Genomic DNA, 113084 nt, shown 5'->3' on the forward strand with positions numbered 1-113084 from the left:
GTTAGGACAAAGTATTTTTATTATTACTACTTAATAATTTGTATTGAGAACAGATATTGTACTTTGTCCAGACATAATACCTAAAGGAAGCCATCATTCCTACAGATAGGAATAAACAAATTGGATGAATATATTATGGATTAAACTTATATCCTTACAGAAACTATAGTTCAATTGAGAAGACAGACATTGAACACATAATTATAGATGAGGCTAGTTTTTTTTAAAAAGTACAGTATATTATGTATGTGCAAAGAAGAAGGAGTTGACCTTGTCTTGGGGGTTAAAGGAAAGTCTCCAGAAAGAAATCTGTACTGAAGCTTGAAGAATGAGATAAAGTTGGCTAGCTAAAGAATAGAGGAAATAGTGATTCATGCAAAAAAGACTCTGATGGGAGAGGATATGACAGTTACATCTGGAAACTGCAATGAATAGTAGCAATCACAAAGGAGGCAGAACTGTGGAGAGGTGGAGGTGGTGGTGGCATTGAACCTGTAGAAGCTGGCAACAGCAGAGTCCATTAGGCCATAGTAGGGATTTTCTACTTTATTCTAAGGGAAGTGTGATTCTCCTAAATTGTTTTGATGACAGGAATGACACGGTCATCTGTGTGCTTGTAAAAAGAATCACCCTTGTAGCAGTATGGAATATATGAGGGTGAGCATGGGTGAATGTGGGGAAACTGGCTAGAAGGTTATTGCCCAAGTGAGAGATAAGTGGTAACTCTGTCAGGGTGTTTGAAATGGAGATAGGGAGAAGTAGAAATATTAAAGGAGGTCCAGTGAACCATATTTTAATATGGGTTGTATGTTAGGGTAAAGGATAGGGTGAGTTGAGGGGTGATCACCTGGTTTCTGGACTAGCCAGCTGAAGTTATAGCTACTATGATAAAAAAGAATAAAGAAAAATAATCAGTTTTGGACATATTTACTATATATTAAAAATATTGGACCATACCCTGGATATGTTCCAGTGTCTCCTGGTGTATAGTCTATGGGAATGTGAATAGAATTTGTATCCTGCTGTTGTGTGAAAAATGTATAAATCTTAATTATGTTGAATTGGTTCATAGTGCTTTTCAGGTCTACTATCTCCTTCTACTTTTCTATCCGTTCTATTAATTTTTGAGAGTCTGATATTGAAATTCCAACTAAAAATCTTAATTTATCTACTTAAAAAATTGCAAATATAGTGGAACCATATGTAACTGTATTTTATAAGACTTCTGTAAATGTATTACATATTTTCATAATTAAAAAAAGATAAACAAAAAAGAATTGTACTGTATAAATATGGATTATTAACATTGATTTTAAAATATTTCCTTTACATCCATGATTAAACAACCAACTTTCATATATACAAATGCTGCTCCTGATTCCTCTTATGTAAATATTTTACAGATTCTGTGATGGGTGACATTTATTTCAGAAGTAAATAGAATACATCATGCTTCCATTTTGCTTTTTATTTTGATTCTTTATGAATCATCAAAATTATTTGAGAAGTATTAATATTTTATATTAATTAGTAAGTAAAATTTTGATAGTATCTGATTATCTTCAATATTATAAATAGGTGAAATGAATTATTCATGTTCCTTTCAATAGATTTTTTTTTTTTTACTACCTACTTTATTTTTTTTATTTTATTTTTAAACTTTACATAATTGTATTAGTTTTGCCAAATATCAGAATGAATCCACCACAGGTATACATGTGTTCCCCATCCTGAACCCTCCTCCCTCCTCCCTCCCCATACCATCCCTCTGGGTTGTCCCAGTGCACTAGCCCCAAGCATCCAGTATCGTGCATCGAACCTGGACTGGCATCTCGTTTCATTTTTTTATGGTCAAATTGTCTGATTGGTCAATAAACTGATTCAATCACAGATAGAATAAAGTATGTACCATGCATGTTTCTGAGACAAAGGTACAGTTGAGTGTATCTCTATGAGGGAGCCCAGGTGGAAACAGAATAAGCCTTCAGCTGACCCAGTGGATTGTGAAATAATACTATGTATATCATTTGAGGCGCCAGGTTTTGGGATGATCTGTTATATAGCAATAGTTAACAGATACGGTACTATTTTTTCATTACCTACCTTCTAAAACTGTCCATATATAATCATTCCTTGTAATCATACAGAATCATTCTTTTTTCTTCCCTTCTTGGCATCCATCAGATTTCTTTTGCAGTCTCTTATTTTCCTCTTTAAATCTCAATTTAAAAAAAAAGTTTTTAAGAGGTTATAAAGTCAGTTTATAAAATCAATTGTGTTTCTATCAGTTCAGTTCAGTCGCTCAGTCGTGTCTGATTCTTTGCGACCCCATGAATTGCAGCATGCCAGGCCTCCCTGTCCAACACCATCTCCTGGAGTTCACTCAAACTCACGTGAATCGAGTCAGTGATGCCATCCAGCCATCTCATCCTCTATCGTCCCCTCATCCTCCTCCCCCCAATCCCTCTCAGCATCAGAGTCTTTTCCAATGAGTCAACTCTTCGCATGAGGTGGCCAAAGTACTGGAGTTTCAGCTTTAGCGTCATTCCTTCCAAAGAACACCCAGGGCTGATCTCTATAAACTAGCACTAAACAACAAGAGAATTAAGTTTAAATATTTTCATTTATGAGGGCTTCTCTGGTGGCTCAGATGGTAAAGAATCTGCCTGCAATCCAGGAGGCCCAGGTTCAATCCCTGGGTTGGGAAGATCCCATGGGGAAGGGAATGGCTATCCTCTCCAGTATTCTTGCCTAGAGAATTCCATGGACAGAGGTGCCTGGCAGGCTACCGTCCATTGGGTCACAAAGAGTTGGACATGACTGAGCTAGTAACACTTTTCACTTCATTTTCATTTATAAATAATCTCAAAAACACATAAAATACTCATAAATAAATTTAACAAATGAGATGCAAATTTTCTCCATTGAACATTACAAAACACTGCTGAAAGATATTAAAGACTGGAATAAGTGGAGTGTATACCATGTTCATGGATTGGAAGATTCATACTGTTAAAGTATAAATTGTCTCTGTACTGATATACAGATTCAATGCAGCTTACAACAGGTTTCTAGGTAGAAATTGTCAGGTTGTTTCTAAAATGTATATGGAAAAGAAAAAAATCAAAAACAGTCAAAATATTTTTGGAGAACTTTCACTATCTGATTTCAAGACTGACTATAAAGTAATAGGGCTTCCCTGATAGCTCAGTTGGTAAAGAATTCGCCTGCAATGCAGGAGAACCCGGTTTGACTCCTGGGTCAGGAAGATCCACTGGAGAAGGATAGGCTATCCACTCCAGCATTCTTGGGCTTCCCTTGTGGCTCAGCTTGTAAAGAATCTGTCTGCAATGTAGGAGACCTGGGTTTGATCCCTGGCTTGGGAAGATCCCCTGGAGAAGGGAAAGGCTACCTGTTCCAGTACTCTGGCCTGGAGAATTCCATGGACTGCATAGTCCATGGGGTCACAAAGGGATGGCTACGATGAGAAACTTTCAGTTTCACTATGAAGTAATAATCAAGACAGTGTGGTAATGACATGAGAATAAACGTGTCAGTAAAAAGGAATATGATGCCCAGAAATAGATCTGAATATATACGCCAACTGATTTTTGGTAGATACCAAGGAGTGTCTTGGAGACATAGTCTTTTCAACAAATTTTGCTCAATCAACTGGATATCCATGTGAAAAAAACCTCAACTCCTGCCTTAGCTGTACCTAAAGTATTTTTAAATGGACCACAGACTAAACATAAAGCTAAAATTAGAAAATTTCTAGAAAAAAAGTGGAACAAAATTTTATCAATTTGAATTAGAAAAAGATTTCTTAGACAAGATGCAGAATGAAAATAAATTGATCAATTGGATTTTATCAAAATTACAAAACCTGTTCTTCAAAAGACATTAAGAAAACGAAAAGGTAAACCCATGGATGAAGAAAATATTTCTAATGCATATGTCTCACTTAAGTCTTGTTTCCAGAATGTATTAAAAACTCATATTCCTTAATAAGAATATAAGAAAAAAACGGCAAAAAATTGAGTATTTATTTCACAAATGTGCAGTACACAGAAAAGTAGCATATGAAAGTAATGCTCAAAATCGTAAGTCATTAAAGAGATGCAAATTAAAATTACATCTAAACGGCTAAAATGGAAAAAGACTGGAATATCAGGGGTTGGCAAAGATGTAGAACAAAGGAATCTCTGTATGAAGCTGCTGTGAATGTAAAATAGTATCCTCTGTAGCCAAAGATGGAGAAGCTCTATACAGTCAGCAAAAACGAGACGGGGAGCTGACTGTGACTCCAATCATGAATTCCTTATTGCCAAATTCAGACTTAAAATGAAGAAAGTAGGGGAACTACTAGACGATTCAGGTATGACCTAAATCAAATCCCTTATGATTATACAGTGGAAGTGAGAAATAGATTCAAGGGATTAGATCTGATAGACAGGGTGCCTGAAGAACTATGGATGAAGGTTTGTGATATTGTATGAGGCAGTGATCAAGACCAAGAAGAAGAAATGCAGAAAGGCAAAATAGTTGTCTGAGGAGGCCTTACAAATAGTTCTGAAAAGAAGAGAAGCGAAAGGCAAAGGAGAAAAGGAAAGACATACCCATTTGAATGCAGAGCTCCAAAGAATAGCAAGGAGAGATAAGAAAGCCTTCCTTAGTGATCAGTGCAAAGAAATAAGAGGAAAACAATAGAATGGAAAAGGCTAGAGATCTCTTCAAGAAAATTAGGGATACTAAGGGAACATATCATGCAAAGAGGGCACAATAAAGGATAGAAATGGTATGGGCCTAACAGAAGCAGAAGATATTAAGAAGAGGTGGCAAGAATACACAGAAGAATTATACAAAAAAAGATCTTCATGATCCAGATAACCATGATGGTGTGATCACTGACCTAGAGCCAGACATCCTGGAATGCGAAGTCAAGTGGGCCTTAGGAGGCATCACTACGAACAAAGCTAGTGGAGGTGATGGAATTCCAGTTGAGTTATTTCAAATCCTAAAAGATGATGGTGTGAAAGTGCTGCACTCAATATGCCAGCAAATCTGAAAAACTCAGCAGGACTGGAAAAAGTCAGTTTTCATTCCAATCCCAAAAAAGGCAATGCCAAAGAATGCTCAAACTACTGCACAATTGCATTCATCTCACATGCTAGCAAAGTAATGCTCAAAATTCTCCAACCCAGGCTTCAACAGTGTATGAACCATGAACTTCCAGATGTTCAAGCTGGATTTAGAAAAGGCAGAAGAACCAGAGATCCAATTGCTAATATCCATTGGATCACTGAAAAAGCAAGAGAATTTCAGACCTGCTTTATTGATTATGTCGAAGCCTTTGACTGTGTGGATCACAACAAACTGTGGAAAATTCTTCAAGAGATGGGAATACCAGACTACCTGATCTGCCTCTTGAGAAATCTGTATGCAGGTCAGGAAGCAACAGTTAGAACTGGACATGGAACAACAGACTGGTTGCAAATAGGGAAAGGTGTACGTCAAGGCTGTATGTTGTCACCCTGCTTATTTAACTTATATGCAGAGTACATCAAGAGAAATGCTGGACTGGATGAAGCACAAGTTGGAATCAAGATTGCCAGGAGAAATATCAGTTATCTCAGATATGCAGATGACACCACACTTATAGCAGAAAGCAAAAAAGAACTAAAGAGCCTTTTGATGAAAGTGAAAGAGGAGAGTGAAAAAGTTGACTTAAAACTCAACATTCAGAAAACTAAGATCATGGCATCTGGTCCAATCACTTCATGGCAAATAGATGGGGAAACAATGGAAACAGTGAGAGACTTTATTTTTTGGGGCTCCAAAATCACTGCAGATGGTGACTGCAGCCATGAAATTAAAAGACGTTTACTCCTTGGAAGAAAAGTTATGACCAACCTAGACAGCATATTAAAAAGCAGAGGCATCACTTGGTCAACAAAGATCTGACTAGTTGAAGCTTTTGATGTGAGAGTTGGATTATAAAGAAAGCTAAGCACTGAAGAATTGATGCTTTTGAACTGTGATGTTGGAAAAGACTCCTGAGAGTCCCTTGGACTGCAAGGAGATCCAACCAGTCAATCCTGAAGGAAATCAGTCCTGAATGTTCACTGGAAGTACCGATGCTGAAGCTGAAACTCCAATACTTTGACCACCTGATGCGAAGAACTGACTCATTGGAAAAGACCCTGATCCTGGGAACAATTGAAGGTGGGAAGAGAAGGGGACAATAGAGGATGAGATGTTTGGATGGCATCACCAACTCAATGGACATGAGTCTGAATAAGCTCTGGGAGTTGGTGATCGACAGGGAAGCTGGCGTGTTGCAGTTCATGTGGTTGGAAAGAGTCAGACACAACTGAGTAACTGAACTGAACTGAACAAATGAACCTCTGACTGAGCAACACATGCATGGATCTTAGACATGCTGAGCAGAAGAACAGACACTAAAGGATATTTGCTGTATGTGTGTGTGGTAATCGCTCAGTTGTGTCCGACTCTTTTGAGATCCCACGGACTATAGCCTGCCAGGCTTCTCTGTCCTTGGAATCTCCAGGCAAGAATACTGAGTGAATGGGTTGCCATTCCCTTCTCCAGGAGGGGATCTCCTCAACCCAGGGATCAAGCCCAGGTCTTCTGCATTGCAGGCAGATGCTTTACCATCTGAGCCACCAGGAAAAGTAATGTAGGGGGAAAAATCAGAACTGTGGTTTCCTGGGGCAGGGGTGCAGTGGGTTCACGGAGACTTCATGGAATGATGGAAATAATCTTGATTGCTGTACTGATTACAAAGGCATATACATTTGTTAAAACTGTGTACTTGAAAGTTATACATCTTATTTTATGTAAATTACATCTAAATAAAGTTGATTTATTTTTTAAAGAATCTTCTTGCCTCAACATAACAAAATAAGCATTTTAAAAATTAAATAATGTCCCTTTTCCCGTGTTTAGAGAAAATGCCTTGCTGCATGATTGTTTACATACATAATCTTGTTAACTTTTAAACTGCAATGTCCAAGTACCAAGCAATAACAATAGTTATTATCTCCTTACTGCCTAAAATAAGCTGGATTCTCTGCCATATACTTATAACAATTCTGCATAAGTCTATTATCTTATATTTGTTTGGGAAACTTAGTCTAAAAAGAATTAATTTATCCAAGAGCTCCCTGTTAGTAAATAGTAGAGGTAACAGTTATCTAAGAGCTGTCTGTCTCCATCAACCAGTTAACTTGCATGTCACACTCATCCCAAAGCTATTTACTCATAGGCATCAGCTAAACAGCCATTGCTAGTCTTCCCATTTAATTGGCCTGGTCAAAATCTCTTTGTTATGTAAATAAACTTCAGTGAGTCACTAAGCCTAATATTCCAATAATTAAAACAAAGAAAGAAAATGAGAGAGACTAATACCTTTTTTTCTACTTCATGTGGCAAGAGTAATATAGTGTTTATAACAGGATAAACCTAAGGTTCAAGGACTAGTTCTGTCCATTTTTAACTGAGCATGTTGCTTAATCAGTTTCAACTTTCTATCCATAAGATGGAAGTATAAATAACTAGTTCACAGGGTTGTTGGGAGGATAAAACGAGGTAATACATTTAAACACATTGTACTGTGCCAGGAACAAAGCAAGTGACAAGAAATAGAACGGCTTATTATTAATGAGTGGACAGGTATTGTCCTTTAAAGAGAGTGATTAAGTTGCTTATTTTTCTTATTATTGCTCATTTTTTTAATTACTTCCTTCCTCTACCAAGCATCTATTTAGCAAGCTTGAAAAGAAAGGCCCTGTGTACTCAACTCATTATTTGGTCATGAGAGATTCCTTTGTCACAGATTATTTTGAAGTTGTATACATTCATTTACTAGCGTCACTTAATTGAAGATCTTCATTTAATCAATTTAATATTTTCAAGTATGTATGGCATCATAGGCTCTTGTATTAACTATTTGCCAAAACTTATACAAACTGTTGAGAATGAAGTATAAGAGATGTCATTGGAAAAACCTGTCTTGTTCCCATCAGTCGCCCAGAATAGTGGTCAAACTAGTCACTGCCATTATGTGACCTATAGGGGACAGAGTTCCCACAAGCAGTATGAGTTTCCATTTTTCTCTTTTTTATCTCCTACTTTCTGGAAGAGATGACTGTGATCCATGAAATAGCTGAAAAGTAGGAAAAGAAAATATGTAGAAGTCAAAGAACCCATGTTTACAACAATGTCATAGCTACATAACTGACTGGGCCTGCTTTAAAAAATTCTCACAACTTTAAGGGCCATAATAATATAGTAGTCTTTGATTAAGGTGCTATATAATCAAGAAGAAATGGGATGGCTAAATAAGTGGTATTCTAATGATATCAGAAAGAGAAAGAACAATGATTCTCAAAGCTCATCTCAAGCAAGTATTAGTAGATAGATTTTTACCTTTAGAACCCCATCAAGATCTTTCTTCACTCTGCCTCTACTTTGAATATCAAAATACTCTCAAATGGTCTAACTACTGTTTCACAGGAGAGAGCAAAAAATGCAAAACTCCATTTAATTTGCATTATGTTGTCAGTAATCCGTGGTCTTAGTTCTCCTGGACACTAAATGAAGGCAATGCTCTTTGGGCTAAGTTAAAACAAGGGGAAGACAAGCTGATGGTGGAATGCAATCATAGCATGTTACAAGTAGATGGAGACACCTTAGTTAAGCATAAATGTTCTTCTGACCTCTATCCCACCATCTCAGAGGATCAAATCCAGGTAACAGTAAACAACTTTTAGGGTTCTGAGACAGTGAAGCTGAATCCAGGAAGAGCTGAGAAGCAGCAAATAAGGCAAGACATGGACCAAAGGACACACTTCACTGTGTCAATTACAAGCAGGAATGACCCTAGTATATCTCACAGCACGAAGAACAGTTGACTCTTTGTCATTGGACAGCCCATCACGTCCAATCGAATCACTTGGAGTTCACTTGTAGGCAGTTTTGCCAACTGGCTGACCCCTTATTTTTGTGGTCGATACAGCCAAATTACTTTGAACTTTGATTAACTGAATTTCAAAGACTCATTCTCCTGTCATAACTTTACCCCTTCTCATTTTCCCACTTTGTTATAGTGACTAACAATATTTACTTAATCACATATGAATATGCATTAAGATACTAGGAAAAATACTTTTCCATTCCCTGGGGTTAAGCTCCACTTCCTAGCTGGCCTGAGGGGATAAGTAACCAAACAAGATATACTTAAAATTCATTATTTCTGGGATTCTTCTGGTCTGTTTACAGACTTTTTTTTTTTTTTCATTTTGGTCTTGACACAGAGACAAGTGTGTACTAACTGTCTACTTTTTATATTTGGGGAAGTACCTGGAAGTGGTATGTGGTAGAAGAAAAGAATGAGGTGAAGAGAACACAAGCACATTGTTAATGTCAAAACCAACTCGCTCCTCTCCTCCATTTTACCCCAAGTAAGAAGATTGCTGGTTCAAATACTTCTGGTTCATGCTATATTCCCTTCTAAATTACTTTCAAAAATGCACTCAGTGTCTTCATTCCCCTCTCAACACATCTCCCTTGTGTTAGATATGATACTGACCTCTTTTCTCAATCATTTCTCACTTATACATCTCCAACTTCCCACTGCCTTTGTTGATTTTATTCTCTATGACACGTTCAAACTACATGACACCAAAGCATATATGAGCATTAGTCTATCAATGAACATTTTTATGAGCTTCCTGAGCCCCAGACTAAAGAATGATCAACTCTGTGCTCTACTCAGGGTCCTTTGACGAAGGCCTAAGTATTCTGGTTTTCTGTGTAACTCGACTTTCCGTTTATACGAATTATCCCACATATAGGGCTTCCCTGGTGGCTCAGACAATAAGCATCTGCCTATGGTGCAGGAGGCCTGGGTTCAGTCCCTGGGTTGGGAAGATCCCCTGTAGGAGGGCATGGCAACTGACTCCAGTATTCTTGCCTGGAGAATCCCCATGGACAGAGGAGCCTGGTGGGGTGCAGTCCATGGGGTGGCAAAGAGTCGGACATGATGGAACGACTAAGCACATCCTAAACATGTGAATACAGTTTACAAATATCAGAACACAGCCTTATAACAATGTTCAGTTCTTAATGGGGCAGACATTGCAGTTTAAATTTTTGATATTGATATTCTATTGACAGACCCTTGAAAAATAGCATTATTCCACCTCTCTTCCTCTTATGCTACATACTGCAGAACTGTCCACAAAAGAAGGTCTTAAGGTCAAAGTGGAATCAGTTATGGATCTTACTAAAGCTAAAAGTAAAGGTATCTTGATGTAGTTACAGTTGTTACTGATTATTTCAGTGATGAGTAGAAGGAACTGTTGTTTCTCCAATTTTGTGAGTAATAGTTTTGTCACTGAACAGAAGGCACAATGTGTGGCTAGACTGTGTCTTGTAGCATTTGCAAATACTTTCAATCTTCCCCAATGTGCAAGCCACATGTTTGTTTTCAGCTGGCTGAGTCGTAAGGCAGAGAGTTTAGAGAAAGTGGAAGAGAAAGAAAATCAACTAAGCATTTATTAGGAAGTATAACAAAAGGTTTCCCCTCGCCCCAACAAGGCAGTGTTGTGTGTGTTTAAAAGAAAATAAAGTGTACACATTGCTATTCTAGTTGCTTTATTCTGACTTTTTTTTAAAGTCTGTTGGAGTAAATTTGATAAAAAAAAAACGAACTTCATTCAGCCATAAATTTTGATAATGAGTTAATCAACTGACATTCATTGAGTGCTCAGGTGTGCAAATCACCATTATAGTATACTACACTTCACAGTATCACAAGATTCAAGAAATTTGTAAATCAAATGTATATTCAATTTCTGGTGCTGTTGCTGCTGCTGCTAAGTCACTTCAGTCGTGTCCGACTCTGTGCGACCCCATATACGGCAGCCCACCAGGCTCTCCCGTCCCTGGGATTCTCCAGGCAAGAACACTGGAGTGGGTTGCCATTTCCTTTTCCAATTTCTGGTGGGAAATATGTAAAAATGGAAAATGGCCACCTGCACACTCTCATACATTGAATACATCTAAAGTTGCAAAGTCCAACTAAAGTAGTTATTCAATTAAATATTAATAATCATAAAGAAAAACTATAGTGAATGAAAGAGCTGATGAATGATATGTTTAGCTGGTTTTCTTCCCCCACCGCTTGAAGTAGGGGAAGTTTCAACAAAGCTCAGTCAGCCCCACTGTGCAACTGGGTTGGGGAAGTTTCCAAAAGGAAAATACAGTTGTCGTGACCAGAAAATTCCAGTTACATGAAAGTAAATGGAATTACTTGGATATTCACAAAAGTCAGTGGTTTTAAAAGAGGGAAAATGCTTTAGAAAGGATTTGGGTTAATCCTTGAATCCTGCATATAACTAAGAGTCAGGAAAAGTAAGTCAGCTGTCCAAAGATACACAGCTTTTTATGTAAACACCAGGATTAGAAGCTAGAGTATTTTATCCAAGATTCAGGAAAACTTTCCTACCCTTCCATTAAGGGCCACTCTGGTCTGCCACACTGACAGTCTGAACTCTATGGCAGAGTTCTTCCCTCAGCACTGTGTGGTCAAACCCTAGTGGTTGTGGGCTTCTCTTTCCTGGGGAATGAGCTCGTCCTGGGTGAATACAGAGCATTCTTCTGATGACAGATAATTACACTCTCTCCCTTCCTGCTTCTCCTATAATTTGGCCTGTCCATCCAAATTATATACACCTGCTTCTTCTTTTTATTCCTTCTCTTAGTGGGTTTAGGGAATTGAGTAGTTTAAGTCCTGCAGTAAGTTCATAAAATGATAGACAGAGATGCCTCTGAACTTCATACAGAGGGATAGCATGGCTGACCTGCCATTCATGGGATTTGCCCTTGAACTTTTATCTTCATCATATAAGACATTTGGCAATACCAGAAAGTTTTCACCTGACACCTGTTTGTGATCAAGGATGGTGTGTGGTCAGGGTCATAGCAAATCTAGCTTGACTGAGTAACAGTCAAATCAATCACCTTGGATTCAGAATCACTAGATCTGATTAGCTAAGAGAACCATCCCACCTTCGCCTTAGTGTCAGTCAGGGCTCTTGGGTAGAAAACAATAGGGAGAAGGCAACGGCACCCCACTCCAGTACTCTTGCCTGGAAAATCCCATGGATGGAGGAGCCTGGTGGGCTGCAGTCCATGGGGTCGCTAAGAGTTGGAAACAACTGAGTGCCTTCACTTTCACTTTTCTCTTTCATGCATTGGAGAAGGAAATGGCAACCCACTCCTGTGTTCTTGCCTGGAGAATCCCAGGGACGGGGGAGCCTGGTGGGCTGCTGTCTATGGGGTCGCACAGAGTCGGACACGACTGAAGTGACTTAGCAGCAGCAGACCACACTCAGCCACAAAGGAATGCAGTGGAAAAATGAAAGGAAAAGCTGAAGAATCAGCTCTTTGAAGATACTGGCCTAAAACAGCTTAAGGGGAATCGGTAGCAAGAACTCACAGGAACTTTCTTTACTAGCAGGAAGAGTGGGCTCCAACATTTCTGACCTTTGTGTACTTCTGCTCAAGAGGTGAATTCTACCGAGACGGTTTGATGAGCCAAGCTTGAATCTCATGTCCACCGCTTGATGTGGTGAACTTGAAGTTCTGCACTGATATCATCAAGGCAACTGGGTAGGGGAAGTTTCTAAAATGAAAACACAGTTGTTCCAACCAGAAAATAGTGAAGTGGATGTTGGGAAGTCAAATCAGCAGAGGTTCACAACACAACCAAAATGTGGTGGTTAAACATCCAGAGGCAGAGACCAAGAGTGATAGGTGAATAAAACCTGGGTCCAAGTCTAGTTTAAATCAAGCTGTTAATTTTAATTTTTCCTTTGAAATGCTTCCAGCAATGCTGAAACCCTGAGTGGCATATGAGCAACTGGTCCACTAAACATCTCTTTTCAGTCAGTTACCTACCTCCTACCCACATCCTCCCACTCATTATCCCCTGGCCACCCTCATTCCTTTGTCTTCACCCAAATCTGAAGCCCAAGACTGTTTCTTCAGCAACCGCTTTGTTTAGCTTGGAAGATCAATTAAACACCACAAGATTCTTCACTGACTTATCAACATTTAACAAATGGTTAAGTTTTTTTTTTTTAATTCAAAGTCAAACCTCCTTATTAGACATACAAAGAGAAAAAATAAAAGCAGATGAAATGCTTATTTGAAATTGCCTTCTGAGTGCTCTCTGAGGCAGAATTTGCTCTAGTCCCCTTTGCTGAAACTTCCTGAGAGACACTGTGGAAAGGAAAGATGGTTCTTCACTTCCAAAGTACAAATCAGGCCGGCATTTTGAAAGCGACAGGTTTATTCATCACTTCAGCGTTAGCTGGCTTTGCTCCCTGTAAAATTTTACTTTTGGTTATTAAAATATTCACTGTAGGAAATAAATTTGTAATCCATTTCTCATATTACCTACACACAGAAAAACAAAATTTGATATCTTGGGGTTTATTTGCTGAGGGCGCTTCCCATAAAAGCAAGGGGTGTGCATTGGGAAACGTGTCTGGTTAACTCCTTATGGATAAATTAGTCACAACCTTTCCTCCGCCCACCCCATCCCCCCTTTCCCGACTCTCGCCCCCAGCACCCTCTCCACCTCCCGACTTCCCGCCTCTCCAGGGCTGGTGACCTAATAGCATTTTTCTTCATGCATATTTTGGCGTCGCCCCACGGCCTGGCTGCCTTTGCCTGTCTGAGTCTTTTGAAATTCCTGCATGTTCGCCCCAGATTAAGCCGAGTGTGTCTCAGGATGTGTGTTCCGTTTTGTTCTTTCCCCTTAACGCTCCCTGTGCAACGTGTCTGGGGGGAGGAGGACAAGACGGGGAGGGGAGGGGAGGGAGGGGCAGAGGCGAGGAGCTGTCCGCCTTGCACGTTTCCAATCACATTACGTGAACAAATAGCAGAGGGGCGGCCGGGCCAGAACGGCTTGTGTAACTTTGCAAATGTGCCAGAAAGTTTAAAAATCTCTCCTCCTTCCTTCACTCCAGACACTGCCCGTTCGCCGGGGCCGCCACGCCGCTCCCCGTCGCCTTCCAGAAGGACTGAGAAAGAGAAGAGAGGAGAGTGCCACGTCTCACCAGCCGCCTTTACTGGAGAGGGTCTGCAGCCCACCCTAGGCACTGCTTGGTAGGGACTGAGATACCCGGGCGTCCAGCCCGCCTCCTCGGTTGAAGAGTTCTCCCTCCCTCACGTGACTTGAGCCCCGTTTTTTTTTTTTTTTTCCCTCCGAGCTACGTCTTCCCGGAGTGGGGACAGTCCAGGAAAGGGAGCGATGCGCTTCGCCTGGACCGCACTCCTCGGGTCGCTGCAGCTCTGCGCACTCGTGCGCTGCGCCCCGCCGGCCGCCAGCCACCGGCAGCCCCCTCGCGAACAGGCGGCGGCTCCCGGCGCCTGGCGCCAGAAGATCCAATGGGAGAACAACGGGCAGGTGTTCAGCCTGCTGAGCCTGGGCTCGCAGTACCAGCCGCAACGGCGACGGGACCCCGGCGCCACCGCCCCGGGGGCCGCCAACGCCACCGCCCCACAGATGCGCACACCAATCCTGCTGCTCCGCAACAACCGCACCGCGGCGGCGCGAGTGCGGACGGCCGGCCCCTCTGCGGCCGCAGCTGGCCGCCCCAGGCCCGCCGCCCGCCACTGGTTCCAAGCTGGCTACTCGACGTCCGGGGCCCACGACGCTGGGACCTCGCGCGCTGATAACCAGACGGCACCGGGAGAGGTCCCGACGCTCAGTAACCTGCGACCGCCCAACCGCGTGGACGTGGACGGCATGGTGGGCGACGACCCGTACAACCCCTATAAGTACACCGACGACAACCCCTATTACAACTATTACGACACGTATGAAAGGCCCAGGCCTGGGAGCAGGTACCGGCCCGGATACGGCACCGGCTACTTCCAGTATGGTAAGCACCCCAAGTCTCCACTAACCCCCGTGCACCGTCTCCCCAGCTCCGCGTCTCCCCGACGTGGCTGCCTGGGCGCGGCGGGCCTTGGTCCGTGCAGATCCAATCCCTCCCCCTGCGCCGGCCGAGGCAGCCCTGGAATTTGGTGCAAACCGCGCGCGCCTGGCCCCTCCTGCTTCGTTTCCACTTTACTTTGCAGCCCCGGGCGTCCCCATTCTTCTGCTACCCGCAGCCCAACACCGCAGCCCAGTTGACTGAAGGGTGAGGAGTAAGGCACATGGAGGGACCCGGAGCCAGGGTGGGGGCCGCTAAATTGTCTCACTGCTTTGCCCATCGCCTGCTGACGTTTAGGTCTTCCGGACCTGGTGCCCGATCCCTACTACATCCAGGCGTCCACATACGTGCAAAAGATGGCCATGTACAACCTTAGATGCGCTGCGGAGGAAAACTGCTTGGCCAGGTACCAGCTGGGATCTCCTCGGCCTAGCTCCCTCGTCTTGGTTCCAGGGGGCTCCTCAGGTGCTTGGTCCTGACCACTCTTGTTCTGTGCAGACAAGGGTTGGGAAGTGGAACGTGATCTCTCGGGCATGCTGACCTGGGTGGAGAATTAAAATTTGGAATATTTCTGTGGGTTCTGACTTTCAAACCGTGGCATAAATCAGGGAGATTAAGCAAACCCTTAGCCTGGAGACTGGAGGTCTCCTATTCTTTTTCCAAGATCCTTAAACTTTGGAGCCAACTGTTTCCAATGACGTTCTATTAAACTACTATACCGTGGAAAAAATACTGTAATGGGAGAGCTTGTTAAAACCCCCTCAAAACATCGGGGGCCACTTGGCCAGTGTGTCACCCCTCCGATGGATGGCACTGTTTTCTTCTGTTTGAAGTCACAATTAACTTAGTTGTTTTGGCATTACTTTAGCCAGGATAAGATCAGGAGCAAGAGCTTTGCTTTTGCATTAAAAGCATTAGTCCTACAATAAAATCTTAGCAGTTTGGGGAATGGAATTCCCTGAGTTTGCTGCTGGGAAACCAGCAGAGGGAGTAAAAGATGTTTTGATAAGACACACAATTTTTTTTAATGTAAAATAAGGTCATCGATAGTATTTGAATATATATTCACACAAAATATTTTACAAGACAGAAATGTTTATATAGTCAATTTCTTCCACTTCCTTTATAACTGTCAGGCTAAAAGAAGAGAAGAAATCCAAGCTCATCATTTTCATTCTACTAGAGTCTTGCATCATACACCATTGCATTCCCTATGGTAGTCTTACAGTAATGCCATTGTTTTAAAGTTACTAAATTATTTATCTTATCTGGGTATACTCTATCAGGATTATTTCCCCAATTTACATCTTCTTTAACTGGGTGGGAAAAAAATGTATGCAAAATGCTCTAGTCTTTTGGAACTGATAACCTCGTTGGGAGACGAGGGCAGTGAACTCTTGGAAGGTTTTGCTTGTAGTTTTGTCTTTAGTTTCATATTCTGTGAAAATCATAATGTTTCTCTCTGTAAAATCACAGCTCAGCATACAGGGGAGATGTCAGAGATTATGATCACAGGGTGCTGCTAAGATTTCCCCAGAGAGTGAAAAACCAAGGGACATCTGATTTCCTACCAAGTCGACCAAGATATTCCTGGGAATGGCACAGTTGTCACCAGTAAGTGGATGGGATGCTTGGGTACTTTTGAGTTGCTTTTTCACTTTACAGGTGATTCTTTTTATGTTTTTTAAGAGTTAACTTTTTGTTTTGAACTTTTTATTTTGTAGTAGGGTATAGCCGATTAACAGTGTTGTGATAGTTTCTGGTAAACAGCGAAGGGACTCAGCCATACATATACATGTATCTATTCTTCCCCCAAAACCCCTCCTATCTAAGCTGCCACATACTACTGAGCAGGGTTCCATGTGCTATACAACAGGTCCTTGCTGGTCATCCATTTTAAATATAGCAGTGTGTACATGACCATCCCAAACTCCCTAACTATCCCTTCCTCCCTGGCAACCGTAGTTCATTTTCTAAATTACAGGTGATTCTTGACATGACAAATCCTTACACAAAGGAAGAAAATTGCTGTTATTTACACTAGAATTTCTCTATATAATTTGACATAATCAAGGAAATCTATCTTTAGGATAATACATCAGTTACTATATATTGTTATCTTTTAAACTGGAAACTCTTTTAAGCCCAGCTTATTAAAACTGTTGATAAGATTACATCAGTTAGCTTCACTAGAATTTTATCCCAGTATACTACAGGTAGCGCTTCCTGGTGGTCATTGGTAAAGATCTACCTGCAATGCAGGAGACTTGGGCTCAATCCCTGGGTTGTTAAGATCCCCTGGAGAAGGAAATGGCAACCCACTCCAGTATTGTTGCTTTCGAAGTCCCATGGACAGAGGAGCCTGGCGGGTTGCAGTCCATGGGGCCGCAAAGAGTTGGACATGTCTTAGCAACTACACCACCACCACCAATTCTACAGTATGACTTGGTAACTTGCTTAGGTGTTCATTGCCAGGAAATCCTGTTTTATGTTCTTAAAATTTCTACAGTTTGAGCCATCACTTTTTGTTCTTTTATGAGAAAATGAACAGTTCAGCACCTTCACTTAAATGAAAAAAGAAATAAATGTGAGCAACTACTTTGCTGATAAAGTAGATTTATAAATAAAAGTTTATACTAGTTAGATAAGAATGGTGGATAAAACATGCTTTTATTTCTCCTTTGCATTTTAGTATAGATTAAAATGCATGAGAATACAATTTTTAAAAATTTCATAGGAACCTCCCAAGAGAAAAGTGCTCTTCTCTTTTGGAATGAAATATGAGTAGTAGCAGCCAAAGGAGATATACTAGAGAACATATGACGAGTTTCACTTAACAAAGATAATTTACCATCTATCTCTATTTAATCTTCAAAGATAAAACAGGGTGAAATAAAAAAGCAGAATACTCAAGTCTTTTTTCCCCACATACAAAGCTAAAGCCTTACCATTTTGATAGATTTTTGTCCTGGAAAAAAAAAAATCTAGCATGAATCTAGCTTTAAGCAGCTCAACTTGATCCCAATTTTGATGCAAAAACAAACGTGGGAAGCAGTGTATGTGTGTGGGGGGTCATCTAGAATCCTCACTGCTGTCTCTGTATGTTACTGACTGCTGTCTCTGTGTCGTGTGGGACATTAGGCATTACCACAGCATGGATGAATTCAGCCACTATGACCTGCTTGATGCCAGCACCCAGAGGAGAGTGGCTGAGGGCCATAAAGCGAGTTTCTGTCTTGAGGACACATCGTGTGACTACGGCTACCACAGGCGATTTGCATGTACTGCACACACACAGGTAGGATGGCAACCCACACGCTTCAGAGAGAAAACAGCCATCTATCTTCTTTCCTCCTGCCCATCTTTGTGAAAAACTAGTTTACTCGGGGGGTCATCTAGTCCAAACGGTAAACTATTGGGAAAAGGAAAGTGATGGCTTGATGATCCAAATTACTTTTAAAAAGTATTCCATCATCACAGAAGGTCAAGGTGTATATTTGGTATGTTCCACAATGAAGAGCAGTAGTCTATTATCTGAAAAGATCGGAAGGGTTTCCCATTTTTGCACTCAACTCAACTGGTAAGTAACTGTAGGAGAGAGATGTTTTGTCACCTGTAAAACTCTCTCTCCATCTGAGCTAAAAACAGAATGGTGGTTGGGGTTAACAAAAGGACAGAAATAAGTTTCTTAAAGAGCACTTAAAAAAATGTCTCTTTTAATCATGCAGAGAAGAGCAGAAGGACAGTTTCTTTCTCCATGCATATATATTTAAACCTACGGTATAATTGATGTCAGATGTTCTTTGGATGGATTTTTAAAAATAGTGCTGTCCTAAGCAGTTTGTATGTCTTATAATGGGAAAATGTGTGTCAGTTAAAAGCCGCGCCAGTATTTCCATAAGAAACCCTAATTTGTAAAAGGACATTATAATTTTACTCCAGCAGAAATCTTGGCAGGGAGTAGTGAATATATGTAACTCAGGGCACAAAGATCAGCAGCTGGCATCTTGGGAAGCAAATTCCAGGCCTGTGGCAGGAAGCTTTCTGGTGACCTAAATATTATCACTGCTTCTTTCTCTGGACTTAAAACATCATAGCAATTGGAAGGCAAAAGGTTCAGTTCCTCTCACCTGGGGCAGCGCTTACTCTAAGAACAAGAAGATGTAACCTCACATTACACGTATGTTTGTGTAGATTCCCTTTTCACACAGTGATCCCCAAGTCCCACAGCACCTGCCAGTGCAGGGTACCTTGAGTTTACTCTCTTAACTTAGGAAAAGAGGCACTCTGAACAGCTCAGTGCTGAAGTATTTGAATCTAAGACTATAGGCAGCATGTGAATCCCCCAACTCCTTGGCTGGTGACCCTACTTCATTTTATGTGGTAGCTTTCTGATTAATTACCCTCCATTTTATATCCTGTTTAACCACTGTTCACTAGATCTTGCACTGCAAATGACTAATGTATTTGTGTTTTTCACTACACTGGTTGTCTCTTGAACATGGGCTTCCTTTAAAGGGAAAAAAAATTTTCACAAAGCCCCAGTGTTGACTTAGTTGTATTATGACCCTTTTAAATGTATCCAAATATAAAATTAGATATAACTTCTTTATATTTATACTCTCATATAAATTCTTGGGCTTCCCTTCCCTCAGCTGGTAAAGAATCTGCCTGCAATGTGGGAGACCTGGGTTCGATCCTTGAGCTGAGAAGATCCCGTGGAGAAGGGAAAGGCTACCCACTTCAGTATTCTGGCCTGGAGAATTCCATGGACTGTATAATCCATGGGGCTGCAAAGAATTTGCATATTAAATATATATGAAGCTAGAAATTACATTAACCTCATTCATGTAATAGTTACATTTGGCTAAAACCAAATAATTTATGTAGTCTTGGCTGTGGTTCTACATTTTTTAAGTTTTTCAAGTTTGAATACAGGAAATGCCTGTTTGCTTACTGCCCTGAAAAACCCTTTTTTTTTGTTTGCCAGTTCAAATAATCAAAACTTATACTTAAATTCTGCCATCTGAGTAAGGTAGAGTGCCAATGTCAGCATTCTTTAAAGTGCTCTTGTTCACTTGAGGGTAAGATAAGCATTATTGAAACCAGTCTTAAATAGGTATCTAATTTGGTGAATCCCTTACAGTGCCATGAAGGTGGTACTAGTAGTAGAAGTAGCAACGATAGTAGCTAACACTGAGTATATGCTCTGTGCCAGAGTAAGAATTATGTGCTGGGAATCAGAAACTGAAAATTCTTCACAATATATTGACTACGCAGCATAAGGTTAATGAATGATTGCAGGTTGGTATGGACCAGCATGGGAAAACACTTCTCACTGCAGTGGCACAGGTCCTTTCTGAGTTTGGCCTGTCTGTACTATTGCGTACTATATGAGAACACAGTGCTCCCCCAAACCAGCACTGGCACAGCATGCTCCAGATGATTCTGCCCTCTCTCTGGTGGCCAAGGTGATCTTAAGCACCAAACAATATCGAGTTTAAAGGACTGCAGCCTATTCTTTTAAATTTACTTTGATTAGTATTAGAATGAAAATACAACAGTGAAAACTTCTGATAAAGAACCAGTGGAATCAAGAATATACCTATGGATTCCACTTTGAGCAAATTTCTCCAGACTAACTTGCTGGAGGGCAAGAACCATATTTTAGTGGTGTTTTTCTCCTCTCAGCCGCTAGAAGGCACTCATTTACTACTGAAGTGAGTATCTGAGCAAGTAGAGTTGACGTGGCATTCATCCCTTTAACACAACAACAAAATATTCAGTGACGACGTGAGAAAGATTACAGCGTGGTGGTTACAAACAGGGACCCTGGACCCCAAATGCCTGAACTCAAAACCAGCTCAGCCACTTACCAGCTATTTATTCTCGGATGAGCTATTTGACCTTATACAGCCTTAGTTTCTTCATTCATAAAATGTGTTAATACTACCCTCTCCCTTGTGTAGTTGTGAGAATTAAATTTATATATATATATATAACATGCTTAAAATTGCTCCTGGCACATAATACATACTTCATAAGGGTTAACTATTCAAAAATGCAGTAAGACTCCATCCTTAGGGAGCTTACAATCTCTAGTAGATTCATTCTTACATAGGATGATTTAAATATAGAGAATAGAAGGATAAATAGCATAAAATGTATACACAAATTGTGTATCATGGGCTTTCACAGTATAGGAAGGTAATTTCCAAGAACAGAAATTGGAGAGAGTTCCACCGATGACAAGACATTTGAGCTAAATTATTATGTGGCCTTTATTCCTGAACTGGTAATATTCAAGGATTTTGGTGGAGGCCTATTTTGTCACTTAAGATTGTATTTATCACTAGTGATTTATTACACTTTTAAGCGAGATGTACTACTACTTATATTAGTCCTGTATTTTTTTTAGCTGGAGGTGCTATAAGGCTGAGTAATATATACTTCTCAAAGGAGATGCAATATAAGTATAGTTTTATGTCAAACTCTTGTAAGTACTAAATTAAAATTTAATTTGCAAATACTAAGCATATTCTTTAGCATACTCTAACCATATACCATCCTTTTAATTTTTGAATTTTATTTGTTTCAGGGCTTGAGTCCTGGCTGCTATGATACCTATAATGCAGACATAGACTGCCAATGGATTGATATCACTGATGTCAAACCTGGAAACTATATTCTCAAGGTAGAGAACTTTGAACATATACCCATAATGTATTTCAATTGTGACTCAGTGGGCTTATTCTCTGGAGTCAAATGTTAAATATTCATGGTCCTGCAAACAATTATACATCTTCTAAAACTACTTCTAAACCAACCTAGATATATTTTAAAAATTCTTATTTGAAAGAACTTTATGGAAAAAGATCCAGCCTCCTTCAAAAACTCCAGAGTTGAAACACATGCCTAACTTACACCCTCTTCCTTGCCTGATTTAGTTGAATTATGCTGTCTCTGTTTTAGCCTCCATTCTGGAAAGAGGAAAAAAATTAACCAGTAAACACTGCTGATGAAATCTGAAACACAGATGATGTCTCTTTTGCCTAGGTCAGTGTGAATCCCAGCTATTTGGTGCCTGAGTCGGATTATTCCAACAATGTCGTCCGCTGTGAAATTCGCTACACAGGACATCACGCATATGCCTCGGGCTGCACAATTTCACCGTGAGTCCCATTTGCCTAGCTAAGTAATTCTCTTGACGATGAGTTTCAATTCATTGATAGGCATTCTACACATACATCTGTTTTCACTACTACTGCAGCTTCCTTGTAAAATAGGTCAAAGGTAGAAAATGATAGCGAGTCTGCACTATCATATAATGGGAGCTGATCCTTTTTTGATAATGCTAGAAAACAGAGTCACAGATTTGATCCCTGGAAGATCTCCTGGAGAAGGAAATGGCAACCCATTCCAGTATTCTTGAGTGGGAGATCCAATGGACAGAGGAGCCTGGTGAGCTATATAGTCCATGGGATTACAAAAGAGATGGATACAACTTAGGGACTAAACAAAAACAAGAGGATGGAGGAGCAGATATGCTCAGGTTTTTAATCACCCTGAAACTTAGCTTTTAAGACAAGACACAGAACACATGTATTTACCCACAAAGCCTGTGTGGCAGCTGAATCTGTAAAATATGCAGTGTGGGTGACCTTGTGGGAGCCCAAAGAGTTGGGTTTCTGGCCTCTTCCTCATAGTCCATGAAGGAGCCCTGAAAAAATTCCTAGAATTCTTCAAAATACATTTTGAAAGTCACTACCTTAAAGTAAACAACTGAAGAGGTCAGACCACCTGTTCTGTAGAAATCAAGATTCCACATATTTGAGTTCTACAAACACAAGTAATAGGGAAATACCTTTCAAAAGAAGGGCTGTGTGGAGATGCCTTCATAATTTTTCTAGTCCAAAAGCTCTTCTTTGGATGAAATTTTAGAAGGAATCCCAGCAGTTACTATAGACATGGTGCTTTGACGAGAGTAATGAAAGAAAGTTGGGCAGTTTTGCCTTCTTGTGTCTCTGTCCCACCCTGACCTGTGGCACTGCCTGCCGCAGTGATGCTGGGTTATAGATTCTAACTCATATGCCACCTGGGAGGGATACCTTCCCAACAATAAGAATACCATTAGAGTGATACTGAACACAAGCCAGGTTTGCTGTGATGTGAGAGAGGCATGAGTTAGTAGAAAGGTGTCTAACAGAACCACACTGGAAACATAATAGAAAATTTTCCCTGTTACACAAACCAGGGCAATGATTACTGCACATGGACCTGTAGTTTGTGGGCTTTCCAAACTCCACATGAACCTGTCTGGTTGTGCATATTTTGTCAACTACTCGGGGGCTAATAGCCAAGGGAAAGATGGAGCTTAAAGCAGCCCATGCTGTGCACTGTGGACTGGGCTACATTCACCTTGGAGAGGTGAATTTCCATGAAGGAAATTATTTCCTTATGCTCCTTATTTCCATGAAGGAGCAAAACCTGTGTTTTTTAAGTGTCATTATAGCATTAGAGACATATGTAGTCTATGACAAACAAAGGTGTAGGACTGAAAGAAGATTATCAAGTAAATTCTTCTGAACATGCCTGAAATACAGAAAACCTGGCAGGGTTTATGGCCCACACTGTGTGGAACTGATCACAGTATAACTGAAAATCCCCAGAAAAGGAATATAACTTAATTTAAAATTATTAATTTCTCTTAATTTTTATAATTCCATAATTTATTCACTCATTATTCACTGGCACTTTTTGATATAATGCTTAAATTGCATGGGGGGGTGCTAAAATAAAATGCATTAGAAACAGGAGGACCTCTACGATGATAAGCTAAGTGACTCTCAGGTACAACTGCTGATCTCCTATGAGGAAAAAGTCTGAGAGGTGATTCTATTGTTGTATAGAAAGTGACTTGCTTGTTTATCATCAGTAGAATCCATTGGGTTGGATATTGACAGACATTTAGAGCAAATAAAAACTGTTACTCTGTTCCAGCAGAGAGTTTCTTTCTCTTTTTTTCATTTTAGCCAGTTGTCATTGACTGTAAATTTTAAGAGTGGTTGATGAAAAACTTTAATGACCAATACGGATCAGATGAAAATATGCAAAAGTTAAAGGACGCATGGGTAGTGATTTGTAATTAAATAACAATCTCATACATATCTATGAATGGAAAATAATGGGAAAAGTACAAAAACCTTGACTTAAACCCCCACCTTCAGGAGAATGATGCTCGCCTCTTATATTGGCTCTCAGTTCCACCTCCCTTGATAGGGATCAGAGTTCAGAGGAAGAAATTTTCTCTGGCTATAGCTTTAGGACAGCACTTGAATTGGGCCTTGAGGGCTGAGGAGGACTGCACTGGAGAGGGTTAAGGAGGGCCATGCTAGGAGGAGTCAACATCACCCGCAACTACATGGCAAGAAGAAATTGCAGGGCATGTTTGGAAAAGCAAGTTAGCCTGGCTAAGGCATAAATTTCATGGGCAAAAAGAATGGAAAAGTTGGGACGAGATCAAAGTGAGCACTGAAGAGCAAGCTGAAAAGTCTCAGCTTCATCCTAGTGACCATGGGGAGTCTCTGAGGTTTCTTGAGCAAGGTGTGTATCTTGCCTAAAGCCATGTGGTCGCTCAGTGACTCTGTAAGCAGCAGTGTGTGTGTGATTCCCTTGGTAATGTTATTGTAATTAAAAAAAAAACAAAACTCTTAAAGACATATCATCTCTTAGTTCACTGGTTGTTTTTCATGCTAATCAAATATCTGAGCGCATGTGTGTGTTTGTGTTCGTCGCTTCAGTCATGTCCAACTCTTTGTGACCCTATGGACTATAGCCCGCTAGGCTCCTCTGTCCATGGGATTTCCCAGGCAAAAATACTGGAGTAGGTTGCCATTTCCTTCTCCAGGGGATCTTCATGACCTAGAAATTGAACCTGGGTCTCCTGCATTGCAGGAAGATTCTTTACCATCTGAGCCACTAGGTATCGGTGTGTAAAAAAGTGTGTGCCTTGGGTGTATCCCCTCTCTCTCATTTTCCTTTCTGTAAACCCAGTGAATGACCCAGGTGACTCTGTGGCCCAGCTCAGTTCTAAGATACCATCATTAAGTTCTTTCTTCACAGAAACTACTTGGGAATAAATTCACAGAAATTATTTGGAAACTGATGGTTTATAATCTGGACTAAGTGATTCTTATTTCATGTACATAGGGATCTGTGATCACAGTATAAATACAGTATTTGATTTACTGGCTTTGACCCAGTCTTGGCCTATTAGTGTAACATTCTACATCCAGAACCTTGCTGGGAAACAACCAATGCCGGACAGTATGGAGGTCATGAACCTGCTTCTTGGTGGGCCTGCCACACTAGCTGCACAGAGTGAATTCACTTGGCCAGGGCTGGTGGTCCTGTAAGCCCTGCTTTATTCTTACATGTTTCAGAGGGTGTTTCTTTTAACTCTAAACATCAAGTTTGTAGGTATCAGGCATAAACTTTCTCCTATTGACATAGTCACCATCTTCAAATCATGTATTAAATAATGTATTAATGGATAATTTCAGAAGGTGACTGTTGCATAGGTGGAGGGAAATTGTCATATATATATATTTTTTTAAGATGACTTTAAACTTGTCTACTATACTCATTCAGAGTATTATCAGGTTAATAACTTGTTTTATTTTGTTTTCTTAATCTAGGTATTAGAAAGCAAGCCAAAACTCCCAAAGGATATATCAGTGCCTGGTGTTCTGAAGTGGAAAAAAATAGATTAACTTCAGTAGGATTTATGTATTTTGAAAGAGAGAACAGAAAACAACAAAAGAATTTTTGTTTGGACTGTTTTATAACAAAGCACATAACTGGATTTTGAACATTTCAATCGGCATTATTTGGGAAATTTTTAATATTATTATTCACATTACTTTGTGAATTAACACAGTGTTTCAATTCTGTAATTGCACACTTGGCTCTTTCTGAGAAATCCAAATTTCTTATGCTTCTTCTGAAATTATAGTGTAAAAGGAAAAAAAAATTCGATGAATGAGTCAAAATTATTTTAAACTGAGAATTTTCTAAAGTTCTAAAACTTTAGTGAACCTTAATAATAACTGGCTTATATATGTCCTAGCATAGATCACTTTAGAAATGAAGCTCCTACTGTTTAAATAGATATGGACACATTTGGTACTGAGGGAGGAATAAACAGGTTACCATTGGTGTCAAGAAATGTTACTATATAGCAGAGAAATGGCAATGTATGTATTCAGATAGTTACATCCCTATATAAAATTTGTTTACATTTTAAAAATTAGTAGATAAACTCCTTTCTTTCTGTCAAGTGTACAAGTTCATTCTGACTTAAGTCAGCTTTTGTTGTGGAACAAATTAAGTAATTGAGCTGCCCAACTTGTGTCTGACATTTGTTGATGCGCCCCTCTATTCTTTAATTTTTCTATGGGCAGAGACCTTTTCAGTGACATTCTTAAAATTACTGTTCTGGGGATCTGCTAGACATAGGACAACTGTATCAATGGGAAGTCGTTCTGATGATAGATGTGATACATTCAAAGACAGTATGCACTTTAGTATCTTTAACTATTAGCCAAAAAAATGCCCTTGCTGACATAAAAATCATACAAAAAAGTCCCCCAGACCACAACTGTCTCTAAAATACTTAGGAATATTAGTGAGAAACTTAGGATTTTCAACTTTTCTACACTTTTTTAAATGATCAGCTTTAAAAAGAGTAAGACTAACATTTTTTAAATTATCCAGAATAGATGACACAATGTATATGAATACACAAACCTTATTCTAGGTCATCTAGGAATCAGTCATCTGTGTTTTTTGTGTGTGTATCTGAAATATAATACAAACTAGCAAAGCACATAGCATTACATACTTGAGACGTTGGTGAATAAGGGGGACCAAAAGAGAACAGCTTTCTGCAAAACCAAGGAGTGTGTTGCATAATGAGACAGCTGTGATTTTATTTTAAACTGTGAAACCATGTGCCACATCAGAATTTGGAGAATTTCTTTTTTTCCTAGATTCAAAAGATGTAGAAAGAGATCAAATTACAGTTTTTAAGTTAGTGGTGCTGAAGCAGAAGTTTTCCCTCTCAACCAGTATTCAAATCCCAAGCAAGGTATTTCCAGTGCCAAGACACATTAGGTAGAATTTTAAAATGAGTGGCATCCCTATATTGTGTCATACAGTTGTAAAGTTAGCACCAACTACCAACCATTCTTCACTCACCGAGTGCTCTGCACTGTAAGAAGGGCTAGAGGTGGGCAGTCGTCAGGGGAGATAGAGCGGGCTGCAGGAGCCTCATCTGCCAGGCACACACTTACCATGAGACAATACAGACAGCTTGATAGAGACCCAGAATTTCCATTGAGCTAGTATCTGAGCTATGGAATAGCTTCTTTGATGTACCTCTTTGCCTTCGATTGCTTTTAGTTTTAAGATTGTAGAATGATCCTTTAAAATTGTAATCTTTTCTAATAGAGATATTTTAATATACTTGCTTTTTTAAAAAACAAAAACTACTGTCAGTATAATACTGAGCCAGACTGGCATCTACAGATTTACGACCTATCATTTCATCAAGATTCTCACCCCCATACTAAAAGCTAGCTAATATCATGGCCTTTGGATACGTATGAGATGTGTTTACTATCATTCCATTGGCCTTCCATCTGCCTGTAAATCCATCATTTTAGGGCCTAAAATATGCTAGGGACTAACATGCTAGGCATTACGATATGAAAAAGGCTGTCCCTAACCTCATTAAGTATTCAAAATGCCATTATTACTCATTAGGTTCAACTTATCTCATTTTTAACATCATAAGTACATGTCTAGAAAATTTCTATTTTAAGCACTATTGTTTTTCATGACCATATTTTATTAAAAAATAAGTTTAAAATGAATACATATATGCATGTATGTGTTACTAATAATTAAAACTATCTTTCTAATCCCTGAAATCTCTGCCTTTTAAATATAACACATACTATTTCATTGATTTTGGTAAAAAATTCAATTAAAAGGTTAAATATTCTCACTTATTCCTTATATAAATATTCCTCCCCCCTTAATCACTCCTAAACACTCTCAAATAACTCACAAATATTGATTTAACACTCAGTATTTTTGAACCTCAAAGAATCTCTTCTCTGAATAACCACGAAAACTCACAGATAATGATTAGTTGGTAAAATGTATCCATTAATAAAAAATATAATCCAGCCTTACCAAACTCTAAATAAAAAAATCTTTTAAATAGGAAGTAGAAATGAAACAAAGAATTTTGAGTACTGAAAAGAGACTGGTTTTTAAACACAGACTGTGAAAAAAATAGGAAGATAACTTAGTGAGTCTTCCACATGCCATATTAGTGGCCTCATAATTATTCAGACCACAGTTTGTATTAAAGAGGTCTTGCCTTCTAAGGCTAGGTTTCAGTCTCACATAGCTTTCCTATTTCCAGGAAATCTTTATATTTTTACATAATGACATTCACAATTGCTAATCATTCACTAGACATTATTTTTAATAATGAAGAACAAATGTTTTTTCTCCTTGACCTCATAGGAGATCATCACACTCATAATCTTTCTCAATATTCAGACTGTAGAGGAAATGCAGTTCACTAAAATCATGGTACTAAGAATTCCTCTTTACCAAATTATGTTAAAATACTGAACTTCTGATCAGAAGACATTTTGTTTTAAAAATAACTTGTTTTGATACTAACAGTATAACTAATAAGTAAAACTACCCTTTTCTATATATCACAATCAATAGCCACATTTCATTCCCAGCTACCAAAAGTCTTGGGCCACTTTTGAATGCTTAAAGCATGTCATTTATCCTTCTAATCAAAATGGTGCTGAATTATTTCAACTTGAATGTAAAATGTGTTGTCTTAGCTCACAGGATATAAACATTTAATATATAACTGCTTGCTATGAACTACGTAACATGTGATTTGGTATTGTAATGTTTTTAATGACGTTTTAGTTTCTTCCAAATTTTTCAGGAATACTAGTTGTAAAACATTTTTAACTTTTTTTTTGAAGAGCTCTTATTTTAAATGCCCAGACACTGGCTTTATAATCTTCTTTACACTCGCACATTCTTTTATTATATGCCTATACTATGATTGCAAGATTATGTAAAAATGCCTTGAATAAATGATTTCAAGTGTCTAGAGTGGTCATTTGTTGTTACATATAAATAAATGATATGAATTTCACTTAGATTAAGATCTTAAAGCCATGTGTATGGTTGGTGATTTTGCTTAATTGCCTTTTATATTAACAAACTGTTTATCAAGCTCACACGACTTGAAACTTGTCTATGATGGATAAAAATCTAGCTGATATTTTAAAAAGAAACTATCATACCGGAACAGATTCTAACTTTTGTCATCATTACCAACCACTTCCAAGGATGCGGAACAGGCACAGAAAGAATAACTGCCCTCTGTTTTGATTCGCATCTTAGAAATGCTCATGAGCATATGTGCACCCAGGGGACACATCTGGCTCAAGATACAAATTATTTATATGAAGAGAAACATTGCTATCACAGTAATACTTATTTAAATGTGTACCAGATTAACCTGAAGCTAGTAGCCTAAGAAGACAGACAGGCCCCAAACTGTGAGCAAGTGTTTTGGGAGAAGAATAATTAATCCACAAACAATTTACCTTTAAGGAGCTCTTGCAGGTAAAATAGACGTAGGCTTGTGGCTGGCAGTTTTCATTTTTGACAGTACCAGGGACGGGGGAGCCTGGTGGGCTGCCGTCTATGGGGTCGCACAGAGTCAGACATGACTGAAGCGACTTAGCAGCAGCAGCAGGACATTAGCGACACTTGAAACCACCGATTTCCTGCTTTTCTCACCTGCTCATGGAAAGGTATTAGTGTAAAAGACGATTACTTTGGTGTCATCCAGTGTTCGCTGTTTCAGGCACTGTTCATTATTATTAGTTCATTAATCAAACATACATTCTAAGTAGTCACAGTCCCTCTAGAGTGGGTACAATTCAATGGCAGAAAACCTCAGAGAAAAACACAGCAAAATATTAGTGTTCTGGAAGAAATGCAGCTGTAATGAGAGGGTTGGGGGAGAGGAACAGTAGTCAGCTGTACCCCTCCCTCTTGCAGTATTATCTTAGTGTTTTCACCACTTTTTAATACATGATATAGAAAAATTCACATGTGGTTGATGCTGGGGTGAGGCAAGAATGGCGCAACTCATTCCTGACGTTTCTGCGCCTGAGTCCAAGAGCATCAGCAACTGGGTTAAATTTGCTTTGCAGATGAGAGATCTGAGGGGATGAAGTAAGAGGAATGGGATGGAAAACACATAAATGGTGCAACTTCTTCCCTAATTTTGGCAACTGGTTCTCTGGAAAGTGACCTACAATGTCAAGATTTTCTCCAAGGCCCAGGCTGACCAGAGATGACTTTTCGTCCACAGGGAGTTATCCTGTTACTCTTTCAGAGTTTGAGAAGGCTTATCAGGAGCTAAGCATACAAAGCCTTATTTTCCGCCCCTTGCTCCCCAATTTTCTAAAAGGAATACTTCTGAGTATTAGAAACATGGGAAAAAAAGGTCATCCTCCTTTTCTCTTTCATGTATAGGATTCCACAATTTAGCAACAGGTGGTCCTCTGTGATTTTTTTTTTTTCTCTTTTGATGATCAACAAGAGGCCAATAAGAGTTTTAACCTCAAACAGTAGTCTCATTTGAATGTGCTTAGAAAAACATCTTAGGGTTGAGTTTGCCTTATCAGAATATTTTAGATATTCATTCAATACTTCCATTATGAAGTTATTTAAAGTTGATTGTCATCAATAAATAATGTTCCTTTCACTGCAGTAAAATTAATGTAACAGTTCCTTAATAGCATCAAATACCTAGTTAGCATTCAAATTTCACTGATTGTCTTAAAATTTTTTTTTAAGTTGATTTGTTTGATTCAGGATCAAACAAGGACACAATGACTTAGTTATTACGTGTTTTCAGTTCAGTTCAGTTCAGTCGCTCGGTCGTGTCTGACTCTTTGCGACCCCATGAATCGCAGCATGGCAGGCCTCCCTGTCCATCACCAACTCCCGGAGTTCACTCAGACTCACGTCCATCGAGTCAGTGATGCCATCCAGCCATCTCATCCTGTCGTCCCCTTTTCCTCCTGCCCCCAATCCCTCCCAGCATCAGAGTCTTTTCCAATGAGTCAACTCTTCGCATGAGGTGGCCAAAGAAATTCTAGGGCTGATCTCCTTTAGAATGGACTGGTTGGATCTCCATGCAGTCCAAGTGACTCTCAAGAGTTTTCTCCAACACCACAGTTCAAAAGCATCAATTCTTTGGCACTCAGCTTTCTCCACAGTCCAAATCTTGCATCCACACATGACCACTGGAAAAACCCATAGCCTTGACTAGACGGACCTTTGTTGGCAAAGTAATGTCTCTGCTTTTCAATATGCTATCTAGGTTGGTCATAACTTTTCTTCCAAGAGTAAGCATCTTTTAATTTCATGGCTGCAGTCACCATCTGCAGTGATTTTGGAGCCCCCAAAAATAGAGTCTGACACTGTTTCCACTATTTCCCCATCTATTTCCCATGAAGTGATGGGACCAGATGTCATGATCTTCGTTTTCTGAATGTTGAGCTTTAAGCCAACTTTTTCACTCTCCTCTTTCACTTTCATCAAGAGGCTTTTTCGTTCCTCTTCACTTTCTGCCATAAGGGTGGTGTCATCTGCATATCTGAGGTTATTGATATTTCTCCTAGCAATCTTGATTCCAGCTTGTGCTTCTTCCAGCCCAGCGTTTCTCATGATGTACTCTGCATAGAAGTTAAATCTTTTTAAAATCTATATATTTCCTTTTATCATTTTTTGTGTTGCTATTAAAGTGTGTGAATTTTTTTTTTTTTTATATAGAACACCTACTATCTTATAGAATTTTCCACATTCTAGATTTTGAAGACTGGATACTGGTGGTGTCATTTAATATTAACACATTCTTCTGTTCCTTGTATTTCCAATGAAACGTCAAATCTGGAGGCTTGACCAGATGTAGGTTAGGTTTGATTTGGGGGTGCAACAAGACATGATCCACCTATGGATGGATAGATGGTAGAGACATCCTGGGCTTCCTCGTATGATGGAGTTATGAAGGACATCTATCATGATCTTCATAACTCCATCATACGAGGAAGCCCAGGATGTCTCTACCATCTATCTTTTTGTGATGTTAAAAATGATCAGTGGGCTCAGCATTGTCAGTCTGATACATCCACTATAGAAATCCCCAATAGATTCTTACCTACTCGTTTTAGCAGTCATTGATGATCATTGCTAGATCTATTATCAAATTTCCATATTAGCTGATTTTCTAAAAAAAAGAAATGTTGAGTATTTCATAATGGTATACATGCTTTTTAATTTGAATGGGACTGTTTATTTCATTAACGCACTTTACTAATTAAATAACATTTAACATGAAACTTAGTAACTGATATTTATTTCCCCTCCTTTTAGTAATTTGAGATACTTCTGGAACCTTATAAAAGACATTCAAGGTGCTGTGCTCTTTCACAAGAAAAGCCAAAACGTTGTTTTTGGAGCTGTTTTTCCCATGTGCGTGTGTATTTTTCTCCCATTATTGTTAAAGGTAATTTTAACCTTACACAAATGATCTGTTGATTTGAAATATCATGGGAAAACTTTGACTTAGAACATTTTCAAAGAGGTTAGTTACTGGAAATACAAAAAAGCTAAGGATACTTGGCAAGGTGGTTATATTACATGCTTCAAATCTCACACAAGTACATAGCTTTCTCCATCCTCAGATTTTTCAATTTCCAATTGAGTTTCTCAATTTCCTGTAAATTAAATTTCAAGAACCTTAAATGACATTCAAGGCCTTCCTTTAGCCTTAATTCTCCAGTTCATCAGTTTCATATCTACCACTTTTCTGCATTCTCTTCTGTAACCAAACTAGACAACTGATTATTCCCCTTACTCCTCCTGTCTCTCCAGGAGTCAAGTACTTCCCTGGGGTACACATGGGGAGTTTACTTCTCTCTTAAGGTGTTTCATTTCTTTCTATTAACAGATTCACATATATTCATGGTCTCTTACTAGACTTGTACAGGACAGCTACTCTTTCTTGGCTAACACCATGTCTTTCTACTATTTAAGAGATATTAGCGCCTTGATTTCCTTTGGGGGAGAATACTTTGCCCACATGGCATTGCTAACCATGATATCCTACATCAAGCAGGACACAGCTCCAGATCCCATGTTGAATGAATTAAAAGACACCTTCTCCCTAAAATGTTAATTGTCAGCAAAGTGACTAAAAGATTGACAATGTTTATAAATGATTAATCAGCAGTCAGATGAGTTTCTCAAGAACTAATAGTTATTATTTACTGAGTGCCTGCCAAGAAACCCTATATAGTATGTATGCAATCCATGAAGTATTTATTTTGTTGTTTTCAGGCTTTTTCTCACCTTTTCTTTCTCACTTAGCCTCAATTGGTCATTTCTTTACTCCCAGTTCATATTCACTTAGGAACAAACATTCAAAAAAACCTTACTCCTAAAGTGCCTGATGAGTTCTTATAGCCATACTTGTAGGGCTGTTTTCTCTGGCCTCAAATAAAACAGGGTCTGGGAGAAAGAGAAAAGTAGAGTAGGAATTCAAACTGATAAGGAAGATGGTTAGAAAGAGGAAGAACAAAAATTTTCAGAGTTTTGGGAAGCAGCATGAAAGGTTTTCTGACTTTTTACCTACAGGTAACTTGTCATTCAGGCTTCCCCAGTGGCTCAGATGGTAAAGAATATGCCTGTCAATGCAGAAGACCCAGGTTCAATCCTGGTGTTGGGAAAATCCTCTGGAGAGGAGAATGGCAACCTACTCCAGTGTTCTTGTCTGGAGAATCCCATGGGCGGAGGGCTACAGTCCATGGGGTTGCAAAAGCTGGATACAACTGAGTGACTAAGCACACACACAACCTCTCATTCAACAGTCCTGGACACTTGTGGGTCCTCCTGGAGAAAGGGGTGAGGGAATTCGGATACCTTACACGAAGATGAGGATAAAAAACAAACAAAAGCATCCTTACTGTAACCACAATAAAACTGGAATAAAATGAATGGGAAATATACTGTAAATAAAGCAGAGGTAGAACCGATGTTAATTTTATTTCTTCCTTTCCATTTCTAACTGCACTGGCTTCAACTTTTAAAACAATGATAAGTGAAAATGTAGTAACACTATAATGAGAGCCATCCTTGTTATGTTTCTAACTTCCAATATTTCTCCACTAAGTGAAATACTGATTATTAGTGTCAGTCAGTCAGTTCAGTCCCTCAGTCACTTCTGACTCTCTGCGACCCCATGAATTGCAGAACGCCAGGCTTCCCTGTCCATCACCAACTCCCGGAGTTCACTCAAACTCACATCCATTGAGTCGGTAATGCCATCTAGCCATCCCATCCTCTGTCGTCCCCTTCTCCTCCTGTCCCCATTCCCTCCCAGCATCAGGGTCTTTTACAGTCAACTCTTCGTATGAGGTGGTCAAAGTATTGGAGTTTCAGCTTTAGCATCAGTCCTTCCAATGAACACCCAGGACTGATTTCCTTTAGGATGGACTGGTTAGATCTCCTTGCAGTCCAAGGGACCCTCACGAGTCTTCTCCAACACCACAGTTCAAAAGCATCTTCTCTGGTGCTCAGCTTTCTTCACAGTCCAACTCTCACATCCATACATGACCACTGGAAAAACCATAGCCTTGACTAGACGGACAATTGTTGGCAAAGTAATGTCTCTGCTTTTTAATATGCTATCTAGGTTGGTCACAACTTTTCTTCCAAGGAGTAAGCATCTTTTAATTTCATGGCTGCAGTTACCATCTGCAGTGATCTTGGAGCCAAAAAAAAATAAAGTCTGACACTGTTTCCACTATTTCCCCATCTATTTCCCATGAAGTGATGGGACCAGATGCCATGATCTTCGTTTTCTGAACGTTGAGCTTTAAGCCAACTTTTCCACTCTCCTCTTTCACTTTCATCAGTTCCTCTTCACTTTCTGCCATAAGGGTGGTGTCATCTGCATATCTGAGGTTATTGATATTTCTCCTGGCAATCTTGATTCCAGCTTGTGTTTTTTCCAGCCCAGCGTTTCTCATGATGTACTCTGTGTATGAGTTAAATAAACAGGGTGACAATATACAGCCTTGACGAACTCCTTTTCCTATTTGGAACCAGTTTGTTGTTCCATGTCCAGTTCTAACTGTTGCTTCCTGACCTGCATACAGATTTCTCAAGAGGCAGGTCAGGTGGTCTGGTATTCCCATCTCTTGAAGAATCTTCCACAGTTCATTGTGATCCACACAGTCAAAGGCTTTGGCATAGTCAATAAAGCAGAAATAGATGTTTTTCTGGAAATTTCTTGCTTTTTTGATGACCCAGCAGATGTTGGCAATTTGAGCTCTGGTTCCTCTGCCTTTTCTAAAACCAGCTTGAACATCTGGAAGTTCACAGTTCACGTATTGCTGAAGCCTGACTTGGAGAATTTTGAGCATTACTTTACTAGTGTGTGAGAAGAGTGCAATTGTGCGGTAGTTTGAGCATTCTTTGGCATTGCCTTTGGGCTTGGAATGAAAACTGACCTTTTCCAGTCCTGTGGCCACTGCTGAGTTTTCCAAATTTGCTGGCATATTGAGTGAAGCACTGTCATAGCATTACCTTTCAGGATTTGAAAGAGCTCAACTGGAATTCTATCACCTCCACTAGCTTTGTTTATAGTGATGCTTTCTAAGGCCCACTTGACTTCACATTCCGGAATGTCTGGCTCTAGGTGAGTGATCACACCATCGTGATTATCTTGGTCGTTAAACTCTTTTTTGTACAGTTCTCCTGTGTATTCTTGCCACTTCTTCTTAATATTTTCTGCTTCTGTTAGGTCCATACCATTTCTGTACTTTATTGAGCCCATCTTTCCATGAAATATTCCCTTGGTGTCTCTAATTTTCTTGAAGAGATCTCTAGTCTTCCCCATTCTGTTGTTTTCCTCTATTTCTTTGCATTGATCACTGAGGAAGGCTTTCTTATCTCTCCTTGCTATTTTTTGGAACTCTGCATTCAGATGCTTGTATCATTCCTTTTCTCCTTTTCTTTTCGCTTCTCTTTTCACAGCTATTTGTGAGGCATCCTCAGACAGCCATTTTGCTTTTTTGCATTTGTTTTCCATGTGGATGGTCTTGATCCCTGTCTCCTGTACAATGTCACGAACCTCCGTCCATAGTTCATCAGGCATGCTATCAGATCTAGTCCCTTAAATCTATTTCTCACTTCCACTGTATAATCATAAGGGATTTGATTTAGGTCATACCTGATGGTCTAGTGGTTCTCCCTACTTTCTTCAATTTCAGTGTCAATTTGGCAATAAGGAGTTCATGATCTGAGCCACAGTCAGCTCCTGGTCTTGTTTTTGCTGACTTTATATAGCTTCTCCATCTTTGGCTGCAAAGAATATAATCAATCTGATTTTGGTGTTGACCATCTGGTGATGTCCATGTGTAGAGTCTTCTCTTGTGTTGTTGGAAGAGGGTGTTTGCTATGACCAGTGCATTCTCTTGGCAAAACTCTATTAGACTTTGCCCTGCTTCATTCCATACTCCAAGAACAAATTTGCCTGTTACTCCAGGTGTTTCTTGACTTCCTACTTTTGCATTCCAGTCCCCTATAATGAAAAGGACATCTTTTTTGGGTGTTAGTTCTAAAAGGTCTTGTAGGTCTTCATAGAGCCGTTCAACCTCAGCTTCTTCAGTGTTCCCAAGTAAGATGGTAGGTGTTGTGAGAGGGCATCAGAGGGCAGACACACTGAAACCATAATCACGGAAAACTAGCCAATCTGATCACACAGACCACAGCCTTGTCTAACTCAATGAAACTAAGCCATGCCCTGTGGGGTCACCCAGGATGGGAGGGTCATGCTGGAGAGGTCTGACAGAATGTCGTCCACTGGAGAAGGGAATGGCAAACCACTTCAGTTTTCTTGCCTTGAGAACCCCATGAACAGTATGAAAAGGCAAAATGATAGGATACTGAAAGAGGAACTCCCCCAGTCGGTAGGTGCCCAATATGCTACTGGAGATCAGTGGAGAAATAACTCCAGAAATAATGAAGGGATGAAGCCAAAGCAAAAGCAATACCCAGTTGAGGATGTGACTGTTGATAGACACAAGGTCTGATGCTGTAAAGAGCATTATTGCATAGGAACCTGGAATGTCAGGTCCATGAATCAAGGCAAATTGGAAGTGGTCAAACAGAAGATGGCAAGAGTGAACGTCGACATTATAGGAATCAGCGAACTAAAATGGACTGGAATGGGTGAATTTAACTCAGATGACCATTATATCTACTACTGTGGGCAAGATTCCCTTAGAAGAAATGGAGTAGCCATCATGGTCAACAAAAGAGTCTGAAATGCATTACTTGGATTATTAGTGTAAGACACTCCTTTTTATGCTGAGAAATTAAACTTCTATTCTTAGATTTTTAAGTGCTTTGTTTAGAAAAGGACAGATTAAAGAAAAGAAAGAGAAAAGCAGAGTAGGAATTCAAACTGATAAAGATGATGATTAGAAAGAGGAAGGACAAGAACTTTCAGATTGTATACATAGCACATACAGACCTTAAAATTTTGATAGGGCTTATAAATTTCTCCTTTATCACAGGTGGTACCTATGATTTAAAAAATAATCAGAACTAGTTCACACTTACTTCAGACTTGAGCTAAATTGTTTATTGTTGGTGTATGTGAAGACTGTGAACTTCTGTCCATAAGAGAGCTAAGCTAAACAAAGAATATTCATATCATGTTTAGTTTAAAAACAAACACAAATAACACTCCGCCATTCACTGATCCTCTAAGTTTTGGCTGTCTTTACTGAAAAACATCCTTTTAATTATATCCTGAAAACAGCATGGAGAATGACTTTCTTTCACAACCAGTTTTCCCTTGAGGGAAAACTCATGTTCAAAGTACAAACAACATTCCAGTTTCCAACTTAAGGCTACTTAATTTCTGCACAATGATGTCATATTTAAGACTACTGAGCTTGCTCCTGTTCATATCATTTCTCCTGTAGTTCCACATTTTAGGGCCATCCATGGAAAGAGACCCATCATTTTATATAACTACAGAACAACAATGAGAACACTTCTGAAATACAAATACCTTCCAGGTTACAAAAAAATTTCTAAAAGGAATCAAAATTAATATTCCAAGACAATTTTTTGAAATAAAACCTACAAGCTGATTTTAAAATCTGTTGCTAAAGAAAAGATATAAGTCTTGCTAAGAAAATTCTGAGGAAAAAAAAAAAAAACCTTGTTAAGTAAAAACAGCTACTCAGTGTCTAAATAAATTACAAGGCTATAATAATTTAAAATGCAGTATTTGGTCAGAGAAACAGATAAGCAGCAAAGGGAGTGAGTCTATGAACAATGGACTGAATATACAGTGACATTTCAAATCAGTAGAGAAGGACAGACAACCCAACTATTCCCAAAAGGCATTAGAACAATATGTATTTTGGAAAAACTAGAATAGTAAGGTACCAATCACACATATGTTTTACAATAATTCTTAGCTGCAGTAACAGCTAACACTCTAAATCTCAGTGACATAACCAAATACTTACTTAGCTCTTGCTCATGTGAAGTTCAATCGGTGGCTGGATACAACCAAGCAGGGACCCTGGCTGATATTAACAGAAATTTCACCATCTTTTAAATCTGTCTTGTAAGGCTGCCCAAGATGTTTAACATCTAGCTGGAAAACAAAGAGAGAAATGTGGAGATTCCCTGGGAAGTTCTATAGGGAAGGTGAAAATCATGTACCCACATTCTTCTGGCCAGCATTTGCCAACTTCAAGGAGGCTGGGAAGTGTAATTTAGACAGGTACCTAACTAAAAGAAGAAATAGATTAAATGAACACTTCTTAGCCAGTTTCTAACATAGTATGTCCTTCTGGTTACCAGGTGCCCTACCTCATAAAGCATACTCCCTCCTTCCCCAAGAGAGAAAACTCAAAATTCCATTCAGTTATTGCAAACAGCTCAAAGGCCAAGATCTCTGAATGTGTGGTTCTTTCCACCAGTTCTGGATATGGCCACTTGAGGTTCCAGTGATACTTGCACTAACAATAAAGTTACAGAAATCTCTCTATTGCCACCAGACCCAATTTACAATGATAAAGCATGGACAGGAGGTTTGTGATATAAATTGCCATCTGGTAAAAGGAATATGGGAGACACACAGAAGGCACTGGTTATGATATCCTTCTGGCAGGCATTTTGAGATCCCTCTTTCTGGTAGTGGGCCACTTTCCTGATAGCAGCTTTTCTATCTAGAAGGAACTACTTATACAGTGTTCTTCATAGCTCTGAATCTACCTTTCTGGAGACTGTTTGGTCCATTATTAAATTTGAAATAAATGATGGGGATATTGACTTTCCTGGGAGCCTTTAGTTTTTGCAACTCATCTCTTCTCTAAGCAAGTTTGGGATCCCCCACTCATAATGAAAGAAAATTCAAAGGCTACTGAAATCCAGACTTCCAATTTTGTTGGCATTACAAAAAAGCAAACCACTATTTTTGAGGGAGAGGTATCTATTCACTTACATATGCTAATAGTATCCTTCAAAGTTCTTTCCTAAATATAATTCTCAAGCCCAACTTATTTTTTCCATTTGCCAACATGGCTTAAAGCTATCATGCTTAGGAGGAAATGCCACATCTTAGGTCTGTGTAGACCCAGAAGTCTCAGTGGACATTTGTCCATTATCTCTTATTATTTGGGACTAGAAGTCATGGCTTTTTCATCTTTTTTTTTCTGCTTTCGAACTAACAGATTTTTACTAAATCCCATTTTTTCCCCCCCATCACCCAGTCCAGAGTAACAATCAACACTCAATACCACCATTCCATTCTCCAGCCTCTCTCCTTAGTACTATGAGGTCAATAAACACGTCATCTACCTTTTAAGCAATTGCAAATAACCATTTAAAAAAATGTCTTGTCATTGCATGCACAAATCTCCAGTTTTATAGCCTTGGATTATTAGTTTCCATCTTGACTGTATAGTGGACCAATGCTAAGTATATTTTGGATTTTTGTCATAGGAACATTCTTTTTCTAGCAACAATTTCTGTATCAGAGTAATACTTGTACTACAAAAAAAATTCTCACTGGTTTTACACAAAGATGTTTGATAGAGGCTAACTTAAGTCAATTTGGCTTAAGTGGAGGGAAAGGTGGCAAGTATGATTTCCACAGTTATTGCGGTTCCCACATTGATGGTTATTTCTTCATCTTAAAAACAGGGTCCTCTACTGTCTCCCCAGGACTTGACACCTGAGGGTGAAAAGAAGGGTAGAAGATAGATGACAATTTCCTGGGGCAGACCTAGAAGTAGTTTATATAATTTTCACTCATATTCCAATAATTAATTCTTGTTACACGTCCCCAACCTAACTTCAGGAGAGGCTGAGAAACACAAATTCACTGTAACTAACTGGTGTGATTATTTAGCAGTTTGCCCATCAGGGTAAATTCCAGAAATATTAAGCTTGAAAGGTAAACAAAAACCCATAAAAGTTCTAGAGGAAAATGTAGTATAATTATTTAGAGATGTCAAGAACTCTAAAGGGTATGGGAATTCCATAGGTCTACACTGGGCACTCAGGAGAAAGACTGGGGACAGAGCAAAAACTGTTGTTGATGGTGCAGGCCTGAAAGAGGAGAGCTACTACTGAAGCAAGGACACAAATACCTACAAGGATCCTTCTTCCTTACTGAGAAAAAAAGCCTTAAGCCACAATAAGGTCGTCAAACATTGTTAACCAGAACACAGGTACAAAGACTTGCTGTGGGCTGGGGAAGGGTAAAAGGAAAAATACGAAAAACAAGAAACAACTCTGTATCCCTGGGAAGGGTCAAGGCTTCACCCAGATCTCCTAACTTGGGAAGGAACAAGAAACTCCACCACAGATACAATGACTGTTTAACTGTCACAAGCAAAAGGGGCAGGATCACTGAGAAAGCCACAAACCCAAGATCCAGTCATGTTTAACTATGAAAACCAGAGAAAAAAAATTTATAGTGTGAAAACTACAGAGAAACATTGAAGCATCAAGAGCTCAAACAGTTTTTTCCATGAGTTCTTTTTGAGGAATCTGCTAGAAAATGAACTTTATCCAACAAAAGATGACTGAGAAAACTTCAGCAATTTAGCTTTAACATACTTAATTGTAAATCTAAGCCTAAAATGAAGGTGGGGATAAGGGAACAATATGTTATATAATAATGCTCTATGTTATGTGTTGTATCTCCTAATGAAGTAAAAACAACAAAACTAAAAACTGGAAGAGAATGCAGATGGAAGGAGGAAAGTAGAATAAACCCATTAGTTGTGGTTTAGGCAACAAGTGAAACTTAAGAGATGTCACTGAAAATGGATAATACAGATTGTGAATTTAAAAAAAAAAATACAGGACTAAAGGCATTAAATAAAGGTAGAAGCACAAAGATAACTACCAAAACGGAAATACCGGCTTTTCTAAACATCAAATTTAGGAATCTCTTTCTAAAAAAGAGAACATAGCAGACATTATGGAGAGGAACAAAATGAATATAATAATTATTGCCTGAGAGGATGAGAAGGTTGGACAGCATCAATGACTCAACGGACTTGAAAATGAGCAAACTCCAGGGACACAGTGAAGGTCAGGGAAGTCTAGAGCACTGCAGTTCATGGGGTTGCAGAGTTGGACATGACTGAACAAAAATAGCATAAGATAATCTGAAAGAGTTGAAAGCAATCATATTCATCTTATTAACAACTGTGAAAGGGTTTAATTTGATTATACAGAAAGATTTTCAAGCTGGCTCATAAAGGCTCAACAAAATGCTCTTTTCAAGAGACATATCTGAAACAGAATGATTCAGAAAGACTAAAAATCAAAGGATAGTCAAAGGTGTTTCAGACAAATGGAAACACAAAGAACACATGGACAGCAAAATTGATATCAAAGAAGAAAGAAAGTAGCAGAGTAAGATTTTCTAACTATGATCCCAAATGTATATATAAAAATTAAAATAATAATTAAAATAATAGTAAATACAGAGGAACCAGTACATCTGAATACATCAAATAAGTGATAGACAAACATGATGGAAACATGAATGACAAAAATCAAGACAACTGACAATGTATGGGGCTATTTTTAATAAAACTACATACACATTTACCTTCTAACCTAACAGTATTACTTCTAGGAACCTACTTCAAAGACACCCTCCAACAATATGAAAATACACTGTTGGTTCATATTTTATTTGAAAATTGCTTGCAGTTGTAAAATATGAAAAATAACCAAAGGCTCATACATGGTGGTGGTGGTGGTGTAGTTGCTAAGTCGTGTCTGACTCTTGCGACCCCATGGACTAGAGCCTGCCAGACTCCTCTGTCCATGGGATTCTCCAGGCAAGAATACTGGAGTGGGTTGCTATTCTCTTCTCCAAGACTCATACATAAGTGAGTGAATAAATAGATCTACTCAATGATGTGTGATGCTATTGCTATTCTGTAATGGCTTAAACAAAAATAAACATAATCTAATAGTTCTAAAGTCTGACATGGGTCTCAGTGGGCTAAAATCAGAGTTTCAGCAGGGCTGTGTTCCTCTTTAGAGGCACTCAGGTAGGGTCCTTCCCATGGCTCATTCAGGTTGTTAGCAGAATTCAGTTTTTTGAGGTGGTAGGCCTGAGATTCCCATTTTCTTCTTGGATGTCAACGGAAGGCTTCTAGAAGCCACCAGCTTTCCTCAGGTTGTGATTCTTTCTCTGTCTTCAGAGCAAGCAACAGTGGATACAGCCCCTCTCACACACCTGGCCATGCTCCAGGTGCTGTGCACTACATCCTCGATACTTTTTTGTTCCTAGCAGTTTGAACCTCTTAATCCCCTTCACCTATCTTGCCCCTCCCCCACCTCTCTCCCCTTGGTAACCACTAGCCTGGTCTCCATATCTGTGTCCATTTCTATTCTGTTATATTCACTAGTTTTATTTTAAAGAAGGAAGACTTCTATGGACAGATCTGTAGAGATTTACAGAATATGTTGGGTTGGCCTTTGGTTTTTAACTAAAAATAAGACACATTTTTCATTTTCACCAAGAACTTTATTGAACAACACATTCACTATGTTGTTCTACTACCTTCTGGCATTTTTCAGGCAACTTTGTCATTCCATCATCCCAAAACTTTCTCTCTTTTTGAGCAAAGAACTATTCCAGGTGCCTTTTCAGTCTTCTAGGAAACGGAAGCTTTTTGCATTAAGAGAATTTAAAGACTGAAATAACTGGACATGTGAAGCTGCAATGTCTGGTGAAAATGGTAGATGAATCAGAACTTCCCAGCCAGGCTTTAACAGTTTTTATCTGGTCATCAAAGAAATATGCAGTCTTATGGTAAGCTGATTATGCATTTTCTGTTGACTAATTCCAGACACTATTCTTTGAGTGCTTTCAGTTGGTCTAACTGGGAGCAATATTTGTTGGAAATAATCATTTGGTTTTCCAGAAGGTGCTCATAAGAGGACTCCCTTTCAATCACACCATATACACAACATCACCTTCTTTGGATAAAGTTTGGCCTTTGGTGTGGTTGGTGGTTCATTTTGCTTGCCGCAGGATCTCTTCTGTTCTACAACATTATACAGTATTCACTTTTCATCACTTATCACAATTTGTTTTAAAAACACAATATTTTCATTACTTTGAGGTAGAGAATTGCATGAAGAAATATAGTCAAGAAGGTTTTTTCACTTATGTGGAACCCAAATGTCAAAGAGATTAACTTGGCCAAGTTCGTGCAAATTATTTTCAACACTTGAGTTGGATATTCTGGGTATGTTGGCTATCTCCTGTGTGGTAAAATATTGATTATTCTCAATTAATGTCTATTTGATTGCTATCACTTCAACTGGTCTACCCGAAGACCATGGAAGATTTTTCAGCGAAAAATGTCCAGAATGAAACTCTGTAAACCATTTTTGACATGTCTGATCATTCACAGAACCTTCTTCATACACTGTACAAATCTTTTTCACATATTAGTTGTTTTCACCTTTCTTGAAATAATAAAGCATAATATGCCAAAAATGTTGCTTTCCCCATCTTCAATATTAAAATGGCTATACAAAAATTCACCAAGTTTGATAAGTTTTTAATGCATGCTGATATGACAGCTGTCACAATATAATCTAACAAAATTGTTTTGAACAATGTTAAGGACAACTAAGCATTAACAAGAGCCATCTTATGGAAAAAAACAAATGAACTTTTGGACCAACCCAACATTTTTAAATGAAGAACGTGAACGTGAAGCTGCTCAGTTGTGTCCGACTCTTTGCGACCCCATGGATACCAGGCTTCTCTGTCCATGGAATTTTTCTAGGCAAGAGTACTGGAGTGGGTTGCCATCTCCTTCTCCAGGGAATCTTCCCAACCCAGGGATCAAACCCAGGTCTCCTGCATTGTAGACAGACGCTTTACTGTCTGAGCCACCAGGGAAGTCCTTTTTTAAATGAAGAAACCAAGGATTATACAAGCATCTAGAAAATTTCAATTTTTATGTAAGAAAGGGGAAATAAAAAATTAACATTTATTAGTCTGCAAATAAAAACACAGGAAGAATACACTAAGGATGAATGAGGCTGATTATCTACATGGGGAGGGAGGGCTTGGGGTGAAAAGGAAATAAACAATTTGAAGAGCAGAGCTGCCACTTCTCTGAGTATACTGTTTTATGGAGCTCTTAACATACAGAACAATATTAACGTTTCACATACATAAAGAAAAAAGTAAATACAATTACCAAGGATATAGAAAATAATCCTTAAAATAAAATACAATCAGAAATATTTGAACTAAAATGCATTTCAAATGAAGTACTATATGGAAGGAAGAAGAGTGGGGGAAAAAATACACTAACCCAGGTAAAATGTTATTATTATTTTAAAAAAATGAGATGTAATTCACATACAGTAATATGCATCCTTACAAAGCATACAATTCAGTGGATTTTTGTATATTCACAAAGTTGTGGAACCAACACTACAATATCCAATTTCAGAACACATCCAGTCCTTAAAGAAATGTCACATCCATTAACAGGCACTCCCTATTCCTCTCCCCCTCAGCCCTTCTCAGCCACTAACCTACTTTTGATTCAATGGATTTACCTATTCCAGACATTTCACATAAACAGAACTCTAATTCATCCATGTCACAATATGTATATCAATACTCCATTCTTTTTTAATGGCTCAATAATATGCCACTGCATGTATATACCATTTATCCAGTCATCAACGGATGGATATTTGGGTTCTTTCCTCTTTTTCTCTATTATGAATAATGCTCCCATGAACATTTGCATTCAATTTTTTTTTCCTTTAAATATGTTTTCAATTCTCTTGGGGGTACACCACTATACTGGAAATGTGGGGTCATATTAGACTCTCATTATGCCTATATTAACACACTTGATGGTATCCCCATGGATCTTCAAGAGTCTACTAACTTTCATTATTTATTTTCAACTGATGAATTGTGAGCTTCAGTTAATCCTTCCTAACTGCTCAAATGTACTGTCGAACCCGTGTGTTGACATTTTTGTTTCAGTAATGTATTTTTCAATTTCTAAAATTTTTTCTTTCTTCTTTATAATTTCTATCTCATTACTTATATTCTCTATTTGATAAGAATAGTTCTCAAACTTTCTCTTAGACTTTTAGTATTGTTTCCTTTTGTTCACATTTAAAATAGCCTATTTAAAGTTTTTATCAAATAAATTCAAAGTCTGGGCCTATTTGGGACAGTTTGTATAGACTGTTTTTCTTTCTCCTTGTATATGAGCCATATGCTGTGTATGTGTTACAACATTCTGTTGAAAACTAGACATTTTAAATAACAATGTATGTTGCAACTCTAAAAATCAGATATTCTCTTCTCCTTAGGGTTTGTTGTTGCTATTTTTTGTTGCTGTTTGTCTAGTGACTTTTCTTAACTATTTTTGTGAAATCTGTATTCTTTGTTGTATATGGCCACTAAAGTCTCTGCTTCATTTGCTTAGTGGTATGCTAATAACTGGACAAAGATTCCCTTAATGCCTGGAATTGATACTTCACTAACTTTGTTGAGAGCCTGTGTTGGGGTACACCTTCAACACTTGGCCAGGAAGTTGACAATTCCACACTAGCCATCACTTCCCGCTTATGTAGAACTCCCAAAGTCAACCAGAAGTGAGGGTTTAGGGCCTTCTGAACACTTTCCTGAACATGCACATAATCCTGTCATTCATATGACTTTCTTAATTCCAGGAAATATGTCAAAACTTATCAAAGTTCCCAAGGATAGTGAATTTTCCAGATTTCCTTTTAAACTGTTTGATTAACTTCTGTCTGTCCCAACTTATTCACTGCCTTGGGAAGTTGTGATGTTAAACAATTGCCTCTAACTGATTTCAAAAAGTGATCTCAGAAAAAAGGCTTTTCACATTGGGCAAGCTCTTAGCCAAGTTAGTTAAAGACAGAATTGCCATGGGGTGTTCCAGTGAACTACCTTACTGGTCAAATAAAGATAATTCTCAGGGAATTTGAAAAAGTTCTTTGAAAAAGTTCCAACCTTTTTCTGGCTTCTCCAGTATCTGTCAGGCTGCAGGTTTTCATCATGATTGTGGGCTGCTGATTTTCAAGACACCATGGACTTGGGGAGTGGGGAATGAGAATAGAGCAAGTTAAAATGTCACAAAGATACTCTATCAAGTTTCAGCCATTTTTAATAAATAACAACCCTTAGTAAACTTTTGGTTAATTCTGCAGTTCTGAAAACGTCAATTCTGACACTATGAACAGCTTTCTCCACTGCTTTTAGAGGAGAAAGGTAATTCTTGGATGTCCTTAGTCAGCCATTTTTGCTAACAATATCCCAGATAACTTGCAAACTTAGTTTTGAAACCATATGCCCTCAGGCTAAAGAAAAAAGAACTTCAAACATAAATTAGTTTGGCTAATTTATTTAGCCAAATATACTTGTGTTTTGCAGAGGTATCAACCAGCAATTTTGAACTGAACTTCTGTGTACTCTGGGGCTGAGAAAATAAATATATTGTGGAAACTAAGAAACCACCTTCCTCACTACTACAGAAAGGACTTACATGCCAAAAAAACACAGGAAACAACTTGAAGGGGCTTCCACTAAGCAAAGTAAGGATAAACCAAGCATTGATATAAAGAACTTCTATTTCCTACCATTACAAAATAACAGGAATTAGATTTATTTTTCTATATTAAACTAGAAAACTGGACAAAACAGATGTGAAACAAAGGTTTCAGGCAATAGACAAAGAGCAGTACAGGATATTAATACCTGAGAGAAAACACAAATGAGTGCTCTAAGTGCACAGCTCACTGGTTGAAGAGTTTCCAAATTATAATGCAAGAGGAAGGGACATCAAAATAGCGCAATAGCTTTACTTAGGAGACAGTTCAAAGTTTAGGTAGGTTTATGTGACTAGAATTTGTTTGGCAAAAAAAAGAGGAAAGAGATGCAGAGAGAGGAGGAAGCGCTCTGGAGGTCTATACAATGATTCCCTGAAATCAATCATATTAGACCGATCTGCATAAAGTATATAAAGAATCTAACAGGGCCAGGGGAAAAAAGTCACTAGACAAAAATTAGTGGAAACATCCTAACATAGGTCCAGGTACAGTCTGCTTTCACCAGACACAACAGAAAAATTTCCTAAGAGACAAAGAATTAGGCAGAGTTCTTAGAATGGTAATGCCTCAACAGTGGCACCAAATGAGCCCCAGACCAAGATTTCATAACCTTGGTACTGCTGAAATTCTGGGTGTGGTACTTATTTCTTGCATATATAATAGAATACTTAGCAGCATCCCTGGCCTATATCCACTAGATGCAACATTGTTCCCAGATGTGACACTCAAAGTATCTCTGCTGCTGCTGCTAAGTCACCTCAGTCATGTCTGACTCTGTGTGACCCCAGACAGCAGCCCACCAGGCTGCCCTGTCCCTGGGATTCTTCAGGCAAGAACACTGGAGTGGGTTGCCATTTCCTTCTCCAGTGCATGAAAGTGAAAAGTGAAAGTGAAGTCGCTCAGTCGTGTCCGACTCTTAGCGACCCCATGGACTGCAGCCTACCAGGCTCCTCCGTCCATGCGATTTTCCAGGCAAGAGTACTGGAGTGGGGTGCCATTGCCTTCTCCACAAAATATCTCTAGGCAATGCCAAATATACCTTGTTGGTACAAACTGCCCCAAGAGAATGACTGCAGACAAGATCATTAAAACAGCTATTAATATTCCAGGAAGTAGAGAAAATCATAAACATGATACAAAGAAAAACAGAAATTTTAGTAAAATCAATAACAATGCACTACAGGGTTAAATGTAGAAGCAAAATGTATATAAACAACAGTACAAAAGCTTGGGGAGAAATGTGACATTTACTACAGTAAGGTGTTTGGATCGTATGTAAAGTGGTATAAATACTACTTGAGATGTATACTATAATAAATCTTATAATCCAATGATCGATAAAATGAATAAAAAATAGCCAATTAATAAAAAAATAATAGAAAAGGAGAAAAGTACCCATGAGATAATACTGAAATACATTTAAAAGCTCAATTAACAGGAAAAAAATGTAAGATTCTCCCTTATTCTAAGAAGCCATCTAGTAAGTATAGAAAAACAGTGAAATAAAAAAAATCATAATTTAAACCACTATAGCAATAATTATTTCAGGTTAAGAATTATGAATGAATGTTAAAACTAGTGCATGAAAGTTTCAAGACAGTTTCACACAGTCTCAAAGTATCTCCCCACAAGATAATTATTCATGACAAAGAGAAAATAGTAATCCTGCAGTGGAAAAACCATATAAATACCACTTAAAACAAGTAAGCAGAGTTAACATCACCAGTAAAGGCCCAGCCATATCAACATCATCACCTAACCTCAGATATGATGCAACAGGACAAATTCAACATTCTTTCTGCAACATTCCTGCCAAAAGTACATAACTTGAACATGAAAATGTGAATATTAGACAAGCCCAAATAAAAGCACACTGCAAAATAACTGATGTGCATTTTTGAAAAAGGTCAATGTCATGAAATCCTAAGACAGACTGAGGTACTTTTTCCAACCAAAGAGAGATAACTGAATGTAAGGTGACAACTGGATGTAAGGCTTGATGCTGGATTTTTCTGTTGCCATAAAAAGACACTGGGACAATTGGCAAAATCTTAACATTTGATAACTGAAGTGTGGTAATACAAAAGAACAAAGAATGACTTTGTTTTTAGAGAGAGGCTGTAAACAGCATAGAGAAAAAGAAGAAATGGTAAAAGGATGAGAGGAAGAGAGCAGATGGAGAGGGAGACAGGGATAAAATGAGGAAAAGAGAGATGAAGGGATAAAGATTATAAAAAAGGAAGGAGAGAAAGGGGAAAAGGGAAGAAAAAAGGAGGAGAGAAGGGAGTATGAGAGCCAAAGATAAAGTAGATACAGAAAAATGTTAATATTGGGGGAATTCGGGTGACGGATGCTGTGCAGTAAAGAACCTGGCCTTGCCCAAAGAGAGAAATGGCCTTTGCCTTCAGCTTCTTGAGGCACTCTATGTCATACCTGATAGGAGTGTCCTTGTTTAGAGCAGGGGTTGGCTGCACTACAAAAGACCTCATTTAGGATGAGCCTTCGGGTCATATGATATTATCAATCTATCTGAAACCATCACATGGGCAATCAACTGAGCATGTCTATATATGAAAGATACAATAAAAACTCTGGACACTAAAACTCCAGTGAGCTTTTCAGATTGGCAACACTGTACATATTGATGCAACGATGGTAATGCAACTTGAGGACAACAGAAACATTGCTTTTAGAACCCTCATGGACTTTGCCCTATGCATCTCTTCCCTTGGCTGGTTATAATCTGTACTCTTTACTTGTAATGAACTATCTGTTGTTGTTCAGTCGCTGAACTGTATAATGAACTGTAACTAGGAATATAATAGGTTTTAGTGAGTTCTGCAAGCACATGTTTGAATCTGACAGTATTTGGGGAGCCCTCCCCTGCAATTTCCAAACCTGCAGTTGGTGTCAGAAGTGAGCAGTCTTGTGTGGCTTCTTTCTTCTAACTTTGTAGTCAAACCCTAACTCCTTGAAGTTAGGGTTAGAAGTGTTGGGTCGATGAATAGTGCGCTCAACCTCATGGTTTAGCTAAATCTGGGTAGGGACAGAAACATTATTTTTCAACTTTCTTAGAGTCGTTTTTCATAATTAAACTTTCAATTCAAATTAATTTCAATGTGACATAATTTTGTATGTAACTGTAAACAAACTTAAAAGAAAAAACAAATTTTGCATTTAACACAGCAAAAATAATTTTATTTCCGTATAACCTCTTGAATTCTACTGCTTTAGTTATCTAAACTCTTTAAGCATTTGAAAAAGATAAAAATGACTTTCCAGAGTTCCTGAATTCCTACCACCAGAAAGCTTTATTTCATCATTAATAGGATCAATGCATAAAAACACAGAATTTAGTTAGCATTACTTAGTTAACCAAGAACTTTAATTTCTCCCAGTAGCAAGAAGTGAAACATTTGAAGGGATTTTTAAAATTCTGTTTTCCTTTTAAATAACAGTACTATGAAATATAAAGCAGTCCCATCTTCAGTGAGTTATAACCTCTGCTTAGCTATCAGTGAAAATGCTTCTGTAATTATATCTCCTTCAGAATTTGCTCTTGTAAATTCCAAACCTATGATTCCTCAAAAACTGTTTCTATAAAGAACACATGTCTAGTATGTTATATATTTATGATTTTACAGAAATTTTATATGCAGTAAAACCAATTTTTGGTTGGTTGCAACATTTGAACATGAATGCTGCCCAAATAACTAAACATAATTCAGAAATCCAAAAATTTCCTTGGAAACTATTTTAAACAGTCAAAAACTAAAAAATTACAAATAATTAAAACTATAATAAAAACTAATATTTACTTATATAACTTATTATCTGTATACCCATAATAAAAGTTATCATCTTAGTTTTGCTAACAAGAGTATCTTCCAGTAAAAATAGTCTGTTTTAAATAGCTACACTTTCCTCATATTTTTGCATTATTATTTCAAATATCACTCAACATTTATTTTCAAAGTAACGAAACACAGAGCTGACCTAGTGAAATACACTTCGTGATAAAACCAAATGAGAAAATGTGAGATAGCTATCATCTCAAAATTCTTTTATAGAGGGACAGCAGTCTAGACATATTTAAAATTAAGTATGTACTTGATCAACAGAAGCTTAAACGTACATGAACACACGTAAAAAAATAAAGACAAAATCAACTCATTTCTATAACCCATTCAGAGACTTACTTAAATATATATTTTAATAATGAGCTAGTTTAAAAAATAAGAAGAAAATCAAATTTAGACAGAGAAGTTAACAAAAATATAGTACTGATCAATCATCAAAAGTAATTTTTTTCCCCTGAAACACAGCAATTTTGGATTGCTGTTCTTTTCGCCGCCGGCTTGCTTCCCATGAAGGATGAAGAGGCAGCTGTGATTTCTGTTTTGTATTTTCAAATCCTCTTTGTGCTTTCTTATTAAACTGATTCTTGTTCTGAGGTTCAGTGTGCTGAAAATCTGTAGGAGAAAACAAAATTAATGAAAACTAAGTCTATACATAAATAGCATAGAAGACAAAAATATTTTATCTTCTCAAACCAGTATTTAAGGAAGAAATTTAGTTTTACTTAAGTAGAATACCTCATACTGTTAAAAAATCTAAGCCCTACTGGGAACTTTGAACTTGAAATACACATATGGCCAGTGATTTTGGGACACATGCTTTCTGTTGTCAATAAATGTTTGTTGCATGCCTCCTAGTATATGCTGTTCTATCTTTTTACATTGACATTAAGGAAACAGTCCAGACAACACATAAGGAAACAAAATTTTAAAAGTGGAGTATTTTGTATTTTTAAAGGAATATGATTCATTGGCATATGATATCTGTGTGTGGAGCAATGCAGCCAGAAAACTCACATGTTTTAACTAAAATATTGAATTCAACAGTGTGGATAAGTGAGCTGTTTAAAGGGCTATTAATTGATTCCACTCCCTTCTGTTACTGAACAAAAAATTTGTGACTGCAAGGTAACTGCTATATCTACTCAAATTTAAGACACTGTTCTTTTTGACCATAATATAAGTTATCCACCAAATATGAGGGTGGCAATTTGTAATCTAGCTCTTACCTCTTTCATTATGAGAAACTTCTATTACATTATTTTGAACAAAGTACTGGGAGACATACGGGCCTGGATGGACTGAATCAATGCACATTTATAGGATCAGAAAGACAAGGCAAAAAATTTAATACCGATTTATTAATCAGTCCTAGGGGTGCATAATTTCTCCACTGCTAGTTAGCCATCATTGTCAAGAAGCCTTTTAAAGATCTTAAAAAATGTCATAATGTTATTGAAACAAGTGTACAATTGGGATAAATTTCCAAAGATCACTGCACACAGATTCAAAACATCCCATATCTTGTACAAATCACATGTGCTCTAGAAATCTGTTATAATATTCCAAGAGTGCCTATAGTGATAAAGAGTGAAGAATGAAAATGTTAAATGAAACCATTTCATGTAACTTAAAATTTGAATAAGATAGTATTTCTAAACTGGTATGTATTTTAATAACTATGTAAGGCATACTTGGATGTGAAAATAAATGGATAAATTAAATATCATAAATTTATAAGCTAAGTAGAAACAAAAACACGTTCTACTTATGCCTTCTCATTAGGAAGATGTGGGAATTTTTTAATTTGCAGCTATTCTGTATTTGTGAATATAAGGCCACGTATTTCCCAATGACTTTATACAGTCATTAAAATAACATAAAAATGTGGCATGGGTTTTGCAGTTCTGTAGTAGGTAGTATGGCACCCCACTCCAGTACTCTTGCCTGGAAAATCCCATGGATGGAGGAGCCTGGTGGGCTGCAGTCCATGGGGTCGCTAAGAGTCGGACATGACGAGCGACTTCACTTTTACTTTTCACTTTCATGCATTGGAGAAGGAAATGGCAACCCACTCCAGTGTTCTTGCCTGGAGAATCCCAGGGATGGGGGAGCCTGGTGGGCTGCCGTCTATGGGGTCGCACAGAGTCGGACACGACTGAAGTGACTTAGCAGCAGCAGCAGCAGTAGGTAGTGAGGAAATGATATCTAAGGCTGCAAGTGAGTATCCTATGTGTCACAAGTGAGCATCCTATGTGTGAGTATCCTATTTGTTAGTGAGTATCCTATGTGTTAGGAAAAAGTAAAACTGTTGTTAGTTAAAACTTGGGAAGCAGGCTACATGCTTATGGAACTGCAGCACAAGGTAAATGTCTGGAAAGAATAAAAAGATTAGTGTACTGATGGCTCTTTGGCAAAGTACTAAAAAGAAAAAGAGAACAGTTCAAAAAAAACTGGCCAGTTCACAGGCAGATACAAAAGGGAAAAGAGGGTACAGATATTGGGCATTTAAGGTTTAGAAAAGCCTTTGGACTCCAAACTGTGAGAGATAAGACTGAGAAAGATTTTAAGCAGTAATGACCTACAGAGATGTAGCCCTGTAGCAGAGCTAAGAGTAAAGGTATGGCTCTCTCATGAATGCAAAGAAGAGAAGCAGAAGGCAAAGGAGAAAAGGAAAGATATACCCATTTGAAGCCAGAGCTCCAAAGAATAGCATGGAGAGATAAGAAAACCATCCTCAGTGATTCATGCAAAGAAATAGAGGAAAACAACAGAATGGAAAAGGCTAGAGATCTCATCAAGAAAATTAAAGATACCAAGGGAACATTTCATGCAAAGATGGGCACAATAAAGGACAGAAACAGTATGGACCTAACAGAAGCACAAGATACTAAAGAAGAGGTGGCAAGAATACACAGAAGAACTGTACAAAAAAAATCTTCATGACCCAGATAACCGCAATGGTGTGATCATTGACCGAGACCCAGATATCCTGGAATGCGAAATCAAGTGGGCCTTAGGAAACATCACTACGAACAAAGCTAGTGGAGGTGATGGAATTCCAGTTGAGCTATTTCAAATCCTAAAAGATGATGCTGTGGAAGTGCTGCACTCAATATGTCAGCAAGTTTGGAAAACTCAGCAATGGCCACAAGACTGGAAAAGGTCAGTTTTCATTCCAATCCCAAAGAAAGGCAATGACAAAGAATGCTCAAACTACCGCACAATTGCACTCATCTCACATGCTAGTAAAGTAACGCTCAAAATTCTCCAAGCCAGGCTTCAGCAGTACGTGAACCATGAACTTCCAGATGTTCAAGCTGGTTTTAGAAAAGGCAGAGGAATCAGAGATCAAACTGCCAACATCCATCGGATCATGACAAAACCAATGAATTCCAGAAAAACATCTGCTTTATTGACTACACTAAAGCCTGACTGTGTGGATCACAACAAACTGTGGAAAATTCTTCAAGAGATGGGAATACCAGATCAGCTTGCCTGCCTCCTGAGAAATCTGTATGCAGGTCAAGAAGCAACTGTTAGAAATGGACATGGAACAACAGTCAGTCAGTCAGTTCAGTCGCTCAGTGGTTTCCGACTCTTCGCGACCCCATGAATCGCAGCACTCCAGGCCTCTCTGTCCATCACCAACTCCCGGAGTTCACCCAGACCCACGTCCATCGAGTCAGTGATGCCATCCAGCAATCTCATCCTCTGTCGTCCCCTTCTCCTCCTGCCCCCAATCCCTCCCAGCATCAGAGTCTTTTCCAATGAGTCAGCTCTTCGCATGAGGTGGCCAAAGTACTGGAGTTTCAGCTTCAGCATCATTCCCTCCAAAGAAATCCCAGGGCTGATCTCCTTCAGAATGGACTGGTTGGATCTCCTTGCAGTCCAAGGGACTCTCAAGAGTCTTCACCAACACCACAGTTCAAAAGCATCAATTCTTCGGCGCTCAGCCTTCTTCACAGTCCAACTCTCACATCCATACATGACCACAGGAAAAACCATAGCCTTGACTAGACGGACCTTTGTTGGCAAAGTAATGTCTCTGCTTTTGAATATGCTATCTAGGTTGGTTATAACTTTCCTTCCAAGGAGTAAGCATCTTTTAATTTCATGGCTGCAGTCACCATCTGCAGTGATTTTGGAGCCCCCAAAAATAAAGTCTGACAGTGTTTCCACTGTTTCCCCAGACTGGTTACAAATCAGGAAAGGAGTACGTCAAGGCTGTATATTGTCACCCTAGTATTTCAACTCATAGGCAGAGTACATCATGTGAAATGCTAGGCTGGATGAAGCACAAGCTGGAATCAAGATTGCTGGGAGAAGTATCAATAACCTCAGATATGCAGGTGACACCACCCTTATGGCAGAAAGTGAAGAAGAACTAAAAAGCCTCTTGATGAAAGTGAAACAGAAGAGTGAAAAAGTTGGTTTAAAGCTCAACATTCAGAAAACGAAGATCATGGCATCTGGTCCCATCACTTCATGGCAAATAGATGGGGAAACAATGGAAACAGCAAGAGAGTTTATTTTGGGGGTTCCAAAATCACTGCAGATGGTGACTGCAGCCATGAAATTAAAAGACGCTTGCAAAAGCGTCTGCCTACAATGCAGGAGACCTGGGTTCGATTCCTGGGTCAGGAAGATCCCCAAGGAAATGGCAACCCACTCCAGTACTCTTGCCTGGATAATCCCATGGGTGGAGAAGCCTGGTGGGCTACAGTCCATGGGGTCGCAAAGAGTCGGACATGACTGAGTGACTTCACTGTACTTCACTTGCTCCTTGGAAGAAAAGCTATGAACAACCTAGACAGCGTATTAAAAAGCAGAGACATTACTTTGCCAATAAAGGTCCATATATTCAAAGCGATGGTTCTTCCAGTCATCATGTATGGTTGTTAGAGTTGGACTATAAAGAAAGCTGAGTGCTGAAGAATTGACGCTTTTCAACTGTGGTGTTGGTGAAGACTCTTGAGAGTCCCTTGGACTGTAAGGAGATCCAGTCCATCTTAAAAGAAATCAGTCTTGAATATTTATTGGAAAGACTGTTGCTGAAGGTGAAACTCCAATACTTTGGCTACCTGATGCAAAGAACTGACTCATTAGAAAAGACCCTGATGCTGGGAAAGATTGAAGGCGGGAGAAGGGGATGACAGAGGATGAGATGATTGGATGGCATCACCAACTCAATGGACATGAGTTTGAGTAAACTCCGGGAAGTTGCTGATGGACAGGGAGGCCTGGGGTGCTGCAGTCCATGGGGCCGCAAAGAGTCAGACTTGACTGAGTGACTGAACTGAACTGAAATCAAACAGACTCAATATTACTGATAAGTTCTGTCTGTATCTTTCCTACTGGCAGAACATAGAGAGTTAAAAAAACCACCTAATATAAAAAAACAAAAAACTATACTGATAATTACAAGATGCTCTATTTTCACTTCTGTGGGCACAGAATTTATTCAGACTACTAAGCAACCAGGCTTCTCTGGTGGCTCAGTGGTTAAGAATCAGGAGACACAGGTTCAGTCCCTGGCTCGGGAAGATCCCCTCGAGAAGGAAACGGCAACCCACTCCAGTATTCTTGCCTGGGAAATCCCATGGACAGAGGAGCCTGGCAGGCTACAGTCCACGGGGTCACAAAAGACTCAGACACAAAAGTCTCAGACACGACTTCATGACTAAATAACAAGTAAGCAACCAGAGTTTTTCTTCTTTCCTCTTTGGAAAGGAACTGCTCAACTGTATGTGGAAGTCAGGTAGTTATTAGTACATACCCATGGTTTTGCTTCTTGGAACCTGTTCTCTGTGATTTCTAAAAGAAGAAAAACACCATTAGGATATTTAATATTGAAACAAATCTTCTGACTTTAAGAAGACAACATAATAAGAATGTTGATAAAACTCACTTTAAAAACTATCATGCTCCTTTACCTCCCCCACTAGAAACAATTAAAAAATTATGAAAACCCCATGTTTTAGCTACATCAAAGGTTTGTTAGATCCCAATATCACTATGGGCTTCCTAGATGGCACTAGTAAAGGTGGTGAAGAATCCACCTGCCAATGCAGGAGATGCAAGAGAAATGCGTTTGATCCTTGGGTTGGAAGATCCTCTGGAGTAGGGATTAGCAGCCCCGTTTAGTATTCTTGCCTGGAGAATCCCATGGACAGGGGATGCCGATGGGCTACAGTCCATAGGGTCACAGAGTCAGAGGTGACTGAGCGACTGAGCACAGTATCACTACAGAAGTATGTAGGAATCTTTCTCTCAACATCCTTACCGTGACTTTTGGCTATAAAATATCCTGTCTTGGTTACCTTGGATGCTTGAGAACTATCTAGACAAAGAATTTCAAAAATTTTCTTACTGGAACAATGAATCACATGTAACAAAAAGTAAGTTAACAATATTGGGGAAAAGAAAGGGATAGTGGTGTGTAATTTTCAAGTGAGGAAAAAAAATAAATCTTTCGAAGGCAGAGTTGGGAGCTACAAGGACTAATTTAATAATTTTCAAGGCTTCAAAGATGGTTTATGTGTCTTTTCCATACTCTTACTTTCTGGGAAAATTTCAACATCACTTTTTTTGTTTTATTAAAAATTATGCCTAACCTATTTAGTATAGAAAAAGTTTACTGAAGAAGATAGCTAACCATGATTTTTATTCTAAAATGTAAAGATACCGCCTAACATTAGAATTACAAATGAAATTAAACCTATTGATTTACAACAAAACAGCTGAAAAAAGCAGTGATTACAGAAGGGATAAGGATGACCACCTAGTATAAGCACCACCAAATAGAAAGCAGTCTGGAGATACTTGGTGTTAGGGCAAGCAAGCAGCCTTATATACTGAAACAGGAAAATGTATAAAACAATTGTTTTACAATAATGCTCTAGGTCAACAAGAGAAAAAACAAAACAAAACAAAAATTCACCACAGTCTTTTCAGAAAGTTCTGTTTAGAAAGTGAAATACATGAGACATTTTCAAAAGTTTTCACCAAAAGTTAACTCAAAAGTTTCAAAACTTCAATAAGTGAAGGAATAAACTTAAATTAGCTAGATATTAAATTAGATAAATTATTTATCTATCTCATTTTCTGATGAGGCTGGAAGAATTTGGCTTTATCATACGTATATTTGAATATATTACTCCAATATAAAGTTGGAGACGGCCAAGTCTAAAGACAAATTCTGTACAAACTAGAATTATGTATGAGAGATAGCCATGTCAATGTCAGGGTGTGTAGCTATTTCATACCTTTCACAAATTAAGAATTAATAATTATTTCAGAATGAAAAAATATTCTTACCTTTCAAGGCTCTTAGATCCAGATAAAGACTGGAAAAACACTGATTCAAACCTCCTTGCCTCTGTACGTGGCTTGTTTTTATCATTTTGTAAATTTTGATGGGTTTCAAGTATACCTTCTTCAAGCAACAAGTTTTTGGGGGGGTTTTGTTCCTTATCTGAAAAACGACAACTACTTTCCTTCTTTCGTGCCCGTTTGACTTTCCCAATGAAGAAGTCATCACCACTATCACTATCCTCAGACATGGAAGACTGTTTGTAAAACCTTTCTTCTGTGCTATCATCAAAATATTCCTTCTCTTCTTCATATAATTCTTCTCCATCACTGTCAACATCAAGTGAACTACTGGACTCTTTCATTTTTTTGGTTTTACTTAATGCTTTCATTTTGGGGTCAGAAGGTGTCTTCTGGGATGCTGAGGAAGCTGGAGAATCTTTTCCGGAAGGCTTTGATAGAGAATTTGGGACATCCATTGCTTTGGGTCCATGATCCATCTTGGCTATTTTTTCTTTTGAATTATTTATCGGTTTCTTTGCCAATATTTTGGCTTCCTTCTCTTTTTGTTCACGGATAATAGTTCCTTCATGCTGTAACTTGCTGGCATCATCATTTGAACACAAAGTGTCCTTGGAATGATTTTCTTCTGAAGCACTGTTTGATGACTTAACTTCAACAACATTTTGTCTTGCATCTTTAAAGGATTTGACAGCAGCTGCAAGAGAAACAGCACATGACTTGTTTCAGCACTGAAACAAATAATAAAAAACATCACTGTTTTAGTACCATATTTCTTAAATTATTTGGAAATACTTAACAGAATGATTGGAATTTAAATTACATATATATAATAGGTGCAAATTCACAAAGAACTCTATTAACTTTTAGAAAACCAGAACACTTATGAAATGCTCAGAGATATCCATTTTAAATCTCTAAAATTAAATTTATTCTTCCATATATGATGTTAAAAACAGTAAAAACTTCACTGAATATAAATGAATAAAATTTTGCAACTTTAATTTCTATAGCAATAATGTATTAATACAATTTCAGGGTACTATAAATTGTGCTTTCAGGCATAAAAATAATTATCTTCTAATCTGTGTCAGAAGCATTTAGTTCTTTCATTGTATTTTATAATATACAAACATAAATAAAAATTATGTGACTGAATGGCAAGGTAAGTAATAATGTGAATTACATCAATATTTAGAAAGGGCTTGGTGGCTCAGTTGGTAAAAAAATCTGCCTGCAATGTGGGAGACATGGGTTCAATCCCTGGGTTGGAAAGATCCTCTAGAGGAGGGCATAGCAACCCACTTCAGGATTCTTGCCTTGAGAATCTCCATGGACAGAGGAACCTGGCAGGCTACAGTCCATGGGGTTGGAGAGTTGGACACAACTGAGTGACTAAGCACAGCAAAATATTTAGAAAGTCAGTTGTATTTAATATTACCATGAGTATTATCTATTTTAAGAATTTATAAAATTTAGAAAAAACACAATTTTTTAGATATAAAAAAATTTTCAGGTTGTTTCCTACATTTGGAAGCATTTGAAAAGACATTTATAATGTAAAAGATCCTCAAAAGTTAAAAAAAAATCATAAAAGTAAATAAATGAATGGCCATTTATTCAAATTATTTACTGAAAATGGCTTAAGTCATTTAATTCATACCTTTCAGCACATCTATTTTTTTCTTCAGAAGAGGGTGCACTGCTAGTCTAGCAATTGCTCTTTCAGCAGCAGTCGAATCAGGCTGCAAATTGAAATAATAAACACATGGGAATAAAAACTAACACTACTAAGAAGTGAATAAAATGCAACTCATAATTTTTAAAAGTTAAGAGTTAGGGAACAGAAATTTGTTAATATTCTAACTAGGTAACTCACCTATATAATGCATTCTAAAGATAACATGCTGAAAAAAATACTACTGTTCTTGACAGTTATAATTATGTAATCAATTAACAAATATTCTTTGAGTAATTAATATTATTCCAGAATTGTGGTAGGCATCATGTGTGATATTTTAAAAAATGTAATATAGATCCTGCAGTCAAAGAGTTTAAAAATCTAGTATAGAATACTAAAATAACATGAACGAATCAAGTAACATATTAGTACTAAGCTGGGTGATAATCCATGACTAATATAACGCCTGAAGTTCCATTTACTAGAGACCTAAAGTTACCAAATACTATATATTTTTATGTTGAATGACTAATACCACTATTTCATTCTCAGAACTTTTCACCAGTGCCTGGCTTATAGCCAACACTTTGTAGATGTTTGATGATGACCGAATGGGATTATATACATATAATGATATGTGTGTGTGTGTGTATGTGTACACACATACACAAACATACAGACACACACATACATAGTATTTATTCATTGAGAAAATTCATAGTTCAGACTACTTTAAATAAATATTATCTGTGGTTGAAACTTCCAAATTTCTACCTCAAGCTCTAACTTGATCTCCAGACTCATATATCCAACTACCTACTTGACATGTTAAAAGAAAATTCTGTGATTTTCTCCTGAAACTTTAAACCTTTTCCCATCTTATTAGATATAAGTTTAATTTTTCTGTTGGTTAAGGGTTAAAACTCATGATTCTTCCATTACGTTTCTCCTTTTTTCACAGCTCACAATAAATCCTTCAGCAAATCCTGTCATTTCATCTGCAAAATCTATCCAGAACCAGTCACTAATCACCATTTCTACTTACTTCCTTTGACCAAATCACCAACACCTCTCACCTGGACCAAAGCAATAAGCCCATAACTAGTCATTCTCCATTGGCTTTTGTTCTTCCACAGACTGTTTTCCATATAGCAGTTACAGTGAAGTTTAAATGTAACCAGATCATGCTACTTCCTTATGGGTTCTTTTGAAAGCTTTACTGCCTTCTGATGCTTAAGCTATCCTTTGCAAGTTCTTCTCTACTTGGCTGATCATTTCATTGTATTCAGGTCTCTGCTCAAATGTTATCTGAATTAACACAACACTTTTCATCACCATTTACTTCACATCACAAGAGGCAGGGACTCTGTCTTCCACATTCCTGTAGACCTAGTGCCTAAAACAATAACTGATAATAGTTGGTATTCAATAAACACTCCCTGAAGCATGTAAAAATTTCACTAGTGTGTGAGAGCAGAGCTATCAGCTTTAAACATCTTTATATTTACCCTATTGTTAATAGCCCAATAAGGCTATTTTTCCTCCCAGTCATAAACACAGATGAGTACCTAAGCGAAAGCAAGATAGTAGCTTGAAATCTATTCTGTATGGAGAATTTATCTAGGTAAAAATCACTCAGAAAACAACTTTAGACCTGATGCAAATCCTGTGCTAGGATCACTTGCTGCCTAATTACGGTTTTTATCTTGGGTCAAATGGTATTATCCTCAAGTTTGATACCTAACAAGAAACTGCAAACGTGATCCTAGTTGGAAATAGGAACAAGGGCATTGCAGATATAATTAAGAGGACAGCATACTGGTTTAGGATGGGGCTTAAATCTATTATGACTGGTGTCCCTATAAGGAAGACACGTGGATACAGAGACACAGTAGACAGCAAGAGAATAACACTGAAGTAAAGGTTGGAGGTAGCCTCCCACAAGCCAAGCTGGAAGAAGCTACTGGCTCCACTAAAATGAGGAAGGAAACAAAAAGAGTGAGGAAGGCATGGATATGAGAAATAGGAAATTCAGGCCAAAGAAATGCCCAGGATGGTGACAGGGGATTTAGATTTATATTTAGAATACCTAGTGTTATTAAATATCTTGAGAAGAGATTTCAAAAACCAATGAGGAATTTGGTTTTACATAGAGTACACAATCAACAAAATAAGCATAATAATTATAAACTATAAGTAGAAATATTATACAGAAAAACAAAAGTAATAAACATTCACTAAATGACTCATAGCCAAAGTAACATAATCACTAAATGTTCACCTCATCTAAATCTGACCCAAGCATATTAGGAAGACAGAAGAGATAAAGAGGGTACATATATGACACAGAGGCTGAAGGAGGAAAGAGATCTAAATCCTTGTAAACCACAGCAGGAAGTCAATAGCTAGTGCTTAAAATGTATTAATATAAACATATTGATGTGGGGGTAAATTCCATAAGAATCAACTGTAACTGAAGGTGGGGGATGACCAATAGAGAACTGTCATTTCTCTCTCTCTCTCTCTCTCTCTCACACACACACACACACAAATCTTGTAGAAGTATTTGATTTTCAAAATCAGTGGCTGGCAAACTAACTCATGTGCCAGTTTCTCACCTGCTATCTGCTTTTAAAAATAAAGTTTTATTAGAACATAAAACCAAATTCATTCATCTATGGCTGCACTATGTCACCGTTGTATTGTTCAGTAGTTGTGACAAAGACTGTAAGGCCTAGAAAGCCTAAAATATTTACAATATGGTCCTTTATGGAAAGAGTTAATGTCACTCTATATTACATGCAAGAAGAATCTTCAGCGGGGATCAACCAAAAACTGATAAAAACAGAAAAAACATTTTTTTTTAAAGCGAGCTCATGATGTCTAAAACTTGAATTTAAAACAAAAACACTGCCCTGACAGTTTTGCTGCCAAATTGAGGCAATGGGTTATAGCCCTAAATGCAGTAAATGTGTTTCCTGAACTGTGATATACTAAGATATTCTGGCTTAGTAGAAACAATTTGGTGTTCAATGCAGAGGCACTATTCTTAATCCTCAGGACTGCTGCTGCTGCTGCTAAGCTGCTTCAGTCGTGTCCGACTCTGTTTGACCCCATAGATGGCAGGCCACCAGGCTCCCCCGTCCCTGGGATTCTCCAGCCAAGAACATTGGAGTGGGTTGCCATTTCCTTCTCCAATGCATGAAAGTGCAAAGTGAAAGTGAAGTCGCTCAGTCGTGTCCAACTCTTAGTGACCCTATGGACTGCAGCCTACCAGGCTCCTCCGTCCATGGGATTTTCCAGGCAGGAGTACTGGAGTGGGGTGCAAATTACATTTTCCCTGGGTAGCTACTAAAAATTCAATTCACTTAAAAGAAAATTCCTGATGATATATGAACAACTGTATCTGTAAAGCAGAAAAACTAGAAAGTAACTATTTTTATCATGTGAGTTAATTTCACATGTTTTAGATAAGAAGTTCTGGGAATCCAAAATAGATTTTGACTAATGTATTCATGTATAATTGTTCAAAGCTATATTTATTACTGTTTCCAAATCTCTGTTTTGACAACTTGCAAAGAGTTTTAACGACCTGGGCGTTTTTCTTTCCAGAGCTAGCTGCATCTTTCCAGTTAGTCAGAAAAAGTTTAAAAGAACAGTGGTAGTACATGCATATCGAGTGTAGACACTAAGTAACACCACCTTGATAAAAATCACTTTACTTTGAATTTACTTAGCAATGCTACTTCTGTTCTCTGGAAAATATCTCAGAGTAATCTAACTTAGTGATCCAATTTCAGTAAATTTTATTTAAATTAAAAAAGAGCCCTAGAATATGATTTAAAATTGTATAATTACATATGACTTCTAATAAATGAAGAGTTATTCTTATTTGTTACATATTGTTTAACTGTATTTTTACGCTGCAACCTTTGCGGTGGACTTATTTGGGAAGAATACCAGGTTATTAAGAAGTGAGATTGAGTAAAAAAGAGTCATTGTATTCCATAATCCTAGGGTTGGCATTCACACTAGTTGTCACAATTGGAGTTATACAGTATATTGCTTATGCACCCAAACGTAAACGGTGAATTCAAACAAAAACATTAAGGCTCGAGTTGACAAGTTACACGGGTCTATAAAACTAAGTAGTTACTAATCAGGTATGATTACATAACAATAAGTAGAATTACCTATATCACAGCTTTAGGTTTTGTGATTATATGCAATTTGTGTTTTTAAAGAAAACAATGATATCAGCAAATAAAATTTTTATTATTCTTCTGAAAGTACACTGTTGATGAGTAATTACTTTAAAATAAAGATATATAATGAATTCTCATTCTTTGTGCTTCCTAGCAAACAGCTAGTGTGTGATGACAAGCGCTGGTGGCTCAGATGGTAAAGAATGCAATGTGGGAGAGCCAGGTTTGCTCCCTGGGTCAGGAAGATTCCCTGGAGAAGGGCATGGCAACCCACTCCAGTATTCTTGCCTGGAGAATTTCATGGACAGAGGAAGTTGGCTTGTTGAGGCAGTGTCCAGTACTATAAGGCAGTGTCCATGTCCTTAACAGTAGCTAGGAGAAACAGTACTCCACTGGTAGGAATACAATTCTGCTTAAAAAAACATAAGGAGACGAATGAGTTTCTCTAATGGTTTCTCTAATCAATGGTTTCTCTAATGCCAATCCTTTCAAACTCTTTCAGAAAAAAAAAATGAAGGGAGAACATTATTAAAGTACCAAAATTCAGCAACCACCACCCTGATCAGTCAGCAGTCATAAATTTCAAGGTAAGACCCTCCACCAGCAAAAAGAATACAACTTGCTGAAGACTCAGATGATGGCTAGTACTTTTCGGCAATGAAGTATTTTTAAATAAAGGTATGTACATTTTTTAGACATAATGCTATTATACACTTCATCGTCTACAGTAGTACAAACATGACTTTTACATGCACTGGGAAACCAAAAATTTGTGTACTCTTTTATTGTGGTTATTTGCTTTACTGAGGTGGTCTGAAATTGAACACCCAATATCCTCAATGTATGCCAGCAGTTCTTAAAATGTTTGATTTGGATAAAGTCTTAGTTAAAAATATCAAATTTTATATATTAGAGCAAACATTTAAATAAATTCATAAAATTCTCTAAGTAAAAAATTGTCAAATTTAACACTTTAAACTTTTCTTTAACTTTATTCTTAAGAAAGCAATTAGAAAGCATTTATTTAATTTTTTAAGTTCAAATTTTAACAAGAGATTAAAGAAGTAAACAGAATAGAGATCACAGATTTTATCAACAATTAAATTAACAGTATTGACTTGATTTCAAGACCACTTAGCCAGTTAGGAACAAGTGAGAACTCAAAGTCAGGTTTCTAAATTCAATCTAGTATTCTCAACAAGCTTTTCTCTCAACTATTTCAAATTGGGTCATTTTGTGACCCAATTCCAAGACACCCTCAAATCTTTTTGTAAAGAAATTAAATATAAACGTAAAAACAAAAAGAGGCTTATTAATCAAGTGGGCTAAGTTCATACCTTTGGCAGTGTTTGGGGTCTGTGCTGCAATAAGAGATGTCTACATTTTCCTTAAGGCACTGAGGTTAAGTGTAGGAACTCACAAGAGTAAGTACAACAGTCCCTGAAATAAGGGACTTCCAATTCTTTATCTAACTTCCTTACTTCTTTCCCATCCCTTTTCCTTCCTCACTTAAGTTTCTCCCTCTTTATATTTACAGATATCTATATATAAATAGATACAGCTAACAAAACACGTACACTAGAACAAAGTAATGCTCAAAATTCTCCAAGCCAGGCTTCAACTGTATGTGAACCGTGAATTCCAGATGTTCAAGCTCAATTTAGAAAAGGCAGAGGAACCAGAGATGAAATTGCCAACATCCACTGGATCATCGAAAAAGCAAGAGAATTCCAGAAAAACATCTGCTTTGTTGACTATGATAAAGCCTTTGACTGTATAGACCACAACAAACTCTGGAAAATTCTTCAAGAGATGGGAATACCAGATTACCTTACCCCTGCCTCCTGAGAAATCTGTATGCAGGTTAAGAAGCAACAGTTAGAACTGAAGATGGAATAACAGACTGGTTCCAAACTGGGAAAGGAGTACGACAAGGCTGTAAATTGTCACCCTGCTTATTTAACTTATATGCAGAGTACATCATGCAAAATGCCAGGCCGGATAAAGCACAAACTGGAATCAAGATTGCTTGGAGAAATATGAATAACCTCTGATATACAGATGACACCACACTTAAGGCAGAAAGTGAAGAGGAACTAAAGAGCCTCTTGATGAAACTGAAAGAGGAGAGTGAAAAAGCTGGCTTAAAACTCAACATTCAAAAAAGTAAGATCAGGCCATCCGGTCCCATCACTTCACAGCAAATAGATGGAGAAACAATGAAAATTGTGACAGACTTTATTTTCTTGGGCTCCCCAATCACTGCAGATGGTGACCGCAGCCATGAAATTAAAAGAATCTTGCTCCTTGAAAGAAAAGCTATGACCAACCTAGACAGTATATTAAAAAGCAGAGACATTACTTTGCCAACAAAAGTCCATCTAATCAAAGCTATGGTTTTTCCAGTCATCATGGATGTGAGAGTTGGACTATAGAGAAAACTAAGCACCAAAGAATTGATGCTTTTGCACTATGGTGTTGGCGAAGACTCGAGCGTCCCATGGACTGTAAAGAGAACCAACCAGCCCATCCTAAAGGAAATCAGTCCTGAATATTCATTGGAAGGTCTGATGTTGAAGCTGAAACTCCAATACTTAGGCCACCTGATGCTGAGAAAGACTGAAGGCAGGAGGAGAAGGGGATGACAGAGGATGAGATGGTTGGATGGCATCATCAACTTGATGGACATGAGTTTGAGCAAGCTCTGGGTGTTGCTGATGGACAGGGAGGCCTGGGGTGCTGCAGTCCATGGGGTCTCAAAGAGTCAGATGTGACTCAACTGAATGACTGATACGTAAGTATGCTTTATTATGTGAAGGTGAAATCTTACACATAAGGATACAAATATCATCTCTTGAGGCTCAGAATCTTTCACTAATTTAAAAGTTTAAAACAAATGCACAAATAACTAATCCAAAGCAGAACGTGATAAACTTCACAGGAGAGACTGAAAATGTTGTGGAGGTTTATAGAAGAATTAAAATATAGTCAAACATCTTAAATTCAAATAAAAATATTTTGAAGCTTAAAAGCCTAAACAATCTCTATTAACAAATAGAGATTTGTTAATCTTTCTTCCACACCTGCAAGAAACAGTCATCACAATATTGGGAGATATGCAGGAAACCACAATTTTCCTTATTTGAAGTTGACACAGTGTTTGCCTTGGAGCATTCTCAGGAAACTGTGGTTTTCACACACCTCCAGTTTCTTCCATTTCTAATAAATTAAATCAAAAAGGGAAAACACCTCATCTTGGAATGGAAAAATTTTATTTTGGCATATGGGTATTTCTGTGAACACAAAGCATTTGGCGCTCAATTTTGAAAAGAATTTTGAGAATGTACATGTAAATATAAACAAGAGTCTAAAAGTGGAACAGCTCTCTTACATGCAATGTTCATTCCTTTGAAATGTTGTTGCCTTAGAGAAGAACTAACACCTATCTCTGCTCAAACTGTTCTAAAAAATTGCAGAAGGAGGAAAACTCCCAAACTCAGTCTATGAGGCCATCACCATCCTGATATCAAAACCAGACAATGATATCACAGAAAAGGAAAACTACAGGCCGATATCACTGATGAACATAGATGCAAAAATCCTCAGCAAAGTTCTGGCAGACAGAATCCAACAACACATTGAAAGGAACAAACACCATTATCAAGTGGGGTTTACCCAAGGGATGCAAGGATTCTTCAATATATGCAAGTAAATCAAAGTGATACACCATATTAACAAACTGAAAAATAAAAACCATATGATCATCTCAATAGATGCAGAGAAAGCTTCTGACAAAATTCAGCACCCATTTATAATAATAATAATAATAATAATTTAAAAAAACCTCTCCAGAAAATTTGCAAGAGGAACTTTTTACCTCAACATAATAAAGGCCATACACAAGAAACCCACAGCAAACATTACTCTCAACAGTGAAAAACTAAAAGCTTTTTCTCTAAGATCAGGAACACTTACCACTATTATTCAGTATAGTTTTGGAAGTCCTGCTGCTGCTGCTAAGTCGCTTCAGTCATGTCTGACTCTATGCGACCCCATAGACGGCAGCCCACAAGGCTCCCCTGTCCCTGGGATTCTCCAGGCAAGAACACTGGAGTGGATTGCCATTTCCTTCTCCAATGCATGAAAGTGAAAAGTGAAAAGTGAAGACGCTCAGTCATATCCGACTCTTAGCGACCCCATGGACTGCAGCCTACCAGGCTCCTCTGTCCATGGGATTTTCCAGGCAAGAGTACATGAGTGGGTTGTCACTAGCCACAGCAATTAAAGGAGAAAAAGAAATAAAGGAATCCAGGTTGGAAAACAAGTAAAACTCTCACTGTTTGCAGATGACATGATACTACACATAGAAAACCCTAAAAATACCACAAAACAACTACTAGAGCTAATCAATGAATTTAGTAAAGTCGTAGCATATAAAATCAATACACAGAAATCCCTTGCGTTTCTGTACACTAACAATGAAAAATCAGAAAGAGAAATTAAGGAAACAATCTCATTCACCATTGCAACAAAAAGAATAAAATACCTAGGAATAAACCTACCTAAAGAGACAAAAGACCTGCATGCAGAATAAGACACTGATAAAGGAAACCAATGACGACACAGATGGAGAACTCGACCATATTCTTGGATTGGAAGAATCAATACTGTCAAAATGACTGTACTACCCAAAGCAATCTACAAATCAATGCAATTCCTATCAAATTATCAATGACATTTTCCACAGAACTAGAACTAAACATTTCACCATTTATATGGAAACACAAAAGACGACAAACAGCCAAAGCAATCATGAGAAAGAAAACCAAGCTGGAGGTATCAACTTCCCTGACTTCAGACTAAACTACAAAGCTACAGTCATCCAAGACAGTATGGTACTGGCACAAAAACAGAAATATACACCAATGAAATAAGACAGAAATCCCAGGGATAAACTCATGTATACCTGGGCACCTTATTTTTGACAAAGGAGGCAAAAATATACAATGGAAAAAGAAAATCTCTTCAATGAGTGGTGCTGGGAAAACTGGTTAGCTACATGTAAAAGAATAAAATTAGAACATTTCCTAACAACACACACAAATATAAACTCAAAATGGATTAAAGACTTAAATGTTAAGACTAGAAACTATAACGCTCTTAGAGGAAAACACAGGCAGTACTCTCTGACATAAATCACAGCAATATTCTCTCTGACCCACCTCCCTGATTAATGGAAATAAAAACAAAAATAAACAAATGGGACCTAATAAAACTTAAATAAAAGTAAAAAATAAAGCTTTTGCATAGCAAAGAAAGCCATAAACAAGATGAAAAGACAACTCTCAAAATGGGAGAAAAAAACTGCAAATGAAGCAACTGACAAAGGATTAGTCTCCAAAATATATAAGCAGCTCATACAGCTCAACATCAGAAAAACTAACAGCCCAATCAAAAATGGGCAGAAGACCTAAACAGACATTTCTCCACAAAGAAAATATCAGATCACATCAGATCAGATCAGTCGCTCAGTTGTGTCCGACTCTTTGTGACCCCATGAATCGCGGCACGCCAGGCCTCCCTGTCCATCACCAACTCCCGGAGTTCACTGAGACTCACGTCCATCGAAGTCAGTGATGCCATCCAGCCATCTCATCCTCTGTCATCCCCTTCTCCTCCTGCCCCCAATAGAGGTGGCTAATAAACACATGAAAAGATGCTCAACATCACTTATTATTAGAGAAATGCAAATCAAAACTACAATGAGGCATCACCTCACACCAGTCAGAATGGTCATCACCAAAATATCTACAATCAATACTGGAGACGGTGTGGAGAAAAGGGAATTCTCCTGCATTATTGGAAACAGTATGGACACTCCTTAAAAAACTATAAATAAATCTACCATATGTCCCAGCAAATCCACTACTGGGCATATACCCTGAGGAAAACACAATTCTAAAATACACATGTATCCCAATGTTCACTGCAACAGTATTTATAATAGCTAGGACATGGACCCAAGCTAGATATCCATCGACAGATGAATGGATAAAAAAGATGTGGTACATAAATACAATGAAACATTCCTCAGCCATAAAAGGGAACAAATTTGAGTCAGTTGTAGTGAGGTGGATGAACCTAGAGCCTCTTATACCAGTAAAGTAAGCCAGAAAGAGAAAAACAAGTACCATATATTAACACACATACGTGGAATCTAGAAAAATGATACTTTTTACCTAGTACAGAACAGACTGGTGTCCACGCTTGTTGTCTTGTATGTGTATCATACTATCATGTGTAAAACAGTTAATGGGAAATGCTATAAATACAGGGAGCTCAGCCTGGTGCTCTGTGATGACCTAGAGGGATGGGTTAGAGTGAGTGGAGGGAGGCTCAAGAGGGAGGGTGTATATATATACACGATGAAGTGTTGGTTTCTGCCATAAGCAGCATGAATAGATTGCCATGTGCTGTAAACATCATAGTAAAGCAATCTTTCATCAGTTAAAAATAAAAATCAAACTGACCAAAGGAACTCGTACAGGTAGAAAGCTAGTAGCAGTACTTTTAACATTAACTCGACTTCAATTCTAGGTTTTACCTAAAGATAGAAGTCAACACATTCATATTTGTATTTATTAAAAATTTAGAAATATAATAAGAAACAGTCCTCTTAGCTGAATCAGAAGAATTGTGACAAGTAAAGGGCTTAGAGTCCACATTTAGGAGAACAGGAGATTTTTCTGTATTCATTAAACTCTTAAAATCCCATGATTCCAAAATGCTTTTATATATAGACACTTATTCTATCCTTTTGTCCTAAAATTTCATTTTGCAGGCAGAGACTTTGCTTGTCTAAACCTTGGATCTAACATTTCCTACTGATTGATCACAGGTATATTTTGACCTTTCTGGGCCCACTGTCTCATCTGTTAAATGAGATTATTATCATCTTAATGAGAAAGCTAATGTATATAAAGTATCTAACAAGTCAGCTACTAGCAGATGTTAGCAAATATTAATTTGCTTCCTCTTATCCTTTAAAATCAACATTCAGAAAACAAAGATCATGGCATCTGGTCCCATCACTTCATGGGAAATAGATGGGGAAACAGTGGAAACAGTGTCAGACTTTATTTTTTGGGGCTCCAGTATCACTGCAGATGGTGACTGCAGCCATGAAATTAAAAGATGCATACTGCTTAGAAGAAAAGTTATGACCAACCTAGATAGCATATTGAAAAGCAGAGACATTACTTTGCCAAGAAAGGTCCATCTAGTCAAGGCTATGGTTTTTCCAGTGGTCATGTATGGATGTGAGAGTTGGACTGTGAAGAAAGCTGAGCACCAAAGAATTGATGCTTTTGAACTGTGGTGTTGGAGAAGACTCTTGAGAGTCCCTTGGACTGCAAGGAGATCCAACCAGTCCATTCTGAAGGAGATCAGCCCTGGGATTTCTTTGGAAGGAATGATGCTAAAGCTGAAACTCCAGTACTTTGGCCACCTCATGCGAAGAGTTGACTCATTGGAAAAGATTCTGATGCTGGGAGGGATTGGGGGCAGGAGGAGAAGGGGACGACAGAGGATGAGATGGCTGGATGGCATCACTGACTCGATGGACATGAGTCTGAGTGAACTCCGGGAGTTGGTGATGGACAGGGAGGCCTGGTGTACTGCGATTTATGGGGTTGCAAAGAGTTGGACACAACTGAGCGACTGAACTGAACTGAATCCTTTAAAATAACTATGTTCTATTCCCTTCCTTTTTTACATAGTGCCTGGCCAACTGTTCTGCATATAATAGACATTTGGACTTGAGAAGTCCTTGAAATTCTGGCAATAATTGTCTGGAAATGTCACAGTTCTAGTGCCCAAACTCTATAGTTTTAAAACTCTCATACAAATATTAACTGGCTACTTAATCTTTCTAACCATTTCTGAATTTGGAAAATGAAGATACTACTAGTATTACTACACACATGTACACACATGCATGTACACACATGAATGTTTTCACTTGAAATCAATGTTGTAAGATCAACTGAGATACTAATGTATATGGAAGAACTAAGCGAGCTCTAAGGAGTTACACACATCAGCTTGTTCTGCTCTATTCTGATGGTCAGACAGCTTCAAATGTATAAGCTCTATGTAATAGCCTTATACTACCTCTTTGGTCATCTTTAATTAACTTCCCTTCCTGTGGCAAACCAGTCTTCTCTCCATGACACTCAGCTAATTTATTAACATATTTTGATACAGGAGAATATTAATTCAATGGGAAGAATATCATAAGTGAAATAAAACAGTAACAAAATAGTTGAAATCAAATAGCTCAGGAGGAATCTGAAACCATTCTTAAGCAAGGCAATTTCCCTTGGCTCTAAATCGTCAAGGGTTCCATCAAGAACTATAAAACAGAACTGTCTTCCTTTGTCCTTCTCCACCTCCCTTTCCTTCCTTTCATTTGGAGGAAGGTACCGAAAGGGCAGAAATGTAATGAATTTTTTTTTTTTTTTGCTTGACAACATTCCAGTTTGAGCCCAACTTTCTACATGTTTATGATACATCTCATGACTATAAATCTAGTGATATGCAAATGTATTTACTATTTAGAAAATATAAATGATAAGCGAATACAGACGCATTTCCCCATTTTTAGGATCACATTTCACACACTGGAAGGTTAAACAAAAGGTTGTAAATGTAATAAGATGCGCTAAAGAAACCTGATTTTACAAACACTACACATACATTAACTAACAATAACCTTCCAAGTGAAAATAATCACACTGAAAAGTTCAAAGAAAAAAAGACCAAGATATATTATTTTGGATATTTTCAAGTTCCAATTAAAAAATACTGTCAAGCTTCAGTGCTGAAATTTAAATGGAAACATGATATTAGGCAACAAAAAGAAATTGGTTTTTATTCCCATCATAAATTAAATATTACTGAGATACTTTTAGGGTGCAGCAACCAGAAAATGAAAAAAATTTATTCTGGTAAAAACCTTAAATTATTATTTTTTTAAACTCTCAAGAGAAAACAAATACATTCTATCATATTTTTATACAATTACCACTATTCTATTTAACATGTCATTGTTTTGTCAGAAACATATACACCAAGTAAAAAAGTATCACAGAACTAAATTTTTTTCCTCTCTATGAATGAATGCTATGAAGTAAGAATATTTACTGCAGAATCAGGTAGAATCAAAATAAGGAAGCTGTAAAATCATGCTCCTGACTTTTTGGTGTCGCTTTCCTGACAAGGACCATAACAACAAAAACAAACGTTCCCTTTCCTCAAACATACAACAACCTTTCATTTTCTGCCCTTCTTACAATAAAATGTTTTAAAATTCTAATGTCTAATATCAATTAATTGCAGAGAAATGAGTACTAGTGTACATAAATGTGGAGTTAAGAGTATTTTTCTTCTTAAAGCTGTAATAGGAAAACCGCCATTTATAGTTGTAGATTCCAATACATCTCTCCTAGTAATCAATAAAACAAGCAGGCAGAAAGTCAGTAAAGCTGTATATCATCTGTACAACACCATCAATCAGTTTGACTTAAATGACATTTACAGGCCACTGATCTCAATATAATAATATTGCTTTCAAGTACACATGAAATATTCACCAAGATAAGCCATACTTTGAACAAGTAACATAAATACTAAAGTTAAAAGAATAATAATCATAAAAACTATGCTCATGGATCATAAAGAAAACAAAAAGATACCCCAAACCCTCTAATTGTTCAGAAATTAAACAATATCCATCTAATTAAACCATAGGTTAAAGGTGAAGTTTCAAGAGAAATTTAAAACATTTTAAAATAAAAGAAAATAAAATACAACATATCATATATATAAGATGTAGCTAAAGCAGTGCTTAGAGGGAATTTTATTGCATTAAATGTTTATATTAGAAAAAAAGAGAAATGTCTAAATTAGTAATTTAAGCTTCTAAATTAAGAAACCAGAGGAAAGAGCAAGTATACACAGATGCAAGAGGAGGAAATAATACAGATTACAGCAAACATGAATAAAAGTGAAAACAGAAAATCAATAGTTACAAAAATCAGTTAATTCAAAACTGTTCCCTGGTGGAACTGTTATGTAGGCTTCAGAAAAGTGGGCAGAAATGAAAAAGAGGGAAAAGCAAGAAGCAAGTGTAGCAAATGCAAGGGGTAGAAGCTCTGTGTAAAAGTCCATGTAAGTAACTGAACGTAACAGTGGTGTACTCTTACTTAGCTCACTTCTTACTTTCCGAGCTTCAGTTTCCTTACTTATAAAAAGGGGGTAGAAATAATTTCCATAGGATAAATGCAGAGATTAAATATTTATAAAAACTAGTATGCGGAAAAAATAAAAAATCTGTGTTCTAAATAATAAAATTAACAGACTAATTGCAGTCTAGCACACAAATGCCACATTAACGTCAACATACCTTTTAAGGTCTCTGGAGGTGTGATATAAGAATAAAGTAAAATTCATTAATTATCATAAAAATTTTTTTGGTAGCAACAGTAGAGCTCAAATAGAGAAAATCATCATACACTAATAGTAACTGGTTTATTCAAGGAAAAAAAGTTAAAAGAAAAAATGAGGTCAAGAATATAAATATGGAACTATTCCCCAAAGAAATACAACTTACTGCAAAATTACCTTTTTGCAGATTTTTTCAAAGTTGATATCTTCACCAAGAGCAGATTTAGTTACTACATCAGGTTTCAACTCCTGTAAAAGAATAAATTAATTTTAGTTATGACCCTAACTTTAAACTGTCATTATATTATGAGTTGAATTTCTTCCTGTGTTTTGCTTTCAAGGACTCTGTTATTTAAAGAAATTACTACTTATTTTAATGATATTTCAGGACACTGGAAATTCTATCAATTTATAAAGAAAAGCTGATATTTACAGAGAAATACTTAATTTTAATCCTTGATTTAAAAAAAATCTAAACCACAAATATTCTTCTACTCTGGAAAGGATAAATCTTTTATTTTAGAAAACTAAGAAACACAGAAAAACAAAGAAAAGTAAATAAAATTACTGGCAATGTTTACATAATTATAATTTTATTATATATCCTTCTACAAGCTTCTTTCAGAGTTTAAGTTTGATATGCATTCCACTAAGGAATCATCAGTACCAAAATCAGACTGATTCTATTCTATGCAATTGAAGATGGAGAAGCTCTATACACTCAGAAAAACAAGACCTGGAGCTAACTGTGGCTAAGATCATCAGCTCCTTATTGTAAAATTCAGGCTCAAATTGAAGAAAGCAGGGAAAACCACAAGCTTATTCAGGTATGACCTAAATCAAATTGCTTACACTTATACAGTGGAGATAATGAATAGATTCAAGGGACTAGATCTGGTAGACAGAGTGGATGAATAACTATGGACGGAGGTTCATAACACTGAACAGGAGGTGATGACCAAAATCATCCCCAAGAAAAAAGAAATTCAAGAAGTCAAAGTGGTTGCCTGAGATAACCACTGAGAGATAAGAAGAGAAGTGAAAGGCAAAGGAGAAAACATATACCCAACTGAATGAAGAGTTCCAGAGAACAGCAAGGAGAGGTAAGAAAGCCTTCTTAAGTGACCAATGCAAAGAAATAGAGGAAAACAATAAAATGTGAAAGACTAGAGATCTCTTTAAGAAAATTGGAGATATCAAGGGAATATTTCATATAAAGATAGGCACATTAAAGGATAAAACTGGCAAGGACCTAACAGAAGCATAAGAGATTAAGAAAAGGTGCAAAAATACACAGAAGAACTGTACAAAAAACCTCTTAATGACCCAGATAACCACAAATAATCACTCACCTAGTCAGACATTGTGGAGTATGAAGTCACGTGGGCCTTAGGAAGCATTACTATGAACAAGGATAGTGGAGGTAATAGAATTCCAGCTGATCTATTTCAAATCTTAAAAGATGATGCTGTTAAAGTGCTGCATCCATTATGCCAGCAAATTGAAAAACTTAGCAATGGGCACAGGACTGGAAAAGGTCAGCTTTCATTCCAATTCCAAAGAAAGGCAATGCCAAAGAATGTTCAAATTTCCATACAACTGCAATCATTTCACATGACAGCAAGATTATGCTCCACATTCTTCAAACTAGGCTTCAAAAGTACATGAACCGAGGTCTTCCAGATGAACAAGCTGGATTTAGAAAAGGCAGAGGGACAAGAGATCAAATTGCCAAAATATGCTGGATCACAGAAAAAACAAGGGAATTCCAAAAAAAAAAAAACCCATCTACTTCTGCTTCACTGACTATGCTAAAGCCTTTGACTATGGATCACAACAAACTGTGGAATATTTTTTTTTTCCCGGAATATTCTTAATGAGATGAGAATACCAGACCATATTACCTGTCTCCTGAGAAACCTGTATGCAGGACAACCAGCAACAGTTGGAACTGGATATGGAACAATAGACTGGTTCCAAATTGGGAAATGAGTACGTCAAGGCTGTAAATTGTCACTGTGCTTATTTAACTTATATGCACAGTATATCATGCAAAATGCCAGGCTGGATGGAGTTAAGATTGTAGGGAGAAATATCAACAACCTCAGATACACAGATGATATCACTTTAATGGCAGAAAGTGAAGAACTAAAGAGCCTTTTGAAGAAAGTGAAAGAGGAGAGTGTAAAAGCTGGTTTAAAATTCAACATTCAAAAAATGAAGAACATGGCATCCAGTTCCATCACTTCCTGGCAAATAGATGGGGAAAATGTGGAAACCGTGTCAGATTTCATTTTCATTTTTCATTTTCTTGGGCTCCAAAATCAATGCAGATGGTGACTGCAGCCACAAAATTAAAAGAATAATTGGAATAATAGCTATGACAAACCTAGACAGTGTATTAAAAAGCATAGACAACACTTTGCCAACAGAGGTCCATATAGTCAAAGCTATGGTTTTTCCAGTCGTCGTGTCTGGATGTGAGAGTTGGACCATAAAGAAGGCTGAGAACTAATGAACTGACACTTTTGTACTGTGGTGCTGGAGAAGACTCTTGAGAGTCCCTTGGACAGGCAGGAGATCAAACCAGTCAATCCTAAAGGAAATCAGTCCTGAATAATCATTGGAAGGACTGATGCTGCAGCTGAAGCTCCAACACTTTGGCCACCTGATGCAAAGAGCTGACTCACTGGAAAAGACCATGATGCTGGGAAAGACTGACGGCAAGAGGAGAAGAGGGCGACAAAGGATGAGATGGTTGCATGGCAACGCTGACTCAATGCACATTTTGAGAAAACGCGCAGAGATAGTGAAGAACAAGGAAGCCTGGTGTTCTGCAGTTCATGGGTTGCAAAGAGTTGGACATGACTCAGTGAATGAACAACAACAATAGCATAATTCAGTGTTTTGGGTCAATTCATTTTTAACTTAATTTTAAATATAACCATATCTCCTATGACATCATACAAAATTTTTAAATGGTGCTTAAGTATCACTGTATAAATAGAAATGCTATGCCATAACTGGAATTTTGGTTCAGAACTATCCTAATTAGACACTGAGGAATTTAATAAATCAAGCAGTTCACTTGGTAATAAAATAAAAATAAAATAAAATATAAATTATAAATATATAAATTATGAACTTATTCTTTCCTCCCTTCAGTTTTATTCAGAAAAGATCAGGAACTGCCTTTCAGAAAAGACTCTTTGATATGTTATTCCAAATGGAGAGCAGCACCTCAAATGTTAGTATTCCTTTTAGAAGATACGATGAAATCTAACTGACAGCCTTTCTCAATTCTTCTAAGAGTCAGCTATGCAGTCTACTTGTGAAATTCATGGTAAACTCCCAAGACTTTCAAATTGTTGCTCCAAATTCTAAATCTGTATCTATTCTGACTCAGTATATCTAATATATGTTTAAAGGAAGAAGTCTTAAGAAACTATTTTCATTATTCTTGGATTGGATTTAGTAGTTCTAATGATAGGTTATAATCTAGCCACAAAACTCAATTTACTCATATTGTAAGAATAAATTATCCTTCAAATTGATTATGAAAGACAGTTGCTATAGCAAAATTCACTAGGGTCTAACAGATCAGTAATATAAGCTACAGGGAATAGTATAATATTTTTTTAATACAAGATCTGAAGTAATCCACAGTTTTCAAAGAATGCCTTGGATGATGGGAATTTTTTACTGCAGCAAATGGGATGGGAAGTTGTGACTATAGTACCTTACCTGACATTCAGCTACTTTCTTCATTATAAATGAATGGCTTCCCATAAGAGTTTGAAAAGCATGTAAGATTGCAAGCTTTGTACATAAAACTCCAAAAAGCCCTCATTTAGATAAAAAGTAGAGAACTCTAAAAGACAAGTGGTATTTAGAAGCTTGGTCATGAAAGAGTTTCAACAATTTCAGCTTTCAGGCTAGCTATTCAGAAATAGAAGTATAATCTAACCAGCATCTTGGGAACACTTCCACTTCAAGTACATGGGAAGAAGCTAGCTTGAACATGGTTAGGCAGTAAGCCATCTGGTCAAAAGGTCCGAGGAACTACATAAAAACATTGGGGAATAATTTATGTTTATGTTAATCTTGTTTTTCATTTTCTTGATGGGAAAATAAAATGAAGGGCCTAGAATGTAAGTTTTTCAAGGGTGAGAATGGTTTCTTATTCATCTTTGACTATCTGATCCTAGTACAATGACACATTTATTCAACAGAAATGGACCAGGGACAAGAAATTTAAAGTGCTTATTCCTCAGTGAGAGGTCAGTGAAGTCTTTTATCAACAGAAAAGGCAAATTCAGAATTTCCAAAGAATTTTTAGATGCCAATGTGGGCTTTTTCTTTAGAAAAGCAAAGACAAGTACTATAAAAAAAACTACTAGGACCTACTAGAATGTTGCAAAGTAGAACATTATGCTCCAAAGTATTCTACACTACCTTAATTTTTATGTATAGCAGGAAAAGGCTAAATACTACTTAAGAACTCACTGAAACATATAGCTGTATCTTGAACGGCCAGGAAACCACACTAGCTAATAAGCCAGGCAGGTGCCATAAAAGACAAGACTGCTCTTTCTGAGAAAAGACTTCATACTAACTCAAAAATTAAGATTCATTTCTAGACCCAGGAAAAGACACTTTTACACAACAGCTCTGTTCCTATTCCAAAGACATTATACATACTCAGTGTAGAAAGGTTGTGTGATCCCCTCATGCACTAGACTTAAACGTAGTGTTAGTCACTCAATCGTGTCCAACTCTTTGCAACCCATGAACTGTAGTCCACCAGGCTCCTCTGTCCATAGAATTCTCTAGGCAAGAAGACTGTGCCATTCCCTTTTCTAGGAGATCTTTCTGACATAGGGATCAAACTCAGGTCTCATGCATTGCAGGCAGACTCTTCAATGTCTGAGCCACCAGGGAAGCCCTCAACATGGTTAAGAAAATACCGGTAAAAATGTGAAAGAAAAGACATCAGTTCAGTGCTTATATGATAATTTTACACTATGCCATTTATAGTATTTGGGGTTAATGATAAGTAAAATGACTAAGACAGGAACACTTAGCTTTCTTTTATATAAAACTAATTCTAGTATCTTTTTTCAGATAAAAGTATTTTTCTTAAATTTTAGAGCTTTCTCTACTTTAAATTGAATTTAACCATTTCAAATAATTCTGCAACTTTAAATGCAGAACAAGATGCATTATTACAGATGGTAATTTGCAAATTTTATACCAAAGTCATACATTATGGACTCTGGGGGAAAAAAAAATGCCTAGGTATATTTCAAGGAGAAGGCAATGGCACCCCGCTCCAGTACTCTTTCCTGGAAAATCCCATGGATGGAGGAGTCTGGTAGGCTGCAGTCCATGGGGTCACGAAGAGTCGAGCACGACTGAGCGACTTCACTTTCAATTTTCACTTTCATGCATGGGAGAAGGAAATGGCAGCCCACTCCAGTGTGCTTGCCTGGAGAATCCCAGGGACGGGGGAGCCTGGTGGGCTGCCGTCTATGGGGTGGCACAGAGTCGGACACGACTGAAGCGACTTAGCAGCAGCAGCAGGTATATTTCAACTTATGAAAAGAAAATGTTGAACACTTTTAAATCAAAGAAATTTTAAATATGACCCAAGCACATTAAAAGGGAAAAAGAATAACAATATTAAAATGCAAAACTATTCTCAATTAGAAAACCATGGATCAAGAAAAAACAATGGGAAAATAAAGATACCGCCAACTATGTAACAGGTGTTAAATATTGAATACTTCACTAAACAAGTTTAAAATGAGTGAGAGACTAACATTAAACAAGACAAGTAAAACTTGAGCAATTTTACACAACTGTACAAAAATGCTGCAAAATTTTTTCACTAAAAAAAGATGTTTAAATTTATCATAAGTGCCAGAGAAATTAAAAATATCAATAATTTGCTAATCAAATGCTAAGTGAACTTAAGCTTCTGAAACTGGGCTTAAGTAATTTTTTCCTCCATAGACTTCCTTAATGTTCACTTCCTTAATTTCCTTTATGTTCATCTTCCGACTTGTAAGCTTATTCATTAGTGAGCAGGGCTTGTGTTGACTTGTATAAGACACACATTCTTTTGTTTTTCGACATTCAATTCAGCTTTGTTTTCTAGCATCAGCATAACTTCTTTTATTTCAAGTTTCAAATAGTTATGATTATCTAAGCCTTCTTAAAGATGAAATAAAACATTAACTACAATATATGAGTTACTAATCTGTTCATAAAACATCATAATTATTAGGGACTTCAGCTATCACATAATTCTACACCTGTGCAGGAAAGGGTTAAAGTCAGCAGGCGTGGGCTGCTCCAACTGCACATTCCTGAGAAGGCCTAACTTCTTCAGGACTGGCCTTTGGCCAGTTCCTAGGAATTAAGTTCTGAGCCCTTGGCCACAGGCTTACCAAGCTGATCAGGTAGTTTACCCTAGTAATGTGATTTATGGTGACTATGTCTTCACTCTGGGGAGTTGGAGTTTGCGTAGTAGGGAGGAGTCATGCAGGTGATTCATGTCTCTGTGACTGGCTCCCAATAAAACCCCTGACACCAAGGCTCAAGTGAGCTTCCCTGGTAGGCAACACTTTGCAAGTGTTGGCATACATCTCTGCTAGGAGTGTGTCCATGCAACCATACTATACTGGCTGAGGGCATCTACAGGCTTATGTCTGATTTTTCCTAGACTTCCCTTAGGGGCCTTTTTCTTTTGCTGATTTTAATCTGTATCCTTGAATATAAATAAACTGTTATTCTGAGTATAAAAGTTGCTTTTTGTTTTTTTTTCCTGAGTCCTGTGAATCCTTCCAGTGAATCATTCAACCTTGGGCACCCTCAACCATTCAATTTTAAAAAGAGAAAATGAGAAGCCAATAAAGTTTAAGAAACTCATTAATTTAAACTAACATTGCTCAAGTTTCCCACATTAAAGATAGCCATTCACTAATAACCAGACCCAGCAGAACATTTCAGTTCCTTATTCTACAGTGCCAGATGCTATGCAGCAAACTCGGTGGGAATTAGCTAATCTCAAATTTTGATTATTTGGCTATCTCCTTGTCTTTTTTTCTCTCCAAAGGCTTTTGTTTGAACAAATGAATATACCGAGTCATAACTAAACATAAAACTAGTGTGATGTTGTCTCTGGCTGAGTGGGCAAAGTATGTTTGCAACCAAACTATTCTGTATCAGGCTGTGGGGAGGGACACTAAGACGAAAAATAACTTGAAGGCATTAATCAAGCTGATGCTTTTAATTCCAAGAGACTCTCATTAAGGTTGGGCTTTTAATGTAATAAAATATAAAACATGTTTGTACTTTCCAAAATGTGATTAAAACTGGAACATGATATTTTAGATTACGAGGGGTTAATCTCTAATACCAGGGACTTACAAGGTGCCAAGAAAAGTCTGGATTCTTGGAGGTATTTTTTGTCTATTTGGAAATGAAGCAATAAATGCATTTCTCTGAAATAAAGAACCTGAAATAACTCGTGAGAGAGCTATTGACATCCAAATTCATGCTTTTCCACAGATGGGAATGTCATTATGGTTACCCTTCAGTGACAACAAAAACCCTATTTCCTATATACTGTTCTACTGTCTCCTAAATACAGTACCAGATGGAACTTCAATAAGGTTACACTCTGTCACCATATCGCCAAGGGATTTTTCCAAATAAAACATCTCTGTCTTTGTCCTTCACCTATCCCTGTGTTATCTACAGCATTTAATGGCATCTCCAGCCTCTGCTACTCAGGTTAGACAGCTCAGAGTCATCTGATACTGCGGGCCTCCTCGTCACGCCTCTGCTATGCTCCCATCCCCCTTTCCACTACTCTGCTGTGGTGTCTGTTGAATTTAGTTCCTCCTTTGGATTACCATTATTGTACCCACAGAATCAGAACTTCATTATGGATTGTGTGGGTTATAATAACGTAACTGAGTTTCCTGCCTCCACAACCAGTAATTCCAAGGACCATTATGTCACTGTCTTGAATACAGAAAGAAGCCCAAAACCTTTATTCTGGTGTTGAAATCCTTTCATTATCTGGTCTCGGTGCCTCCTTCTAACACTATAATACTCTTTTTCCATAAGTCTTATATGCATTCATTCAGCTTTACATAGAATTCCCTGAATAAGTTTCCTATTCTCCCACCCCAGTATCTTTGCTGCGTGCTTTAACAATTTTTATTGCAAAATGCCTTTCTCTTATCAGTCACCTGGCTTTCTCACGCTTTCTCCCCAATCAAGATCTATTAATGTTTCAACTCTTTGTTTCTGAGTGTCACTGAAATGAAGCAAGGCTTCTTAGAGACATGGCTGAATAGAATCTAAGGCAGAAAAAAGTATAATCCATGCAACGTTCTGTTACGCCAGGAAAGAAAATTGGGTTCTCTCAAAAACTCATAAAAGGTAGCTTAGAAAGGATACTACTGGTCAAATTTGGGTGTCAAAAGAATAATGACAGCAAAGAATCATAACCACACTGACCATATAAGTAGCTGTTTAAACCAGTACCCATCTGAGAGTGAAATGAGGCTCTATTAAAAATAATGCTGGGACAAGTGATGATTACCAGAACACCAGGGAAATCTAGTCATATAGCCACCCTAATCATAACACTTGCCAATTTTTCTCTTTTTCTCTTAAAGCCACTGCAAGCAGACTTTTAGCACGATTATCCCCATCAATCTCATTTTTGTTTTCACCAATCTCCACACTGCTAAATCTAATGAGCAGACCTCAGCACTCCTCTTACTTGAGGAGCATCAGGTGTCTTTTAAGCACCTAGAAAAGGGCATGTCATTTGGTAAATGTTCAGAAATACTTGTTAACAGAATAGATACTGAAGTTATTTTTACCCATTAGGCATTATAAATTGCTAAACTAAGTATCTATTATCTCAGTATTGGGTATAATATATGCCAGACCTGCTAGTAAACCCTGCTTCTGCTCAGGAGCTGAAGGAACTACAAGAGAGTACACTTAGAACTATGTCTTTCCTTCACATTTGTTATTTTTCAATTTTCTAAGTTAAAAACAAAAGACCCCATTAATCTTTATCCATGACTACACTGAGATGTGAATCTAAATCACTATCACAGATAACATAACTTCATTTAGGCAAACTTGTAAAATAATCTAAAAACTTTATAACTCTTGATCTTACAAGTACTTCCTTTACAAATTTTCAAAACAAGCACAATAAAGGCATATAAATTTAAGTGTCCATTCTGTAACCTGTGAAGTTACAGTCACTTTTTTTTTTTTAATTTAATTTTATTTTTAAACTTTACATAATTGTATTAGTTTTGCCAAATATCAAAATGAATCCATCACAGGTATACATGTGCTCCCCATCCTGAACCCTCCTCCCTCCCCATACCATCCCTCTGGGTTGTCCCAGTGCACTAGCCCCAAGCATCCAGTATCGTGCATTGAACCTGGCAGGAAGTTTCTCTTGAGTCCTCAAAGCAGTACTAAGTGGTGCTCCTCCAAGACATCTACCAGTAGATGTATTGTATTCAATACACTGGACTGAAACTGTTTACATGTCCATGTCGCTCATCAGACTCCAAGTTTCTCAAGGGCAAATGCCATACTGATTTCTATATACCTGTAAATTAGTACAGTATTTGGCATACAAAGTACAGACCTAGTACATTTTTGTTGAGCTGAAATAAAGTGCTTTGGCCATCTGGAAGGTTCTGAAGTCATTATAAAAATGTGCAAACTCTTCAGGCAAAGTACAGTTCTAAACATACCAGGTAAAACTTTCATTTTTGGATCCTACGGTACAAAGTAAAAGAATGAGAATGATTTCTGCACTAGTCTAAAGTCATAATGCAACATGGACAATGATGATGGACTGTGTGGTATGCTACGTCTCCAAAAGACCTCTGGTTCAGGAACTCTGTCGTTGAATAGTTTTGGCCTACCTTTAAAAAAATGGTATTGAAGACAATGGCTATCTCAAATAATATTTCATCCATGCAAATTATATGGAGTAAAAGACTACAGAGATTCAAAATCTTGAAAAATTGAAAGAGTACCATACTAGGAACATTGATGTGGCATATTTTATTTAATCCCTACAGCAAATAGTTCAGACAGGAATTATTTCAAATTTTAAGGTGAAGAAACAGACTCAAGGACACAAATTAGTTAATGGTACAAAAACAGTATCAATCCAACTTGTTAAAAATTTCAGGAAATAATGTAAATGGTTTATTCTTCTTCACTGTTAGAATTACACCCTTCTGCATTTTAAAAGTTACCAACTTACTGTTGATTTTAGTTCAAAAAACTACTGAAATTCAAATTCTTAAATCCAAAATTCTTCAACAATAAAATCTCAAACATTAGCATTAGATAGAAAATAAGAAAAAGAAACAAAACATACCAAACAACTTTGATAGAGATCTATCTTCCTTTTGATTAGAAAAATTTAATGGCGCTTTGCTATTACCTCTTCAAATATCTGTTTATAATAGATATGTGCTTTGCTATTACCTCTTCAAATATCTGTTTATAATAGATGTGCGCTTTGCTATTACCTCTTCAAATATCTATCTGTAATAGATCTGTTATTAATATCTGAAACATGTTACTATTGTGCAAAATATCAGGCGCTGTTTAAAAATACAAATAACCAGAAAGAGTATAGTTTTTAAAATAACATGCAAATGACCTGACATAACACAAGGGAAGATACACTAAAATACAGACTGTTAAAAACTATCACTTAAGAACTATACATATGAAGATGAAGTAGCAGGGCAATTTCTCCTCAGTGTTGTAGCTCTCAATGGTGGGAAAATAAAAAGATACTCAAATTACTGGGAACCTTTCTCAAATTGGCCAAACCTCCCATCCATTATGATATACATGCCAGGCATGAATCTTTGTGCATTTATCCCCTGCCTCCTCCAGTAAAACCACTGTTACAGAGGACGGTGAAGGCTGTGAAAATGATTCGCTCTAGTTTTGTAAAGAGCATGTAAGAGTTGGTGAATCCTGCCTTGTTATCAATAAAGCCCATGAAACTTAAAAACAGGATAATGTACAAAGTACGTGGAGGAGATACAACGCCAACCGTAATATGCAGACAAAAATGATCAGGAAGAGAGAGACCAACTGATAAAAACCTTTAAATACCCACAAGGAATTAGATCTGGTCTGGTAGACAACAGGAAAAGCTAACTTAGGTTGATTATTATGAGAATGATATAACAAAACAAAGTAGGTTTACTATTAGAAAATTTTACCAATTTCAGGTTTTTGCTGGCAGCCAGTTCAAAGCATTACTAAAGAATATACTAAAGATCAGTACTCTACTGATCTTTATATAATATATAAAGTATATTATACTAATATACTAATAGTACAGTACTCTCCCCTTATCTGTGGTTTTGGTTTCTGCGGTTTCAGTTACCCACAGTAAACGGCAGTTCAAAAATAAAAAATTCCAGAAATAAACAATTCATAAATTTTAAATGATGAGCCATCACTCGAGTAGGGTGATGAAATCTTGTGCCATTCTGATCTGTCCTGCCTGGTACATCAATCATCTGTTTGTCCAGGTTTCATGCTCATTAGTCATTCAGAAGCCATTCCTATTAGACTGAGTGCTGAGGTATCACAGAGCCTCGGAGCAGTGACACTGGCAATTTGGATATGCTAAAGAGAAGCAGTAAAGTGCTTTCTTTAAGTGAAAACATGAAAGTTCTTGAAAATAATAATAATAATAAATCCTATATTGAGGTTGGTAAGATCCACAGTAAGAACAAATTTTCCATCCATGAAATTATCACGGAAAAAAAAAAAAGAAATTCAAGCTAGTTTTGCTGCTGAGCCTCAAACTGCAAAAATCATGGATAAGTGCCTAGTTAAAATGGAAAAGGTATTAAATTTGTTGATGGACAACAGGAACACAAAACACATTTCAAGTCATGGCCGTGGGCTGCACCAGAAAGCCCTGAGCCTACAGGAAGACCACAGCCAGAGACTTACTGAAACAGGTGACACTAGCTTCACTGCAAGTAAGGGACGATTACACAGATTCAGTAACAGGTTTGGACTGAAAACTGTAAAAATTACTGGAAAGCTGCATTTGCCAATCAAGAAGCCTCTGCCACATTTTTGGCAGAGTTGAAGAGGTTGATAAAGGAGAGAGATCAACATTCACATAACTTTTATTACAGTCTACTGTTAAAGTTGTTCCATTTTATTATTAGTTACTATTAATCTCTTACTGTGCCTAATCTGTAAACTAAACTTTACTGCAGGTATTTACATTTAGGAAAAAACGCAATATTTATAGGATTGGTTTGAAACTGTTAGTCACTCAGTCATGTCCAACTCTTTGCAACACCGTGGACTGCAGCCCGCCAGGCTCCTCTGTCCATGAAATTTTCCAAGCAAGATTACTGGAGTGGATAGCTGCTCCCTTCTCCAAAGGATCTCCACAACACAGGGATCAAATCTGGGTCTCCTGCACTGCAGGCAGATTCTTTACCATACTAGGCAGCAGGGAAGTCCATAGGATTGGATACCATCTTCCACTTTAGGCATCTACTGAGGGTCTTGGGAAATGTGCAGATAAAGGACTATTATACTGCCTGACTTTACTTCCATCTTGACTTGCATTCATGTTTAAAGCTGAAGTTTTGTATTTTAAAAACAGAATTCATCTTTCAACTATAAATTATTTTCAAGATATGAAAATAATTAGACACAAAAATAATTACAATTTCAGTGTGCTAAAAACAACTTGTACAATTCGACAGTCCAAACATTTGCATTTCACTTAAAAATAGTAACTAAGCATAAACATCATCAAATAATTTAGTCAAACGAAACTCTAAAACCACCTTATCTCTCACAATAGAACACTTTTTAGAAAACAGAATAGGACATTTTTATCCTTCTTTCCCCTGATCTAAACTGTTCTTGGCACATAAAATGACTCACTTCTGTCATGTTCAAAGAGGCAGGCAGAGAGAATGAGATAAGAGTAATTCTATCAACCCAGAGACTCTACACAGAACACTTCTGCATTCTAAAATAAGTCAGAGTAAACAGATTTTTTCATTCTAGAGATTCTTTTCTAACAAAATGGCTGGCTTTGGGGATAAAAGTTAACCATTTTTGAGTGGAATCCAAACATTTGTTTAAACGGGCATTATTTCGTGGCAAATTTATAGGGAGTAAACAAAATACTTAAACACCATATTTAGAATAACATGTTGAGAATAAGAACAATTAGAGAAGGTGAGATAATATATAGGTATTATTTTTTATTATTTAATAAGTATGTCAAAAAGAGGATAAATTATAGCTTGGTATGAATATAATAAATGTGCTTTACTCCTGAATTTTTTTTAATCTATATATCTTTGCAACTTTAGCTTTCTTAACCCAACAACAAAGAGCTAAGGAAACGAAGAAACAAACAAAACCTCAAATTTAATGAATAATTATATAAGATCATAGCAAATATTCCCCACAGTGTAGCACCTAGAAAATGCATCAAAAGGCAGGAAATTGTTAGGGAAATTGTATTAGGTGCCTGAGGCAGTCTTTCTCTGTAATTTTAGAATTATGACTTAGATATAGGGATGTTCTAAAAGGGTTATAGGCATGTATTAAGAAAGAGAGCAATCTTTACCTGAAAGAATAAGGAACAATCTTTCAAAGTCTCTAGAAAGTCACATTATTTGTTATTACAAGTTCTAATTCCTTCAAAGTATTTTCTCTAGAACCTTCAAATTTGAAGCAAACTTTTCCAAGGGCATATATGATAACAAAATACATACTCATTTCTTAATTATATTTCTAAGTGTTAATAGTTTAAGGAACCTGTATCAATAGGATGTTACATTCAAGTATGTTTTTAAAGTGAAAGTGAAAGTTGCTCAGTCATGTCCGACTCTTTGCGACCCCATGGACTATGGACTACTGCTACAGTCCATGGAATTCTCCAGGCCAGAATACTGGAGTGGGTAGCCTTCCCCTTCTCCAGGGGATCTTTGCAACCCAGGGATCGAACCCAGGTCTTCCGCATTGCGGGCAGATTCTTTACCAGCTGAGCCACAAGGGAAATACAGTGCCAAACTGAGTAAGGAATAAAACTTTTTTGAAATATAATCACTGTTATCAGTACATAATCCCAAGGGAATTGATTATTTTGGTATTTAGCTTCCAGACATTATTTCTAAATATTAAATTTACACACAAAAGCCTTTATGGATAACAAGACATTCTGTATCTTTAGGAAGTCCCAACTATTCTAATTATACCAAATTAAAAATGAATACTATTTTTCAACTCAAAGGAGCAATGATGATACAGTATTTCACCAGTATTTTTACTTTTCTATTAAAAACACAATGCAAAAGCACATTTATCATACCTTTATCAATCTTGATAAAAAAACTGTGTACTTAATTCTTTTTTTTTGTTTGTTTGTTTTTTTTGTACTTAATTCTTAAGAGAGGTTAGGTTAGTAGAGTGTTAAGAACACAGGTTATTGATATAGATAGACATAGACTGAAGAACTCTGAGCAAAGCAATTAACACTTAAATCCCCAGTTTCCACCTCATTAAAACGGGGTTAAACAGGAACCTTTATGAGTTAATAAGATTACAAATAATACATGTAGATTGTAGCAGAAAATATGACATAGAGCAAGTGCTAAATAATAACTAAAATTACTAAGCTATTTATGAGCAGTATCCTTATATCTGAAATTGAGCTTCACAGTGCTATAAATAATATGTAAGTCTTGGATATGAAGTTGTTACATGAAACACTGTCCTTGCTGTCTAATTGGGATTCAATTAAATACTATCAAGGAAATCACATCAGTTTGAAAAATCAGTAATTTTTAAATTAAACTTTCCCAAGAAACATTCCTCAATTAATTACTAGCTAAAAGCAATCTTTTCTCTTCCATAATTTTCAAAGACCTTATCATAACTTGGAGGTACTTGCAGATCTGTATGCATTGTTCTTGTGCTCTATTTATCTAGTCTACCTTTTTGAAAACAGAATCATACTTATTCTTCAGGTTCCAACTCAGTACCACAATTCTGTAAGATCTTCCCTAAGTCCTAAAAGTAATTAAATAAATTGATCCTTTCTCTAGGTTCTTACAACTTTTTGACTGTAACAGGGTATGGCATATATTATAGAGACTAACATGCTTTTTCCCCAGAGAACAATGTGTTCCCTGACAGCAGAAATCTATTAATCTACACATATAATAGGCTCTAATTTAAAAGACATTTAACCAACCTGAGTATACAGTATGGAATTTATAACAGCTGTACTGTAAATTCCTAATTGTTTTTTTTTCTTTATACTTTCTCCTTTTCTGGTTGCAAATTTCATGGGTCTTAAAGATATATGATCATTAATAAACTAGGATGCTATCTTAGATTGTGATGAACAGCAGAAAACTATAGTTACTGATTCACTACAACCAAAACTCATAAGTTCTACTATATTTTAATATACCAAGTTTCAACGAAAATCAAGAATTTTAAAAAGTGAGAATTTCTCTCTCAACCTCACTCATATATAAAATTAAAATGCCTTTTAAGGAGTTTAGTTTTTATAGAAGGGGAGAATAAAAGAGAAATATATATTTTCAATGCAAATTGCTAAAAAAACATTTTTAATTGAATTAATTACTACTTGGGATTATTTTTGTTTCTTGGAAGACTACATAGTTTACATAATTTAGTGGCAGGTAGAGAAAAAAATAAAATTCTTCACAGGCAAGAAAAATTTTCTCTTGTCACAAAATACTGATTGAACAGCAAGCCACTAACACGAGGTATTCTAACATAGAAAAAAATATAGAGAGAGCTTCCATCACAATAGAAATCTGGCAACATAAAATATATGTTCAAAGTAAGGAATTTAAATGTTTAAAAATAATCTGTCTCCATTTAACCCAAAATTCAGGTGATATCCCAGATGAATAGAAAGAAAACCTCATTAAAAGAACAGTTACTTACTATTCTTATTGCTGCTTTTCTCTTGGGCCCTTTGTCTTCCACTGGGTATTTCCAACAATGCTGTAATATTTGCTCCTTTTCTCAATCACTGCATTATTCCATATTGGAATTAGGACAGTAGTATTGGTTGTCCAAATTTTTAAAAATTAATAGTTGAAAGGGGCTTTGGGTACTTTCACAGTTAGTTGGAACGTCATGCCAAGGTTGTAAGTTCAAATTTCCAAAATTACAAAACTTAAAAAATCAAATCAAAACAAAACAGAAAAAACAATATACATTTTGGGGGAAAAAAAACTCATATGATACTCCTTCCTTCCTACCCCTAAATCCTGTTTACACACTAAGTAAGTAGCCTTTGAATTAGGCTTAACTGGACTGAAGCAATTCCAAAGTAAGTTTTTCATTTTAAAATTAAGTGTACATGACTCAGTAAGTGGTAACAGTACTTCATCAATTTTACCAACAAGGACCTGTACCTTTTCATTTTCAAATAAAAGCAAGGAGGTTAAAAAGCAGGGAATGGATACCACTTTTATTTGCTACAACTGCTCTTATTTAAAACACAAAAATACTTTAAGGCCACCACAGACTTGACATAACATCTTTAATATCAAAGCAGCTTACAATGAAAACCATGACTCCTACATATTAAAAAATGCAACACTGCTAAGGATTTCAGGAATATAAACTATTCAAAATACTGGCTTCAAGCTGCAGGATCCACATGCCAAGAAAGCAAACTGGAATTCCAATGTGATGATCTGTTACTAAATGATGTTGTATGAGTGTGAGGAGAGCGGTATATACTGGTCCCTTGCCCTTTTAAAATACCACTATGACTTCCTGTTTATCATTTCAAATGTCACAAGCTGAGTACAGAAGGATATTAAATCAGGGCATCCTGCTCTGCCTTCAGAAGCAATAAAAGTTCTCCCTTAAAAAAAACAAAACTGAATTAGAAGTTAAATGGTCTTAGGAGTGCTGGTTAAGCTGACTATAAAATGAACAGCCTATTCATTCTTTGGTTTCTGATAATTAACATTAAAACCAACAAACAAAAACACACTATCCTAAGTTGACAATTTTTATTGAAGATCTTTAAAGTTACCTAAAGGTTTAAAAAATTATTTATTACTTGACTTCTACAATGCATTAGAGAAAATAATCTAAATAAAAAGTACAGATTTATAAGAGACTTACAGGTCATAGTGCTGAACCTGTAACTATAGAAGACCATAATGTGGGTTATGCTCGAGTATGGAAACCACACAAGAAACAGAAACATTATGCCTCTTTCATACTTGGACCAGTGTTTGCAGCTTCTAGGTTTCAGACATAAAGGAAGAAAATATGAATGTGGAAACATTTCAAACTTTTGAGATTTTAATATCATTTTACAGAAACAATCAAGACAGGGAAGGGGAAGAATAGAAGGCATGCTTAGGATGACATGAGCAAGAACAAAACCCCTTCTGGTTCTATCAGCACAATTCTGCAAGGTATTCTAGACTCTAGAATTGAGACAACTTGAAAAATTCATTAGTGATTAGGATCTAATAGGTGAGTTTACACTTTACAAATAATATTGCTAATTTTGAAAACAAGAACAACAATATAAACACTTAGTTCATCACTCTGTTCTCTTGAGACAGTTTCTTCACTTGGTTTCCTAGATACCATACTCTCTTGGTTCTTTTTCTCCTTCACTATCTACACTTTCTCAGTCTATTTATTCTGTCTCTCTAAGATCTAAACTCTCAGTGTTGTGGGGTGCTCAGTCCTCTTCTCTAGCAATTTATAATTACTTTGAACTTTGGCTACTTCCATTTCTGGGAATGACAGACCAAGGTACTAGCAGATAACATGATTAACCCTTCCTTCAAAAAACAAAGTAAAGCAAAAATGAAAACTGGGCACACTACAAAAAACCTTCTCTGAAGGTAAAGCAGAGAGAATGCAAGAAGGCAGAGTCTGATGCAGTGTCAAAGCGCACTACGAATACAGATGGAAAGCTGTACAAATAAGTCACAACCTCTTAAGAATGTAACCTAAAACTAACTGCATTCTTCATGGTTCAGAAGCAGTGGCCAAGGAACACATGGAACCCATGTGAAGCCTAGGTACATTACCCGCTCAGAGAGTAGGGGAAACCCAGAAGAGACGGAACCATACAAGGGGTTCTGAAACTTGAACAACTCATCAAAGAAACAGATTCAGTTCATCTCACCAAAAGGCAAAAGATCCGAACTGAAGCTAAAAGTGCTATCCAAGAAACACTGTTTGAAATTCAAGTGAAAGTCGCTCAGTCATGTCCAACTCTGCGACCCCATGGATTATACAGTCCATGGAATTCTCCAGGCCAGAATACTGGAAAGGGCAGCCTTTCCCTTCTCCAGGGGATCTTTGCAACCCAGGGATTGAACCCAGGTCTTTTGCATGGCAGGCAGAATCCTTACCAGCTGAGCCACAGTTTGAAATAAAAGCCTACTCCAAAAAGCCACCATTCACTGGAGAAGAATAACCAAACCCTGAATCTCTATCATTTAATCTTCGTAAAGTTCAGAGTACAATGCAAAATTATCCAGCATATGGTACTTCCCTGGCAGTCCAGTGGTTAGGACTCCATGCTTGCACTGGCAAGGGGCATGGGTTTGATCTCTGATAAGGAAATAGATACTGCAGCATGCTGCACAGTGCAGCCAAAAACAAAACAAAAACCCCCTCAAATTACTCAGCAGATGAAGAACCAACAAAAACAACCATCTTTTCCTCTCTGAAAGCAAAAATGGCTATTATCCCTTTCCTATGATGCTAAAAGGAGAAGGCAATGGCAACCCACTCCAGTACTCTTGCCTGGAAAATCTTATGGACAGAGGAGCCTGGTGGGCTGCAGTCCATGGGGCCGCTAAGAGTCGGATATGACTGAGCGTCTTCACTTTCACTTTTCACTGTCATGTACTGGAGAAGAAAATGGCAACCCACTCCAGTGTTCTTGCCTAGAGAATCCCAGGGACGGGGGAGCCTGGTGGGCTGCCATCTGTGGGGTCACACAGAGTCGGACACGACTGAAGTGACTTAGCAGTAGCAGCAGCAGCACCATGATGCCAAAAAAGAAGAAAATCCTTTCAATGGATTAAAATCTTATGAGATAAATTAAAAAAAAAAAAATCCCAGCACAGAAACAGAAACAAAAAAAACTGGTAACTGATTCAGTCACAGAACATCAGTCACTGGGTGAAAAGACCACAGGATATTCACATAATCTCAAAGTTACCATTTTACAGATGACTTAACAAATGCTAAAACAGAAAAAGGAGCCTTTAAAACGGAGGAATCTGTCAGACAACATCTAAACCAAGTGTTTGGAACTCACCATTGCCAGTAAGGGATAAACATGTATGTGATACAATGTATTATTATTATTACACCGTAACATTACAATTTTCCTTTAGTTTTGAAATATTTTCCAAAAAGTTAGAGGGAAATACAAACAAAAAGAAAAAAATTGCAAAAAGGTGTATTTTTACAAATCAGAGAGAGAAGAATTAAAACAGCTGCCTTGCCATCTGTTCACTTTTCTTACCAGGAAGAAACTCAGGGAAAGGTAGAAGATGGAGTTTAATGTGTAGTTGAAAATCTAGGTATAAGTTGCATATAACTTAGAAACAGGCCATGATGGAGCACAAGACAAAGCAATTCTAACAGCTGATAAAGTGCAAAGGATGCTTTTAATAAGAGATTGAAACATGCAAAAACAGAAAAAGAATGGAACAAAAGGTGAAAGAGTTTTAACACAGAGAAGAGTAGCAGACAGAGCAAGATCTCACATATAAATTTTCATTGTATACGAATACTTAGCATAAAGAAAATTAATGGCCTCAGAGAAGTGAAGAAAAAAAAAGTTAACTGGGTATATTTAGCTGTGAGGAAATAAAGAATCTGAAAACTCATCACACATCTTTGGACCTTTTTTCCTTAGAGAGAAAGCTTCATGTTTATTATATTACCTCTTTACTGGTGGCTTAGATAGTATGGTAAAGAATCTGCCTACCAATGCAGGAGACTCAGGTTCAATCCCTGGGTCAGGAAGATCCCTTGGAGGAGGAAATGGCAACTCACTCCAGTATTCTCCCCTGGGAAATCCCATGACACAAGAGCCTGGTGGGCTATAGTTTATGGGGTTGCAACGAGTCAGACACCACTGAGCAACTAACTCATCCAATCTTTAGGAGATAGAGTCTACATATATTTCTGAAGTTCTCATTTTAATGAAGGAGCATAGTGAAATGGCTAACACTATCAACTTTATAGTTAGTTACAACTAGATCATTACCTAACAACTATTTGACCGAGAACAAGCTGCTGAACTTCTCTAAGCCTGTTTCCTACTCTGTAAGATGGAGATAATGATATCTACCTCATGAGATCGTGAATATAAAACACACAATATAGTGCCTGGCACATAGTAAAGAATAAAAGCTAGTTATTTAACCCTTATTATTGAGAAGAAAGATTTCTTGTACATTTTTATTAATTTCATTCTATGCTTTAATTTTACTGTCTCCTTCTCTAGCTAAACAACCTAGAAATCTAAGTCAAAAAGCTACCTTAATATCCAAAGAGAAAAGAACTGTTTCAGAAGCCAGTGTATATATACCAGAATCAAAGTTAAAAGTGTGAATACTATTAGAAAAGGCAGCAAGATTTCTTTCACATTCACACATTAAAGGCTATAAAACTGGAATCTATCATTTTATAGTATCATAAAGACCAGGCAATTTTTTTCCTTGACCAGAAAAAACAAACTCTTATTTCTAAAAATATCTCAGGTTTTCTTCTTAAGGAAGTCCTCTTGCAACAAAATACCCTATTATCATAGAAAGCAAGTATAGGACAAGACCATAAAAATGTAGTGGTATATGAGCCGAGGAAAAAATTCATGTGGAAAAATGAGTAAGAAAAGGTTTTTTCTTCAAACTTAATTGAGACTGTGAGCTTTCTGTTTTGTGACTATTTCTTTGATACTCCCATGTACATGATAAAACATTCCCTTAAGAAATTACAAATGATCTTTCAATTTAAAAATGTTTTATGTATGTGCTTCTTTTAGAAAGAAAAGTAGACCAATTTTGTAAAAGAACCATAACTGAAGAATGAAATTTGACATGCAAGGAAAGCAAACATATAGACTTACTCTTTTTCTAGTTTTTATATTTAGATTTAATCCATTTTTTAAACAGCACTGTGAAAGTTGAAGGTAGAGTATCCAAATTAAACTACTCTAACCACTGACATTGACTCAAGAAATATATATACTATTAATTTTATGAATTCAAGGACTATATCAGGCAGTGAATTTTAGCTTTCTATGAGGCAACAATTCCATAGTGGTCTTTTATAAACACAAGGAAAAACAGAAACAAACAAAAACTATAATCATGACAGTAATCTTAAAAACCTATGAACTTTATCAGTAAGTCTGATTTTCTACTGCTGATGAGGTTTAAGAATTACAGAAAACAAGTTTCACATATAGATCAAATAGGACAACTTTGTCCCTAATTAACTAAATTAAAATCACTATTGAGTTATGGAAGGCATGTAGTTTAAAGATTAATGAATATCTTTTGTTTCTAAACTCCTGATACAATGCACAGAGGTTTACTGTATATAATCCATCCTTTCCACAGTAAAATAAAATCACCAATTATATAGTAGCTCAAAGCCTCTGAATAATTTAGGACTACAAAAATGACTATTCAGAAGAAATTACAGGGAAAAGTTTAGGTAAGGAATGTAATTTAGTAAGGAGCTTGGTTAAGAGAAAGTGAAAGACAACAGCACAAATCATAACTTCTTACCTTAGTGTTATCCTCAAAAATCTCTAAAGATTTTATTTCTCATAGGAATTTTATGGGAAAAAAAGTCTAAATATGTATAAAACAAAGTGATACAAATAATAATTAAAAGTCAAATATAGAGTATTTTGAATGAATGGCTGGACAGTAAGAGTATTAAAACTTATGACATATCAAATGGATGCCATGAATTTTATGGTCCTGTGAAAAACAATACAAATTGAGGGAAAAAAGCCACAAAAACCATACCTCACACCAAAGAATCATGTCCTACATCTGTTTCTATTCAGATTAACTATGGTAACTTTGTCTTATAGGACACTTTATCATCCTTTCAAAAGGAAAAAAACAGTGAGAAGTTTTGATAATCTAACTCAATTAAAATAGTTAGAGATTTCTCTTGCTTCTTTATCTATCTCAAAACTTAGAAGTTCTACCAAAATGTAATAGTCAAACATACATGCAAAATGACCCTGCAATTAAGGTAATTGCTGGTACCAAATGTTGTTTTTAAGTTCTTCAATAAAACAGTCTTCCAGACATTTAATAGTATGTCATTTGGTAAATGAAAGTTTCCACAAAGAACAGCGAGAAGACCTAAAAATTATGCTAGAGAAGAGTCTGGCTGAAAGAAACGAAAATACGGATCATTTTGGTCCAATACTAATTTTATTTCAAGTTACTACAGAGCTGAATAAAATGGTGATGCCACCACACAAAAATTTATTGAGCTGGCAATAGGCAAAGCATGATGTCAGCCATCAATATCACCATCCACATTACCAAACAACAGGAACTTAACTTAGACTTCATGCCTAAACTTTTAGTAAAAATAAAAACCTTAGGTATGAAGCATTATTAAATATAGAAGAGTTTAATCTGGCAGTTTTGACTCAAATTAATCTAGTACTTTAACAACTTAAGTAAAAAACATAAAATAATGCAAACAAATCTAATTTTCTAAATGTAGTGCTACATTCTTCACCAAACAGATCCACACAAACAAGCCTTAGCCAACTCACAGTTATATTCAATAAATAACACCGAACACACATACACAAAATGCAGCTGACAGGAGACATGGAAACACACATATACACAATTCCGCATAAGTTCTTACCTTCATGGCACGAATTTCTTCGAGCAATCGTTGTGCTCGTCTTTGGTTTTTTAACAATGCATCTTCACTACCCCTGCAAAAGACACATTATAATACGTAGCCAGAAAAAAGCATGTATTTTAGACTAGTATCATAATAAAAAGTCCTCCATTTCTTTTGGAAAAGCTTAATAATCTCTAAATAACAAGCATTCTGTCATTCTGCACTGCCCTTTCCCCCATCCAAAACACACTCCAACTCCATCAACAAACCCAAGATTTTGGCATTATATTAATGACTATTATCACTGATAGCTTGTCTTCTAATTCCTTAATAGGAAAGCCAAATAACACTTTCCAGTCAATTAACAGCACATTGCATTTCATGTAAGCGATAAGCTTGGATACAATTAAATGAAAATTTGTTTTCTGGAATTAAATAAATACCTAAAGAAATTAAATATATAATTGTATCAGAGGAGAGCTACCTTATGAAACACACACACAAAAATAAGAAATTAACCAGAAACAAAACATGTTTGAAGACTCTGTAAGTATTCATGCTTTAAAGCATAAGAAGTATAAATAACATACTTTTGTTCTCATACTAGTGATACCAAAAATATAAAACATTATTTTTTCAAAAAAATTAAATGGAACATAACGTTTTGACAAATACTTCCAAAAGGGACTAAAGATTTCAAATTAATCAGCAATTCAAGGAATACAGTGATATAAAATCTTCATAATTGATTCAGAGTATCACTTGATTTGCTAACCTATATGAAAAACATCTTAAAAGAATAACTTCTAATAACATAAAAAATATAAATAACTTCAAAGACTTTTCAGTTTGACAAAGCCAAAAGAAGAGTTTTGAAAACAGAATTTATCCTATGTCTTAAGTGAATATGGTCTGAACTATGTAAGCACATGCTGACACAGCACATTTTATCTCACTCAAGATCTATCCACATATAAAACAAAGTGCTGTAAGAGTAAGAAATTTAATTACTCCTCTAGGCCCCACCCTCAAATTTTGTAAATACTGAACAAAAACAACTTTCGACATTTTGTTAGTCACAGGACCATAACATTAAATGACTAACTTTTTTGACTTCAGTCTGCCAACACTCCTGACAAGTTTTCGGATAACCAAAACTCGGATTCTCTTCACTTCTTTTCTCATCTTCACAACCTTCAAGGAATAAAGCCAAAATTAGAGAGGGTCTTAATTCAAGAGAGAATATACCTTATAGTGCATACTAATAATGCAGAATATGCCTGCCACTTCGGCAGAGTTTCGTTTAACTGTATTTATAGCTTGATGAAATCTAACTTCTTTCGTAACAGTGAAGGAATAAGAAATAAATCAACATTCTAAACAAGTGTATGAGGACTTACGAGAAACATCTCATGATTTAAAACACAAAACACAGCATTCCCAGTGGCTAGTGTTTTAAATTACACTTATATCTTGTTGGGTTTGGCACACAATAAACTGTGAACTCACTGAGATCAGAGACCATCATATTTATCTCTAAATCCTTGTGGTTTAAAACAAAGCTTCACCTAAAAACTGTAGGAATTTAATTTACTGAATGAGCATTTGTATTAACAAAAGCAAATGCATGAAAGTGATTTTATTTTACTTATTTTTAGCACATCCCTTTAATTTATATTTAACAAATCATTTGAAGCATAACTTGAAAAACACGAGGGCAGACACCATGCAGGCACACACAGACACTTTAAATTACTCCATTAGAGAACAATGCTGAGCTCTAAGAATCAAAAAAAGCCAAAAAACAAAAAACTGTTGGCCAAGAGAAAGAACTATTCTAATGATAAACAACTACATGTTATTAGTGCAATGGGATGCTACCATTCTGAGTTCCTGTTTTCTCCATCATTGTTAAGAGGCATACATATATAATTCCTCCTGTAATGTCCTTCATCCCATTCTCCACTTTAAGAACTACATGAAATTCAGTCTGGATGTATCATTCCTGTGAAATCTTCAACGACTTCTTCAGTAGGAGAGTCATCCTCTCCCTGGAGTTGCCACTATACCTGTAGGCAGCGCCTACCACCGCACTGTTACTATTGCTCATAAAGCGGTCTTTTTCTATAACCTCCCAAAGGGCAGGGCGCTTGCAACACTTACATAATGTATTCTGTGCCTTGCAAGCAAGAGTGTCTGGCATGTACAATTCTCAAAGTCTTCTTGCCAAAGTAACAGTAGTAACATCATTCTGTTTTTACAAGGCTCTTGTATTTAGCTGTTACTTTTTTACCCTTCATTAATATCATTCATCCCCTTATTCATTGACAATATGGGTGACCAACCCACAATTTCTCTCCACCATAAGTTTTGCCATTATTCTGGGTGATGCAGATGTCCCAGAATTATTAAGGTGTCCACTTGAATAATCTACCCAATATTATAGCCTCATTCCTTGATTTCCTCCTTTCTAATGGCTTAATCTGTTCCATCACAGCCACCCACTTTCATGGTCACACTGTAGTCCCTGTCATTGTTCATGATTATTCAATTTCTAAAACCATCAATTTAAATTCTATACACTGAGATCAAAACTGCTTTCAGCTTGCATGTTCAACCCCAGCCACCACAAAGGTGTAACGATTTCACTGGAACCACCAGTTCACTGACCCCTATTACTTTTCCTCAAATGATTAGTCCTTTTCAATTTCCTTCTCTTATCTAGTTTAGGTACATAACCAACACTTGCCAATATATTATACTCATGCCTCTGGCTAGTGTATCCTGGATAAAAACAATATTCTGAGTTCTTTATCACAGTACCCCAAGAGCCATGAAACATCTGAGATATTCTATCTACTAGATATCTATCATAATTAACCTCGAATGAGTCCTTACTCTTCTTATCATACATAAATACATACTTTGGTCAATTCACTTTACAATCATTATTCTAAATCTGTGCCTGCTTTCCTAAAACATCTAACCTTTCTCTTCCTCTCCTTCTCAATTTCATGAAGAAAATAAACATCAGATGGGAACCATCATCTTTCTACTATTATGAATGTAAATTTACTTGCATCACCCATCCCCTCTATTAATAAAGTCATGTGCATGCTCAATCATATCCAACTCTTTGTGACCCAAAGGCTATAAGCCCGCCAGGCTCCTCTGTTCATGGGATTTTCCAGACAATAATACTGGAGTGGGTTGTCATTTCCTCCTCCAATTCCCAACCCAGGGATTAAGCCCATGTCTCCTGTGGCTTCTGCACTGGCAGGCAGATTCTTTACCACTGAGCCACCTGGGAAGCACTTAATAAAGTTACAATATAAGAAATATTACTAAACTTTTCTGAGGTTAATCTTCTAACTGTATTTTGGATCTCATCTTTTTCTGCCTTCCTAGAATGCTTACTGCAAACTATGCATTTACTCTAGCACTGTCAATCTCTTAAATGGATGTTTCTCACTCATTTTTAAAAAACTGGGGTACAGTTGCTTTACAATGCTGTGTTAGTGGTGTACAACAAAGTGAGTCAGTTACATGTGTATATATATATTTCCCTTTCTTTTTGGAGCTCCCTCCCCCCATTCCACCCATCTGGGTCACCACAGAGCACTGAACTGAGCTCCCTGTGCTACACAACAGGTTTCCATGAGCTATCTATTTTACACATGGTAGTTTATCTATGTCAATTCCAATTTTCCAATTCATCCCCCACATCCGTCCCCACCCCTTGTCCACACTGATTTTTGATCATGTTTGAGTCATTTTCATAAAAAACAGAAACAAAACAATCTCACTACAAAGTTTACAGGAAGCATCATCTCTCTTCAACCGCCCCAGAGTCAGGTTTTTTAGAGATGTTCAAACAGATCACTCCATATATGCATGCCATACAATTCCAGTTTAATTTCCCTTTCCACTAGTCTACTAAATGCTGTCACAAAGACACCAATGACTTCTAAAAGTCCCTGAAGCCAACAGGAATTTTTCAGACTTATTTTGCTTGAAATTTCAGCAGCATTTGATACTGATGAATACTTTCTCCTTCTTAAAATACTCCCCTTTGGCTTGTATACCAGAATATTTATTTTGGTTTTCCTTCTTCCTCTCTAGCCACTTCATCTTCGTCTTCTTTGGAGACACATACACATCTAATCAGTCTTGAACTGATTAGGCCAGCTCTTCCTTTCAAGATATATTTTTTAGCCCTAAGTGATCTTATGTGTATATACAGTTTTAATTTGCCACCAAAGAAAGATGACTCAAAAATTTCTACAATTAGCTGAGATCTCCACTTTAGCTCCAGACCTAAATGTGTAACTGCCTACTTAACATTTCAAGTATGCTTAAAAACATCTCCAACTCACACTGAACCCATGCTTTCACTCCCAACTGGATCTCTTTTTTGGTCTTTCATATTTAAGGGAATAGAACAATTTTTTCAATTATAAACCTAACTTTCTTTTCTAAATCCCTCACAATGAATCTATTACTAAGTCCTAATAATTTTATTTCCTAATTATCTGCCAAATTGTACCATTTTTCCTTCTATCTTGACTCTCTTGGCTCTCTCGGCTGAGTTACTGCCAACTAGTTTCTCAATATTGTCCTTCTCCAATCAGTTATCCACAACTCAATCAGAATACATTTTTTAACACTTAGATCTGATGTAACACCTTTACTTATCTCTCTTCAGTTCAGTGGTTTCAACTGTTCTTAGGATGGCCACAAGCGCCATCTTTTAGTCCATTCTCACCATGCTTACAACTACCACCAATCTTTACATCTGCCGTCTTCTCTGTTAGGAGTACTCTTTCTCCTCATGTTAGCTTGTTAACATCTTATCTGATTTGGCCTAATTGTCATTTCTCACTAAAGTGTCTCCTGGCCTCCCTCAGAGGGTCAAAAAGTGCTTATAGAATTACCTTGACCCTTATTTTAATACTTTGCTTTTAATCTGATAATGCTTAATGTGTCTTTCTCCCACTAGGCTATAAATTCCATGAAAGTAAAATATCTGGTTTTATTCAACATTGTATCTTAACAGTGAGCATAGCAGATGACACAACACATGTTCAATAAATATTTGTTAAGTAAATGAACAGAAAAGGAGCAGTGCTCCCGTGATCATTCACTGTTTCTAAACAGTAATATTTTAACAGAATATAATCAGATTTCCACTGTCTATATTAACCTCTTTAGAATTTGTTTCAAAGTTAGATCTATTTAGGAAAAAAAAAAAAACCATACTTGCATAAACAAAAAGCCACTGAGATGAGGTTTAAGTGCAAAATGAACTGCTACATTTCATAAGCAGCCTAATAGTGGATTATGATCCACTTCTGAAAGTCAGGTCATTCACAAAATGAATAGCAAGTGATAAATTATGCATTAAAATATATTAACAAATGTTTCCAACCGCTGTACCCTGCAGGTGCAGGAGAAGATTATCCATTTGCTAACTGCTGTTAACCAAACTTAACTAATAAACTGCAGGAAGCAGAACTGGTCCTCAGTTACATTCCAATCATGGGAAAGCTAGACTCCAATTTTAAAAATCCAATTTAAGAAGCACTATGTTTGTCATTACTGCATAAGGGAATTCTGAAAAGCAAAGGGAATGCTTCATGTGCTTAGTTTCATGCCGATGCCAAAAAATGCTTTTTTAGCCTATTAAAATTTTCAGTTATTTGGTAAGTTTAGTATACTAAAAAAATACATATATTCACTTCATATAAAAATGGAATTATTACTTTTATTTTCCTCATACTATTTGTCTCAAACACTTAGCTTTCTCCAAGCATTTAAATTTATTTTTGCACAACTGACAAACAGCTACCAGTAGCCCTTTACTTAGAATTTAAAAGGCTGCCAATTCATTTGTCACCCAGAAATTATGAAGCTGGTTGACAGATATCCCAGACATCAACAAACAGTCCTTAGACACCCAGTACTGTCAGAAGGCCAATGTACTGCTTAAGGGCAACACACTTTGGTGAATTCTTTAACCAAAAGCAAACATAACTGTGATTGTTACAAATGTGAAAAGAGTATAACACTGTTTGGGAGGAAAAGAAGGAAAGAGAAATAAAGTGAGAAAGAACAAAACAGGAATAATAATGAAATGTGCTGACAGGAAAGAGACACAATGAAAAAGAAGTAGAAGAGTGTGAAGTCAAAAACTGAAGGACAAAACTCTGTAGTGCATCATTACCAGGACTGGTAAGGCCACACTGAGTGCTTCTAAGCTGCAAAAGAATGCATTCAGTAACCGCAAGGGCACAAGAAGAGTTAAGACACAAACATCCACATCCACACAAAACACACGTACTCACAAAACACACGTACTCACAACACACGTACACTCACAACACATGTACACTCACAACACACGTACACAAAACACACGTACTCACAAAACACACGTATCACCTAGAACCTGGGCACAGAGATGCCCTCAGTTAACCCGGTGAAACCTGAACACAGTAATGTAAACCTGGATCAACTCTTATGAAGATAGTAGAACAATTATGATAATTAAATGAAAAGCTAATATACTTGCTCGGAGAAAGACCAAGTGAACATATGGGCAAGACTCAATATAAACACAGGAAAGGGAACCACAAAGAGCAAAAGCTGGCAGTATCTGAATCAAGAAGATTCCAGAGAAAAGTTCCCCAGCTCAGAGCCTTGGGAACTCCAATTTAGACGGGAATAACTCAATTATGGGGACAGATCTTATCACAACCCAACACTGAATCATGCAACTAAAACCCTTGCTGTGGTAAATGTAAATGTTACTTCGAAATTATGCCTAGTTGGCTATCTGCTAGTCTGTCAATTAGCCAACCTCTTTTGGTAATGTAGTAACTTTGCTACATATATGAATTAGTGAAGTCACTCAGTCATGTCTGACTCTTTGCAACCCCATGGACTGTCTCCCCCATGGGCTGTAGCCTACCAGGCTCCTCTGTCCATGGGATTTTCCAGGCAAGAGTACTGGAGTGGGTTGCCATCTCCTTCTCAAGGGGATCTTCCTGACCCAGGGATCAAACCCAGGTCTCCCTCGTTGAAGGCAGACGCTTATCTGTCTGAGCCACCAGGGAAGCCCACATATCATACTGTATAAATGCAGTATCATAATATGTATCATTCTACAAGTTACTTTTTCACCTAACACTATTTTCAGAGTTTATCCATAATACATATAGATGTCTTGCATTGATCTAAAATATAGTACACTGCTTATGCTTTGTTTACATAATATATGAATTAATTTATAACACAAACACATGGTTATTAGAAAACAATTATTCAAAGTTCCAGCTGGTCTGGAGAAGCTTGCAGTGCCAAGAAAAATCTGAGTATTCCTCTGTTTTGTAAGACACATTAAAACTTCTTTTTACTCATTACTTAGGGCTTCCCCAATAGCTCAGTTGGTAAAGAATCCACCTGCGATGCAGGAGACCCTGGTTCAATTCCTGGGTCAGGCAGATCTGCTGCAGAAGGGATAGGCTACCCACTCCAGTATTCTTGGGCTTCCCTTATGGCTCAGCTAGTAAGAATTCACCAGCAATGCGGGAGACCTGGGTTCAATCCCTGGGTTGGGAAGATTCCCTGGAGAAAGGAAAGGCTACCCATTTCAGTATTCTGACCTGGAGAATTCCACGGATTGTATACTCCACGTCGTCACAAAGAGTCAGACACAACTCAGCAACTTTCACTTTCATTTTTCACCTGTCAGACTAGCAAATACAAAAGAATATAACACATTCTGCTTGTGAGACTTTGAGCAGGCACTCATGCACTGCTGGTCGGAATGCAAATTGGTATACTCCTGGGGGAAACTGGCAATATCTAACAAAATCCCACTTCCAGGAATCTGTCCAGAAGACATACCTCCAGCTATAGAAGAAGGCTACACACAAGACTACTCAATGTGGCATTCTTACAAAATGTTGCATAAGAGAGAAAATATCGGATATAAACAAAGCATAAGCAATGTACTATTTTAGATCAACGGAGGGATCTATATGTATTATGGATAAACTCTGAAAATACTGTTAGGTGAAAAAGTAACTTTTAGAATAATGCATAGTATGGTAACTGCATTTATACAGTATGATATCACACATGTAAAGTGTAATACTATACACTGGTTATGTATATGGGTATATGTTACAAAAACTATAAAATACATATGAGAAAACACAGAGAATAAGTAATGTTTACTTCTAATGTGGAAAGGAAGGTAGGTGGAATCAAGCATTATGATATGACAACATACTGATATTTGCTAAATATAGGAAGTAGATTACAAGGATATTTTTTGTATCATTTTTCCATACATTTACACTATTTCATAGTTAATAACATTAACTACAGTTTTATACAGAGGACTTCTAATTTGACCAATTGGATGATATCTTATTACTGAATTATATCTTTTATTTCTGATGAGCAACAATTTAAAAATTCTAGCGTGCTTGGTGATTGTCTACAACTTAATCATGACTGAGTATATGCTGCCACCTAGCCTAATTTCCTAGAACTGTTAAAGAACTGAACAGAAAATGATTCTCTTATACTGAACCTAGTTTAGTATTTCAGTAAAGAATTATTTAAAAAGTTATCACATATTTAATTATGAAACTGGAGCTTTGCAACTTCAAAAACATATACAAAATTAGTTTTTGACAATAAGCCTTTGCAAATCAGCTTGTTCTCTGGCATTTTAGTTTCTACTATCTTAAAGGACATGGAAAGCAATTTTTAAATAGACTCCTTGATAATCTGCTATCAAGAATAAAATAATGTCAGTTTCATATAGAAGCCCTTGGTCCTCCTATGGAATTAAAGTACTTTACCATATTAGAATGTTTCACTTTCTAATTCTCATTTTTATATATCATTGCAGCCTAAAGAAACAGATGACTAGAGAAAATCCAGCTCTAGATCCGCAAATTCTTTATCCAGTAAATGCCTTGGCACTATTGTTTTCAATTATACATCCCTTTTCTGGTTCTAATGGTAAGGGAGAAAGAAGTTTACACTTAGCAGATTTCTCCCCCTCATTTGAACATTAAGTGATTCAAGTTGAGCTATTCATACTTTTATCTGCCCAGTAAGTATATAGTACCTATTATTACCCATACACAAGGAACTATGTTAGAGATTAGGGAAGCTACTATAATAAATCAGTTAAATATTCTCTCTTCAAAGTCCACATGAGTACTTTTGAAGATAAAATATGCAACAAATAATCATAAGATTAAGTAAAAAGTGATTATTTTATTTTTTTAAAAAGTAAAGGTAGGAGCTTATATTCTTTCAGAAGACTACACGTATTTTAAGAACCTAGAGTCAGGAAGTGTTCTGTAACTGTTAGCTGTCAGCCTTGGAAAACAACTGGGGAAAAAAAAAAGAATTAGGGCTGAACACATTGAAAGTTCGCATAATATAATAGTTGTGTCTGCAGTCAGGCTTTTATTTTTACAAAAGACATTCTGGGAAATTAAATATACTGTAAATTAGCTGGCCATATAAGTTTTTAAAAGAAAAGACTATAACCTCTGCCCCCCAGAGACAGGCATAATAAGCACAACAAATTGCACATAATTTCAGGCAGTTATATGATCCCTGAAATCTTCCTGAATCTCAGTTATAGGAGAGCTAATTATTCAGTTATCAAGGATCAAAAAAACGATGTCTCAAGTTACTCAGTCAACACACAGGCACTGCGGATATGATGGTGAGCAAAAATTTAGTCAGGTAGAGGGCATAAGAAATCTCTCATGTTCACATGCCCCTCATATTAAGCAATTCTTACAAATGCTAAAATGAAGTAAATAGTGCTACAAAAGCTCACAAAAGGAGCAAATGGAAGTCAAGAACCATTTCCCTGATAAAGCAACAAAGAAGTATAGAATGTACTGAGAGGAGAAGGAGCTACGGATAAAAGGAATACCATCTATGCACATGGTAGGGCTATGACTGACAAGGAGGAAAGCCAGTGTGGCTTAAGTACAGTGCCTGAGGCAGGTGAGGGGTGTGGTGTAATAGTGGAGAGATTGGCCTTCTTTAGATTGGTCTTGACCAAAAGCAACAGGAAGCCACCACATCAGTTTTAAGCAAGAAAACACATGATTATGCATGTTTTTAAGATCACACTCCATCTGTACTACAGAGATGAGATTAGAAGATGGGTCAAGTAGTTGGGAGGCAATGACAGTAGTTCTGCTGGGAGATATAGCTTGGATTTGGATAGTGAGGATGAAGGAAAACCTAGAGGGGTGGGATGGGGGTGGGAGGGAGGCTCAAGAAGGAGGGGGCTGATTCAAGTTGTTGTATGGCAGAAACCAATACAACACTGAAAAGCAATTCTCCTCCAATTCAAAATAAACAAATTTTTTTTAAAGGGGGAAAATGTAATGGAAAGACATGAAAGAAAACAGTGAATTTGAACTCTTTTTCATATATGTATTTCTTCCTTAAAGAACTTAATTCATTTAACCAATTTCCTATGAGATTATTTCTCTTCGTTTCCATTAAGCTATTTTATAGTAATGACATTAGCCATTTATCTGTCATATCTACTGTATTTTTCTTCTAACTGGTTGTCTCATTTCTTCCCCCTGGGTTTTTGAATTTTTATGTAAGCAATATGTTTTTCCCTTTGTAGTCATTGTCCTATTAATTTTAAATTATAACACTCTTCTTCCACCATCACCACTTTGTCTTTTTTCCCCTACTTTCATATTATAACACATAAGATTTACTTCAGTATGGGATGTATAAACTTACTAATTTGATTAGTTCATTCAATTATCCAGCAAACATTCATATACCACACATGGCGCAGGTGAGAGACCCACACACAAAAAGAGAGAAACAGGTAAACAAATGCTTTCAGGGTAGAGAGCATCCTGGTTGCATAAAGAATGGACACCTAGCTCATACCGAGATGAATTGGTGACGACATCCTAAAGGTCAAATTTTAACTGTTCTGAAGAGGGCTGGAAAGTAGCTAAAAGGAAAAAGAAAGAACCTTTAAGTGAAGAGTAAAGTAAATGACTGTCACCACTCTTCAGAGTAATTTCAAAATCGAACAGGAAACTCACTAGTATCTGCAGTGAATTTCCAAGGACATCACTCAGATTATGGGCTTTTATATCTCATCTGTAATCTAACAGGAAAAAAGACCACCAAATGCTTTCTGTAATTAGCACGAGATTAATGTATGGTTATTAATATAAACCAAATACCTTCAAGAGTTCTCTTCAGTATACCCTGTTGTCTACTGTCAAGTGAAATGCAGACTTATTAACCTGGCAGTAAGACAGTAACGTGGGCCTTAGGAAGCCTCACTACGAACAAAGCTAGTGGAAGTGATAGAATTCCAGTTGAGCTATTTCAAATCCTAAAAGATGAAGCTGTGTAAGTGCTGCACTCAATAGGCCAGCAAATTTAGAAAACTCAGCAGTGGCCACAGGACTGGAAAAGGTCAGTTTTCATTCCAATCCCAAAGAAAGGCAACGCTCAAACTACTGCATAATTGTAGTCATCCCACATGCTAGCAAAGTAATGCTTAAAATTCTCCAAGCCAGGCTTCAACAGTACATGAACCCTGAACTTCCAGATGTTCAAGCTGGATTTAGGGAGAGGAACCAGAGATCAAATTGACGACATCCGCTGGATCACAGAAAAAGCAAGAGAGTTCCAGAAAAACATCTACTTCCGCTTTATTAACTACACCAAAGCCTTTGACTGTGTGGATCACAACAAACTGTGGAAAATTCTTCAAGAGAGGGCAATACTGGACCACCTGATCTGCCTCCTGAGAAATCTGGAGCTCAGGAAGCAACAGTTAGAACCGGACATGGAACAAACTGGTTCCAAATAAGGAAAGGGGTATGTCAAGGCTGTATATTGTCACCCTGCTTATTTAACTTATATGCAGAGTACATCATGAGAAACACTGGGCGGGGAGAAGCACAACCTGGAATCAAGATTGCCAAGAGAAATATCAACAACCTCGGATATGCAGATGACACCACCCTTGTGGCAGAAAGTGAAGAAGAACTAAAGAGCCTTTTGATGAAAGTGAAAGAGCAGAGAGAAAAAGTTGGCTTAAAGCTCAACATTCAGAAAACGAAGATCATGGCATCTGGTCTCATCACTTCATGACAAATAGATGGGGAAACAATGGCAACAGTGGCTGACTTTATTTTGGGGGGCTCCAAAATCACTGCAGATGGTTACTGCAGCCATGAAATTAAAAGACGCTTACTCCCTGGAAGAAAAGTTATGACCAAGCTAGACAGCATATTAAAAAGCAGAGATATTACTTTGCCAACAAAGGTCCATCCAGTCAAAGCTATGTTTTTTCCAGTGGTCATGTATGGATGTGAGAGTTGGGCTATAAAGACAGCTGATCACTGAAGAATTGATGCTTTTGAACTGTGGTGCTGGAGAAGACTCTTGAAAGTCCCCTGGACTTCAAGGTCCAACCAGTCCATCCTAAAGGAAATCAGTCCTGAATATTCATTGGAAGGACTGATGCTATGCTGAAACTCCAAATGCTTAGGCCACCTAATGTGAAGAACTGACTCATCTGAAAAGACCCTAATGCTGGCAAAGACTGAAAGCGGGAGGAGAAGGTGAGGACAGAGGATGATAGGGTTGGATGGCATCACTGACTCAATGGACATGAATTTGAGTCAACTCCAGGAGTTGGTGATGGACAGGGAAGCCTGGCATGCTTCAGTCCATGGGGTTGCAGAGTCTGACACGACTGAACAACTGAACTGAAGACAGTAATACACTAGCTTTATTTCCTACTTCATCTCACAAGTTCTCATGAGTAGAGTGTTCTTTACTCCTGTATAACTCAAGGTGTTTCCCACTTCCACTTCCCCCACTCCCCGATACTTTTAGAGAATTTAATACGCTTTATATAAAAACATAATTCTCAACCATTGCCATATTTATATTACCTTTTTTTCTTTTAACACCAAAAACATCCTTTCTTCGCCTATGTGTCCCTCTGGCTAGAATGCCTTCTTTCCCCTTCATTGAATCACTAAATGCAATCTTGTGTAAGATCCTTAAAGATCAAGACCAAATATCACTCATTTCATTTTGCTTTCTTTGGAAACTTTTCTGCACTAAGTATCTTTTTTTTTTTCTGTGAGTATTCTGTATCATTGATGGATGCTGATTACCCCTTCCTACCTGAAAACAGGTTGGTTAAAAACAGAAAGTATGTCTAAAGAGCAGGCACATAACCACTGAATAAATACGAAGAACTTCCTTTGCTGGAGCTCTAAAGTTCTTAACTGACCCCCGCTTTCCAGCCTACTTCAATTCTTCGATGACTTTTGAATTTCCTGAATAGAACCAGAAACCAGAAAGGGGATAATGACAGAAACGGTAAGCTAGTAAAATTAACCCGTAAGGGTGGAGGTGATGAGGGCAAATGTCTGATAAGACTGGATTTAAGAGAGTTAAGATGAAAACTTGGGGGCAGCAAGTATTAAAATTTTGCTGCAAATGGTAGCAGAGAAATGGAACAAAAGCTGAAAGAAGAAATGAGGTACTGAGGAAGCATTCATCCTTATAAATGATACGGTCTCATTCAAGACGAGCAATTTCCTAGGAAAAGCCACCGCTCTCAACCTCTCAAGGAAAGTACTACCATGAGCTTCCTTTTACAGACGGTTACTGAATAGAGAAATTAAATAATCTTCCCAAGGTCCATGGAAAAAAATTCAAGACAACCGACAGCCAAAAACATTTCAGTCACCTAGAAACCAGGAGGTGGAAGAGTACGGGTGGGGAGTTACGGCTGTCAGTTCTCAGAGTTCCGGAAAATCCGCCTGAGCTATCAGGCGCACTTCCCGCTTCGACCCAGACCCTTCCAAAAGACGCAGAAAAGCCGTCCTGAGGCCCCCAAAGATCAGCCCCACACGTTTCCAGACCTCCGTGCTCACCTCATTATTGAGGTTCAAAGTCCCCGGCTCGGCCATGGTAGCTCTTAGCAAAAGATCCGCCGCTGCCGCACGTGAACTGTAGCTGCCGGAACGCGGATGCGTCCTCACGCCCCCAACGGCGGCCTCAGTGGCCCAAAATGCATCCGCCGTCTGCTCAAGCAGACGCGTAAGTAAAAGGTATACTGACTTTGAGGGGAGGAGCGGAAGTGACGAAGAACAACTTCCTGCGTAGAGTGCGCCGTACCGGATTTGCGTGTTCCTATGGAAACCAGGCAGGCCGGTGGCTGAGAGGGTGTTCTGCAAGTAATTGCCTTCTTCAGAAGTTTTTCAAGATGCTGATTTTCTTATATTCCTTTGCAGAATGGTTCCAGCTTTGTAAGGACCTTGTTTTTCTTGTCTCAATGGGAATGAAAACCTTTATGAAAGGATCACTTGAGCGACCAGTTTTGCCCCGAATTTTTACCTAGCTTCTGTGAAGATTTCTGCGTTTTTGACAAGCACCTTTGTTAGATTCACCTTTTTTCCTATCCTCACGGTATAGGCATGGTCATATTTTTCTGCACACTGAAAGGTTTAAATTTATATAGAGAACATATAAGCAAAACCAGGATGTACAGTTGCTGCTGCTTGTGAAAATGGCTGTTTTGAAGTATAATGTGCATGCAGAGAACCAAGGAGTGAGTCGGAATTAAATAACATTATTAATTGTTAACGCCTGGTGGTATTGAGCTTTATAAGGGGTCCAGTACGTGTATTATCTCTAAAATAGTCAAATCTAAAGAGATAGGAACTATTATTCTTATTTTACAGATTTGGAAACTAACTTTTGAGGAACCAAGTGTCTTACCAAGAGTTGCCCAGCTGGAGCCCACCACTGCTACAGGACCTCAGGGCTGGTGACATAATTTGAGGGGCCCAGGGCAAAATGAAAATGCAGGACCAACCCCGTTCCTCGCCCCCCCCCCCCCCGCCCCCGGCCCAATTCAAAAAGTGGGGGAAAGTTTCTTCTTTTCTTCTGTGGTGTCTTTTGACCTGTCATGTGCTTT

The 113084-nt window shown here is 37.3% G+C and overlaps 2 protein-coding genes across 5 annotated transcripts; one reads left to right on the top strand and one right to left on the bottom strand.

Annotated features, from left to right (window-relative positions):
• The first annotated feature begins 13969 nt into the window (after window positions 1-13969).
• Window positions 13970-29251, top strand: LOX (lysyl oxidase). 2 transcript variants are annotated; one of them, XM_005894571.3, is made up of 7 exons: window positions 13972-14981; window positions 15333-15441; window positions 16512-16649; window positions 18177-18333; window positions 21634-21729; window positions 22092-22207; window positions 25733-29251. In XM_005894571.3, the coding sequence occupies exons 1-7, from the start codon at window positions 14348-14350 to the stop codon at window positions 25737-25739; spliced, it is 1257 nt and encodes a 418-aa protein (XP_005894633.2). In that variant the 5' UTR covers window positions 13972-14347; the 3' UTR covers window positions 25740-29251. The 2 variants fall into 2 exon arrangements, with proteins under 2 accessions (XP_014333369.2, XP_005894633.2); XM_014477883.2 differs by lacking the exon at window positions 25733-29251 and having other exon boundaries at window positions 13970-14981; window positions 22092-22211.
• Window positions 29252-43266: 14015 nt separating this feature from the next.
• On the bottom strand, window positions 43267-112222 carry SRFBP1 (serum response factor binding protein 1). Of its 3 annotated transcripts, none has more exons than XM_070374091.1 (9): window positions 112039-112088; window positions 109007-109073; window positions 99144-99232; window positions 98057-98129; window positions 75185-75256; window positions 60279-60360; window positions 58601-59312; window positions 57060-57097; window positions 43267-51895 (listed from the first exon to the last, which is right to left on the bottom strand). In XM_070374091.1, exons 3-9 carry the CDS (start codon window positions 99221-99223, stop codon window positions 51711-51713), a joined length of 1242 nt encoding a protein of 413 aa, XP_070230192.1. In that variant the 5' UTR covers window positions 99224-99232; window positions 109007-109073; window positions 112039-112088; the 3' UTR covers window positions 43267-51710. The 3 variants fall into 3 exon arrangements, 2 of the variants coding, with proteins under 2 accessions (XP_070230192.1, XP_005894632.2); XR_011464800.1 differs by lacking the exon at window positions 109007-109073 and having other exon boundaries at window positions 43269-44716; window positions 46828-51895; window positions 112039-112222; XM_005894570.2 differs by lacking the exon at window positions 109007-109073 and having other exon boundaries at window positions 112039-112222.
• Window positions 112223-113084: the final 862 nt, after the last annotated feature.

The sequence above is a fragment of the Bos mutus genome, chromosome 7, assembly GCF_027580195.1.
Source record: "Bos mutus isolate GX-2022 chromosome 7, NWIPB_WYAK_1.1, whole genome shotgun sequence".
Taxonomy (NCBI): Eukaryota; Metazoa; Chordata; class Mammalia; order Artiodactyla; family Bovidae; genus Bos; species Bos mutus.

What these genes read in the sequence shown, in the direction of transcription:
- LOX (XM_005894571.3), top strand. Translation starts at nt 14,348, where the DNA reads ATGCGCTTCGCCTGGACCGCACTCCTCGGGTCGCTGCAGCTCTGCGCA. An exon ending in GAGGAAAACTGCTTGGCCAG is followed by an intron (nt 15,442 to 16,511) that starts GTACCAGCTGGG and finishes GTAAAATCACAG; the next exon opens with CTCAGCATACAGGGGAGATG. An exon ending in GAATGGCACAGTTGTCACCA is followed by an intron (nt 16,650 to 18,176) that starts GTAAGTGGATGG and finishes GTGGGACATTAG; the next exon opens with GCATTACCACAGCATGGATG.
- SRFBP1 (XM_005894570.2), bottom strand. Translation starts at nt 112,074, where the DNA reads ATGGCCGAGCCGGGGACTTTGAACCTCAATAATGAG. An exon ending in TTGAAAAAATCTGCAAAAAG is followed by an intron (nt 60,361 to 75,184) that starts GTAATTTTGCAG and finishes TTCAATTTGCAG; the next exon opens with CCTGATTCGACTGCTGCTGA. An exon ending in AAAAATAGATGTGCTGAAAG is followed by an intron (nt 59,313 to 60,278) that starts GTATGAATTAAA and finishes TTTCTCTTGCAG; the next exon opens with CTGCTGTCAAATCCTTTAAA.